Here is a 144,179-nt window from a genome sequence, read left to right as displayed (position 1 = left end):
GAAGATCTTCCTAAATGATAGATTACCATTACTATTAGCACTTGGCATCCAGAATGTTCTTTGCATTATTTTGCTAAATCTTGGACTTTTTCAAACACTGCTGTGTGATATTGAGAGCTGCATGTGTTACCTCCCGTTCTGTCCATGATTCAGCCTAGCTTACATTCAGTACCATTGCACAGGAGGGCATTTTTCCCCTTTATAAATCTTCTGCTGAACTTCATCAAAGCAGGTGGCAGAGCCTGGTTCCTCATTCTGTTCTGTGAGCTGCTTGCTCATATTCTCTCTAACTCTTTTGTTTCCACAATAATATTTTTCCCGTAACTTTTGAGTTGTGTTTTGTGGCCATTTGTTCTCCGAGTTTGCTTTTGAGCTTGCTTGGCTTTCTCCTTCAGGGTAGCAGAGCACAGATAGTCAGTGCTGTTACGGTTTCCGCATTTGGGTGTGAGGCTCCTTTTTGCATTGCTTCCCATAATGACCGTGTGTTCATTTGTAATGGGGACTTGACATGTGTACCTGTCACTGCTATCCCCTCCTCCTTTCTTATGTGGTCCACTGAGGGAGATCCCTCTCTGAGTGTAATCAAGCTGAATCTTGAAAGGAAGAGTTGTCTAATAGCCAACACCATCAGTCACAAGATCTCAGTTCCTTTCCTAACTACTACCTTATAATCTTAGTCAGACTAATTGTCCTTTAGCTTTTCAGTTCTTCAAATCTAAAATTAGGTCAAAATGTCTTACTGAATAAGTGAGCTCTGAAGGCTTACCAAGGGCAGCAAGGAGGAGGAGCGGAATCGCCCTGAACCACTTAGTAGTCTAAGCAAGGTCGGGGGAAGGAGATTGCACTGAGGTCCTGTTTGAGAGCTGTTGTTTGGGGTAGTAAGAGCAGTCTATATGGCACCCTCCATGCAAAATCAAAGAGCATTTAGGTGAGATCTGTCTATTAGGAGGTCCATAGGCTATGCTTTGCATAAGGAGAGATGACTAGACAGGACATGGAAGTAGTATATGATGGAAGGGGAGAGGAAGAGTACTTTAGCAAAGTGGAAAAAGTAACATGCTGAAGCTTGATGTCAAGTAAGCAGCAAACAGGCTGAGATTCAACTGAGAGGGCATATGTTTTGTTTGCCTCATTGAACTGATGGCATTAGATCCATAGTCTTTCTTTATGCTTTCCTGTTAGTATTTAGAGCTCGTATGCTTGATGGAAGAATATCATTCTGGTACCTTTCTTAGGAAGGCATCTGTACGATTGTATTTGATGCTGTTGACAGCCTGCTCGGCTGCCAGTCAACTTTATCTTCAGTGTCTGATTTCAGTTATAAGTATTTCTGTTGCAGATCAATCTTGTGCACCTAGATGCTTCAGATCTTCATAAAAATTTTCAGGGTAGGATATATCACATATAATTTTACCTTGGTCTAGAAATCAACTTCTCTGATTTTAGACTTGTAACTTTTGTCAAGTCAAAGTGAACTGTCTGTATTTCCAATAGTGAAGAAAAATAGGCTGTTCTTCAGGGAGTATTCATCCCATCTTGAAAGGTAAGATGCATGATCGAAATCAAGGAGTAGCCCTTTGGAAGCACCTGTTTTGCCTTTTGCAGATAAAGAGAATCTAGGTGACTAGTTTAGAACTGGAAAGCTATTAGTCATGGGAAATTAATCCAAACTTTTGGGAGGAAGTCTGTGCTAGAAATTGAAGACTGAGTACCTCTGGGAACAATGTAAGGTCTCCAGGTGCCTTCAATACCATTGCCAATAAAGTTCTGCTAAATCTACTACATGCCATAGCAGGAATGGCTAGTGCTGTTTGAAATGACTGTTCTTCACATGTGTTCTGGGATTTTGGACAGTGGCTTATTATTGGGGAAGGCAGTGTTTCATCTTGTCCCCTTTCCTGTTCCTGGCTATTGGGATGGCCAGTGCTCTATTACTTCTGTACTGACAAGATGTATTTATCTATTTAATTTCCAGCAGGGCTATCCAGTACCATAAGAGATTTGACTTTCTGAACACAGTTACTGAGAGAAGAGCACTGGGCATGGCTGCACATTAATGACGCTCATGCATTTGTGAGGCCCGATCTTTTTTTTTTTTTTTTTCCCATAATTTATTTACATTTTGGCTTTGGAGTATTTTTTTTAAGATATATATATCCATATCTGATTTGGGGAATACTTTAGTGTTTTGTTTAGCTTTAGTAACTGGAGGAATTAATGAGTCTCTTTACCTTATAGACACGTGTGAGTGGGATAGGTTTCTGTAAAGGATGAGTCTCTCTTGCTAAGGTAGGCTTGCCTTCATTCTTAGAGTGGTGGTGGACCTGCAGGAGGAAGAAGGGGTGGGCAAGAAATTGTAGTTGTAGACACATTGTGGTTAATTTGCAGTGTTGCCTTTGAAATCAATAAATGTGCTTCTAATTTATACACAGGTGTAAGAGTACTACAAAATACAACCATTAAAGGTAATTTTGAGTTTGCATTCAAGTGTGTGCTTATGTCTTCGGTTACGTGTACTGGGATTGTATGTCCTCAGTTTGCTTATTATGTGTGTATGGAAATATAGGAATGTGTGCAGTCATAGGACCTATGTTCCCCATCAAATTTAAAATGCTAACAATCCAAGTAAAAACAAGGGAGAGAAACAAAAAAAAACATTTTTTTTTGCCCTGAGATATGAGGAGATCTGTTTGCTGCTTTTGATTTCTTCAGAAATGAAGAGAAAAATGAGGGTGAGGAGGCAAAGGGGGGTGAATTTGTGTGTAAGGAGGCTGGAGTTGGGCAAGACAGAGACTGTATTGCTGTATAGCTCACGAAAGTCTCATCAACCTCTGTCTCGGATGCTGAAAGCTGTTCCTTGGTTATGCGTGCAAAGGCTATGAGATGGGGGCAGAGTAGGACCTGGGGGAAGGAAGAGAAGAGAGCGAAGATGTTGAAGGGGGTGGGGAAGATGTGGAAAAACCAAAACAGTTACAGGGCAGAGGAAGGGAGGATGGGTTTAGTTTAATTAGGAGGGAACATGAGAGAAAGCTCAAACAGCACACACACAAACACACACACACATGCACACACCCTCTGCTCCACACCCTCACCCCCCCAGAAAAAAAAAAAAATTCATCACACCGATTTTTTCATGGTCTGGCAGTCAAGTGATAAAATTATCAGATGAGGATCCCATTCTCCTTTCCTGCAGTCACTTTCGCCAAGTGCACCACGTCTGAAATAATGAAGCAGATTTGATTAAATTTTCGCTGGCTGAAGCAGCCACGCTAATTTGGAGATGGGCTTATTAGTTTAATGACCGATCCGAATAATCAGAATTCATTAGCATTAGTGCCACTATTGTCAGCTCAACATTAGCCCTGGGCTGCAGTACACAAAGATGCATAGTTATATATTTATATAGAGAGAGGCTGTATTTATACACAGTGAAAGAGAGAGGGAGAAAGCAATAGAAGAACTATACATGTGCATTTGCATTTTATACTCTTATTTTTATCCCTTACTGCATATCCTTGTCCATTAGCAATCTACTAAAAGAAGAATCAAATTATAATGAGGCTTTGTGAGAGAGTGTCGGTCTTGGTCAGCCATGGGTAATCCAGCCTGACACTCTGGGTAGGTAAACTTTGGGACCCAGTTTGTAGATAAAGGCAGTCAGGGTTTTCTTCCTTAAGATGCTCTTGACTTTGAATAGCCATTACTTGGATCCAGAGGTGCTAGGAAAGTACTTAGGGTTTGGAGCTGGGAGAAGCTCCAAGAGATGCCCAGAGATTCAAGGTATTTAATCTGCTTCTCTCAAAGCACATTTGAAATGACTTATCTGTCAATTGGTGAAAGTCTCTCAGAAAGACTTTGGGCCTCATTTTCTGTCATCATGAAGGTATGATCTGGTAGTTCTTCTATCAAAATCAGTGAAGCTTGTAGAAGGTTGGCTTAAATGAATAGAAAAGAAATTCAGTTCCCAAAGCTCTGATGGTGGTAGCAACTTAGCTGTCAGCTCCAACTACTGCTCAGTTAAATGCAATAAAACAAGATTAATTTAACATTAAGGCTGCACAAAATGTCAAAAAATACAAATTATGAACCATGATGTTTACTCAGGCTGGCTGCATGTCATGTCTGTCGTCTGATAAACATCTTTTCATGTAGAGAATACTATATTAAGTCCCGCACTTAGTAGAAAATGCAGGAACGTGTAAGACTACTTACACTGTAGTAGAGAATGAATGTTATAGTTAATAGTAGTATTTGCATTTCCTTACATTGTGATCTTTTAAAATGGTAAAATCGTACCACTATTTCTGTTTCTTTTTTGTTTTGTTGGGGTTTTTTACCTAATATTCTTGTTTAGACAATATATTTTATAACAACCAGGTTAACACATATCACCTTTGAGCTAAAGCGTACAGGAAGCTTTCACTTCCTGTAGGATTTTTCCAGGTAACTATTGCTCTAAAATTTGTGACACAAGTAGTTTTATTAGTCTAGATTTTATTTCACACAAAAGCATACCCCACTCTCTATTACTTTGCATGACTTGCCATGCCTGTGTATTGTGTTAGAGATGTGTGGTGGGAGAGCTGTATAAGATCTAAACCGGACCTGATAGATGTTGTGTCTACATCCATTTAACTGCTGTTGAAACACAGGTGTTTCTAAGAGAGTATCTAACACATCTTGCTTGTTTGCTTTTCCTCATTTCTTTGCTGCTTTGAACAGAGGTGCTTTTCTTTTTGCCTTTACAACTCACCTGAAGGGGCATTCCATCACAATTATATTGACAAAGTAAGATATATTAAAATAATATCTCAGAGACTGGGTATAAATCACTAATATTTGGGGAAGCATTATAACGCCCATCTGTCCATGACCTGGGTTTATATATTGATGTATTGAGGAAAGCACAAAGCACTGGAGTCAGGTGAGTAATAGCAAAGTCAAAAGCATTTACAAACGTAAGCATGATTGACTACAGAGAGTTTCTCCACCTGGTTCATTTAAACATTTCTGAAAGTTCTGCGCTGCGGGAAGATATATTCATTTTAACTTTGGAGCTTCAACTTAGATGCCCAAAATGGGTGTTTGGCCCTTTGACCTTCTCTGCAGTTGGTGGAATCTGGAGAGAACAGCAGAAAGGTTCATACCTGAATCACAGACTTCCTGATTATTAAATAGGTGTTTAAGGATTGACAAGGAGGCTCTTCCCTTGCAAGTCTAGTGTCTCAGAGAAGCACATCTTTTGGAGAAAGGACATCTGCTATAAGTGGATGGTTCAGTTGCTTGCATATAACCATTGGCATCACTTGCATTACTCAAGTGTGGAGAACTGAAAAAATTCATGTTTGCCTTTACTAACTTCAGCTCCCCAATAATTACATCTCTTGGGATGCTTCCTTTCACCTTGCTCAGTATCATTGGATTGTCTCACAGTGTTATTTATCAGGGTCTTTACAGCTCCGTTGGTCTGGTCTGGCAAACAAATACCTGGAATAAGCATTCCTCCGAGAATTAGCTGGGGTATTATAAAACCCTTTTGGCTTTCTACTTTTAGTAACTGCCGAAATTTTCCCTTCTACGTGGCCTTACGCTTTGCTTTGGTAATTTAGTGTTACTTAAAATTTTTCTTTCTCCTCTCTCACAGAGATTTTCAGTAACAGGAAGCTGATACTACTTTAAATATTACTTGTTCATATAAAAGCTTTTTAAAACTCTGTAAACTGTTGAAAATCTTTTTTTTTTTTTTTTTTTAATACAGGTTCTTTGACTCTTAAAGTATAACTGAAGTTCTCTGGCCTTGACTAGGTGTTTCAGGCATATTATGACCTTAATAGTTAAAAAACAAAAGCTGGAAAAAGGCAACAGGTGAAGTTTTCTTCATCTTGTAACTTTTGGGTTGTCTGCTCTGCTGAACAGCTTACTTCGCAGTTCAACCGAGTTAGTAGGAAATAGATATAGTTGGGGGGAAAGTGGTGCAGCCTTCCAGACATGAATCTAAACTAGAAGTGGCCAAAATATTTTGATTTTCATGCAGAGTAAAAGGGGCTGTTGTACCCAACCAGGCTGGGATGTCTCCTGGACATCTCCTTGGTGGAACAAATGAACCCAGGTATTTGCTTCTCATTTGGAGAAAGAGATCTAAGTCTCTCCAAAGGAGAAATAGTTTCAAAGGAAGAAATGGATCTTCAGGAGAAAGATCTGGAAACCTTGAAGGCAAAACATAATTTTGAAAACTGTGTATTTCAAAAGTAATAAATAGAGGCAGAACTTGGTGGGATAGCCTGGTCTCACAAACTGAGAATAGAAGAACTTCTAAGTGTAATGAGGAAGAGAGAACTTTGAACCCAGCAGGTTGGGGAGAGTGAATAGGCAGTGTTTGTGCTCTCATCATTTGTTGTTACCTGATCAACTTTCTTCAACTGTTAGTCAGATGATCTTTTTTTTTTTTTTTTTTTTTTTAATCTTTGAATTCTTCTGTCTCTTGTATGTGAGCAAACTGGAATTAACACCACTAGAATCAGCAAAAAGGATTAGGAGATGAAGTGAGGTAAGTGAAGTTAGGACTGGGCTTAAAATGCCAGCAACATGTTATTGGCAAGCATCTAGAACTGAGGCCATAAACTGTTTCCCTGTGTTTTCAGGAGTATCGAATAAAGAAGAATTCAGTACTGGGATTGCTTTTTTACTTTTTTCATTGGGTGTAATTTACTGAGTCGTCTTTATTGGATTCCTTTGATTAATCTGATCACTGCATCGCTGCGATTCTTGTCACTGATTAGGTTATTTCTTTGGTGGTGACTGCTGGGCATGGGAGTGGGATCTTTTTAGAAGTCCTTATTCCTGTTTAGTCATCTGAATAAGTGAAGGGACTCTTAAGATTGCTTAGTTTGCCAGCATCTGACCTCCTTTGGAAATCTGCCCTTCTTTAAGGGACTTGATAGGTGTTAAGTTCTTTGAAATCTGGTGCTGATTTGATGGTTTTGAGTGCTTTAAGAATCTATGACTCTCAGCTCATTCAGTAGTCCGACTCCATGTTTCAGTTTTCGATATAGTTCAGAGTGATAGCTGTTAACCTTGAATTTCTTTTTGGTGTCTCAGTTCATGCAGTATTGGGCATTGGAGGTATCGGTCCTTTTTTTTGCTGTGTTATTAACTGGCTGTGCAGATAAGTCACTTATTTTTCACTGTGATCCATTGTCCTGTGAGCTGGGGATTCTGACTATGTCCAGCTTTTACATTGGGTTTGGTAATATGTTGTATCCAGAACCAAGCAACTGAAATTGGAAGCGGCCTGTGATCATTTTGCTCTTCCTGTCTGTTCTTCCTTTTTCTTCCCACCTAACAATGACAATGTCAGAAGATGATTGCTATTTACATGGGAATCACCGTACTGGATTCAATTAATGGCCTCTGCAAATGAAATCAATACCAGATGCTGTAGATGAAAGTGCATGAGTTCCGCTGAATGAAGAATTTTGCAATTATGTGCCCATAGATAAATTCATTTCTTAGCTCAAGTTCTAGCCCCAGATGTACAGAATAGGGGAGTAACTGTCTGGGGACTCCTGTTTTCAAATTCCTTCCAGGGAAGCGGATGCAGTAAATGTTAGAGGTACCTTTTCTTCTTTGCACTTTGCATACTCTTTCCCTTGTGGCAGGAAATTCTGGCCGCATAATAATGCATCGTATTGTACGTTTAACTTTAATTCTGCCTTTATTGCACCCATTTGCTGTATAAAAGACAGATCTTAGCAAAATGTCAGGCACTTAACAGCTACAGAATTGTAAAGGTATGTCTTAACCCTCACCACAAAGAGTGGTACCAAAGAACATGCCACTTAGAAACTCTTGGTCTTCCTCTATGTCCTCAGCTTTGTTTTCTGTCTCAAATGTTGCCCATGCAAAAGAATGCCTGAAGCACAGCTGGCATGCAGGCAACTTCAAGACACTGGGAAGCATGTATGTGTAGTAAATCCTGTGGCCTAATACTTTTATAGGGTAGGATTATACTTGCTTTGCTAGTCTTAATTTATTTTGAAGGGAGACTGTTACAAACTAGGTGCGCAAAGGCATGTTTGTACTGGGAGATTTTATATCAATTTAAAAAAAAGTTTAATTGGAGATATGGATCATACTGAAACTCTCTCATAGTCCTGAGCTGTGAGATTTTGAAGCCTCAGTTAACATTGGTTAAGCGCTTTCAAATTTGACCCACTGCTGAGCCATTTGCTTTCACTTACTGGATGCTTCATTATAACAGGACTTACAGCATGCACTCTCACACTCTAGGAGACAGTAAATGACGTTCATTTCACTTTACGTAGATGCGTATTGCATATAAATTCGCCATCATGAAGTCTTGCAAGCCATACTCAATAAGCCTTTCTTTCTTCCATTAGTTTTAGTTGGTGTTCCCAAGCACTAATACTTAAACTAGGATTTGATATTACAGATATTTAATTGATCTTGCTGGATCAGCATTGGCTCCAGCTTCTCTTTGTCACCACTGGGGTTTTTCTGCTGTCTCAGTTGGCAGGGGGGGTTTATGCATGAGGACGGTTTGGGCACTTGCTTCCACTTTGGGCATGATGAGGGGAGATACCTTGTTCACTAATTGGTTGTTAAGAATCAGACACAGAAAAATTGGCACTGAGGGTGTTCCCTGCATAGTTAAAATAACTGCTGGCATCTGGTCCACCTTTCTGTGAGATCAGGTTCTCTGTCTTTTTCTAGTACTGTATTGAAAGCACAGCTAGCATGAGATTGGCATTGCCAAAAGGCAGCCAGAAGGTCCAAATGACCTTCAAGTGTCCATTGAAGTTTGGATAGCTAATGGGAATGTCCTTGGCTAAGGTACCCATGGGGATTTTAAAGGGGCATAAACACTTCTGTGATGAACAAAATGGAGGAGGATGCTTGAGAGACCTGTACTTGAGAATGGGGAGAGTCTAGAGATAATAGAGAGTGGTGTCAGCAAATATTACATATGTAGGCACTTGTTAAGGGGCCAGGACATTGAAGGAAAATGAGAATCTCCCACAACAGGATAGCTGCTAAAATATGTGACATAAGAAGCCAGGTCTTCCAGAAATATGAAAGAACCACTGTGTGGTGTACATAATTACAGGGATGAGAGACCACTTTTGTTCCAATAGAGGTAAAGCAAAGTTTGAGCTCTGTGTAGGATGTCTGTGTGTCAATTCTGTTGACTGCATAACCACTGGGAATGAGTCAACTGGAGCTGACCAGTAATGTCTTTCCCCAAGCCATGCCAGCTCTAGTCTGGGCAAATCAAGAACGTGTCAGCTTGATGGTATGAGGATGAGTAAGTCTGCAACACCTAAAAGCTGGCATGAGAGAAGTATACTGCAATTTCCTACACAGCTGGCATATATCTGCAGCCAGCAGGCTTGACGTGAGCCAAGTGCATAACAGAATGACAGTATGAGTTAGAGCCTGGTTGTTTAAGTGCAAGGTTTTCACACAGGATCCTGTCAGAGGTGAATGTCCTCTGTGCCACTGTAGGAAGAACTTGGAAACCATGAGACACCTGCAAATAACCACCTTATTTATTGTCTTACACACCAGAGACAACTTGTCTGCATATGGACTTGGAAGGTTTTCTGGAGAAATTTAAAAGCTATTCTTGGTGAGACCACGAGACCAATGAGGAAGTAGCAGCAGAAGAAGCAGGTGTGGATGGTACCCTGTAATCACTGCTTACAACAGCCTGTTTTGGTGGCCAAAATGGTACCCAGGCATGGTATCAACCCAGCATTTTCTTGGCTGAGCAGTTTCTTGAACAGCATTTTCTTGTGACGTCTCTTGGAGAGCTGGCCTGGGAGGAGCAGCTGGGGACAGTGGATTTGGGAGGAACATTTATAACAACAGAATATTGCTTCATAGAACAAAGTGTGAGAGTTACCATCTGAACAAATTGATCAGCTTTCATTAGAATTAACACGCACGTTCAGATGGAACATTATTTACACTATAGACAGCTGAATTTAAAATACACCAGCGAAGGTCCTGCATGTTACACTGCATCATTCCCTGCGAGTATGAGGCAGTCTTTCAGGTTGGAAACGACTTGAATTCTGCCCTGCATGTCTGCCCTGTGATGTGCAATTCCTGCCTGTTGGTTTGTAGTGCAGTGCATAGAAGGCAGAACAGATACTCCTCGGGGTGCGGCTCTGCCCTGATTTTACTTGCAGCCCCTCAGCTACAGAGCACAACTGTTAATCTTCCAGTGGCCCACACAACACCTCACGCAGCCATCCACACCTGAAGGCGCTAAGAGAGTCATAAAACAAGCTGCTTTCTTGGGTTGCTAGGGAGTGGCAGCACGAAAGCTCTCTTTGGAGTGGGATTATGGGATATAAGCCATGCACCTACGCAATCCTCTGCATTTAATTTCCCTGATTTATTAGTGTGAGCTTCTTGCACCTTCAGGGATGGTGTATTATCTTCCGTTTTTGTAAAAGGGGAATACCGGTCTTTCTGTCCTGTGTTTGCTGACAGGCAGCCAGAGCAAAACCGATGGCTACGGAAGGTTAAGCGGTGGGTTGGTTGCAGAGCAGCTCTTTGGAAATGGATTGAACTGCAGTGGTATTGCTGCTCCTTTCAGACTTTCTAACTAAAAGATGCTGTTGGGTACAGTGGGGATTTAGAGCCCTTAAAGTCCCTGGTTGCTCCACAACAGAGAGAAATTTCCAAGAGGAGCTTTAATCCAATGGCTGGGACTTCCAGGCTCCCAGTTCTGCAGGGATGCTCAGAGGGAGAATCGTTCTGACTGCGGCTTCCTGGGGTTTGAGGCTCTCTACCCTATTGCAGAGGATTTGCCCTGCCTCTGGGGGTGCTCTCCAGGATGAGTGCCAGCAGGAGGAGTCTCCAGCAGCTGAGACAGCTTCTGCTTCTCTTTCAGTTGGGCAAAAAGGGAGAAGAGAAATTTGCTGGAAATACTTTGAACACAATTCTGCTGTCTCATGGCAAATTCTGACTTCTGGTCATCTGAAGTGGGTCAGTACAGATCATTCTCTGTGGGCAACCACTGACAGCCGCAATGTGTTTCTGAGAGGCTGTTTAAGAAAATGGTAAACTGAGAGGCAATTAGCTGTTGCCTGTTTTCAGTGGTGCAAAATGCAGCTTTGATATTTCTCCATGGCTGCCCCAATTTCCACTTAAAAGAAAAAACATTCTTTTCAATAAAGAGGCTCCTGGCAGGCAATTATTGTAACGCTGGCACAGTTTTTCCTTTCTTAAAATTGGTTCACTTTAAGTGAGCCAAGATTACAACACTTTTTGGAATCTATTGGTCAGAGGTATGGAGCTGGCTTTCTTGTAAGTTTTCTAGTTCTTCTTGGCTTGGGACAGAGTAGGGATGCCAAAAGGTAGAGGCGTAAAAATCTTTCCTTTTGAAGTTAATCAAATAATTTGAACATTTCTCACCTCTACCTTAAGACTGTTGGGATTAATCCAGTGGCATATGGTAACCTTGAAAGACCTCCAGCACACATATCAGAGTTGTCTCTCTGTTTTTAATATGTATGAATTCTCCCCTGCAATCTTTCCTCATTCTTGATGACGTTAACAAATCACTGTACAGCTCTGTAGTATTTCTCTAGAGATTCCCCAAAGCAACAACAGCCATGGCCATCTGAAGAGTGCTGAAAGATTGTGGCACTGTGTGTGCACTCTCAAATCTGTGTGTTTGCAGGGTGATGGGAAGGCATGAGCAGGGAGCCTGCGATGAAATAATTCGGCTCCCACATGAACTGTCAAGTTGCTTGCTTTATTTACAGCCATTCTTACTTTTCAGACTTGCTGTTAACATACAAGGTAACAGGAAGAAAACCTTACAGTGACTCTGAGAGCACCTTAGGGAAAAAACCAAGGAAGGGTTTTGGAACTCTTGAGCTACAAGACATGTGTCTGTCCTGCTGAGGAGGCCCTGTTGGGAAGTAGTTCAAAAGCAAGGGACATGATAGAGCTGGATCATGGAGTGTTGGAGTGCAAACCTAGGAATTGGTGGATTTGTCACCAGGTTGTTGTCACTGCTTTGCCTTTGCAGTCTGTGACTGCCTCGGACTTTCTGTGTAATCCCAGGCAAATTGCTGAAAGTTTCTGTGACTAGGGTTGTGAGTTTTGAAATACATACTTTAAAAAGACCATTTGGGGGGGGGGGGGGGGGTGTCACTATGTCGGAGCAGGCCAACCTGTTTATACTTGCACAGTAACTTGAGCAGCAACTGGTTTGTCCATAGTTAAACTTGCCAGACTTTTAGTTCCTAACCTTAGGAACAGGACTAATTGTTTTTCGTCACCTGACAAAAAGTATTGAGAGGATGAAAGGTTGTGAAGTTGCCTTTAAGTTCAAGTGTGGGGAGAGTGAAATTATAGAGAAGACGAATATATCACACTGAATTAGGGAGGTGAAGACAATTCCTTTATCTGTGAAGATATTCTCCCACCTTGGTGCAAGACAATGAAGGTAAGACAAAGGAGGGGGGGAATAGGCCATAAGCAGCATCCGAATTACTGCTTTTTATCCAAAAGAACTGTTAAGTCTGTAAGATTTTAATGGAAAAGACCTTTGAGGTCATATTGTTCCAACACTGGATTACGGGGATCAGAAGGCACAGAGATCTCAGCAGCTTGGCTTTGCTTTGCACCCAAATAAGGAGTTTTTTCAGCTCCTGAGGTAGGAGGATTTACCCACGGAGCTCTTGGAGCAGTAAGATGAGAAAATCAAAACAGCAGTGATGAATAAAGAAGTTAATGTAAAAGAAAAACAGATGCAAGCCTTCGTCTAAGAACTAAACTGATACAGAACTAATTTTTTTCTTCCCCTGAACTTGAAAAACAATTCTAATCATTGTGATTATTCCTTATGGGTTTTTTGTGGCTGGATGGATCCAGAATAAGAAAGTTTTGAAGCTCTTCAAGAAAGTTCATTGTGGTACCAGCCAGCCAGTAGTCCAGATTACGGCTGCAGTTAAATTCAGATAAAAATCTGTACTTGCTTTGATTCAGCAAAGCAATTAAGCATGTGCTTTAGATCCACTTGGGATTTGAGTGTAACCTTAAAGTTAAGCATGTACTTAACATTTTGCTGAGCTGGGGCCTGAGTCTTTAACCCTTGCTGGAATATAAACTCCTTTCTAATGAGTGTTGGCATGTAACAGGCCTGTTTCTCAATAATGTTTGATTTTTTGCAACCTAGAAGTCTTTCTCTCAGCTTCAGTGGGCCTTGGATCAGGGCCCAAGAATGCAATCCAGAAATAATAATTTACCGTATTTACATTGCATGTAAATTATATATGAAGAAATGAAACGGCATAATGAATCAACCACAGGGGCTTTTCTTCCACTCTGATACCAGAAGAGAAAAAGCCTGTAGGCAGCTCACAACTTTTCTTACTAATACTCTTGAGCCCTTCTCTTATTAAGTCTTCTGTTTTCTCTGGCAAAGCCTCCCCTAATGTTACCCTCAGTACAACCTTCTTAGTCCATAAATGCAATTTTGATTCTGCTCTTATTAAAGTGTACCACTGAGCACAGGGTTTACTGGTGGGAAAATCCCATTAAGTATTTCTGAAATACACTTTAACTGCTTGATTTTTAAGATGATAGGCAAAACTTCACACTCCTCACAATTATATGTACAATAGCTGATAGTGACATTCACCAGTCTGGCAATATGAAGGGAAGAGAGTAGATATCAAGTCTTGTGTTTTAATACCTTTGCTGTCTGAAGGGTGTGGAGGGCCCTAATGTTAATATAAATTGGTGCTTACTGAGGTTTTGAACCTGTTCTGTTCTGTCCATGAGAATATATTACTGGGATGAAGCAGTCCAGGATCTAGTCCTTATACCTTGCAATTGTAAGAGTGAATCAACAGGTACAAGCTGGAGCTTATAAAATATATTTTATATGCAAAAGGCTTCATATTTAAGAAGTGCAGTCTAGGGGACTGTTTGTTTCTCTACACTGCCACAGGTGCATTACATGCATCGTATGTGCTGCATGGCTCCTCACTTCAAGTGGATGCATATATGCAACGAAGGGTTGTCCAGGCAGAGCTTCTAGTCCAAAGAAATTAAACAGGGATTTTGCAATAGTTTCTACTACTTTCATCACTGGAGTCTGTGGCTCTGTTTATTTCTTTGTGGTCTATGTTTTTTTCCCCAGAAACCCTTTGTTGTCATCCTCTGAGATGGCTGATCTATGTTCCTTCTAACTAAATTTGGGCAGCCTGAATACTTTTAGCCTGAACTAATGCTTCGGATCTAATCTCCAGGACTGGGTTTGAACTGAACCTTTGATTCAAAATCTGTTCCTTGCGCTAGGTAAAACATGGCTGGAAAATGCATAGCTCTTCTTCTTTTGCCAGTTATTATTACTCCATTTGGTGAAACATTAGAGTAAGAGTATATTCATAAATAAATTTAAAAGGATTAATGCATGATGAATAGACTGTGTAAGCATATTACAGGCATGGTTATTATGTGATATAGGTGATCATAAGTCATGGTTAAATGCAACCTATTGACCAACTGGACTCTATAAAAGTCTGTAACAAGACATTAGCCACTTGTTAACAGAGCTAGTAATCATTTATTGATCTTACATGCAGTATTTATACATCCGCCACCCTAGAAAGTGTGGAATTCAATTCCAGGATCTACTTTCAAGTCCCACTTACTATAATGGGTGACACAAATCTCTCACTTACATATGTTTAACTGTCAGATATTGTCAGAACCGGTAATAGATGAATGCTGTCTTCAGGTGCATGATGGTCTTGGGCCGTAATACCATAAGCATTATTAATACTGGGTTGCCTGTGTCGGAGCTATGCAGAAAGAAGTAGCTCAGTTTTTGTGAAGCATGTTGATATTTTTACATTCGGTTTTGTTCAGATTAGAAATTAAATACCAGGATTTTGAAAATCTTCACTAACAGGTGAAGATCATCAGGGGCAGTCCAAGTGGTGGGCTTGCTGTGAGACCAGGACTAGAAGTCTTCAGGTCCTCATTTCTGCAGAAGTCCAAGCAGGCTGGTCTGCCAAGGCTTAAACAGATCTCAAAGCTTATGTGAGAAATGAGGTGGACTAACCCATCTCTGCTGAATCTTTCTGTTTGAAAGAACTAGTAAATTCCAAAAGAAGTGTTTAGCTTGATATTTTCTACCAATCTTTCTTAGTCCTGTCTAAACACAAGTGAGAAAGGAGAGTGAGCTAACCATCCCAACAGAGTGAGATAAAAGGCAAATAAGGTCCCCAAAAGTTAGAGTAAAAATGTTATAAATACTCCAGTGGCCAGAGATTTGGTAATCATCTCCCTTTAGGAGATGGGTAACTGATGTTAAGAGAGGGTCAAATGGTCAGAGTGGGTTAGGCAGGGAGAATGAATAAGAAGGTGAAAAGTGCTGGGAAACGAAAGACGAAGGAAGAGAGAAATGGGGAGTGGGACAGAAGCTGAAGGAATCACCTTTGTTAAAGTAAGGCAGTGCAATAATAAATATCTTGGAAAAGCCATAATGCGGTCCTGCAGTGTAGAATGACATTATGAAGAGGCCTGTATTTCTCTCCTTCTTTTAGTAGGAAGTAGTAGTGATTTTATCATGAGAGTGAGAAAAAAATGATGGAGTGACACATCCATGAAGCAATATAGTGAGGAAATAGAAGACGCACAAGCCCTGGAGGCTCAGAAGGATCACCCTTATTTCTCTGTCTCTCTGTGTTCCTCTGGCCCTGGGACTCAGAGCACACACAGCCCATCTGATTTAATAAAGGCAGGAAGCAAACAGTGATGGAGCCATGAGAGACTGCAGATAGGGGTTGAAGAAGGGTCAAACTCATTAGTCATATGATGTGATGTAGTGTGTGGGGAGGGGGAGAAGCTTTGAGAGTTAAGAGGAGTGGAAATAGTTACAGCACTCAAAAAATTGATGTTAACTTAGCTGACCTGAATGCTGTGCTGCAGTGTGACTTTTAGGGGGTAAGGACAACATCCTGGCCTTTCATCCTTTCCATTTTCTCACTTTGGGTCATGATTTTTATAGTTTCATTTTTTACAGCCTTTATCAATATTACTAAGAGATGGCTATATTTAGTGTTTGTAGCACACAGGGACTCAAATCAGGGGTCCCGGCAGGGTTATTGCTGCTTCAGGGTCAAAACCTCTGTCTTCAAAAACTGATGCTTCCTCCTAGCTGTAGCAGGGGCTAAGCGCAAGCTTCTCAAACTGTGTATTCCTGATCCAGAAAGACTTGAAATGAAGCTTTCACTCATGTGCAGAGGTCCTTCAGGGGTTATTTGTTGACCATGGCAAGTGATGAAGCATAAACTAGAGAGATAACAAGGGAGAGTAAGCACAACCACAGCGCACACATTCATTCCTCTTGCTCTGTGAGGAACCTAATGAAAGATGGCGAGGCGGCCACTCTGTACAGTGGAGTTTTCCGAGTGTCTTTGGGGCAAGAGCAGCACGGGCAGCCACCCTGGTGCTGAGTCTGGGGTCAGCTAATACCCAGTAAGAGGGTACCTTGCTTAATGCCTCTGCTTCAGCATGCAGCAAAGAGCTGAAGAATGATCACAAATACACGTCACTGCTGTTATTAATGAACTTTCCTGAATATATATTCATTAAATGCACATTAATATTTTAAAAAGTGGTTTCTGTTGTTCATTCCAGGAGGAAGTTCAAGAGTTCTAGGTACTGTGTTGCATTGCAGGGTACACTTCGCTCATGGCAACAAATCTGTTTATTTCTAATGTTGCCTTTTTTTGATTGAAAACAAGGATTTTTTTTGATTTATTTTTTTTTAATATGAAACTAAAACCAGTCATCTAGGCATCAGGTCAGAAAACAATGAGAACAGATCTGAACTTTCCCTCAGAGATGTTTTTATCACCCCCTCTTTCTTGCTGTGGAAGGAAATCCTAAAATAGCACAGTCAAAACTTTTTTCTCAACGTGTTTCTGGTTCAGCAAGGAGTAACAATTATTGACTCATAAAGGATGGAAAAATGCAATTTTTAAGTGAAAATACTTTTCTCCTTCCTAATTTCTCTGAAGTTTTAAAGATATCTGCAGAATTCAAAATCTTACATACAACTTCTGCAGCTGGCTAGAGCAAGTCACGTTCCCTGAAGTCTCCATTTCTCTCCTCAGTTAAATAAGTAAGTTTAATTTGGCAAAAACTCAGTCTGTACTGAACATTATAAACTCACCAGTCCTAAAGCTAATTTTTCATTCTTCAGTGCCTCCTGCATCAGTATAGTCTCAAATAAATGGGCTGATGAATGAGAAGGATCAGGCTGTTAGCTGGTGTAGGATTAGTAAAACTATGCAGACTGACACCCTCTGAATATCTTGTTCTGAGTTATAACAGCATCTATAGTTTAATGCGATATCTTTCACAGAGTCTTCTCTCTCTCAGGGCTACCTCATCAGAGCTCTGGAGAAAATGGCAAAATGCGTTCTGTGGACCTTTCAGGAACCGGAAAACTCGCATCAGGCTTGAAGCACTGGCTCTACCTAGAGTAGGATAGAGATGGGACTGACAGAATATATATTAGACCGATTAATGGAGGAAGGCTGTATTTTTCATACTTAGGCAATGGTTACAAGTGCTAGTGATAAATGGTGAATTAATGCTTATTAGATATGCTGAACGGTTTAGAGCTGCAGCTGAAATCCTGGGAATGTAGATATTATCAACTGATGGATTAGTTATAATCTCATAACAAGCGCTGTATGACTAGACTATTTGAAATGCAACATTTGGAATAGATTTCGTTGCTTGTTTGGCCTGCTGTGCACTTAAGTACACCAAAGGTATCAAAACAATGGACCAAGCCTGCAATTACAGCAGAAATGTTATAGCTATGGATATAGGTTCTGGTTTTCTCCATGCACCAAAGTCTGGTGCCTACCTCAGGTAGGACTCTATATGTAGCTATAGAGGTAGGATTATGACAGTGTAGAGTGAACACTAAGCCTTGTATGCTTTGAGTACCGTGATGTTTTGTCATCCTGATGCTTGTGATGCTTAGGCCAAACACTTAGCCATAAAAAATCATACTGTTTAGCATTTTTTTTTCCTTATCATCCTGTGATCTATGACATTTACCTCAATTTTCCTCTGCTGACAGTGGCAAGACCATATTAGTCTCTTTATATTGTTTTAATAAATTGTTATTTTACTTACACTTTGGTAAGGCACCTGCAGCGTTCTAGGAACAGATGCAGATCCACTGAACAGTAATGATTTGTGCTGTACACTATCTCCTCTGTTATAATTAGGGTTTTCTCTCTTCCTCCTTCAACCCCCTGGACTAACGTGTCCTCTTTGCTGCCTTCACTAAGTCAGACAAACATGTTTCTTGGAAGGTCAGTGTAACCTGTAGGAAATTCCTTCTGTCTCTGAGCTGGCTCATTCATCACTAGTCATAACCATTCTGGAATGTGAACTCGTAGTCTGTTATCTGGCTACTGCTAGTGATGATGCCTGGAGACGACAGCTTGGTTTTCAAAAGCTAGGTTGACCCTGAGGGGTGAGGAAAACTTGTTTTGACAGAGCAAACATGACACGGAAGCAGTGCAAGTGCCAATATGTGCAGGAACAAGGTGTTATTTTCTCAAGGTGGATCTTTTTTTTTTCCCCCAACTGGGGAAAACACAGCAATGTATGGGAAACAAAATATTCTGTGTGGTTTTTTCTTCCCCAAAGATACAACTAAAGCAGAAAGTCTATCTGTATGTATTTTGACTCAGAGAAAAAAAGAATGAAACAGGTTCATCTGGGAAGAGAACCAGATGTGTCTTTCTCTCCTTCCTCTGGCCTGGGACAGCAGTGGAGCAGGTGAACAGTGCAATGGTTAATGAGTTATTGGTCCCAAGACCTATCTGATGTTCTGCCCTTTTACTCTATTCCCCTTCCCCACTTGTCCATTTGGAGTATGATCTCTCTGTATGGTGTCTTACACAGGGAGGCTTCTGTCCTGGTTGCCACTTCTTACGCTACAGTACTATAAAGAATGACAACAATCTCAACTCTTGACCCTGGTGCGATTATTGTTCCTACATGTTCTGCTTCCCTCAAAGACATAACAAAACAGATGACTGTGTATATTTTAAAATGTCAGACTGACATTGTGGCATTAATATAATTTAAGCCAAACATTGCCAGTTAATTCACTTCGCTTTCTACTGTCTTAATGTCTTGCATTCCTTGTTTGTGGTGCTCAAAGTCATGTGGTTTCATGACACCCTTGATCCTGCCTAAGCCAGGGTTTCCAAATGTTCCAAATTGGAACAGCCAGATGCTTCTTCCTTCACTTGTGCATGGGAGCTGTGACTGTCACTGGGTGTGTCAGAAAGAAGAAAATGTCTCTCCTGCTAGAGCCACGGTATGATACGGTTCTTTTCTGAGAAGAGTGCTTCTCTGTTGGAACCAGGATTGTCACTGAACTGTGAAGGAAGAAGCTAAATGCTGAGGCAAAGCACCCCACAGGTAAGAATAATGTTTGTGAAAACCAAGAGTGGAATTTGCTTCTGGGGAGTAGCCTCGCTGGTTTTTGTTGGGTTTTTTTTAATGACGTCTGCTGTAGACTGTTATTAAAGTATCTGGTTCTGTGTGCTGCTAACACACTCGATGGACCTACATGGTATTTTAAAATATAAGTCATAAAGAAGATCTTGAGCTGTTTTAGCAGCAGCTTAGGTCTTACAGAAATCTGTGTTTAAAGGCAGAACCTGAAAATATTTAGATAAACAGGCAAGTTACACATAGATACAGTAGTCCCTTTCATAGTCCCTCTAAAGTACTAGAGAAGTCTGGAGACATCTTTCACAACTTCAGTGTGAAGTTGAAAAACACTTGCTGAAGACTTAACAACATGCTGTGATTGTGATAAGTTAAGATGGTTTATGTTTTAATACTGACAACTCGCTTCCTTTTCATGCTGGAACCAATAATGACCTCGAAGTGGTGTCAAAGGGAGAACAGCATCTTTGCGTGATGGGTGGGAGAGTAGCAGTGGGAAAGTACAGTCATGGGCAGTCCCATGCAGGATGCTCCTCTGTGTAACTCGGCAGTGTCCTCCAAGGTTAATTCCACTGTACAGCTGCACTGCTTGGGGCGATAAGGATGCATTAAATGAAAAGGGATTTCCCTCTTTGGGAATCAAATTAGAGCAGTCCAGATCAGGCCAGTTCTTTTATCTCTTTCTCACCCCAACAGGAAGTTTAGACGCAAGTCCCCAGAGGTCCTTTTCTGGTCAGAAACATCTGCAAGGCACTGAACTGAAAAGGAGTGTGGGGATAGTGCTAATAGCCTTACTGTTAACAGTTGAGAAGATAGAAACTAAGTAGCAGTGTCTTTTGAGAAAAATGAGGAGGCTAAATATACAGACACTAGAGATTGTTCGGAGTCACAGATTAATCCCAGGCATGAATGGCAGAATCATTCCTAGGGAGAACTGCAAACAGTAGCACTGTCATTGCAGTAGTACATTCTCTAGCACATGGGAGGCCCTGAAGCTTTGACCTCTATGCAAAGACCTCAAAATAAGAAAGGGAAAGAAAGAGTACAGCTGAAACAAAACATATTTCTCTCATAAAGCTTACTGTCTGTGCATGGGTCAGACACGATGTCTTCAAGAGAGTTCGTTGATTCAGTGTTATTCTATAGGGAAAGAACAAAAGTAACTCCCTTGGAAGCTGAAAAGGCAATGGCTGGCTTGTTACTGGGTTACTGTGTTTTCAGCACAGACCTAATTCCTGATAAAAATGAACGAATGTTGATCTGTAACTTGAGCGAGAGGAGTTGGTGGTCTTAGTCCAATCCTAATTAGATCAGAATTCACAGCATTAGAAAAACAGCAGTGAGCTTGCTACTGTTGTCAGTGGAGTTGTAACAGCTGATGGGGAATGAACTCCCCTGACGCAAAACTGAACTGCTTCTCTGTAAGTTAGGCCGTGAGGCTCAGCTTCCAGGAGAAGTCTGTTTCCATGACACAAACAGAGCAGCTGCACAGCATTCCTTGTACTGGCACATCAGTTCTTTATGTATTTTTGCTGACATCAAGACTTGTAAGACTTTGTTCTGTTCCCTGTATCAGACCTATTAAACCCTCCAGGGACTAGCTATAGCTGAATATATTCACCACTAAATCCTATAGAACTGTCTGGTAGCTGATGTAGCAGAACCTCACTCCAGTAAGTGGCATAAAAAGTAGCAGTGACGAGGTGCCTCTCTCTTGTTTTTTTTCTGCGCACGCTAAAACCACCTTTAAAAATTGGTTCTGCTGAAGGTCACTTGAATATGGCCAGTGCTGTAGAAACCTCTAATGCTTTTTGCAACAATAATGCCTTCATTGTCTATGCAGCTAAATTGCAATCAGTAGAAATCCAGATGTTTGTCTGAAAGGGAGACCATGTCGGAGCATTATTTACCTTACAACTCACACCAGAGACACTAGCAACAGCAGAACATTTATCGCAGTTTTGGCATTTATCCCATGAAAACAAGGGACCAAATTCATCACTGATAAAACTCCATTGTTGTAATGGAGTTACACAAGAAGAGACGTTGCCCGGTAGAAAGATGGTGTTGCCCCTCTTATTGGAAAGGGTGGAAAAAGATTTTGTCTCCTTTGATACTGACACAAACGATCTTCTAATCTCAACTAGCACACGTGAACAATTACCAGCTTTTTCAAAACCAATACATACAAAACGACAATAATCGTAAGGCTGCCAAGTGACATCCTTAGATCATTTCCACAGTCTTTTGTTGTCTTCTTTTTTTGGCCAGAATTCCTTTGGTCTCATTGATGTTGCTCTCTGGGCATCCCGTCATTTATTCTGTTCAACAGCCAGCATCATATACTGAGAAATCCAGCAAAGAAAGGCAGAGGTCAGACTTGTGACATCCTTTGAGCTATGTATGTTTATGTAACCCAGCAGGGTTCATTTCCATCAAAGATGGAAATAGCATGTATTGCGGCTGCTGTGAGTTACGATGGGAGCATGGTTGAAAGGGTTGGAAAGAACTGTTAAGGAGGCAGCTCTCTGTTGTGTCTGCAGGTCTCGTATCGTACTTGTCTCACTGGTTTCTTAAGAGGGCCCATTCTATTTATGTATTGCTTATTAGAAGCGGATCTGCTAAATAAATCATGATGGAAAGGAAGAGTGAAAACCTGTAGCAACCCAGTGTGAAGACACTAATACTTAGCAGTGAGTGAATCTTTATGGTAGCTCTTCAGTGGTTGCAGCAGCAGAGGGAAAGGAGGAGAAGCAATGAGAGCATGTTGGACGCATGCTGGAAAACTTATGGAACTGCTCGGCCTTGTATACGTGTGGAAGAATTTTAGAAGCCTGTTCCTGCTTTTCTTCCCAGATTTGGCAACAGTTTGATGCATAGCCATGGCAGAGGGACCTCAGTCTTTGCTTCCAATTGAGAGCAAATTGTCGTTTTCTTCTCCTAGCTCCCTGGTTAGTTTTTCTGAGCAAAGCATAGCCTCAGTTCTGCCCACAGGAGCTTGCACTTGTCCCTTGAGAAAGTGTGGCTAAGGTGGACTTGTTGCTAGGGGCAGCAGAGTGACAGTTCTCTTTTTCTTGACATGTCATTGTTGGAACTTTCTGGCCTTTTCTGTGCCTCTCTGGAGGAGACACTCTAAAAGAGTTACTCATGAAGATTTTCTGGACTGTGATATGCAGGAGGTCAGATTAACTGAGCTAATTGTTCCCCCGATTTCCTACGTTAAGGAAGTTTGCTTCTGATTTGACTAAGACCAGTGAGGTGACTCCCTATCTTAATCCTGACTTCCATGCACATGCTATGACACTTTCAATTGAATACCTGTGCTGGAAACAAAAATGAAACTTTCATTTATGAAAGTGTTAGGAACGTGTTTTGTGAATGCTTGAAATGTGCTTTGAGACCCATGCGTAAAAGCTGCCAGATTTATTCAACATATCAAAAACCCCACAGTGAATAACTCTAAAACATAGATACTTTTAGTATTAATCTAGTACTCCTTATGTTCTTATCAACAGTAACAGAGGTCTATGTATGCTACCATCGTGGAACACCAACAACACCAGCAAAACTAGAAGACTCGATACAGACTCATAGTTCATTCCCTGGACTTTGCTATTCCTTCTCATGACCACAAACAGGAGAGGACACTGGAGATTTTCTTTAAAGACCAATATACACAGGTCACTGAAATATTGCTCCTTTATTTAGTTAGTTAGCTACTTAAGGTTTGCTGTCTGCACTCCTGATCTAGTCAGACTCCAGCAAATGAGGTAATGGTCTCTGTGTGAAGTCAGTTCAGAATATGTTCACTCAACCAGAACCTCCCTTGCAGATAGTAAATCACTATCCCAAACAGGTTGAAGACAGCTTGGTTAGATAACAGTTCTTTGCGTTAGATGGTAGCTATCAGTCCCTACCACAATGAAGTCTGGCTGCTGAGTAAATATTCAGGGAAACATTATTCTTGTCCTACAGAGCTTGCAGTCCCAAGAGTCAAGAGGCAAAGGGGGAGACTGAAGAAAAACAGAAGCTAAGTTTCTCAGCCAACTGTGCTCATCAAGTCTGTGGTAGAGCTTGGACCTGAATGCAGGTTACCTGACTTCCAGTAAAGTGTCTTAATGTAGAAGTACAGTATTGCTCTTACAGAGCATTTCTTCAGTGTAGCAGACCTAGGGAGACCTGAGTGCAGCTCTGGTTTAAGGTCACCCAGGTAAATAGATGTGATGGCCTTGCATGAGTATAAGAGGTGGATCTGTCAGGAGAAAGGCTTGAAATGAAACAGCTTTGACATGACCAGGAGATGACCAGGAAAGCAGGAAGTAGCCATTTCGCATACAGAACAACTGTGGACTGCTCACTGGCATTAGCTGGGCTGTTTTCACAGCATGTCACCTGGTCTGAGAGCCCCGTTGCTCTTTTGTAAGCATTCTCGTTTGTTCCAAAGTGATTCTGAAAACTATAAAAACATTTTTTGGTGTAGAACTATTTCTCTAAGCACACACAGTGGTCAGAAAGCTGATTAAGACAGTGTGAGCATCTTAGCCAGTTACACAGCCATAGCTGCTTTCCTGCAACTGGAATTAAGAATCCAGACCATGTGTTCAAGATTTATGGTTTCCATCGGGGTTTATGCTGCTGATGTTTGTTGTGCTTCACACAACTTATTACATCCCGTTATGAACTCTGTCAGGAGAAGAGAAAATAAAGCCGTTGTCTCCTGGAAAACCCTGCCTATGCAGTCACCCTTCAGTGGAAGATGTGAATGTGTAAATATTCCAGAATGTGATGTGTAGCTGGAGGCTATTGAGGTTGTTTTGGAGGAAAGGAGAAGAGGCTTTTAGGGTGTTGCTAGTAAGGGAAGGAGAAGATGTAATAAAGAAGCTGGAGGTTACTCACAAAAACAGGCTTTGGCCTGTAACTGAAGAAAGATTGTGAACAGACATAGGATGGTTTTTTTCCAGAAATCTTGACCCCTGGAGTCTCTTCTGCAGCACAGTTATTCAGAGGGTGATTTTGTGAGGTCAGAGATTGATTCCAGGTTTTTGTCTTTCTTTGAATACTTAAATGGGCAACAAAATGTACAGAGGGCTGCATTCACCCCCATAATTACAATGCATGGGTCTGTGCATCAAGGTTGATTTTGGTCTTGCTGTGCTGCTCCTCATGGTATGATATGCAGAATGTCATTCCTGCGATAGGACACCAGGAAATGGAATGAAGGCACTTCAGGGGAAGTTCAGCTTGGACATTAGGTAAGGATTCTTCACTGAGAGGGTGCTCGGTCACTGAACAGGCTCCCCAGGGAAGTAGTCACGGCACCAAGCCTGTCAAGGGTCCAAGGAGCATATGGACAATGCTCTTAGTCGTATGATTTAGTTTTAGGTGGTCCTGCGAGGAGCAGGGAGTTGGACTCAATGATCCTTATGGGTCCCTTCCAACTTGAGATATTCTATGATTCTCTGATTCTATGCTAAGAATGACACCTTCAGTTAAAATCCACACTTTGAATGCCCTTTGTAGGTGTAGATGTGCCCTCAGAAGATAAATCCAGAATAAATTCAGAGCAGGTTTATTATAGGTGAGCTTCATGTAATAACGGGTTTGTTGAAGTAAATATTTTTTGTCTTGGTGTTACGCAGTTTGTTTACATGAAGGGAACACTGGATGGGAAGTAGAACAAAAGCTTTCTTCTTGGTTTTACCACTGACTCGCTGTGTGCGACAACAGGCAAGTCACTTCCATTTTCTCTAGGTAATGACTGTTGAAGTCATAAATCTCATAGGGACGCCTCTACCACTGAGGACTCCTCCCCTGAGTTAGTGTCCCAAGCACTACTGAAATATAAAGCTGAACTAATGAGGTAAATCTGTTCTTCTTTCTCTGTGCTAAACCGTAAACAAAACTATGTCATTTTTAATGGCAATTTGATCATGATTTGGGATTTTGGAATTTATTCTTTTCTTTTGGTTAAGAATGCAAAATCCCAGTGTTTTGCAACATCTGCTGCTGTCAACCCTACCATTGTCTCACTGATCACCAGTATATTTGCAAGACTGTTTGGTACAGTTTCTCAAAGTCCCAGTGGCCCACTTTGCATGGCCTCACTCCCACTGGTGTTCTAGAAAGCACAGTTGAGGGAGCTTTGGGCTTAGAAGCTCCACATCGCTGGATATATGTGTGTAGGTAAGCAGCAATTCATTCCCTTTCTTGCAAGGATGGAGGAGAAAAACTGGGCAAATCCTGTTTGTCTGGCTCTTTGTTGTCCAGGCAAAGAAGATGAAGCTGAAATGCCCATCCCTTGCTACCATGGAGTTTTTTCTATATATCTCAGGCTTTGTTCCTGCTGTACAGTGCCCTCCAACAAAGGCACAGAATTTTACCTGAAGAGTGTATGCACTTAGAAACGCATTGCTCTAAGTAGAGCTGAGGGAAGTTGGAGATTGGAAACATTAAAATACCACAGCGAAGGCTGCTCTTGCAGTATTTATGATCAGAGTGAAAGCAGAATGTACCAGAAAGCTTCTGCTGGTGTCTCTTAAGTCTTCTCACGAGGTTTCCCATCCTTCATCCTCGAGAGCCTGGGATAATTTGGACAGACTTCAACTACACACCCAAACTTTGTGTGATTATCTGTACTGAACATCTGACCCCTTTTGAGGTTTGGATATCTTTGGGCAAATGGAATCTAACGGAGATAAAATCAGACTTTATTTTTCATGCCTGGACTTCAAAAGTCCCTATTTTGGTTAATGAAGCTGTGGCATGCTCGTGGGTTTTTGTGTGCCTCTGTATCTCTTAGCATGGCCAAATCTCTTGCTAAGAATAGTGCTCGTTGCCCATTATTTGTTCACAGATCCGTCACTGAACGGCCCTGTTTTCTATTCAGATAGAAGTGTTCTCCTTGCTTGGCTCCCTTATGGGACTGAATTTTAGCCCATGGTGGTGTTTGCAAACTAGTGATTCAGACCTTCTTTTCAGTTGCTTGTCCATTTGTATTTGTGCTGTGGAATTTATTATCTCTCACAAGAAAAGCAGTTCCTCAGTTGCTGTAAAAGATTATAATTCCAAAGGCCTCAATTAAGCTATGAGAAATTATACTAGCTGAGGATTTAGATACTCAATGGGGTTTTTTTATTCCCCAATTTAAGTTGAATAAGTGAAACAGTTAAAGTAGAGTGATAAATGACCATTAGTGAGTAGTGAGAAATTGCTGTTATGATTCTTTTGCATCCTTTGTTTGTCATGCCAAAGGTCCTAAAACTTTTCTGGATATTCTTATAAATCATCTCAATATTTGCAAAATGGAACTGTGTCTTGAATTCCACCAAGTCAAACTCATTGGGATTGATGGGCCTTTGACCTACAAATTGCGTAGCTACTTATACCAGGGTGAAGTGGAGATGAAATCAGACCTTCTTGATCTGGCAAAATTTTTGCCTCCACTTTGAACCGATTTTATTGGAGGGAAATGACCAGACAAGATACTGTACGTTATACGTGATTCAGTGAACCCTCGCCTCTGCCTGTGTCTGTCTGCTTCTGTAATGATGCAAACAGTTCAAAAGCCTCTGTACTTTGAGAGGAGCTAAGCAGATGTAGGGAGAAAAGAAACCACGATGTCTGGGGCATGGTTTTCTACTTGCTTACACCACTGTAACTCCACTGAACCCCATAGAGCTACACTGGAGTTAAAGGGGTGTGAGATCAGCATCCTTTCTGCGGGTTCAAATGCTTACAGATTCCCTCACTACTGAAAGTGCATTGTATAAACAAATCACAGACAGGACACGTGGCAGAGAGGAGGCGGAGGGAGAAAACAGGCTAGACTGACAGACAGACAGGGTTCCACAGACAGCCAGACAACAATTATAAATAGCACCCTTTTGAGGTCTGTTTGATGTGTTGCCCAAGGCCAGGTGGAAAATCTTTCCGTTGCTGCCTCTTCAACTAATCGTTTTCCCCTCATTTTTCAATAAAGATTCCAAGTTTGGTCACTTCTTTGGCACATTTGTTTCCCATTAGAATACTTTGTGCTATTTCACTGTGTTATGCTAGATAATTGCTCTAATAACAAACCAAGGAAAAGCTTTTGAACATTTTAGGAAGTAATTTTTTCCCTTATGAAAATTCAGCGAACACTGACAGAGATCTGGGGAATAGCTAAGGAAAGTCAAAGAAAGAGAGTGAGAGAAAAGGAAAAAGGAACGTATTGACTTTTATTGATGGTATTTCTGCATTTACATGTAAACCACATGCCAAAAATTTATACTTATATAGCACTTTATCATTTTCAAAGCTTTTTAATGAGCATTGTTTAAGTGAACCTCACAGTATCCTGTGATTAGGGACACAAGGTTATTGTCTTCTACTGCTGCTGGAGAAGTTGAGACGAAGTCTTGTTTGAATGGCAAGAAGGTTGCAAAGCAAAGATATGAATTCAAGAGGTCCTTGTATTGCTAAACTTCACCGCTTTCCATATATTAAGGGCAAGATTGTTTGAAGTGCCTCAGTAATTGTCTAACTCTGCTTCCGCTCACGGCAGAGTGAGTTTTAGCAGAGTAGTGCAGGAGAAAACAATTAGAACGTGTTTAGTACTTTCAATAAACTCCCCCTCTGTGTTTGCATACTGCCAAGATGCCTTTAAGAATTTAGTGTGGTCAAGGGGATAGGGAGATAAATAATATAAACCGAGGAAAGGAGGCTTCGGGCTGATTTACTGAAGCCTCTTAGCTAAATTCTTTCCACTCATAATCTGGAAGAGGTGGAGCTTTTTGTCTGCAATGTCTGTACATTTCCCATCTTACCGAAAAAACATCCAAGTGCACTCTGTGCTCGAAATTAATTCTGGGTGTCTGAGGTGTCTGAGGTAAGAGACAAATGTTGACAAGGGTGCAGGACACATGATGTCTGTGCCTGGCCTGCCATTAGGCATTGGGTGTGTTTGTGTGGGCCTTCTCCCATCACTTGGAGCCTCAGTTCCCCTGTTTCACAAAGGAGGAATGATGGCACTTATGTCCTTTGCAGAGTTCTTTTAAATCTAGTCTTGAAAAACACTACGTAAGAGCTGGGTTCAGAGCTCTTGGCTCCTCCCAGAACTAGCCTCTGCTCTTGACTTAAAGCAGGTTTTTCACTTATTTGTTGCCTTCCATTTTTCAAACCATCTTGGTATTTGTGGTGGGATGGGAAAGGAAATAAGAAAATCATCTTCTGCCAGGTTTTACTTAACTTGACCTCTGTATTTGCTGCAGATGGCCCTGCTCAGATACCTCCTCTGTTGTGGTCCATACTGATTGCATAGCCTTAAGTGTGGCCTGTCCAGATTCTGGATTTCCCTGTGAGCCGTGGTGGAGTCATCTTTCCACTGAGCCAATACTGCTGAATCCCAAACACCAGCACAGCTCTTGCTTCGGCTGGTCACATCCCCACTGCTTTCCCCAGGAGTTTGTTGATGTCTTGTTTTGCTTTGCCTCTCTGTGTTGGCATTGAGTTTTCCTTAGTACAGCAGCTGCTAGATATGCAGACTTGATCCTGGTCTGGTAGAAGAAAGAGAGGTAGTAAAAGTCACGTGTGTCTCCCCCTGTTTTTTGCTGCCTTTCTGGGAAGCTGTTTGGATATTGCAGAATACGTGGTAGGAGATGCTCATGCTGAATCCGTGGGTAAAAGGGACACTGCAGGGTTTCAGCCACTTTTCTTTTCTGCAAATTCCTCACTGTGCAACCTCTGCCTGAGCAGCTGACAATCCTTTGATGACAGCCCCAGAGAGTTAATGAACTAAAAGGGCTATGGGTTATCTATTGCCAGAGATTGGGGAGCGTGAATTAAATGGTCTTTTGGAAGATGGGAGATAATTATTCTTCTGCTTCAAAGCCATGTCCAATTGAATGATGTCGCCAGCACGAATCAGCAATCACAATCACTGATGAAGACCCATTAAACAGATTGGGCTGAGTAATGCACAGGAAAAAATGTCAGGAGCATCTTTAATGCTGAGTCTCTCAACCCTACAATGGTCTTTTTTTCTTTTTTTCTTTTCTTTTTTAAAGAAACTGTTTTAAGTGCCTACAGCTTTTCTATCTCAGCACTTTAAAGCTGGAAATAGCTAGGAATGCATTTCTGCACCATCCCTGATGGAAGGGCAAGGACTTGAGTAGCTAAGTTTCCTGGGTATTGTCTGGGATATCTGAAGGGTATTGTTTAGGATATGTGAAGTAAAGAAACCTCTTGGGAAAAGGCTTGGGCAAGACCAGTTGGGAGTTCCTTCACTCCCGGCTCTGCTATATTGTTCTGTACAGCACTTCCTTCTGGCAGAGGCTGGGGAAGGAGCAAGCTTCCCTAGGGCCAACACTTTTGTACACTTCAAGAGAAGGGCGAGTGTTGAGTGATCCTTACTGAAAGAAAGACACATTCTTCTGTAGTTTAACTATTGCAAAAGTGACATAATGAAGTCAAACATTAGGGCATGATCATTAGGGGAATTCATTAGAAACGCTTGGCTGTACAATGAATTCAGTTGGAAGTTATGAACTATAACTCTTTAGTGTTATTGGAGGGAGGCAAATCTTATTACAGTGTTTTGCTTTTTCACCATATGAGCTGTAACTTCAGGGAAGTTGTACCAAAGGTAAACTTTGCCATTTTGCACACTTGCCAGAGAAGCAGGTCAATAGGTTGGGCAACAGATTAATTGACTAGGTAAAGTCCAGCATCTCCTCCAGAGGACACTAAGTTACACAAACCGTGTAAGGAGACTGAGAAAGCCCATATTTAGGAATAAAGGAGTTGTCAGTTGTGATCAGACCCAGGGTCTACCTAGTCCACTAGTGTGGCTCTTACTAGTTAGTTGCTGTATAATCTACCTCCCTGCTACACCTCATGTTAATCCCTGCTAAGTCAAACGTGTTGCATCGCAACACTCACAAAACAGATATGGGAAGAGGCAGTTGCACAGGTGTTTTGCAGAGATGTAGTAAAAGATAAATGTTGTTTGGGGGCTGTACTAAATAACAGCCCTGGACTGTTTTTGAGAATGATGCTCTGGGGTTATGTGAAGATGCTGAGAAGAAGTGTTAGCAGCCCAGTCTGGAGCATCATCAGACTCTGAGACCCCCAGCACCTAGCTGGGTTTCAGCTGTCCACATCTGGACAGCAACAGTGTAGGTGTCTTCATCGGGGCTGACTTCACTGGCAATGGTGAAAAAGACATTTCTGAGGCAATTTATCTTAAAGGAGCCATCCAAAACAGGTCAGATGAAGTATGGTCTGGAAATGCCAGTTTCTTTCCATTTATGATAAAACGGAGTGGAGTTTACTGGCTCAGTTGTAGCAATCCAACAGTAGATGGAAGACATCTGACCTCTAATCTCAGAACAGTGTTTCAATTTTCATTTTCGTTCCCTGCCGGCAGATACCTGCAGATTTCTAGCTGTCACAGATCTGAAGAAAAGTTTGAAAATATGGCCTGAGTGGCATTTGCCTGGTTCTGCAGCCTATCTGAAACAAAAGGTTCAACATATGCAAACTGTTCCCCTCCTATTAAAGATAAGGTAACAGAGATGTGTACATGGGAGGACCATGTAGATTCTCCCTGGATCTTGGTTTTGCTTTACATCAGCCTAGGAAGCAGGAGCAGTGAGGGGGATCTCCACACAGACTGATCAAATAGCATGTCCTTAATACCAATAGCATATTGTCTGCCTACAGCATGTATAGTCATGTCATTTGTGTAAAAGCTAGTAAGTAGTTCACTCAGCTGAAAGCTAGGGAGGGTTTACACGAGTCTGGTACTGCAACCGTTACTTTTCTGTTTATGGACAGATTGCATGTGTTACTCTATATCCTCAAACTTCGATTTGAAGCCTATTAGCCAAAATTTATTTAATCAAGAAACAAAATCCACTGATGACCCTCTTATCTGTGGATCAGCCTCTCAGATGTCCTACTCAGTGTTGTTTCTAAAGCGCTGCAGGGTGGGCTTAGCAGCAGATGCAATAGAGCATGTTGCAATATAGCAAGAAAGGGCTTCACAACAGAAATGTTTACAACCTCAGAACAAAAAGTATCAGGGGAGCAAAGAAATCATTTGGGGACTTTTAGTCTGCGTTGGCATACTCTGGTGCTGTTGATTGAAATACCTGTTGGATCAAAGCTCCATTCTCTATTGGATTTGATATACATTGGTAGTCCTGGTGTCCTCTACCAGGATGTGGGTATGTTCCAGCTCAATAGCAAGGGCGTTTGTACAAGCAGGATGGCAAACAATGCCTGGTTGTTTTGAGTGAGGTTGTTAAAAAGCTACTTTAGAGGTTGTGTCATGATGTTGGAATGTGATTCAGTATGAAAGATACAGAAGTGTTTTAAAGGGGTATCATGCAGGTCCCTGCTCAGCTGCATGAGGATATGAGTGAAAGGCTGCAGGGCATTGCGCTTGTATCCCATGTGCACGCTGCAGAAACACAGTTCTTCCAACCTCTCTTTGTAGGTTTTGTTTTCTAAAGTTCTTTAGCATTTCTTTTGCCCTCTTGTCAGGTTTATCCACTCTTCTCTACCTTTCCCTTGAAAAGCAGTATCTAAAAACTAGATGCTGCAGTTAGCTGAGAAGATGCTGCAGTTAGCTGAGAACTTACCTGTGCCAGAAAGAAATCAGTGTATGACCTCCATTGAGTCCAATGCTCCTGGTAATATTCTGTGAGATTGGTCTTACTGTAATAATCGGACAAAAGCCAGAGGGTTAAAATGGGGAAAAAATAAATTCCCTGCAAAAAGGTCTCCTGAGGGCAGTTAAATCCAAAGGAACCTCTTCTGCCTCTGAAAACTGAAATGACAGTTATTGGAGGTTGGAAGAGTATTCCACAGTAGAAACACTGCATGTTTGTCCTGTCCATTAAGTCTTTCCTACACATTGACTGTCACAGCTGGGTACAGGACACTGGACTGAACTGTGGCCTCACCAGAAATGACTACTCATATAACTTGAGAAATAAAGGAGATGGAGACACTAAGGAACAAGTACCTTGTTCTGCTGCTGGTATGTAGGGCAGCAACTTTGTCTTGTGCCCTTCCTGCAAAGAGGAACAATTAAGGTTTTGGTCAAATTTGTCCACCAGTTATACTCGGCAGCTGTGTGTAGCTGGGCTAACATTCAGTGGGGTTAATAGGATGCCTTCATGAGTATGGTTGGATAGGAAATTTGGAGATGCTGGAAAATTGTCTCGTGCCAGACTGGAGTGAAAATCCTGAAAAATGTCATGTGCTGACAGACTAAACGAAGAAAATATTAAGTTTTGCCTGGTTTAAATGTTTTGTTTTGTCATCTCTATGAAAAGCTGAGGAAAAGGAAAAATCAAAATTAAACATTTCAAAATTTAATTAAACTGCACAGAATGCTCTTTTGAACAAAAAGCAAATGTCTTCAGTGCTGTTCAAGCAGCATGTTTTGATTATTTCAGATTCCACCCCCCCCCCCCCAATCTTTTTTTTTTTCCTTTTCGCTTGGGTCTGGAAATTCAGTGACACCAAACCATTCCTAGAAAAAAGGTTTTGGTTTGGATGAATTCAAGTTTTTCAACAACAACATATTTTGTGAGAAAATTCCCTGCTGCTTCTGCTCATCAATAAAGTTGAGTTTAACCAGTCTCATGGCTGGCTAGGGAAAAAAAGATCCCCCAGTTAGAGAAGTGGATAAATAACTTGGCACAAAGTCCTCCTCTGTTGACTCAGTTTACTTTGTGGACCCGGGCACGATTGTCATAATAAATTAAAGCATGAACATTCCCATTTGTCACTTCACCACTTCCTTTTGCTGCCTTCCAACATGTGGTAAAACCATTAGTTTTAATGCAGAGAGAAAAGACCAGATGAGGGGAGGAGAATAATGCTAGAATTAAGGGGAGAGAGGAGGAAAGGGAAGACTTGTAGGGTGGAGTGAAGGTATCACTGAAGCAAACACAGCACCAGTTGCATATTTACGGGGGCATAGTCATGTTAAAGTCATTGGGGTTTATCATCTCTCTCTGGAGGAAAAAAGGAGACAATGGTTCTTCTGGGAGTCACTAGTAACCATCCTCCAAATTCTTAGAGTGGCCCAAAATCTGAGGCCACCTCTCAGTCACGTCCTGTCCCAGTATTTTAATTAGTTATGTACTGAACGGTTCACATGTAAGATGTTCCTTGCTGTCTCTTTAGTTCTGCACAGCTTCTCTTCATTGCTCCTTGCCATCATTTGTGGTAATTTCCTAAAGCTAAAGGAGGATGTGTTCAGATCAGGCCCCTTGTTGACAATGTGTGAACAGATTAATGGCCATCCCATCCCACCTGGCTTCACAGGAATAGACTCGGCCCAAGCAGGCTTTCTGGGAATCCCCCACCAAACTTGAGCCCCTGCAGAAACAGAGGTTTTCAGCTTTGAATAAGAGCAGAGGTCAAATTCAGAAATAGGGGGGGGGGGGGGTGTGTGTGTGTATGTATGTGTGGTGGGAAGCTCAGAAGAATGTAAGTTTGAGATTTGAAAGCATCATACTCCTGTATTATGATTATTTATTGTCATGATAGTGCCTAGAGGCCCCAGCCTCATTGTGCTAAGGACTCCACAGGCATATAATGAAGTGACAGTCCCTGCCTTGAAGATGAATGAGGAAAACCTCCCTAAAGGGGGCTGGGAACAGGTGTGGCATATATCCATCAAGCTGATGGAGCGTGTTTACGAGGTGCGTATGTCAGTGTACACAAGTGTAAGAGAGACAGCAAGAGAAGGAGAAAGTTGGATGTCAATTTTCGTCTCCCTGGCTCTAAAGAAGGGGTTTTACCTTTTTGTTTGTTTGGTTTTAATTATTTTTATTCTCACCTTTCTTCTCCGATAATGATTATCTACAGGTAAGATAAGAACTAACAAAAAAAGTTTTAGTGATTTTGCTAAATGATTCAATAATTCACTCTCTATCTTTAAGCAAGTCACTTCTGCTTTTTTTAAAGGTAATTTGGTACCTAGCCCCCATAATGTGTGTTTAAAAATCTAGCTTTTTTAATCTTTTAGTGCTTCAGTTTTACTAAGTTTAAGGAAATAAGAAAGCAAATTAGTAAAGGTATGAGTTTTTGCATGAGCAGGAGATTTAATGAAGCCTGGTTTCCCCATGGACTTGTATCTTGTGTCTTACAACTCAAATGACTGGTGACATCTCTGTCCTTGCTGTGTCCCCTATCACGCTGGGGCTGGCAAGGCATAAAATGTATTGTTTGGAGCTTTTGGGTAGGGACCCACTGCTGCTGCTCATGACAGGGAAGCTGCTGGGTTTTTACTGCCTTTCCTTCATTTGGCAAACTCGTTTGAAACCTCTGCCCCTCTGACAGATTTCTCGAAGTTTGGATCACAGGCCCAGAAGTTACATGATCAGGAGGGAAATGAGCAAATATACTGGCAACACTATCACACAAGGTGTGATTTTGGGGGGAATCAGGCTAGCATTGGTGATCACTTACTTCTAGCAACCTCCTGGAAACCTAGGGGTAAAAATTGCTAAATATTGAGGAATGCTGTGCTTGTTAAGGGTTAATGAAATAACTGCTCTGAAGCTCATAAAAGAGAGGGGAACAGAGCATTCTGCACATCAGTGGGACATGGTGGTTCTTGAGTACTTTAGGAAGAAAAAGGAGCAGGAGAGAGATGTATAAATTTTTTTTCTTTTAGTTCTTAGAACAATCACCAACAAGAACAAACTTGGCTATTCTTAGTTGCATCTAGGGGCTATGCATAATCTTTCCTGCTGAATTATGGAATATGATAGCTTTTATTAAATCCATTACAATTACAGCCTCTCTGCTGCACAGGTTTAGAATATGGAATAAGTAGGGTGCATAATTTCAAATAAATATTTAAGATTTTGATGCGTGATACAGTTTTAGACTCTTAGGAGATAGAATTATATTTAGTTAGGGTTGTTTTCTTATAATTCACACAAACTTTCCTATCCAGCTACTTTGTAGTACTGGATACTTCTTTAAAAATATCTTCATACTGGGGAAAAGATGTGGCCACTGCAGTTTTGCCCAAGATTTTGTCTGTATTGGTGACTTGGGTCTTCTCTAAAGTAGCTAGGTATATAAAGTCAGAAGGAGAATTTTTTGGAATGTTGGAACTAGTCTCAGGGTGCATGCAACTGGAAAAAATATTAATAAAAATTTTGAAAAAAAAATCAGGAAATACAAAATTTGGACAAATTCTGTTGAACGGAGATGTAGCAAGTGTATAGTATTCCAGAACTTGGATTGTGTCTCTTTGCAGGGGACAGAGGAGCAAGAGGAGAATGGGAGATTTGAGCATGGCTGTTGCCCTGGATCTCCAGCTAGCAGCTGCTGTTGGGTTCTCCTGTGCTCGTGGGCTTCCTCCTCTGTGGTGCTGCCAGCAGCAGAGTCATCTAGATGAGGGTACAAGGGGTACCTGAACACAGGCAAGTGGAAGCTCCCTCCCTTGGCCTTGCTGCATCCCTGCCTGGGCAGATTATGTCTACAGGCATGTAAGAGAGATGATGCCCCCTGATCAGCACTGGTCTGAGCCTGTCCATGTGTCACTAAGAATTTTTTGCTGGTAGCCTTGGCTGTTCAAGTTGACAGCTCTTTGCTGGCTACTCAGCAGCTCCTGAGTAATCTAGTTTCAGTCTCTCACTGAAACTTACTCACTAAAGAAATAATGTGGGAGTGCCACTGGCATGGGAGGTTACAAGCATGCTGCTCCTAGCCTTATGGTAGTTGCTTCACAAAACCCACTAGTAATAGGAATACCTGATCCCCAAAGTAGCAAGGACAACAAGGACAGTGTCAGAAACTCCCAGAGGAAACAGGCAGGGCTCGCTCACTGTTTCCCTTGCAGGCTGCTCACACAATTGACACTGGAGTTCTTGAAGAGCAGTTAACCCCGTTGCTTCTTTGTGAAGCGAGGATGGAAGCTTCTGAGCATGAGAGCAAGAGGGAAAAACCCCTGTGTATGATTCTGTATTCTTACTTTGTCTTCCCCACACCTGCTCCCTTTCCTCTTCCGCTCTCCCCACCCACCCTTCAAGAAGATGCTCTAGGTGTTGGCTTTGACTTGGCTGCCAATACTCTGCGGAGATGTGTTAATGATGACTGGCAGGTTTTAAAAGCACTGTTTCAACACCTTGCTGTCACCACACCTCATACTTCAGCAGCTTAGCACATGTTCCAAGGTGTTTAAAGAGCTTCCCGTGCAGCCCTTTTCCAGGCACTAACCTCTTGCCAGGAGCGGTAGCAGCTTCTGACCGCACTTTTCTGGCTGCGACCTTGTTAGTATTTGCCTACGACATGTAAATGAGCAGCACGGTCGTTAGCTAGCAAAATGTGTAATGTTTTCCATTGTGTGGAAGGCTCAGAGCTGACAAGACCGGAGCCTGTGTTCCAAAGTCTAAAGCAGTTGGCAGGTTTCTCAGTACCAGTTTTTTATGCCCCCAAGTGGGTTATGGAGCGGAAAAGGGGGTGGAGAGGAAAGGAGAGGGAGGAATATGTGTGGACGTATGGTGGGGGGAGAGTTAGCAGGAGAGAAGGGCCATTTGCAAGCCACCAGCTTTGAATGTAACTCGCATGGGCCTTGTGGTGGTGCTGAAGGGCCTGTTGTACTCATTTGATTGACTCTAGGCTTAATGCTGCTTGCCACTTACCAGCACTTGTCTTTGCTCATTAGCAGGGGGATTGTGGGCAAATATTTAGATATTCAAGAGAGGAAATGTTAATCTTTGCAGTATTCACTGAATATTTAAATGAGGCAGCAGGCACTTCTGCTCTGTGTTTGACCTAGACTTACAGTGCCGAGGAAACGCTTGAGTCTTGGGATGGATTTATAGTATAGCACCTCCCTACTATTGGGGTTCCAGTCACGTGGTGAAGTTCAGACCTTTTCAGAAAAGGCAGTGCAATCAGTCTGTGCAAGCCCTATTAAATATAAATGGGATAGAAGCTTTGATCTGGCCAGTTTTAGGCACAGAGAAGTGCAACCCACATGAAGTTAGAATGATACTGGCTGTGTTGTAGACCCTCTGCTCCGTAGGCGGGAGATGGCCTCACAGTGAAGCTTGAAGATAGTGATGACTAATGATTGCTGGTAGACTGGTCACTCGGGATGCTCCTTTCAATAGAAGATGAGAAAAACACAGATACTCTCTTGAGGTTTGGACAGGCAGATCTCCTAAATAAAAGTATGAATTGTGCTGGTGTCCTGATGTCTCTCATATTGACCTGGTGGATGGATAAACTACCTATCTCCTTGGAGTATGAAATGGACTCAGGTGGGGTTAGTCTGCACGGACAAATCTGAAGCAGGTAATGAGAAGTGTCTTGCATCACATGTTATCACCCAGAACTTTTCTCTAAATTTACTTAATTTGGGTTTATGTCCTTTTTCATTGCTACCTTCTGGAATTATTCTGGATGACAAACGTGGAAGTAGCAAAATCTAATTTGAGAATATTACAACTTTGTAGGACATTAATATTGACTTAGCAGTTCCTGATATATGCACTTGAATCTTGATTATTTTGTATAAGAATAAGATCAGGAATGTTTTGTGTAGGATGTATATCCTGTTCGTATTTTGGATATTTAATATCTACAGTAGTTCCTTAGAGAAAAGCTCTAGACTAGGAATTATGGGAATAATTTCAATGGATAACATTAAAAGACAAACATATCTGTGTACATCACAACAGATGAATGGCCAAGAGGAGTAAATCTGGTGGCTGCTTATTTAATCCATGTTTTAAGGGAGCATAACCTAAAATGAGCATGATACTAGCTTTACAAGGTAAAGAAGTAGGTAAACTCAAGCCAGATTCTGCCAGGTGCTGAACACCTCCCCTGATCCAAGAGCATTTCTCTGGACCAGAACCTCTATGTTTAAGGCAATTCAATTAACCTGAAATTATTCTTGTTTAATTTGATTAATTTACATCAAAATCACCTGAGAAATTATTACTTATTCCTAAATACAGTCACTGGCTACATCCTGACAGGGTGAAGTGAAAAACATTTGCACGGATTTTATTATTGACAGAGTTCCTAAGCACAGTTTCTTTGTTTTCTGTCTCTCATATTCCAGTAGCTGCTGGTCAGTTACATATTTCTTCAGTAAATTTGAGGCTTAGAGAACCACTTAGGAGTTGTAGAACTCTTTTAGTGGAAATTAAAAGCCAGTTAACTGTAGGTTTAGGCACATCTGACAGTTCCACCCTGTGTGCTGTTCCTCCGTTCATGGCTGTGACCTCTTACCTGGGATTTCTTCCTGATTTTCCTTTGGCATTTTTCCTTTTGTCTTTATTAGTCCTTTTCTTTATGTCACTGTTGCTTTGGGAAGTTTTGGGGAGGACAGCTAGCTCTTGTTCCACTCTCCATTTGGCCTTCACTCAAGTCAGGGGGTCAATAATGCAAACCACGCTTTCGTACCGCATGGGCCAGCTATCCATTGGAAACAGAAAGCAGCAAATACATTTCACTGAAGCCAACTTGCGAGCCAACAGATAGCAGTGACTTTAGTCACAGCCACAGCAACAGCTTTTAATCAATGCCACTGTATTCAAACTGGCAAGCTGGTGGTGGTAGGCACAAGTTCCCATGTTTATACCATATGGTTTCACTAGTCTTGGCTTTTTTAGGTTGTTGGTGCCAGATTGGCAGAGCTTTTCCATGCATACACTAAATGGCTGGATGTGTTTAATTTTTGAAATGCCTTCTCTGCGTCTGCTCTCATTGTCAGACTTTTTTGTTGTTCTTCTTCCTGACTAACCCTGGCATTGTGTTCAGAAAATCCTGGCTCTAGCTCTCTGCAGATATAGGGCACTTGCTGCTCTAGGGAGTAACGTGGTAATGGGAGAGAGCATCAGAGAGTCTCCTGCAGTTAGATTTGTCAGCTGCACTCGAGTGCATCACACCCAGCAGAGTAAAATTCCTGGTACCGCTTCTTCCACTGATACTCCCTTGTCAGAGCTTTTCCTCCTCCGCCATTACCTCTGCCTGGAGCCCAGCATGAGTGGAATGGTGGGAGTGGGGGGCAACATTAAAATAAATCTAGAAGAGCCTAACACCAAACAAATTCCCACCTGTAGAGTGCTGATCCTTTGCAGGGAGCATCCACATCTTTGAACTATATGAGGGTTGTTCTCCAGTTGCTGTTTCAAGCCATCTGATTTTGAAATGATGTTAGGTGTAAGAAAACAAAAGGATGTTTAACTGGGGCTTGTGCCAAAGGCACAGTATAATGTATCTCTAGGTGGAAACAAGCTCCTTATCTCCATCTATCGCCTCTTCCTCTGGAGCTTCTGACTTGGCAGGTGTCTGTAGGATAGATGGCAAACTGTAGTGGCTTGTGCTCAAAAAAGTTCAAAGCAGCAGCAATAATCCTGGTAACAGGGCAAGTCAGAGAGCTGTAAGATTTCATAAAGAAAGGCTAATGGGAATTTGAATTTAAACATTTCCCCCTCTTTTCTACATTTTTCCCTACGGCTTAAGGTGTGTGTTCCAGTTGCTGGTGCCAGACTGAAAAGCTTAGTTCAGAAAGCAGATGGGCTTCCCGTCCCTTCATGGGACAGACTGCAGAAATGTTAGTCTCTGTCACTTGTTCGATTCTACCTGTGATGATTAAAAGGTAAAAGTCATTCTCTAATAGTTTTTAGAAGCTGGTATGAAGCAGATCCACAGATTTTATTGCTGATACCTAAAGAAGCTTGTCTGATGAAAAATTATCACCATTATTGATTCAGATGGGCAGTAACATGCACTAGGACAGATTTAACAGAAGGGCCAGTGCCACTTTGGCTTGAAGACCTAATTGCAGAGGCAGGGATGTATTCTGTACTGGTGCAGCTATTCTTCGTAAATGAATTTACACTATGTAGAAGAGAAGCAATTCCCTATGCTCTCTTTAGCCCTCACTGCTGCCCTCCCAACAGGAATTATTATGTTGACTTTTACATAGCAGTGGATTTTAGTCTACGTGGATGGGGTGTCCTGTCCCCAAGATTGTTCCTTTCCTGTTCTTTCACTATATTACGCTGTTGTTGGTTCATTGATTTTGGGGGTTGTTTTGTTGCTGTTGTTGTTTTGGTTTTTCTTTTTTTAACAAAAAAAGAAAAAAGTAATAATTAAAAAACAAATCTTCCCCTCATCCCTGACCCAAACCAGAAACCAGAAAGAAAACAGGCACTTTGTGATTCTTGATTGCGTGTGGCAGGAAGAAAATATTTAATTCATTTTAGAGAGTGAGCCGTTGTGAACTTGAAAGGTACATCGTCAAGTAATTTGATTTTCCCACAAAGTGTTGCAACCTATGGAGGAGTGTCTTTTTGGTGTGGTATATGCCGAGCTCCAGAAAGGAGAATGCTACTGAAGCAGCGCCAGCTGGCTGTGATCCCAAACTCCATTTCCAAAGCCAAGGTAATGGCATCAGCAAGGCTGGCATGAAAGTGGAAACAAAACAATCTCAGTGTCTTGACTGCAGGCTCCCTTTGGAACAGTTTCTGCAAGAGGCAGGGGAGGGAAGAGGAGGAGGTGGGAGGAAAAAAAATGTTTGCCCAAGTAAAAAGTGTTGAAAAAAATGTCCACTGAAGCAAGCTGTTGATGAAATGTGCAGTTCTGTGGAAATCAAAAGACTCTGGGGAGCAGTCAGTCTCAGTGAGATATTTCAGCAGGAAAAATCTAAATCCTTAATTTTTACAAGTAGCAAAATGGTAAATGTTGACAGTGTTGAAACATGGTATTTTGATAATAATTTAATTTCTTTTTTTTATGACAGTAAAGTTCTAATTATGAGGGGTACATATTTCATTCATATATACTACACTTATTACTAAATCAATATTAAATCCAATAAAAATAAAACTGTGGATATCAAAACAAAACCTTTAAACTCTACCAAACAAGCTGTCATTCCCCCAGAATTGTTGGGTTTGGGTAATTCTGAATTTTCAGTTTCATGTTCTGATTCAGTGCAGTTAGGGAGTTTATTTCTTTGATTATGAAAATTCCTACAGAAACAGCTTCTAAACCTGTTTTAATCAAGGTGTGCTTTGAAAGCATTTTAACTGTGGAGACACAGTTTTATCTTTCAGTGCATTTTAGAATGATAAGAGGACCTATGTAGTATTACATATAAAACACTTAGGTTCTAGCATGGGCCTGTACCTGAATTGGTGTTCCCTGCTGAGCAATGGGACACATTAGCTGGGCTACAGTCTTGTTCCGGTGTGTCTAAAGGACTTTCTAGTAATGGGAAAGGTTTTCATCCTGCTAGTGAGGAGTGCAAGTGAAATTAGCTCACAACTATCTGCATCCATCTGTTTGGATTTGTGTAATAGCAGAATTGGCTCAAGAGATTTTCAGGTCATTCGAGAAGTCGGAGGGACGCATGGGTGCTGCTTTGGTACTGTGGCTTACTGTTCTTAAAGTGTTTCTGATAAATTGTAACAGAACAATCATAATGGATTTTCACAGGCTGTTATAAAAGCCCAAAGACTGCACAACCGTCCTAGCTGTGGCTGGTTAAACCTTCCCTTGTGTATCTGCCTCCTGCACTGTTGGGGACTGTTTTGCTGTTATTTATCTGTATTCTTTTCATGTCAAAGAAACACCATATAGGTAGAACCAGAGCTGTCTATACATTGCCATCTCTTTGAGCAGTGAAAGATCAGTATGGAATGCAAAAAGGGGCTTGTTTAGATCCACCACTCTCTTCAGCCACTCTGTTTTCAGTCAGTCCCAGCAATAACAGATGAATTTTATCCTTTGTTATGTATGTATTACGAGTTATTATGTTACGTATTGTGAGTTTTATCTTTTGTTATGTGGTGTTGGGCAGAAGCCAGGGGATTAATGCATGCTGGAACGTCATCCGTAGCATGACACTGCATAGGAGATGTTGGAACTGGACACAGGTAGATACTGGTTTTATTTCTGGCCCACCCATGCACTCATTTTCGTAACTGTCTTTTTCTTCTATATATTATGCCATTTCCCTCCTCCCTGAGAACATTGGGTAGTGGTGCTTTCTTACTTTATAGGGGTATTATTTGATGTGTCTTTGTGAAGTGTTCCTCAGATGTCAGACTTCTGCAGAAGTTCAAAGTGGTGTGTTTTGTGATGACTCTGTCCTCTTTAATTTGCCCTGGTGAACATTAATTGGATATAGAAAAGTTGGTATTTTTCTTCAGCTGGAGACTGTTGAGTCAGTGCAATGGCTCACAGCTGGTCTTTACAAGACAAAGAAGTTGTGAAACGTTTTCCCTTCAAAAAGTCTTGTCTCACAGCCCAGGCAGTGCTAATACAAGGCTTTGGAATGTTAAAGGGTTTAATTCTGAGCGTTTCTTTTTTAATTTTTTTAATATTTTTTTTTTTAGTGATTGAATTTTAAAAATAATACAGAACTCGTGCTTGCTGCCAGATGGCATTTGAGGGAAGATTCTTTTGTTGGGAGGGTTAGGGAAAGAACAGGATTACCTCCTGAGATGGCCCCAGAGACCACTCATGTTTAGTTTTGTTTCTGAGTGGCCAGTAACAAACACTTCAGAAACTGATGTCAGAGTGATTTCTGTAGCAATGAGCATCCCAGTTTAATCAAGTCTTGTGTGGGAGAGCTTTTGTGTTAATATGGTTTGAATTTCCTAATGAATCCAGTGGTGCTGGCCTGGTTGTGGTTAGATGTATTTCTAATACATAGGTGAGATTACAGCGTTGAATACTGAAGGCATCAACACTTAGCTGCAAAAGAAAAAGAAAAAAGAAAAAAAGTTACTCAGTAGGGCTTATGTAAATAGAGACCTAGTAATACAAATACAGAAGGAATCAATGTTTCTCAAGGAAGAATTGGCAAAATGACTGAAACATCTCTTTCTATTAGTGTTAGCATTATTAATATGGCTCAATATTAAATAAACTTCTTCTTCTGTGTATGGAAACTTAACTTTGTGAGTGTAGAAATGCTTATTAGCCATAGGAGTACATTTGAAGGATGAAACATGTCCCAAAACTCCTTAAGCTTCTCAGAAGCAGGAGGTACATCGGGGGTTAAAAGGCATCTTTTAAATTACTAGAGGAGGAAGGGAAACATTCAAAGAGAAAAGGAAAACTTCAGCTAAATATTCTTCTGCTCCATCTTTCTTCTTTTGCAGTAAATGCTGGCAATGGTTACTGCTGCAACTTAACTCTTTTCAGGTAATAAAGGTGATACAGTTGGGTGTCAGGAAGTGGTAGTATGGATGGATTAAATGGATCACATCCAAGAGCTCTGGAGGAATAAAAGGTCCAAGGTGTGACTTAAACAAGCATCCTCCATGGGGTTTACTTTTTTTCTAGCTCTTCAACTAGTATTCCAAATTGTAATTTCTAAAAGTTTGGTTTGGGGTTGTTTGGGTTTTTTTCATTTTTGGCAAACTTTTTGCAGACAAAAGAAGGCAGGATTGGGACGACAACCCCACTGAGCTGTACAATTAAGTGCTGCATGTGGTCTCAGAAATTACGGATTCCTGGGCCATATTTCAGTACCTGGTAACTAAAAATGGCTTTGTGGTCAGAAAGCCATTGATGTTTGCTTCAGAGGTAGCAATATAAAAGGTAGAACAATTTTATCATCTGTCAAGGAGACAGGATGGTGGGTTTCAGGACTGCTGCCTTGGTTTATGACATAAATGCCCATGTCTGTTAATGCTATTCTTAATTAGCTGTATCAGTCTAGGTTTGTTGCTTTGTTTGATGCGATGTTTTATCTGCAATTGACTATTTACTTTTATTTTTTGGAAAGCAACAGATGTAAGAGCAGCTCTTGGAGTCAGTCTTTATTGACTACCTGCGCAGTGCCTGGTCACCCTGACCCATGTCAAGAGATTGTGCCCAGGCAATAATTAGTCTGTCACAAGAACTCCTGTCTGAATCTGCTGATCGCACAGATATCCCACAGCAGCTTCCTTTGCTCTCAAGGGAGCTGAGCAGAGAGGACAAATGAACAGGCCTTTTCTACTCCCTTTTTTCTCTGCTCTTTTCTCAGGCCACCCAGATCTGTTCTCACCGTTTGTAAAATAGAGCCTGCATTTTATTTCTGCTGAGATTTTGTTCAGGATCAGATGTGCACTGAGACCCCTGCTCAAGAAAGAGCATGTGCAGAAGGACTGAATCATCTGCTTTCTCCTCTGACGTTACTGATTTCAGCATGGTTGGTCCTGATCTACATGAGGTTTAGGGTAAGGAGGCTCCAGCCCTTTTACCTTGGCAGCTAAAGGGGAATGCCTCTTAGTGTGAATGACTCCTTGCCCCAGTTCATACTGAGTGCTGAGATTGAGGTGTGGTGTGGTGTTTCTCACCCGGTGTGTCACTAGTATTTAAAACCATGGAGTGATGCAACCTCTTGCAATGTTCAGGTCTTAGAAGATATTATCAGGACAAACTGAGATCTCAGAACTCAGGCCCCAACAGGCAACTAGCAATCCTGATCATCTTCTGAAATGCAGTTAATTGTGTGCCTGCTTACACACCCTGTTAATGAGTATGTAGTCTCTAAAATTTCAACTTTTACAAATACTTGCAAATTGACCCTGAAATGTCTCTGAACCCAGTTATAAATGACCTTGGGTCTCTGATTCATGAACTGTTCATAGCTGGGAGTGGATCCACCTACAGATTTAGGTGTAAAAATGTCAGGTCTCCGAGAACTAACCCAGAAATACTTAAACTGTCACAAGAAATGTTATTGGCTCTTTGTTTCTTTCCCTTGCTTTTTAACTCTACTTTTATGAATCTCACTGCATCTGTTACGAGGATCCTAATCCCAAGTAAGTCCCAGAAAGAGAGCAGCAACTGTGCTGGAGTGCAGTTGGCAGCCAATGGAGTGAGCTCTCGCATTGCCTGAGAACCGATGGACTAGCCTTGCTTGTCACGTCATGGCATCTGGCACAGCTGTCTCTCTCACATATTGAACTGAACTGCTGTATAGGCCAGGACATGTTTGGCCAGGCCTGTGACTGTCTTCCGGACATTCACCAGCCCTGTCTCCATCTATCCCTGCATTACCACATTCCTTTCTCTTTTTATGCTAACATCTTCCTGTGTGTGTCTGTCTCTCCCTCTCTCCCTAGGCTGAAACCTCTGTATCTGTCTGTCTGTTCCAGACATCACTGTAGTGTGTGCAGTATTCCCAAATAGGAATGATTTTATTCTGATAATTCTCTGTCAGAGAGAGAAACTTCTTTTTTTATGTTTTTTCCTCTCCCTCTCCGCTTTTCATCATGCTTCCTACCCTGCTTTCCTTTATCAATCCAGTTCTCCTTTTCCCTGTCTCTGTCATGATCTGAGCACTTTACTCCCGTTAAAGCTAATGGCTTTTACCTGCTAATGGGAGAACTGTTCTCTTCTATCCTTTGCTCTTTGGCAGCCCCTGAACTTTGCTATTTCCTGTGATGTTTGATAAGCCTGGAAACTCCTTTGGCAAGCACCCGAGCAGCTCAGGACTCTAGCCTGCATTGTGCGTTTCAGTGAATAGACATAGGTCCTCTTCTGATCATAACACCCACACACTTTCACAGTTAAGTCCTGTAAGCCTTGCAGAATTTTTACTAAACATCTAGCTACAAAGCTAATTTTATGAGCCATATTATGGGTATGAAGCAGCTTTTATTAGGGAGGAATGTGTCAGGGGAAACTCTGCAGTTAAGGTTTCCCAGCTGTCTGATGTCACTGCAGGAATGCACACTGCATCCTATTTTCAATGGACGCAAGATATAGCTCTCACCACCCAGGCTAACTTTAGTCCCTTGCTTATTGGGGAAGGCTGTGTAAACCACAGTCAACCTATACTCAGCATCACAAGTTCTTGATTTTGTGACTGCACCCTCTGCAGAAGGGCACTAACTTACTTTTTTTTCATCAGAGCTTTCCAGCATTTTGTAAGTGGTACATCAGGCTGGCAGACGCATAATAAAACTCACTGTAAGCAGTCCTGGCGATGTGGCATCTTTGGCGTGGATTTTCAAATGGCTTCTTCTTGTGCCAAAGAGTCAGAAAGCCTGGGGGAGACATCTGAAGCCTGGGCTGTGGGGCAAAGAGGCACTGTGATCGCCACTCTGTGAGGACAAGACGTTCCAGGGTCTGCGTGACAAACAGGTTTAGGATGCAGACAAGTTTTAACATGCCATTTTACAGCAAGGCCAGTGAAGAGAGTAAAGTCCAATGGATAAGAACTAGCCTGGCATTTGGAAGATGCAGGCTCTGTCTCCAAGTCTGCCAATAAACTGCTGCATGATGTTGGCTTTATCTTCCATGCTGTGTTTTGGCTTGTTCAATAACATCTTCAAGACATTTGTGATTTCCTAGTATGTACGTCTCTCTGCTGTGCTCAGCATGCTCTTGTCTGAGAAGTTTCAGACCGTAGTTGTGTATCGACCAGACTTCTACAGTAAGATGACCATGTAATTCTAAGAAACCAAGTGAGGGCTAAAGCTAGGAAGCTGGATGCTCAGCCTGTCTTTTAGTACTTCTTTCTCCTCTGCAACTTTCAGTCTCTGAATAATTTTGACAGCAAATTGGTAGCCAGTATATTTGTTTGAAGGAGGAAGAACCTGCCTGATCCTCCTACTTCCCTTATTCCTGCACCTTATGAAAGCTGGAAAGTTTTGTGTGTTTTTAAATACCTTCTCAAAGTAGAAGTCTGGTGAGGCAGTGTGCACTGGTACCAGGTGATTGACAGTAGGTAGTGTTTACTCCAGAAACGTCAAATCAGGCAGGTGCTAGATGATCACTATGCACTGTGTGTGTTTTGTGGTGATAAAGTCTCCAAAGAAAGGAAAAGAGAGAAGGAAAAAAGCAGCTCCGTTTCTTAACTGCCTTTAAATTCAGAAGACAGCAAAAGGGGTTGGTTTGTTCGAGAAAAGAGAGGGGCCAGCTTTAACAATGTCTCTGAACATGAAAATATGTTTCTGTATTGATTTTTTTTATCTTTTATGTGATATATTTTAATGGAATTTTGGCTTACTTTATTTACATATTTTATAACCTCCCTACTGAGTAAACAAGAGATGCCCAGCTAAGCAAACAAGCCCGAGGGTGATGGGAGAGGGAGAGAGAAAGGAGAAGAATAGCGAGAGGGAGAGGAAAAGAGAGGTGGCAATAGGAAAAGGGTAAACAGACAAGCACTAATTAAGGCCTTCATCACAAGCAGGGAGATGTGCTAGGCTGACAGTCAGTCAAGCAGATAAGGGGAGATGAGTTAAAATCTAGCCCCAGGTTTTGAAGGCCCGGGGGCCCTGGCAGACAAGAGCACAGTGAACGAACAGGAAGCCACTGAAAGGTCATTTGCATGAAATGATGTTCAGGATCTTTGTTTTTGTTGTTGCCCTGATGGCTTTAACCCGTTCCTGGCCCAGGAAACACACAGAGATAAGACACTTGCAGCCAGTCTCTGTTCATGGCTTGAAGGCTTCTTTTCTCGGCCTTTAAGGGAGCAGTTCTCCAGGGAGCGTATGCTTCATGGAGGGAGAGAGGGCTTGCGTTCCCCACTGGAAGTAAGGGAACTGAAATAACTTAGCAAGTGATGTGATCACTCTCTAGCAGAGCATAAAATCGAGAAATCATCAGAACGGGAGACTCTAGGCATGAAATGAGCCACAAGCTTGCCAGGTTGAAGGAAGTTGCAGTGACCTGCCTTGGTCAAAGACATTCAGGTATTCTAGACTTTGAGTTTTGTTCGTCTTTCCAAGAGCTCTGGACACAAATCTTAGGAGTTTCCGTTATGGAGCGATGTCAGAATCTGTCATCACTTGCCCTTGCTGTAGTGGCACAAACATGTCATGACTATCAGGAGCATTGTGCAGGTGGCTCCTGTCTGCCCCTTCAGCTGGAATTGAAAATGCATCCCAATTTTTAGTGCTTACAAAAGAATGGGCAAATTGTAGTTGCAATCTCTTCTCCCCGAGCTACTTTAGGAAACAAGATCTTGCTCAGATCTCCAAGGGAATTCTGACACTATAATTATTATTATATGTTCTCAATGTGCTTAGGCATTTAGGCAGATTGTAATTCTTAGTGACATGGCAAGAGAAATGAATGCAGAAGTGCTCACCATTTTGTAATAGTCAGACAACCTAGCATACTTTTTTCCCCCCACTTCTGTTTAGACATTTGGTAAGTCACAGTCGTTACTCTTCTGCTTTTCCTTCTGAAACACAAAAACTGGTTATAGTGAAGTCTAGTAGATTAAATGAGGGTCTGGGCTATTGGACTTCCGGGTTCTACTCCAAACCACTTCCACTTCATCACTGTTTGACCTTCTCCATCTCATGTAAACTCATTGTGAGTAATGTATCTGTCTGCCACAGAAGGGCAATAAGCTTTACTTGCCTCCAAGAAAGGGGATGTTTGGAACTATTATCTCTGAGATTGCTAAAGTGCTCTCAGATCCTTGGGTGAAAGTGCTGTTGAAGGTAAAGCAGTGGTTAACAGTAGAGTAGTGCTCTGGAGTGGATGGTAAGGCTAGATATTTAAACTTCAGGTTTAAGCCCAAACATGATGGGTATCCAGTAAGGTCTTGAGAGATGTCAGCCTGTTACAGTGTTGAATCTCATAAGGAAAATCTCACTGAAGATTTCCAGTAGGGTGAGCTTCATTCAGATCATTTCCAGGTACAAACCCCTTCCAGTTCCATATCGGAGCTGAAAACTTTGAATCTGAAGTCCATCTTAGACTGAGACTGAACAGATCTGGGCTGTTATGGTTGGTGAGCTCTTGGCTTTTCCCACTAGAATCAGTGCTGTGCAAAGCAATGCGTTCCCAATTCAGGTATGAAGACTCTGGCTCAAGCCCAGCTGTAGCAGATATTTTGCTTAGTACTGTGGCTAGCAACAGCTTTCCTAGGGGTGATGGTGCTCACTGGCATTTGGTATAACTAATCCATTTCTCTGCTTCTGAGACACAAATCATCTTGATAATAGAGATATTTTTTCTTTAAAAGAAAAGGCATTGAAAAAAGTTCCCAAACTTTTCTTCTGTTTCACTTTGCTTATAGTTTGCACTGCATTCCAGTGCCGGCTAGTATTACGGCATGCTCGAATCCCATTTAGATAAATATTTTTAAAAGCTACTGTATGGAATCAGTGGAGATGATGGCGTGTAGGATTACAGGTAATTGTTCTGTGTTATGAATACAGTGTCATGATTGTGAATGGACTTTTCTAAAGCAGGAGCTACGAGCACACGTAAGAGTAGCAGAATACAGATAGCCTTTGGCTAACTGCTTATTGCTCCTGCTCTCTGTAGAATTTTAAAAGGCTACTGTCATCAAGTAATTTTTCTTCTACTTCAGTATATGTAATAGCTTCTTTAAGAGCCTGGAAATTATTTTATTTGCCCTTTTACTCTGGACAAATAGCAGTTTCTTTTTCTTGGCCTAACATTCCATTGGGAAGACAAACCCAAGCCCTGATCAGTGTGTTTTTGCTTTAAATTCCACATAATATCAGTGCTAGCGTCAGTCTTAAGAGGAAGAGATTTCTAAAAGTGTGATTAATCTGTTCAACATATGACCTTGAAAGCTGAGCAAGTGGAAGGGAAATATTGATTATTAAAGGTGAGGTCTATGGTTCAGAGAGAAACTTTATGTTGGTGTAGTAAGAGAGATCAGTGAATTCATATGTTTAGAGAAATCATTTGTATGAAAGAAGAGCCCTTGTGCTCATTTGATGCGGAAGTATGTGTCGTTCCATTCTGTGTTTTATGAGAACATGCTGCTGTTGAAAGACAACCCTGTAAAAGTCCTACAGTGTAATATCCTAAACTTACCCTGTACCTTGGGGCAAAATGCAACCTGGAATTGCAGATGCCAATAGTATAGATGGCTAGGACTGAGGGTGTTGCATAGACTCTATAAAGCGAGTGGAAGAAGCATTGTCCTGCTTCTTTGCAGCCACTGAATTTGGTTGTCTGGTGGAAGAGTGAGTCTCCGAGAAGAATGCAGCCCTTAGCCCTGCGTGCCAGCCTTCACCTTCCCATGCAGTGGTGATCTCATTCTCCAGAGACCGTGTTGTTCTTACCGTAAAGAACAGCCTAGGCATTCGGCGCAGCTAGCTGAGTAAACAGTAGGGTAACTCCTGGTTCCAGCAGGGTTTTAAGTAACCTGGTGAGTGGAACTGAGCAAAACATCTGCCAATGGTGGCAATAGAAGCTGCAAAGATACTGGGGTATTTTTCTGTCCTCTCCTTGCAGTTCAGCTTTAGTACTAAATGTGCCTAAAAACCTGTCTAGGTCAGGGAGAAGAGGCAGCCAGATGTTTGTTCACTCCAGAGGGCAAACTGGACCATGACTGTGTTAAAAAATACCGAGAGATTTCAGACTCTCTACATTTTTAAATTCTCATTTTAAGACAAGGCCAGCCTCTGCTATGCCAGTGTGGTGTGATACGTGCCCAACAATGTGGCACAGGGTCACGGAGGTTTACTCACTGCAGGGAGTAGCTTGTGATTTCCCAAAGCCCAAGCAGGCGATTTTTCTCTCTTTCTCTCTCTCTTTTTTTTTCCCCTTTCCGCCTGGGAAGGATGCAGCATCACAGACCTTGTCACCCAGAGCTTAGAGGACAGCAACCATATGCCTTCCGACCTCCCCTTGCTTTTCTAGGAAAGATTCAGCCTGCTGGGCATTTTCTATCAGAATCGCTAAGAGACAACGGCTGGGATGTGGCCCAGGCTGGCGTTCCTCTGGTGCTGTGCATGGATGGAGGGAAGGGGGGAGGGCGAGAAGGGGAGCGTGGCAGGAGGAGGAGGGTGAGGAGACTGGGCTGCCAAAGAGGAGGAGGAGGGATGGAAGAGAGGCGAGACTGGCATCTTCATGTGCACGAGGCTGGCCAGCGTCAGGACAGCTTGATGAGCCTGCAGGCTACTATCTCTCACAGTTGTTCTGATTGCAGTGATGGGCTTGTCTGGTGGCTTGGACACCAGCTTTCATTATTATGCTTTGCAACATTTGCAGTGGTGGGGAAGGAAGGGAGTGGAGGAGGTAAAGAAGCCCTGGAGTTACACACACACACATGCACGCACGCACACAAATCGGAGACAGGAAAGGGGGAGAAACAGCTTTGGCTCCAGGCTATTGATTTTGTTTCGTGACACTTGCTCATTTCCCACTTAGTGTGCTTCTCTGCTGTTGTACCTTCCCGGTACGGCTACAGCAGCACTCCATAAAGGAATAGTGAACCCAAAGCGGTAGGGGCTTAGCAACTGATGGGTTGACCCATTGATTTGAAGCCATTTTGGAAACAATCTCATATGCTTGCAACAGCACACAAACACTCCGACATGTCTCCGCACACACCAAGGAGACACACTTCCACAGGCTTTTCTCACAGGTATGCACACGCCTCCTCTTCATGTGTCTGTACTTAGGCTCCTTACATGCTCTTCCAAATACTCACTCGCCTTTACTCCCCCAGCCTCTCCAACAGTCTTGTCTTACTATCAAGGTAGAGGAATCTGGAGGCAGAGCTGTCAGAAATGTCTTCATAGAAAAGTGATGCTTTTTTGGAGGCATGGCCCCAATGTCGCACTATTACTACTAAGGCAACGGCTTTAACCTCAGTTGCACTATAGGCAAGAATACTGGGACGATAATATTATACAAGCAGCATCAGACTCTTCTTGTTTCTTTTTACCTCAGTTGTATCTTTATTCCCTGTGAACTGGGAATTGCTGCCTGAGTCACATGTGGCGGTTGTGGCAACAGCAGTTTTGATCTTTGCCACCTTTTTTTTTTTTTTTCTTTTCTTTTTTACGTAACAACTGCCTGACCCCAGGGGAAGGGAAGGAAACTGCTGGCAGGCAGGGGAGTTAAGTGAACAAGGACTGTCACTGAATATTGTGAGACTTTGTGGTAAAATTGTGTGACGCTCTGCTGTGGCTGCCCGTATTTTACATCTTCTGAGGATCATGGGGATTATCTCAGACAATTGCCTTCACACCAGCGCCAGAAAGTTTGGGGGCATGGAGGACATCTCCTGAGTTGATGCTACTTTGCTGTTAGCATCATTTTCCTTTATTTAGCTGCTCCTGCTAGAGCTTCTGCACTCCTCAGCTTGGAAGTTTAGTTCAGCTGTGAGAGTAGAAAGGGACTTTTGAGTTAATGTAATTTCTTGGTTACTGTCTCCCTTTCAGGCCTGAACACACACGTATGCACACACATGCACAAACATACATGTACTTTCTGTCATACACACATGTACACAGTCAATTTTCCCCAGCTTTGTATAAGGGGATGTTGGAATGCCATGGCTGGCAGGAGCTACAAACTGGATTAGCTGGTAAATCCATCTGGAGCTCCCAGTGGGAGGGATGGACAGGTTCAAGATGAATAGCAGCTTATCTGAAGCAGCAAAATGGATTATTTTATGAAAAAGAAGGGGGGGAAATACCCTTTTTCTCCTTGCAGACTTTTGCCTGAGTCAGGGGGAGGTGTGGTTTCAAGAAGGTAGGGAAAGAGGAGATGGTTTTTGAAGAAGGAATGATTCATACTGTGTTGCTAAATACAGTTGTCCATCATTTTTCAGTGTATTTAACTGCATCATGTCTTCCTATTAAACTGTTCCTTTATTTCCTGAATCTTCATTATGAATTTGAGACTGTAAGGGGCGAGGCAGCTCCCCATCAGGTTTCTTAGTGACACGATGAGGAGAGTATTTTTTTGTTCCTCCTTGTCCTTCTTTTGTTGTGCAAGATGTAAACCACTTCCAGAAACATGCCTTGGTACTGACCCTCAGGACTTGGCCAGTGCATTGGGGCCAAAGCCATGGGGTTTCGCAGTGTACTTTCCTGTCCAGCTCTCAGGCTGAGATTTGACATTGACTGATGGAGTGAAAACAGTCGCTTGTTTAATAAGAGCTATGCTGAGATCAGACAGCTTCATCTGGGATTCAGCAACTGTACTTCAGATTTACCTGTGCAAAGTAAGCAAACCAGCAGAAACTGAAATGCTGGCGAGAGGGAGGAGCCTCTTTATGACTACTGATAGACTTGAACAAAGTTGCATTTGCTGATGTATTGCTTAGATAAGTGCCTGAGGAAATAAAAATAGCTTTTCTTCCCCCTGCCCCTGTTGCATAATGTTTCCTACACAAAGCCAAATACACTGGAATGAGAAGGGAAGAGCCTTTCCTTTTTCGTTCTGGTTGTCTTATCCATCTACAGTGTTGCCAATTGTATTGCAGGCTTGCAAAATACGTGGTGCGCAAGTGTGTGCTCTGTGGTGAAGTGCCAGCTTCTGGGAGCACTTCATTATGAGAGAGGCTCAGAGTCTCAGTTTCTCTTTTGGGGTCTTTAGTTGGGGGTTTTTTATGTTTGCTTGTTTGGGTTTTTTTTTTGATTAAACTTCTTAAAAGGAAGGTCATGTTTACACGGAAAATGCTTTTGAAACAATGACCATCCTCAGGCCAAAATGTCATAGTATATTTCAGATATAATGATTTTGAAGGTACGTTAATGACTTCCAAGGGTCTGCTTTGGGATTAGTGCTGTTAGGATAAATACATAGAGCATCAGGGTTTGAGTGCTTGTTCTGCCTCAGATTTCTGTAGCCTTGGATAAAGCACTTAGTTGGCCTTGTACCTCAATTCTGCCATCTCTAAAATGCAGAAAGTAATATCTAGTTTATGTAACATGCTTAAAAATAACACAAGACTAGTGTCATCTTATTAAGTTCATCTCAATCTTCAGTGAAGTAACATGAGCTGCTGTAACTTCAGTTTATCGTTCTTTACTGTGAGCTTTCTGTTTGGTTCTTCTATTACCTCTTCAGAGGATTCCCTCCTGCAACCTGTGCTTCTCCAAGGCCTGTGTAAGCTGCTAACTAAATACCAATACCTAGGGAGAGAAAATAAAAAGCCTAATGTCTTTGGAAAATATTGAGGCATGGTTTCAGTAACCAGAATTACCTAGCTAAGGATCCCAACTGATAGTGCTAGGCTGGGATGGAAACAAAGAATCTGCCTCCGAGATAGGAGCGGACACAAAGATAAAGGTTCACAAAGGTTCTTTGCTGAGTGTGTTTGTTATCCCTTCGGTGCAAGTGCTAATAGCTTTTGACTGTTAAAATGTGAGACTGTTCCTAGTACTGAGTGATCCCATTGGCGCCCTTGCTACCTACAGCCTCCTCCAGCCACTGCTGCTGGACCCCGAGCAATAGCGAAACCCTTTCTTTCTTCCAACTTCACTGTTCTTCATACCTGATCCTTGCAACTGTAGTGGATTGGGGCAACGGTGGGATTTCCCACTTCAGCCGGTGTCCTAAAAGCATACAAGTAGCGTAGGAAGAGACAAACGCGTACATACGTTGTATGTAGGCTGTGAGGTTTGAGGCTGCAATAAGAGAAATCCTGTGTGATAAGGGGTTGCTAGCCAGTCTGGAAAACATGACCGAGTTATCAGGGGCTGACTGGGGGAGTCTTCAGCATCATCTGAAAAACACTGTACTTAAGATTCTTCCCCTGTCTCATTTTATGACTGTATCCTGCCTTGACATCCAATCTCAGACATAGCCTCCCATCCCGTCGCACACAACACTGTCACCCCCGGACCTTAAGGTAGGAGCTTGTTTTTCGTCTCGCTGCGTTAATGACCCAGTATTGTATCCAGAAAGAAACTGTCTTTAAAAGAAAGTAGTGCAACATCCAGCAGTTCAGGGCCAAGATTCCTCCAGTGGCCGTGGTGTTGTAAGAGGGTTGAGGAGTGCAGGGGTGAGGTCCTGAGGGACCCCTTCCTTTGATGCTGGGCTGGGAGCATGTTGTGCTCTGCACAAAGCACAGCTTGCAGAGCCCAGAGGGAGCTGCAGAGGAGACCTCTGGCCAAAAGTGTACATGCTCATGTGCAGTATCTAGCATAAAAGGGCCTGTATGGATTCTTAGGACCAAGGATAAGAGCTACAATTAATAATAATAATAAGAGCAACAATAATAAAAAAATTCTGGTACCATTAAGCTGTGACCTGAAAAACAGAATAGCTGATGAGAAGTCGTGGGTCTGATCTCTCCCCTCCTCCTCCTTCTCCTCCACCCACGTCTCTGTGCTTATTTCTTTCTTATTTTTCTTTTCTTTCTAATATTTTTTTTTCTACTCTGGACATATCCTTGAATCCTGGCCATTCCCCCAGCTTATGGGATTCCCATTATACACGCTTGATATTTAACAGCTTTGGCGTCTTCCATAGCTGGGAGTGAAAAGAGAAAAAACAGCTCAAAAATGTAATGGAGCAAAATCTGCATACCGAGCCCTGGTTCCATGTCCCTTTACACTATTTACTTAGATCTTAAAAGCTACGAGCTGTGGCATCTACTCAGACTTCATCAGCCCATCCTGCCCTGATGCTGGCCTTGGAGACACTGCCAGCTCCAAGTTCCCTTCTGCAGCCACCTCGTCAGACCAGGAGGATTTTGTGGTTCCTGTGGCCGCCCCATCCCTTTTCAAGTCTCTTCTCGTACCCATTCCTTTTCCTCTCGTACAGCTTTCTTTCCTGCAGACCGCTCCCTGCTGCCGCACAGGAGCGGGAGGGGGCCAGGGGGACTGCTTGTGCATTTGCAGGGGCAGAATATAGTGTCTTTTCTTTAATCAGAAATCCTGATTAGGCCCAAAAGCGAAATTTAGCCCTCTATGAAGATCTACTTGATTTGCTCACAAAGCTGTCGTGCATCTTTATCACGTGGCAAGATGTTGGTGTGCTGCATGCTGTGCAAATGGGATGAGAAGGTGATCCTTCTCCCAGGAGATCCTAACTGCTCTGTTTATAACTGTACGTACATAGACGTTTTAAAATTATTGTCATCATGTTCATATAAAAGATAATATTATGCCACAAATGAGTGGACTAGTTCAGCGTGAACTAAGCGCTTTAGAAGAATAGGTAAAATACCTTCTCTGAAATCCTGCCTCCTTACGTGCCAGCCTAGTTCTGCTGCCTAAAGGAATCCCTAGAAATCCCCACATGTCTGAGCTTTTCTTGCTGAAAAAGGGTTGAGGTCAGGTGGACCTGAGTGTCATGAGTAAAGCAGTAGCTATCCCCAGCCTTCTCTCCCACTAGCTTTCTGGTTTCCTTTTTTTTTTTCTGGTTTTTTTTTTCTCTTTTTCCTTCTTTCTTTATTTCTGTTTTTCTTCTTTTTCCCAGTGGGTGTGAGTTTTATGGACCTCAAAGGAGCAGCACAGCATTCACAGTGACCTGTCTGTTATGATAGAACTGGAAAAGTGTCTTAAGAGTATTTAGACAGTCCATTTAATCTCCTTCCTTTACCTGTCTAAAATTTGGAAGTCAAAGTCTGAGCGTTGTCATGCACTTCCTGTGAGTCAGTGGGGACAATCAGACATTTCCAGACGGCACTTCATGTGCCTGGTCTTAGATGTTCATTTTACAGTAAGGTAAATTGCCTGTTTGCCAAGGCTATAAGGAAAATACAAGGGAATTAGCTCTGAATTAGACACCTCTGTTTTAGACATCTAAGTTAGATCTCACTCATCCCATACTTCAATTTCCAGTTTCCTTAGCAGCTTTGAAAGTCTGACCAGAAACTTCTCCTGATGAAGCACCTTCTTTTCTGTCTTCCAACGTCTGTCTTCCCTGTTCCCATCTTTTGCGCCTGAGATAACTCAGGCATTTCTTTTTCAGTGCAAGAGCCAACAGATTTTCACTAAATTTAACGGTGACACGTTTAAAGCTCATAAGAGCAAATATGATTATGACCCAATGGCTTGCCACTGAATGGGAACCATTGCTACAAGTTATCAGTGAGACTTTAATTTTTGTAGTATGAAAGATTTTATATGGTTTGTGACAGCATCCACAGTTTTATTAAACAGATTAAAAGTACATAAGCATCAAGATGTGAGACATCTGCTAGCTGATGGGTATTAACAAGAAAATTCCCTTAGAATCACACATGGTTGAGCATGGGGAGGTGTTCTTGATTCTTTATGAGTATCCTTTGTGGTCGTTGCTGTTCATCCACTTAGCTTTTTTCCATTATCTCTGACCCAGCTGCACAGAAGGAAATTATCCTCTCTGATATAATTTTCTCATCTGACAGACTCCATAGAAATGCCTCAAAGGTGAAAATTCTGGTCTATTTTCCCAAGGGATTTTTTCCCTTTGCATTAAGGGAGAAGCTCTGGCTGAAGCCCTGTTCACCTGGCAAGAAACTTCTCTGCAGTGCTGTTGTCTTTGGGTCCTGCTGAGCTGCAGACTCAGCTTTCTGCATTTGTTACATGCCCTAACCAAGAGCTGTGACCCCAGGAAAGGCTTCGTTCCCTCATTTTAGGACTCACCTATTTGAAAAGCTATTGCACACCGTAGCTATCAAGGCTGGAAGATCAGGATCTCTGAAGTTAACTCTCTCCTCTTACAGGATGGCTCTGAGCATCAGCCCATTAAATGACTGAGGACAGCTTCCTGCACTGCACTGATCAAATCTCCTGTTTAATGATACCATGAAAAAGCAGCAGCAAATACGTACTTAAGTTCTTTCACACAAGCAGCTGCCAGACCCTGTTGTCCACTGGGACTGGAGAACCCCTGTGTACTCAGGTAAGATTACTGATTTCCATACTGGAAGTAGGGTGAAAATTGGGCTCGCTGGGTTAACCCCCTTTCCTTAGTTGCACCTTTCAGTTTGGTAGATGTTCATATATTTATAACTCTCTGTACAAGCAGGTCAGCATATTCTTCAAGGGCCATTATCCTGCTGCTCCCTACAGCGTTAGGTACACAGCAGGGAGTTGCATCAAGGAAATGCATTAAGACGAATCAGCAAGAGAGAAGGGTACCTCTGGGCCAACTCCCTGCTTCTCAATTATTTATACTTCATAATTTCCAGCAAATCACTGGCTGTTTATTGGTGCTCATCTATAATTGAAGAGTTTCCTAGATCACTGGCCAGCTTTGCTTAAGATGTAGCTGGCCGTGCTTTTGAAAGCTGTTACGAAAACCCCACAGGGAAAGGCAGGGTCTCAGGAGTGGCTGGTCATCCATTGAGGATACACCCTTTTAATTTTTGGCTTTTGTGGGCACCTGGGACTGGTAGGTTTCCAGCATGTGGTTTACCATCTCCATTTGACCGCACCACATCATGTAGGAACTGCATGCTACAGTACCAAGATGACCCTGACCAGGAAGTATTTCAAGGACTCTGCCTTTCCAACCCCCAGCTCATATAGTGTGCTGCTTGTTCTGCCAAAAAAAAAAAAAAGTGGAAAGTTTTGATGTTCCTGAAACTCTTGAAGAGGCCGTGAAAAAGGGAGCTACTGTTCTGAATTGAGATGAAAAGCCAAAGCCTTGAAAACTTTTAAGAGCTTAAAATCTGAAGGGAAAAAAATATCAGGTGCATACTTATGCAGGGGACAGAGTTGGCTTTGCATACTTTGGATGGCTCCTTCGTCAGGCCTGGCTGGTCTCTCTCCAATAACATTTTGACTTCGTTTTCTAATTTCAAAATAAAATTATTTTGGCTGAAGCAGTTGAACTTTCTGATTAGAAACACTAGAACGGGCTATTTTGAATTTTTTTTTCTGGCGTTGTTTTCAAATAAAAAAATTATCTGGAACCAGCCATTTCAGTGTGAACAACTTCACGTTTGAGCAACTAGGAAATTCTAATGAAAAAATGTTTTGTTGAAACGTTCCCAACCACCTCTATCCATCACTTCCTTTCACTACTGCCCAATAAAAATAGCTCCCACATACCACTGCAGTCAGGAGTGCCATGTTACAGAAGAAGAAATAACTAAGCCAACAAAATGACTCACATTCCAAAGATAATATATAAGGTAGGGCCTGGCCAACTGGTTAGATTCAAATTAGAACCAGCCTCAGCCTTCCTGCCTGAAACAAAATGATCACAAAATATGATCTGTTGTTGTTTTTTGATGTTTGCTCATTTTATTTTTGCACACTTCTATTCATGATCCCGATTCTGACTTAGTGGAAGTGGATGTGCTTTTAATGTTACAGAGACTGCTATTTCTCCTCATTTTTAGCCTAACTAAAAGCAGGAAGCACTAGACTGTGGCAAGGGGGTTTGTTCTTGTAAAGAGATTTTCTTAGCTCTGTTTCGCCAGCTTGGAGTTTGGATACTCTGGTTAAAGTATGCATGAAGATCTAGACCCCTGCACAGTTGAAGTTCTACACTACTGGATTTCTCTTTTCGAAGTGATGTATTTTGAAGTAGCCAGAATTGTGGACCTCACAGAAACCAACTAATGTAATTCTGTGAGATGTGTTATGTGTGAGCATGAAGGAGTGGACCACTATGGTCCCGTATGTCCTTAGAGCCTATCCCCTTCTTAGTTTTAAACATATAAATCTAAGACATAAAACTTTTAATTTTATTGTTGTTGTGAGGTACTGAACTAATACCCTGAAGTTTTTAGCTCGTTAATTCTGTTGATCTTCACTAAAGCACTCGTTCCAGCAAAATGAGTCGTTCGTGTACATACGACTTTTCAGCTGGGTTGGTAGTGCTTTTAGGAGCAGCTCATGGTTTAGGGTGAATGCATTTTAAAGCAATCTATAAATCTGTATGATCTTTGTTTTTCTTTCTCTTGCATGCATACTTGGCAAGGATTTTCAGTCTGCATCACTGAAAATTTGATTCACCTATGTACAATGGGTGAGATTTGTCCACATCTGAAAAACCAACATCAAGCCCTTTGCACCTTTTAAATCTTCAAAACAGGATTCAAGCAGGACATTATGGTTTGCCAAACTGTTGCACTGCCTTCCCCTGAAGCTGAACTGAGTTTCAGCCAGGCGGAATGAAGGGGGTGATGGTGGAGAATGAATTACTGTGACCTTGCAATGTGCTATGGAAGAAAAAGGTAATTTGGGTGCTGCAGTACTGATTTTTGCTTTCTTTTCTCTGTGGCTTTGGTGCTTTAGATGGCTGCTTGGACTACTGCATCCCGTTTTGGGCAGCCTCTTCTCAAAATTTGGAAGCATAGAAGAAAGTAAATTAACATTAAAGGTCCACAGAGACCAACTTATGGGGAAAGGTTTTGAGTTCAGTAGTTTTAGTTTAGATGAGCAATATGCAGCACGGATGGGGTAAGAGGCCAGCACTTGATCGGCATACGCGCAAAATAGGCAAAAGAGTAGTGAAGTGTGGGCTGCAAGAGTAGCTGGGAACAGTGAGTGGGTGTGAAAAGGGGAGATTTTTCTGGGCATGGATTTGTCTGCCGGAGGAGTCAGTGTGCTAGTTGGGAATTTTCAAAGGGAGACTGAACAAAATCCTGGATGATGTGGTGGGCATGGCCACAGGGTCACGCTATTTGGGAGAAACACATATTTTTTTGTTTCTGGCTTAGTTTTGTGAAATCTCATAAGAGTATAAAGAATCGGGATGACTGAAGCTTTGGGTCTCAGCTGCACTTCAATGACAGTCAGTGTGTGTGTGAGGGCAGTGCCACCCTACAGAAGGGTCCCTGCTGCAGGCACTGCCGTGGCAGGGTGGCGGAGTGCCTGCCCCGACAAGCGTACAGACCGGGCCAGCGTGATCCAGCTGGAACTCTCCATCCGAGTTCCCCCTTGATGTCTATCCATCTGGCCTCTCCCTTTTCTCTCAGAAAAGAAAGGAAACCGCTGTTTTACACAGACAAGTGATTGAGCAAATGCCTTCCTGTGAGCACAGCCGGCTCCCAGCCTGGAGCCACTGCCGTGACTGCACCCCTGTCACGCAGGGCAGGCACGTGTGTGTGGACCTGAAGAGCCCCAGGCTGCTGCCACCACCTTTCTGAAGGAAGGAACGGGAAGAGAAAACAGCCCTGTAAACGCTTGAGGGTTATCGTGTTCGAGAGAGCGTTCAAAGTGGCCGGCGTCCTGAGGTGCTGCCACGTATGTGTGAGGGACGAAAGGCACGGAGGAGTGGTGCAGATAAGGAAGGGACGGACAGCCTGAAACTGAGACTGGACCCTTTGCCTTGGATCTGAATAAATAAATCCAGACGGGGTGAGGGCGTGGGGCATTTCACAGGAGAGTCGTCAAAAAGGCTTTTGTGCCATATGCCTTTGACTCCTGCTGGCTTTGAATCGAGCCTGGAATCGCCAGTGTTTACAACTGAGCACGAGGGGTACTTGGTGGTGTTTAATGCTTGGCTGTTATTAAACATCTTTGCTGCATGTTAACTTAGTGGTTCCTGGGGACACTCAGGAAAGTTAAGGTAAGCAAGCTGGAAGTTGGACGTTAAAGCGGATGCTGGGAATACTGCAAAGTGGTCCCTCTTCCAAGCTCTGTAGTTACACCAGTGAGTATCCAAGGCCTGTGACAGTACCGCAAGGAGCGGGATGCTTTGGAGATGCACTAAGTATCCCTGAAGTGTCTGGTAGTGTTTGCCTTTGCCCAGGTACAGGGGGGCTTTTTAACACTGTTGTCAAATGTCCCTGGTAAATGTACTGATTATTGAAATGATCTGCACTAGGAAATAAATAAATAAATAAAAGACATAAGAACAGAAAATGCACCCTCCCAAGATAGCTTTTATGTAGCTAGAAAAGTGAGGTGGTTTCCTGTTCTAAATATTTAACATGATGTTTATGATATGTCCTCTGGGGGAAGAGATGCTTGAAAGCTAATGTTTATGAAGTAAGTCTGGAGGGATGGAAAGGGGAGGGAGGGCACACTAACTAGGAAAAAAAAGGGAGGGAAAAAAAAAAAAGAACCTCAGGAGATGTCCTGATTTATGGCTTTACTTGCTGGAAAAAAATCTCTGTTTTGTTAAAAAGGTTGCAACTAAAGGAAAGCAACTTCAACTCAGCTCCTTTTGAAATCAGAAACCTGTTCCCTCAGTCCAGACAGGATCTGAGTCTGGGCCAGCAGGAATCTTTTACTAGCTGCTGCCTTTGTGCTTTCGAGCCCTGCAGAAGGCGTATGTGTCTACGCATCACGTGAGGGTTGGAATGATGGTCTGATGTTTAAGAAGATGAGCTACGTTGCAGAAAGGAGGGGTGAGTTCAGTTCCTACTCTGCCAAAGGCTTCTAGTGTGATATTTGGGTGTTTAATCTTCCTTTGTCTCTGTTCCCTGACTGGGAATAGCAACAATTTCCTGATTCACTGGGAGATTGAAAATAAATCACTTTATTGTTATAGACTTAAAAAATAAAGGCCTGGATTGCCATTATTTCAGGAGGGATGACTGAACGCCTTATGAAGCACACTTTGAATGGATGGTATTTTTCAATCCAGTTTATTAAAAGCAAACCCACGCTTGGTTTGGTTTACCTTACTAATTCTGTATGTAAACAGCAATTCAGGACCAGCCTCATGTATGGCTTTGCCATTCCCACCCCAAGGTGTAAATCTTTTGGGGGAAAGCTGTAGGTCAGAGGGTCGGAAACACCAAGTGTTTCCGCTCCTCTGATTTTCAATAGTGCAAGTTACTGCAATTTTATATACCGACTATGTCTGATATAGGGTATGTAATGAAAGAGGCAGCATTTGAAGAAGGTCGGTGCAACTTCTGCGTATTTTACTGTAATGTCTTCTGGGTCCTCGGCAGAGCCCTTGGCGGTTCTTTTGGCATGTGCTGCAGAGCGCAGCAGGCCTTAGATCTTGGGACTGAGGAGACTGGAAGGTAAACGTAAGAAACTTCGAACATAATCTTGTCTAAGATGAAACTCCCTGTGGCTTTAGCACTGGACTTTGAAGGTTTCAAAGAAGTCAGAGTCCAGGTAGAAAAATCCCATGTCTTAATCAATACTTTAGGTTTCTTCAATGGGTTGTGCTCAGCCTGGCTGAAAGTCAGGCCATTTGTTTCAATTATTAAATACAGATTTATGACCTGTTGTTTTTCTTGGAAATAGAGCCAGGCTTGGGACCAGTTTTCTCCTTGCAAATAACTGTGTGTGGCTGTAGTCAGTCCGTGCAGGTAGAAATGTGTCTGTCGCAGTTATAAACATCTAGTTTCCTACTCCGTTTTCTCGCTATCCTCATGACTCTGACCTTTCTCATCAAAGTCTAACAGTTACACATCCCTTTTTCTGGGGTTACTGTGTTTTGCACAGGACTAATCTGCATTTGATGGCTTGCTTTGGCACACTATCAGTAAGCTCTTAAATAATTTTCTAGCAGAGAGATTCACTGCACTGTGACAGTGCACCGCTGGGCAATCATGTTTTGATGACAGGCAGGTCTGATTGGTCCAGCATGGGAAGATTTCAACTAGTGTTGATAATATTAGTGTACTTTCTCACTCGATTAGCTGGTCTGCTGTAACAACTGTATTCTTCTAGTAACAAGCATGGATATTTTCCTTTTATATGGATATTTATTCGTATATGACTGTTACTGAATAAAGTAATTTTGGTAATAGTTGAAACAGTGATGGTTGAAAAGGCATTTGAACTTGGGCAGACTTCAGATGTTTTGGATAAAATTTATCTAACAGTGAAAGTAAGTTGGTAACGTGTGCTCCATATTGAAAAAGCAGGGCAGGGAGGCAGTAGTCTGCTACTTCTTCCAACTAATCAGTGGAGCTACAGGAGGCGATGTGAAGAAGGTCCCTTCTTTAAACCTTGTTGAAAATACACAGAAAAGGCTGTTGTATATACGTGGCATTTAATTTTTTTTAATACTCCCTTTTGCCCTAAAGTTGTCAATCTCTTAAATTCCAGCAAGAGAAATTACTAAACATAAGAAAACCAGCAAACCTTTCCCCTCCTCACAACCCTATCATATGCACACCTCCAAAACTTCACATGTTACCTGAGCATCTGGAACACTGAGCTGAGGGGAACATGGTTTTTAAAGTTTGGGTTTTTAAAAACAAAAAATCCCTAACTCTAATCTACAACCCCCTTCAGACCTGCCTCTAGGGAGAAACCCACCAATTACTATTTACTTTACCAACCTAGAGTGATTTGTGGACGTATGTAAGAATTATTTACGGTTTCATGCAGGAAAAACTTTCAGCTCCCTATTTGCCCTTGTAAGTAATGAGTTGCCTCAGGGGATCAAAGGTCAGATTTTGGTTTTAATGCCCACCTCCTTTTAAAAAATAAATAAAGCAATCTATGTGAAAAGAAGAAGAAAAAAACTAACAGTCTGAAAAGGCTCTGACTCCTGCTCTGCTTTGATGTTTTAGGTCTGGAAGGGATCATAAATTTGGTGGTGTGAGATAGAGTGATAATAAATGTAGCTTTTAACTGCTGGGTTTTTAGCTCACACAGCATCCATTATCACTGGCAACTGCAATGGGAATGTACTTTTTTTTTTTTTCCTTACTGCTTTTTAGAAAGATAAATATTCACCCCACTATCCACTGATGTCCCAAAAGCTCAAATGAAGCCTGTCCTTGTGATCATTCCCCAACAACTTCCATTCTTGGTCAAAGTGATTCAGTGGTGTTGATAAGAGTCTGGACGGGTTAGCTTGCCACTTAGTTCAGCGTTCACCATTTCAGCTCATTATTGAGTGGATATTTTTCCAGTAGCTTGAGGTGTGGTGAGCAGGGAGTAACCAAGGAACAATTTGAAACAGAAAACACGTTTGGGGTTCAAAGTTTGAGAACCCTTGAGTTCCCAAAAGAGCTAGAAGCAGAACTACCGTTTGGTTTTAGAAGGACTTTTGCATCTCTGTTGTCCAGCTTCCCATGAAACTCATATCCTGGAGCACTTCCTTCTTATTTCTTACTGACAGATATGCCAAAGACAGTGCCCAGGCACAGTGATGTCTGCGCGCTGTGTCAGCACACTTTCATGCCATCCCTAGGACTGTATTAAACTCAGACAAGATGCACTATTGGAAATTACTTTAAAAGTCTGACCGATACTTTGTGTCAGTATGGAGCAGTGCTTCCAATGCAACTGGCTTAGTCATGTCATAAGATTTTAAAACTATGTTGTTAATAAATGATTTTACCCACTTAGATGTCTATTAATGTCTTTTTACTGAATGCCAGCAACCTCATATTCCAACAATTTCTACAGGGACTTATTGATCATGTATAGATTTGGAATGAATTTTGTCAAATCAGTTTATCATCCCTATATATCTCTCTTTATCTGCTTTGCTGTGTGGAGTGAACACTTCAGCTATTGTTTTTATTTTCCCTAGATCAGCAATTAAGTAATTTTTACTCAACTTGCATCCATTATGGATCACTTCTGTTAGTAGTATCATTTTTATTTTTTTTTTTAAGTTCAACCATAGATTTGTTTCTTTGGTCTGCTAAAAAACTTAATGATTTTCCATATATTCTTTCAGGCCTCCAATCTAAATGAGAATGTCATCTACTCTAAATTCATCGCTTTGAGAGCTTTTAGAAACTGTTAGAAAACTTTGGGAGTAGAACAAATACTGGACAGCACTTATTTAAATAAATAACATTCAAAGGGTCTATTAAAAGACACTGACTTGATCTTTACTTGCAATTTGCATGCACTTAATACTATGCGTATTTTTATTTATGGTAGGTCTTGTTCTTATTTGTTGCAAGTGTTGTATGAAGTTTTTTATGTATTTATTTAAATTGCATATGTCAGAAGATACCTTTTCTTACCTGGCTTTTCTATTCCAATCATGGACATAAGCCTCTTCTCATAGATTCAAAAAAATGTAAGGTCAAAGGGATGTATCACGTAATCTTGAATTCTTCTGCAAAGGAGGCCAGTCCGTTTGAATCCATTTAGTTATAAGTGGCTGACACATCTTCCAGAAAAGTGTCCAAACTTTCAAAAATAGACAATGCATAACATTTCCTAGCAGTTTGTTGTAACAGTTAATTACTATGACTTTTGAGTATTTAACTGCTAGTTTGAGTATGTCTGGCTGTAGCTTCTGATCAATCTAATCCACCCGTGGTTTTACTTGAAGCTACAGTAGTCCACCTTTTCATGTTATCCGCTTTACTTCCAACTTTATCTTTGGGTCGGACCAAATTTTTACTGAGTACATCAGCTTGGTTTTTTGTTGAGCCTGTGTCTTTGAACACATCCAAGAATTATTTCTGAAGGTTGTCTGTGTTCATCACATGGACTTTAGCTGCCTGTTTTGTCCATACTTTTTGCTTCTTTCTGGGTCCATGCAGATGACCATACCTGTTACCCTGAGGTGGTGTCTAGCATATGCTAGTTAGAAGGTGAGCCATTTCATTCCCCAAAAGGTATCTAGAACAGATGGGTTTTATTACCTCAGAGAGATGCCTGTGCCATTGGCTCAGCAAAGAGCCTGGAGGATTATCTAGGCTAGACCTCATTTTCTGACTACTAAAATTAACTGAGATTAATCCTGCTCAGTTGCACAGTTACCTAATTTCTATAGCTCTAGAAATGTTTTTTATGGAAAACTCTATCTTAGCCATCTGACTTTATTGAAAGACTCTTACTTCTTCAAATTGGCCACTTTTATCAGTTCATTCTCAGTTCTCTTTTTTGATGACCTGCCTGCTCAGACTAGCCCAACTGCCTGGGATACTGTATAAGAAAGTTTGTGTGATTGTCAAACAAGAGAAAACGGATTGCTCATTCTGTGAGTAATCTCTTAGTAAAAAGGAGACCTAGATTTCAGTGACCACCTGGAACTGAGTCTGGGAAAATATCTTAGCATAATGTAAACTTGAGCTGGACTCCAATGGCCATGAAGGCTGGGCTCTAGATAAGGTCCGTTCTGTGATTAAAAACATCTGCTTCCCTGGACTGGATCTTATCCATACTCCTTGGAATACGACAGCTACTCATGGGGAGATGTTAGCCAAGTTCTGGATGCAGCTCTTGTTGTAAAATCTCTCAGGAAACTCCTGCTGTGCTTCCTCCACATGCACTGGAACTGAAATACATTGGGAAGATATATATACTAATCTTTACAGCTGCTATTTCAACTTCAGTACTATGAACTGGCAATGCTGAATGTTCAGGTGGGATGAACTGATGATGACTATGTTGAAATGACATTTCAATGATTGTGATTAGGCAGTAAAATACAAAGAATATGAGGAAGTGGAAATGCGTATCCTCAGCTAACCTGCAATTGCCTTTTGAAAGGCAGTTGTATATGCATTTGTACGTTCCGGCTGGAAGATGGAAAACACTCTGCTCAATAGAATACTGCACATCTCAATGTAATGAAGTCATTATTACTGTTGTAGCCATGATGGTCTAAGGATTTGAGAGCTCCAGATTTTCTGGGCAGAAGATAATTTTTTTCTTTTATTAAACCAAGTGAAATATTTAGAAAAGCAGTCAAGAGTTTGGGGCACATCTCTCTTAAGTCATTTCCTATTTCAGGCAGGCTAGCCAAAGCTGGATACATTAAGGTATACATATGCTGTCCCCAAAACGTTTGGAGGAGAATTTCAAGGGTAAAACCCAAAGAATTCTTGGTTGGCCTTAGGAATGAATGTCACATTAACATGCTGTTTCCTTTTTGTTATCAGTGACTAATACCTATTCTCTCCATGAGCAAAATAATCACTGTGGTGTGTTGGATTGTTTTAAACTGGGGAACAGGGAGAAGAAAATCTGAACATCAAAGCAGTCATGAATTAGGGCTTATCTGTGGAGCAAAGGTGGAATGAACATACACCAATGCATTTTAGAGAGTTAACCTCAGGGTCTCATAATCTGCATCACACTAAGATGCTGTTGGATTTCAGCAGTCAAATAGAGACAGAGAGAAAAAAACCTAAACATTTAGCTAATCAGGATTACACCCAGCTAATGGAGAGAGGTTGTTTTTCCCCCCTTCCCTATCATTCTGGTCGATTCAAATTGATCCTAGTTCTGCTGAGCGAGAGCAGTCCTTCAAAGTTTATTCTGGTGTCAATTTTTATCGTTTCCCCCGCTGATCAATAGAATGCATAATCATTAAGGCAAAGTTTGTGAAAGCTAATCCTTCAATATGAGTTTTATGAATGGCTCAGAGTCATGGCTCTAACCATTTGGATGTAAGTGGAACCTTTAATCAGGTGAGTGACAGGAGACAGTCAATAGGATTTGCTGAGATTGGATTCTGATTTTCTATACAGCTATGCAGAGTGAGCAGGAGAAAGGGGAATGGGGATGGCCAGAGGAACAGACATAGGCTAAAATGGAAGTTTCTCCTCTTTTATTATTTATAAAATGTATTTCCAGTATTTTTAAAAAACACTTTGCACTTGCATATCATTTTTCACCTAGAGAGCTCAAGTGGGGACATTTGCTGATTAAACACTACGTCATCTTTTTGTGAAGGTGAATAACAATTAGTGCTACTTTACACTGGTGAGAGCTTACCGTACCAAGTTTTCCAAGAGCAACACATTTGTAGCTTCTCAGAAAAGTGAGAAAAAGCAGGGACAGGTGAAGTGACTTCCATTAGATGTCATGGAGTAGGTCAGTGGCAGAGGAAGAAGGAACCTTGAAAACTGAATTGTTTTGGTTTTGCCCACTAGACGTGTGGATGTTATTGTGGATTGATTTTTTTCTTTTTTGACACATCTCCTGAATTTGCATGGGAGGGATGATTTGAATTGTATATACTAAGAAGAGTAAGGAATCATCTAAAACAGGGAACTGGAAAATCAGAGGATGAGTGAGAAGATTAGCTGTTTTACTGAACTCATCATTGCTGTAACTGACCAAAAAACACTTGGTGACAGCATTAATATCTCTTCTTCTCTCCTTTTCTGCCATTTAAAATGCAGTGAAATGAGAAGAACAAACATGCTGGCAAGACGCTTTTTCTAGCAGCAAGAAGTATTTTTACTTGGGCAAATAACTTCTTTCTGCTGAAGGATCTGCCAAAGAGCGCCAGGATGAGAAGAGAACAGCCAAGGGAGAATTTGTTTCCATTTGGTATGTTGAAAAGCAAAGGGCTAGGTTTTAATATTAGTACAAAGACCTGTACGGCAATGAGATGCTTTGAGTGTTCAGCCCCAACACAGTACCTTGAGGCAGGAAAATGAAACTGCTGAAAAGCAAAGCTGGTGTTTTCATTTGCATTTTCCAAGAAGAACAGAATAACAAATGTGAATAATGTAAATAGTGGCCAGTAAATTCCTTTGCAGCTGGCAGATTGAGAGTTTGCTAAGAATTTTTGAAAGTAAGTTTAAAGTTTCAGTGAGTCACCTGCTCTAAACTGATAACAGCGCCACTCTCTTGCTTAGCATTAGCTGAGGAGTGGTTCTAGGGCTCAGAATGTGGCTATTCCCTTTAATGATTAAAAAATGTTTATAAAACAGATTCTCATTTGGGTGATGGAGCAAAGTAATCTTGAGCTTCATCAGCTGAGGACCTGGCACTACATCTACAAGTGGCCTAATGTGGTAGATCTGGGAGGGGGCTATGTCATGGTACTCTGTGCATTAAGCTTGGTGCATGTCATGCTCCTCATCTTCTGACATTGCTGTATTGGGAGGTTCGTAGGAATAGGATTTTATTTTTTTTTAGCTGAATGTGTTTTTTTTATTTATTGCTGTTTCATAGTCCCCAGAGCATTTTGTCATTATGAGTAAATAGCAGTATGAGTAGATGGATGACAAGAAATAGAGAAACTCTGCTTATGCCAGCATCTTCAAAAATTCAGAAAAGACAGACCTATGGGGAAAATATACCACCACTTGCTAAGAGATGATCTCGGAATAGATCATGCCATGATAAACTCGAGGACTATGGGGATATTGGCTCCACATGCTGGCACTGACCTGGAGATATGGACTCAAATGCTGTCAAGATTTACGGGTGCAGATGCAGTCCCAGTGCAGGCAGGGTTATAAAGGCTGTGATGGGGCAGCACCTCCACTTCCCCATGATAAGGTCTCGAGGGGAAGTGTATGATAGGTGAAAGCCCCCTTGCACAGCTGTCCCTTGCCTCATAGAAAAGTTACTACCTGGTGACTATTGGTAGTTTCACACTTAGATCTAGATCTGAACTTTGTTTCTTGACCCCATTGCTAAAAGATTGGGGTTTGGTATTTTCTGTTAAATGCTTGCAAGCCTCTACCCTGAATTTCTTTTGAGTGACAAAGAAAGATATGGGGGCAGGTCCGAATTTGGAAATTATTAGTTGCTGACATGTATTTCAGAGATTTTGGTCTGACAAGAGCTAACCTTTGATCTGGTAAATGAGAACTTTCACCCTGTAGAGGCAAGGGAGGGAGAGGGGAGGGGTGGATTTATAAATAGGAGAAGGGTAGGATGACATGGGAAAGATCAGTGGGAGCTGAGAGCTGGGTTTGTTGGTTCAAGCTCAGGTGGAAGAAGAGGCTGGGCAAAAGGGTAATACATTCTCTGCGGGACTCAGGAAAATAGAAGCAAGTGAGCTTGTAGACTGTGAGAGTACTTCAACTTTCATTCCTCTCTCATTCCCTTCTCCACCTTCTCCTGAATGGACTGCCCTGCTCTGCTAAGGCAGATTGGGAAATGGACACCGACACTCGAGGATTAGGTAGTGGGAAGTGTTGTCCCGCTCAGTGGCTACCCTTGGGGTGTCCTGACCATCAGACTGTGGAGCACAAACATGTATCTTAAGGGAAACTGTCTGGAGAGGTTTCACTTTCAGAGCAGATAGTGGTTGTGGTTAGGCATTTGGGAAGCTCACTGGACCTTGTTTTCACATTAACCTCAAGCATAGCCTTGCTGTCATGGAGCTCACGGAGCCTGTGAGAATCAGAGGGCAGAGGCAGCTGGAGTTCAAACTGGCCTTGGCAGGACACAGCATCGAAGGTGCTTTCCTAGGGTTATTTCTCCAAGAAGTCAGGGGAATTATAAGAATCTTAGCTCACCCCAAAGCTAGAAGGCTGTGTTTATGACACATCAGTTTTTCCTTCCTTTTTGTCACTGCTTACCTTCTTCTCGCAACTAAACGCTGACCAAGTAGTTTTCCTGTTAAACCGAATGCTTCATTTCCTGATGGGCCCTTCCACAGGCTGACGGTGCTGTTTATAAGCACTGCTGAGATGTCTCTCTGTGAATGATGACCCTGTTCCCAGTCCTTCACCACACACCCTCCCCCTGCCTTTCACTATGGTAAATATTTTAGTACTCGTTGAAATCAATTGAGCCTCATCAATTGGAAATAGAGTGTAAATCACTGGGACTTTTGCATTCACCCCAGAAATCAATTTTCACACATTAGGGCTATTAGCTTATTGAGAACTGTGTGATAAATGGCTGCGGGCCATCATGGAGCCACACCTGCCAGCTCTACATTTTGCATTTCAAATAGGCTTAAAAGTAGAGGGACAGCCAAGGGAAGGAAGATCTCAGGTGGGTGGAGCAGTGCGGGGTAGGAGACACAAGGACCGTGCAGCCAGACAATCTGTGCCTGGAGATCAATAACATCTACAAAGCACTAACTCATCCTCGCAGGGGCTGGAGACAGAAGGCGGCTGTGAGCCAAAGTTGTGGTTAGGCATCTAGTTTTTTTTCTCTTGCAAAGATGAACGTAATTTGGGGAGGAAAGGTGAAATGTAGATTACGAACATTTAATAAAACTAATGCAGTAGTTTAAAAAAGAAGCTTTTCCATGAGTAAATATCTTTCTTTCACACAGCAACTGCAGATAGGGTGTAGAAATGCTGCCTCCTTCTGCCATCCCAGTGCTCTGGGTAAAGAGGATGTACAGCTTATCACCAGCTGTGATATGGAGATAGCTGGGGTTTCTACTCTCACTCTGTAGTTCTTTCCTATCCCCTTGAATTCTGATAGTGGCAGCTAATTAGCTTTTTGCTGAACGAGTCTTGGGGAGGTGAGGGATCTGGTGACCTAGCCAGATGAAGTGTACAACGCCCAGCAAGTTCTTCTGTGGCCATCTGGAAGACCTTGGTCTTTATTTCCAAGACAGGACATAATTCATTCTTCTCAGTTACTACTGCCAATCAAAAATGTGGGTGACTCCAGGGGTTTGCAGGCTCTCCAGTGGTGTAGTCTCTGTTTATGTGCTTTGAGGTTTGGCATTTTACACGTATGAGCCACCCCTGGAGCTGAGGCAGTCATGCATAGGTAGGGCAGTCTCTTTGGCGAGAGATCTTATCTCATCCCTGTACTTCTCCTAAAAACTTGTGTAAAGCGTATGTTTCCCAATATTGGATATTTGTCTGTACAAGAGGAGAAAAAGGGGAACCTGCAACAGTAGATCACCAGATAGATTGTGCAATGTAAATAGCAATTTATTTTCTTCCTGTGAAGTGAATACTATCCGTGTATATCCCTGTGGTTGTAGGAATAAAAACCAGAGCTACTTTAATAAACATAGAAGATCTGTGTCACCAACGGTTCTTTCTCAAGGTGAGAAATGTGGGCTTAGAGGCCAAGTTCCTTCCTGTGAGGATCTGGAAGAGAGTGACTCATGCTTCTTGGTCTGTCCATTTTGACGAGGAAGCCCAGGATAGTGGTGTAATAGGAGATGTTTCCTTGCTCAGAGACTTGCCATACCTTGGTCATTTTTAGCGGCATTGAATGGACTTGAATTGCATCAGGAGAGCATCCCAAGAGCACCAGGCAGCCAGGAGAGCCAGCACAGAAAACAAAGATGTCCAGTAGTAAGGGGCTTGGCTAACCCTTCCAGGTAGCTTTGACCTGCCCCCTGGGATCCGCTATTTTGATGTTGATGCTTCATCACCCCATGTGCCTGTTTCCTTCTCACTTGGTTCCTTTGAAAGACCGAACTGAGGGACCGAGAGTCCTGACTCACTTTCGGATAATCTTTCCAGGCCAGCTGAAAGCAGGAAGCACTGACCTGCTCCCCAAAGAGTGCCAGCGTGGTTTGGCAGCTTTCACAGCAGCAGACAGCTGGCTTTAAAATGTTCGCACCTAAAAGCTCCTGTGCTTCATTCGACCATGTTTCTGGAACATTTTCCAGTCGCTCCATCCAAAATTTTGTCTTGCCTTCTTCCTTACAAGTTTCATATCTAGCAGCGCACCCCATGCTGTGCAGACCTGTTGGTTAACTTATTCCCAGTATCTGGAGTTTCAGTCCGGACGGCTGTGATCAAGACTCCTGGGCAGGGGCTGCATTACTTCTCTGACAGTCTTGGGCTCTCACCCTCAGCTAATTACTTTGATCCTTTACACTTTGTAAAAATTCTTACAACACAAAATAAGTCCCCCCTGGCTTTAACCTTGTGACCTAACTGGCCCTTGTAAAAGGGAGGGAGAAAACACAGTCATGCACGCCCAAACACACGCACACGCACTCACGTATATGCCTATATACACATCCCCACAAACTGCCTAAAGCCTGTTCCTTTAATAGTTTCCTCCCAGGACTCCCACAAAAAGGCAAATAAAACTCCTTTTACAAGATAGCAGGGCAGCATGAAGGATCAGCTTCACCAACAACAAGTTCTTTCTTCAGTTCATTTGTTTTAAACATACTTTTCCTCCAGATTTTGATCCTCTTAAGTGCCTCTCCCTCCTCTTCTTTTCCCTTTTGAGGCTTCCATCGTGGTTCCTCTTGCCTGCCCTGCTGCCAACAGCTTAATGGCTAAAACAAGCAATGTATTTTTTCAGGATCTGCTTGTTCACAGGGAATAGCGTGTGTGTGAACACATACTTTTAAATTCCCTTTCCATGAATAGGGAATGTTTCTTCTTTCTTCTTCACAGGACCCAGCTAAGGAAAGAAATCCATAGGAGAGGGAAAACCATCATATTTATGAAGAGCAATTAAATAGACCAGGGATCTTCAGTCTGCGAGGTAGCTCAGGAGAGATACAACAGAGGTCTATAAAATCCTAAGTGGCCTGGAAAAATGAATAGGTTGTTACTCTTTTACCTCAGTTACTACAGAAAGCAGATTCAGTTCTTCACACAGTGTGTACGTCCCTTCCCCTGGTAACCAGAGCTGGGGGAAGCATTTTAGAGAATGGTAACTTGGTGAACAGCATAAAGAAATTTAAGTTTCTGTATGGTTTAGATTAAGCATGGGGAAACAAATTTGTATCTTGCTCCTTTACTGGCTGACCTGTATTTATGAAACTTACAGACACTTAATAATCTTGAGACTTATTTCTCTCTGGCATATTTAGTTAAGAATGCTCAATATTTTCTGAAGTTACCATAAACCAAAAAGGAGTGCAAGATGCATACACATCATGATTCACAAGCCTTGCCTTCTTAGGAAAATCAGAGGAAAAAAATAAAAACCTTAATTTGCCAATAAAACCCACATTTGGATGCCTCTACCATTTCCTCAGTTAAGCCAAAACAAAACTGTTTGAAAACTTTTAGGCTTTCATGTATTTCTCCCTTCTTTCTAGTATTTTCTGTTTCTCATGCTTGCATTAGAACTGGTAAAGGAAGGAGTTCGGGAATAAAATCCTGTGTAGTCTGTCCTCCTTAATAGATCACCTGGATATGATAGTCAAAGAAATATCTAGACTCAGATGAAACCAAGGGTGTCATCTCATGTTTTCTGGAAACATTGTTTGAGGGGAAAAGTGCCCTACCCTTTTGTTGAAAGTCTGCAGTAGACTGTGCTGTTCGATTTTGCTAAACATCAAGGTCTTGGATCCAAGGCTTAAGGCAGGGAAAGAAGCTTCCGTAGCATTGCTGCAGGATGACTGTGTCTAGGCAATACCTGCACAGAAACGTGCTGTATATGTTCTTTAATGAGAAAAAAACATGCATTGTGAATGTGGCCAGTTTCTGCAAGTCCATTTGACAATTCTAATCCTGAGAAAAAACCAGAGGTTCCTTTTAGCTCCCCACGTGAAGTCCCCATGCATCTGTTCTCTCTTTGCACCACTCAGGGTGAGGCATAGGACAGTCACAGTGTCTAGTTAAGACCTGTGGAAGTCAGTTCAACCGACAGTGACATAATTAGGAAATGTGTATGTTCAAAGCAAAAGTGGATTTTGCTGATTGCTTGGGCGTTAAGGCTTTGGGATCAAAATTGTGACCAAGAGACTATGAAGGACCAAGGGGGAATCTTGGCAGGATTTTCATACTCGCCTCTCCTGCCCTTTGAAGAGGATAGTTGTTCAGGCAGGGAGCTCCCTGGGCTGGGATCTCACTTTTTTGTCCTTGTTTTTACAGCACCTAGCACAAGAGTGCCCTTGCTTCTTGCTTAGGAATCTTAGGGATTCTTGTACTATGCTTTGGCAATGCTTGGGGAAGAAACTAGTCATGTAACAAAAAATAACAAGAAGAATCTTCCCCAGTGCCCCTTCCCCTATGAGAGATTCTTTGTGGGTTTTCTCATACATTCAAGGCTTGTGACCATGATTTTATCCTATGTCAAGGGAGACTTGAACTTCCCAGCACTGAGGTTTTTCTCCATTTTTGTCTAGGTCAACTTCCCACATACATGAGTCTGAGTGGAGCCATTTCAAGGCTCAGTCTCCATAGGGTGCTAACCATGCCAAAGCTCTGACCACATCCAAATTCTAGTAGAGGGATCTGAGATGGCTTCTCTTTCCCCAAGTTGCCTGCTTGTACTAAATACTGGGGCAGCTCTCTAAAATACTGAAGGAACAAAGCATGCAAGGCAGTAAAATGAGGCAATTAAACCTATAAAACCAGGGTTTACAAGGGAATTTATAGTGTCAGAGGCTTTTTATAGCTTTTTTAGATTAGTTTAAATAAAAAAGGGGGAGAGAGAAAGAGAGAAAGAGAGAGGGAGAAAAAGAGGACCTGAAACTTGAGGAGACTTAAAAGTTCAGAGAGAGGCTTTTAGGAAGCACAGAGGGGTAATAATTAGAGGCACATTTTCCATTTCACTGTCTTTGCAAATTGAAATTAAAGAAGGAGGAAAAAAAAGCATGCACAGAACAACAGGCAGTTTACATTGCTTCCCCTTCCTGCTAGTAGCGTTTGATTTTTCTATTGCTATTCTTTTGTTTTCTGGCCAGGTGAAAGCGTCTTGTCACCTGGGCAAAGGGACTAAAGTGAAAGAGCGATCTCAGGTAAGGTGAAATTTAGGTTTGGTTTTTTTCCCCTTCTGTTGTGCTTGCTTGCTGGTAAAGTTCACTGTGTGCCTTGCAAATCTAGGAGCTTGTATTCAAGACGTGAAATGGAGCCAGCACCTGATTAAGGCAAATTTGGTCAGGTCAGACAATAGACCCTGTGTTTTAAAGAGTATGTCATATTTCACTAGTTCCTCCAGCTTTCTTTTGCATTGCACATACACAACGTACACACACTAGGCAAGTCAGCTTGAGATTGCTTTTGGTGTGCCTAATTAGACCCATTCTTAGCTTTTGTCTGCCTTTGTGTGGAACTAAGGAAAAGGTGATTCACATCTCTCAAATCCTGCTTCCTTCTCTGTGGAAGCATCTCCTTTATTCAGACCTGATTTCCTCACCATCAGTAGAACAGTGCTTTTCAAGTGGTGTTTTTCCTTTGCTCCATTCATACAATCACAGAATAGTTGAGGTTGGAAGGGACTGCTGGCAATTTCTAGTCCAACGTGCTGCTGTCAGCTAGATTGGGTTGCTCAGGATTTAACAGTAGAGATTGAGGTGAAGAAGACATGGAGTAAATTAGCCTTTTCTGTGCCCTTTTTCACCACATTCCTTGCCCCATTTATCAGTGGGCCCACATTTTCCTGGATCTTCCTCTTGCTGCTGATGTACCTGTAGAAGCCCTTCTTGATGCCCTTCACTTCCCTCGCCGTATTAAGCTCTAAATAGGCTTTGACTTTACTAACTCAATTCCAGCATGTTCCGATAGTGTCTCTACATCCCTTCTGGGTCACCTGACCCTGCTTCTAGCTCTTATATTCTTCCTTTGTATCTTTGAGTTTTGTCAAGAGCTCCATGTTCATCCATGCAAGGCTTTCCTGCTTGTGAGGATGAACCGTTCTTGAGCTTGGAGGAGGTGATCCTTGCAAATCAACCAGCTCTTCTAGACCCCTCTTTTCTCCAGGACTGTACCCCATGCAATTCTTCCAAGTAGATCTTTGAAAAGGCCAAAGTCTGCTGTCTGGAACTCCAAGGTTGTGATTCTGCTTTTTGCCCTGTTGTCTTACAACAATTTCGGTCCCTTTAGCAATGGCCCCAAAGTCTGTGCTCTGTGATGGCATGGACAATAGTCTCACCTTATACACGTGGCCACTTCTTCCTTACATGAAGTGGGAATGTCTGCTGGCAATCTCGTCATCATCGCTATCTTATCTGCATTTATGCCATTAGTAAAATTACCCTTTCCATGGTGTTTCTAAGATCTTGCCCACTGCAGTGCTGCTGGGGAGCTTTGCGTGCTACCTTTGTGACATACTTTGCTTCTTTCCTTCTCCTTACACTATTCTATTTTCCAGATGGTGTATGCCGTGTTCAGTATGGTAGAGTATAGATCCTGGCTGGTTGCTAGAATATGCAATTAGTAAATTACTAATTAACTGTAGCAATTCATCATCCTCCTGCTGTGTAGCTTTTTACATAAGCGTACCTGTTCTCTAAGGCAATATAAATAAAGGGCCCATCCTTTGAAAAATAAACTTACAGCAAAATAGAAGACAGCAGTCTGCCCTTTAGGTCAACTTAAACAGCTTATGTGGGGACATTTTTGCTAATGGAGCGGGTGCCATAAGAGAAGTGTTGACCAACCCTGGGTTCTTCAGCGGAAGGGAAGATTTCTTATGATAATCTTTGGCTCATCTGAGTTGATGCATTCCTTTTGTAACAAATACAAAATACAGGGTGAAGGGCAAGCAGGAGAGACAAAACCTAAAATGAGTGTGTATTTGTGACAGAGAGAGATACGGTGAAGGTGGATAAAGAGGAGTAAATTCAGATCTGATAAGGGCACATGCAGGTCCAAAAAGTTACTCTGGCCAACTTTCAAAAGGTATGACCATTTCTGAATTGTATCTCCGCACAACTGAAAGAAGGTGAAAAGAGGAGCGCAATGGGACAGAATTACCTGTTTCTGATCACGTTTACATTGGGGTAATTATCTTCATTGGAGACGTTACCATTTCACAATGAGGTTAGAATCAAGCCCGGCATTTTTGAAGCTGAACTTTAGTTTTTAAAGTCTGCAAATGTGTGCTATTGCAGTCACATGATAAATAGTTCTGAAATCAATATAGAAAGCTATTAAAAATGTGGTTTTGTCTCTGTCTAGTATGGTACATTAAGATACACGTATCGTTGTACACTCTCTTTCCCTCTCTCTCTGTATACATATGTATGGGCGGAAATTTTAAAAGTACTCAACATTGGTCAAACTGTCCCCAATGGAAAATATAACATTGACCTCAAATAGCATCACATTTTAGGTCAATGATGAGTGATTTTTAAAATGCTACCCTTAAGTATGTATTTAAAGAGGAATCACTAGAGCAAGGGTGAGTCTTAACTTCCCTGATCCTAAAGTTCTGTTTGAGAAATGGCAGTGAGAGGGAGAAGATGGCTAGGCAGAGCTCACCATTTCATTTGTCCCAGTCCAGTACTGCTTTGGCATTTCTATTGTGATTTCCCACCAGGGTTTGGGGTTTTTTTGCAACCGGAATTGCTGTTCAATAAAAAAAGTGAGCCCGCAATGACTGGTTTACATCTTCTGTGTTATCGAATGCACCAAGAAACAAAAAGCTGGCCGCATGAAGCTTTCAAAAGAATAGGAAAAAAAAGCTTCACATTTGCTAGTTGCTAAATACAACTTTTGGTAAGCACTGAAGTCAAACAAACAACTTCTACGAGTGAGAAGATCCATCTGCTATCACTAATCTTATAGATCGTTCTGTTCTCTGATACTTCAGTATTTTAAATAACATCTAATGGACCAGAACGTACAAAGCAATCAATGTTATTCAAACTCCACAGTCATCAGCTGCAGGTATATGCTATCCCAGCACAGTAGGCTTGGAGCCAGAGCCTCGGCTCATTTAAATCAATGTCAGCAGTTTACAACTTGCTCAGAACCTGGCTCCATATCCTTCTAAGAGAAAAGAAAATTCTTGGCCAGCAAATAGTCTTGATCTGTTCTAAAAAAAGACCCTTCATTGATACCAACGGGATGCAGAGCCATGAGGCATACATCGTTATGCTACTTCAATGCTTAGATGCGAGATTGTTCTAATTCTTTAAAAGCAGAGTCCACTACTTCCCTGGGGTTCATCAGATGTTAGGAGGGAGGTGACCCCACTCTGTCGAATAGAACAAAAATGAACTGGCAAAGAAAACAAAGCCCATACTTCATGTGTGTTTATTCTTCTCTTTATAGTTTGCGACACCAGTGCTCCCAGAGACCTTTGTTGGGAATCCAGATTCTCCTGGCAGGCTGCAAGGTTCAGAACCCTGCTTGCGTGCTGAGCCATGCAGTCCCACAGGCAGCATTGATCTCGAGTAGCACTCCCAAAAAAAGACATATACCTGGCTGTGCTGAATGCCTGGCAGTCTGTCTCTCCCATGCACTGTGGCAGCTGTTACCAATCTTGGCTGCAGACTCGTGGTGGCCAGGAGAGTACGTGGTTGGCCCGAGAGCCTGACGGTCTGTCTCTGCGTCTCTCTCTTTCATTTTGCTGGCTCCATATATTATATCAAATATCTTTAAAGAGCACAGTTTGAATGATGGAGCTTATAATTCCATCTCGGGAGTTCTGATGACTTGAGCTTGGTTCTTGTGGTTTATGATGTCACCGGGACCCATCGATGGAGTCGTAGCCCCATAATTCACCATTGCCCTGTTATTTATTCTGTGCAATAAATGGCTGCAGTTTAATCACCAGAGTAAATTGCTGAAGCATCTTTGTGGAAACTCTAATGTTACTGTAGCAGTATCTATGGCAACAATGATTCAGTAGTGGTAGCTAATGCAGAGGGAACCAGTAACACTTAGCCTTGTGCACCCAGTGAGAAAGCAGTATGTACCAACCTCAGAAAGATGAGAGCCTGCGGGCCAAATCCAGACACGCTGTAAGTGGAGAAAAATCCATTAATTGCTGTACAGGTACATGCACTGGGTATCATATGTAGTCTCTGAAACTAGGATGTGGATCCAGACTTCACCAACCTTTACAGACTTGTGGCATTGATTTTATGCAAAAAGATTTTTACGAAAAACTTGTGACTCTTCTGTAGAGGTGTAAAGCAAAGATATCTTTTCTGCATAGTTGTTTTGTTTGGGGTTTTTTTTTTCCTTTTCCAGTTCAGGTAGAAAAAAGAACTGAGGATACTTGAAACAAATTATTCTGAACTTCATACAATTCAAGTTTGTGTTTGGTTTTAGTATGGGCGAGAGAAACAGGATATTTCCTATTTTTTTCTGAGCTATCTCAATTCTTCTTGCCTGTTGTGTCCTTGTATCTCTCTGCTTAGGAGGCCTTGTAGGATCTTGCATTTTAGTGTTTGTGGGGCATAATGTTCCTGAAACTAAAAATGAAACACTTACTTCTTTTTGGCAAAATACATTTGGCAACCTATTTAATGTAATCTGAAGATACCTAGTGGTTGTGGATATGCAGTTGGCATTTGAATAAGCATAGGGCTGTGATGTAGTTATCATAATAGAACATTATTATTATTATTTATTGTTTCTTACTAAAGTGATATTTATGAGAAGGTTTTGCTTTCCAAATCCAAAGTTTCCATTCAAGCCCCAGATTTTCTGGGTTCTCTTCTTTTTTTTTTTTAATAAAATCTTCTAAGCTATAACTAAAACCTCTGTGTTTCCTACTTTTTAAGAAAAAAGTAAGACACTTTTCAAATCTCTCTCTTTCCCCCTTCCTTTCTCCTTTATTCATCCCCACTTTCTATATTCATTAATTTTCTTTTAGGAAAGAAATCAGGAGAAAAAGCATTCTCTGTTCATCCTCTTTCAATACCCTGTGAATGTTTGAAATGCTCAGCTCTTTTTTTTTTTATTTCCTCTGCTGAGCAGCCCTAGAGAAGTATTGCGGCGCATGGTATCAGTGACCTGACAGTCTGCTGCTTATGGTAAATGTCATTTTACAATGTAACTTTTTTTTTTTTAACTAGAGGTTTATGATTTTCTACAAGGATCCATTGTTTTAAGCCACGCAACCAACATGTGTTTCTTGAGATATCACTTACCTTTTAAGCAAGTAGCAGTTGAATTTTGGTCATCAGACTTGGCTGTCTCTGGATTCATATGGTTATTCTGTTCTGGTAACCTGATACAGCACAATGAGGTAAGAACAGAAAGAAAAGCCTTTTAATTTACGGTGGGTCTCAGTTCTAATCATGTAGTTGCTTAGACTTTGGCTTTATCATGAATCATTTTTAATGGCAGTTGAAGAGAAAAGAGTTGAAAAGCAAATCTTACCTTTCTCATCACTGACAGCTTTTCATAACTTAAATCAGACTTTTTTACAGCATAGCCTTACAGTATGGGTGTTATGCAAATGAAGGCCTAAACTGAAGGGCTGTCCAGCAGGAGACCAGAGAGCTTTTTCCTTCCTAGCACAAGATATATCTTTACAAGAGCAATTTCAGAGTTGTCTTTAAACAGAGAGCAGTTCTTCAGTTTGTGGATTCCTAGACATTGTCCATGGAGTCTCTCATAGGAAGCTCGGTTTTCTTGGTCACCTTTCAGAAGGCCCTTAGAAGTTCTCCAGGAATGTCCCTTCTCTGTGTGGGCCAAAGGGTGGAAAAGCTTAAAAGTTGATGGCAAAAGCCCTCATGGACTTTAATGTAGTCAGAATGTCACTCCTTCCCTCCCTTGTGCTTGGTGACATCTGCATGTAAAGAGAGCTCAGTCAGTGGGTTTGTGGGTCTCCAGTTAGTCATTTTCTTTGGGATAAATGCTGTTGGTGGCAGTCAGCAAAGAAAATTATCTGAGAAGATTGTTGGTTTAGCATCAGTTGCCAAGAGACCTGGTTTAAGTGGTGATCCTTCTTCAGCAGAGCCCGCGGCTGTGCATTCAGTAATCAAAAAGTAGAAGTTTAATGCTGATCCACTGAGCGCGGGCAGGAGAAGACACTGTCAGGGACGCTGATGTGGTGCCCAGTGGAGTTAATAGAAAAGATGTTCTCATTGCAATCAGAACGTAATTGAATACTGGCAGTATCCTGCAATGCCTCTACACGGCAAGTTCCCATCAGCACTAATGTGGCTTTCAAAAAGCTAATCTCTTTTCCTGGCATGGCCACTCTTCCCCTTGGTGCTGTTGTTAACTCCGCCATCTATTGTGTGCTTGGCCTATCAAGTCTTCGAGTTGCCATATTCTTAGTGTGTTTGTACTGGCTGTGGCAGGACGCTATGCTAGGTTGAAGCTTTTCAGGGCTACTGTGAAACAAAACCAATACATTTCTTGGACCCTAAGGGAGCAATGAGATGTCCTGCTTAGTATGCTTCCCACATCACCACAGACTTCACTTGGCTTCTGTCGTTCTTGCGTTTCCTCCATGACCTCCAACTTTTTCCTGTTTGGAGACATGTTTCCAACTTAGGTTGGCTACATACTATGTTCTTTCTGACACATTTTGACAAATTCAGTTTGATTTTACCCTGGAGGTCTTTCTAGACTTAATTTTATTGTTGTGGAAGGTCATCAAAAGGGTAGTGCTATTTAAAGACCAAATTCTGTCACATTTACTCATGGGGCTAGTACTCTTCTTGAAGATGTCCATTTATTTAAATGGAACTATACATGGGTTAAATGGCATCCGTTGTAAGCAAAGGCACTGGAGACTGCCTTACTCATCTCAGTGGACTACTCAGAGAGTAAAGTCAAGTACTTGTCCTTAACATTGATTTTCCAGCCCCTGTTGTTACAAGGTGGCTTTCTGGCCCCCTCTAGTGACTGGCCACATAGAGTTTTATGAGTAAGATACAACCTTTTTGCAATCAGAAACAACCATTTTCACTCCAACAGTAAATGGCTTAAATTTAGAAGTGGCTTTTAAAATCCTGTCGTACTGAATTTGTTTCCCTTTGCTCACAACCCTCTCAGAAGCATCATGTTTCCGACTTGGTGGGACTTCTTACAGAGTTGGATGCTGTTCACAGTGCTTAGGGGTGAAACAATCCACACTGGTATTAATATGGTGGCATGACCCCAGTTACGCCCCCATTAGCCCAAAGGTTCGTGTTCATTAAGGGAAGCCGGATGGTTTTGGTATTACGGCTACATTACCAAAGAAACAGCCATGAGTTGAAGGCGGTATCAAAAAGGACTGAAGCACAACTCAGGATGTATAACCTTCTATTGAATCACAGTGAAACCTGGAGTGAGAATTTGGGTTGATACTGAAAAGGCATTTTCAAAAGCCTTTCTTTTCCCTATTCTTTTCATACTACTGGAACTGCGGAAGGGAATCTCATTTAAAATATGAATTAGAAATTTTATGCTTCTTATGGCTCTGTATTCTTGAGAAGCAGATACTTATCACATACCTGTTTCCTTGGGGAAGTGCGCAAGGAACTTTGGCAACAGGTTTTCTACTTTTTGGCTAATGAGGAGCAGGGCGAGTATTTATTCGAGAAGCTGGAGCAACGGTGACAGCTGGGGGATAGACCTAAAAGCACCATAATACTTAGGCTTTAGATGCTCTGATATCCTTTAGAAACAACTGCCTTGATCTTTTAGTGCCCTGGTAAATCATTTATTCTGATCACCTACTTACAAATTCCCCGTCACCCGTCCTATCAGATGAAATGAGCTCAGGACACAGCTCCCTGGCTTGTATACATAGCTCGCTGATCATAACCCAGCAGATGAACTGCAACAACCCAGAACTTCAGCAGGGCTCCAAGAGTAGCCTGGTAAACCTCCTCGGTCAGGAGCAGCCTCAGTCAAATCAGAGCTGAAATTCAAATTCGTCTGACAAACAGGGCGTTTGGAGCTGGAAGGTTGGGATAGGATTTTTCCCCTCTCATGTTACTGTGCATTGCAGGCTGCAGTCGGGAAGCGTGCTGTTGAACACACTGCAATCCCCTCGGCTTCTCCGTCCTCCCACAGTGCGTCTTTCTGCTCTTTGGCAATCTGTTTCAATTCTCCTTCACTTCAGCATGACCAGGGTCCCCCAGGTTACCCAGTGACTCATCTCTGTGGAATTTGGGAGTGCTGCTTCTCTGCTCCTACCCAGGTTGGCAAGAGGGTTATTAAAGCATCGGAGATTAACCAGAACCTCCTTTGGTGAACATTTAGGCTAAGAGCACTTGAGGCCAAACATGTTATTTTACATGTGTATGCTGACACCACACTTTAATACTGCACCTCACATTTCTCTGTATGCATGGTTTTGAACACCTTTTCCAACTATGATCATATTAGAGGATCCCTGATGCTTTGGGAATGTACGTGGGGAATGACTTCAAGTGGAAGCGTGTTTGGATTGTCCTATTTCTATTTCTGAAGCCTTCTCAAGGAAGCTCGCTCGCTCGCTCTTCTCACCCCATCGCTTCCAATGGGACCAAGTCATTGCATTGAGTGTGCGCACAATGACACCTCAGAGAGACTTGGACTGTTCTCTTGTCTCACTTCCACTCTCTTCCAGGCTGGATGCACACCCTGGAGGTATGTGGTTTGTCTCAAGATATAAGACTTCCCCCCTCAAAAACTACATTACTTCAACAAGCCACAAAAGGCTGGCAAGAGGGAGAAGGATGCTCCATTAGTGCAGCTTTCCTCAGAGATCTTTTCTGTGAACTCCATGCAGCTGGAAACATACTCCCTCTCCTGAGCTCACATGTGTGCACATACACACGTTCCCTCATGCAGCAATTTCACCGATGTATAAGTACACAGACACATACGCTTGCTTACCTAGGCACAACTTTTCCTTTGTTGTACTTATGCACATGTGTAGAGGCAGAAATTCTCTTATTTGACTGCATGCAATTGCACCCGTGCAAACTCCAGCCTGCTCTTTTTTATATGCACATTAGTGCCCCAGTACACGTGTCCTCTCTCTTACAAACATGCATGCGTGAATACAGGCACGTTTACGCACCCTGCAAAGATGTTGCAGAATTTGGAGGCAGAGTTGAGTAAACTGGGCCTGAAGGGACCTCTTGAGGTTTAGTCCAACCACCTGATCCAAGCAGGCTCAACACTGAATTCAGAAGAGGTTACTCAGGACTTTGTCCAGTCAGATGTTTAAAACCTTCTGTGTCAGAGATGCAATAGCCCAATTTTTTTTCCTTATATCTAGGCAGAAGCTTCACTCCTTCAACTTTTGACCTCTCTTTTGGCCCTTAATTTATGTCTTTTGCTCCTCTGCCACACACCTGAGCAAAGAGCCCGAGTCTGTCATCCTATACCTACAGTGTTACCAAGAAGGCTGCTCTTAGGTGCCCCCTAAAACTTGTACAGGGTGGACAAACTCACTTCCCTCAGCTTATCTTCATAGATCCTGTGCTTCAGGCCCCTGACCATCTTGGCGGCTCTCTGTTGGATTTGTTCAAGTTTATCAGCATCTTCCTTGTACTTGTGGGCTCACAACTGGGTATAGACCAGATGGGGTCTAACAACTCAGAGAGAAATAATCATTTCCCTTGATCTGCTGGCTATGCTCCTGATGGTACAGCAGAGTAGGCTGTTAGCTTTCATTGCTGCCAGGTACCTGTCAGCTGGGTGTCCGTATGCTCTTGCTGGAATTGGACTGACAGCAAAACAGTTAATAAGAAAACCAAACACCAAGCTTTGCTTCTTACCAGTCTGGGCTAAAATTTAGTGGATCTGAGATCTCAAGCAGTATGGGAGAACAGGGTGAATAAGATGACTTACTAGATTTCTTGCATGTCTTTTATAATTCTGTGGTCGTGACCATCTTTGCTCTTCTTTTTGGCCTTGAAGATCCACTGAACATTTTACCTTCCCCATGTTTGGAGAAATCCAGCCATTTGAAATTTCCTCCTTTTCCAGTGGCCAGTATCCATACTGGTCACAACCATAACTGCCTTGTCCAAGTCCCATCTTTCAGAAGGAACATGAGAGACATCCACAGTCGCTGACTCTGGTGATCTGCCCAAGGACAAATGATGCTCTCAGTGCTTTTATTAGTGCCAAAGCTCCTGCAGTAACATGGTCCCCAGTGGAGGTATTAGCTGTGCACTTAGAGGTTGTTCTGTGTGATTCATCCACATCATCTACAAATCACAGGTTTAAAACCTTGCAGTACTTAATGTGTGGAAGAACTTAAGACTCTGTAGAGATTCATACCTACCTACTATCTTGTGAGGCATGCACTGAAGGGAAAGGTGGGGGTTTTTTCAGCTTATTTTCAGACCCCAGTTGGGAGAATCCTTGTTTATACACTTTCCAACTTCAGGCAGAGAGGAATTGTGAGCAGAGCCCCTCAGGTGAATGGGAAAATGGAAGAAACAACTGTAAGATTTCATTTTAAGAAAAAATATAAGGGAAACTTGACTTTTTCCAGCCTTTTCCCATTTTCTTTTTGCAGTCAAAAGCATTTGCCGAATTCTGCAAATGCTGTGGGATAACCCAAATCTGGATAATACAATATTCTGGTGACTAAAATACTAGGCTAAAAAATTCACCAAGCATCAGATTCTGTTCTGTTTCTGATAATGATTTCAGATAACACTAACGGTGGTAAAATCGGAACACCTGTAAGGTGGGCATTAAGTGATGTGACTTTGTGGCTGTCACAGTCGGTTCAGATTCAAACCAGGAGAAAATCCGGAGCAGAGTGTAGTTTCTGGCATAGTGTTTCTTAGAGGGATTCTTTCACATTTAGTTCTTACTTTTTAGATGGGGATCATAATAGAGGCTGAAGACCTGGCTACTCCTCTTAGCCAACTATTTGTGATTTATGTTTTTTTCCTTTGCCCGTAAGTCAACCTGCTTGGGAGATAATTTCTCCAGGAATTCTCCACTGCTGCTGAAGGAGCTAAAGGTTTAAGACTCTTGTCTGTCCCAAAAAAGCATGAAGCGCAAGAAGGCAATTGCCATGTATGAGGTAAGCACAGCAGCTTGAAATGGCTTTGATTTTTTTACTCAGCACAGTGCAAGAGCCATCAGTGTGTAGGAGTACATGTGATACTGGTGGTTAACCAGAGGTTCATGGAACAATGACCTGTGAAAGCTTTCAGAAATGAATGTGTGTGCCTATATATTTATATACATCTTTTTTTTTAGATACCTGTGGCTCAGTGTAAGGGAAGCTGGGCTTTGGTACTAATAATAGATTTGCTCAAGAGCAGAATTTGATGGAATGGCTTAAGATTGATAATATCTTAACTAAAAATAGTAGTTGACCTCTATTACATGCTTCCACATATGTTTACTTGTAAGACTTTAGTAACAATTATTTGTGAGCTGTCTTCAAATATACACAAATGCGAACATCCATCTCTGTATATGTTTATATGTGCACCGTCAGTGGGCATGTGTATGAGGACATCATGTACATTTGAAGAGGGATTTCTTATTTGGTGTGTACATCCTTCCACTCAGCCAGTCCTGTGGAGATGTTCGCGGATAGGGTTGCAGACTGTGTTCATGTATGTCAGGATATGCCTCTATCATTGCACAGTTTGTCCAAACTTTCACATATGTGCATTTTAGGACAGAATGAGCACTGGCTAATTTGGGAAGTGACACATGCTTTACATTCAGGGGCCAAATCCTGGTTTTCCTGGTGAAGCCAAAAGTATAAGCAACACAATTCCTACAGAGCATATTGCCTCTGACTGACAGCTTGGGTGCAGGGGAGATGACTTATGTTTGGCCTTGCTCTGTATTGCTCTGAAAAGCGCAGTTGATGCCTTTGACGAGCAAGTGATGCCAAGTGCAGCATGCGTGATAGTGGCCAGGGGCCTGGTCATTCGTCTCAGCCAACCCTCCATGATTTTGTTTCTGGCCATTATCAATCAGACTGCTTTAGAGACAAGCTTCTTTATGAAATTTGTATTGCTGCTCTTTAGGGACTTAAGGTTTAAGTCTCTCATCTGTCTCAGAACACAGAGTAAACTGTAATCTTGGGGATGTCTGCAGGTTCACATGTTGCTATGTTTGTGCATGTGGATCTCGGTGAACAGTGAGGGTGGTTTTATGCTTATCCTGCCTGTTGGCATGGGTGTGTAGCTGGGAGGGCTGAGTCTGAGTGCGTGTTTGTGTCGGTGCATCTGTTTGTGAATGCGCCTGTGTGTTTCTGAGCTGTCTGGGGAGGAGGGAACGTGCATGCGGCACTATAGAGGTGTGTGTTATTCTCACATCCTTGCTAGCAGCAAACAATGTCATGTCCCTACCTGGACTGCAGCATGACATACATCTTAAAAACAACAGCAACAACAAGCTGCAGAGCCACAGGAGAAGGCAGAGCTGCTCTTTTCGATCATCACTTAGGAAATCCTGCCAGCCCCAGCAAAGCATGCCGGGATCCAAACTGGCTTTTGGACTGGGACTCGGAGAGTGAAAGAGAAGCAGTAATTTGTTTGCCATTGCCCTCAAGCCAGGAAATCCAAACCCCAAGCATTTCCCAAGCCACAGCACATTCGAGTCGAAAGAGAGTGTCAGCGAATTGCTCACACGTACAGACAGAAATACACACCCGCACACACACATGCACGCGTGCACACACACGGGGAGAACGCTGGGAAGGGAGAATTGTTCCAGCACCACTGCGGTTAAGATGCTGAGACAGTCTCGAGTTTTCAGGCCATAGCTGTCAGGATGCTTTGGTATATTCATCACCCCCCACTCCGTGGTGATAAAAATTTACACAGCCAACGAAACGAAGATTAATTTCATGTGAAAAGCTGACAGAATGGCCCATGTCATTGCTTTATTTGTGCCAGCACTCAGTAACTCGGTGCAAGTTCCATTGAGGTGGCAGACACCCCGTCCCCTTGAGCCATCTCTTCTCCTCTCTAATGATGCCACCATTTTGACAAAACCAAGCAACACAGCCGGTATGTGCGAATTTGGAATTAATTTTCTTCAGAAAGGTCAAGTATGTTAATGAGCTTTTGGCTGCTTGTGTTTTCTTTCTTGTGTTTTTCCCCTATTAATGGGGGAAGAGGGAGAAAAAAGAAGGGGGAGAAATAATTACAGAAATAAAAATGAAGGAAGGAGGAAAAGAAAGAAACCGTGAGCATTTGGAAGAGGCAGAATTCAGTGTAGTTTTTCATGGGTTCTCCTTTTCCAGGACTGAGGCAGACTAATTGTATCAGTGCAAGTCTGTGCAGTTTGCTTGAAGCTGTTGAGCGAGGCCAGGGATGTCATGGATAGCAGAGTTGGTGTAACCTGGCACGGAGGAGGTGAATTGCACCTCCTTTGCACTCAGGAATTGACGGCAGCCCTGCGTGTTGGCAGCTGCCTTCGTTTTCCATCGCAGAATGGCTGAGCTCTGCTCAACACGGGTCTGTGTGTGCTGGGGGAACAGAGAGCAAATGAAGGTGAAGGAGAGAAAGGGTTCATGGGCTCAAGCTCTTGTGGTCATTAGCGAGAGGAAGCTGGGAAGAAAGCTCAGCTGCCCTGGGACCTGCCAGGGTCCGCTAGTTCATCCAGCTTAGATATATGACAAATAGGCAGTTTAAAGAGAAATTGTCCTCACCTCATGCGACTGGCATGAGATGTTTGAAGTAACTGTGATGCCAACCACCTCTCATCTCCGTGTCCCCCAAATTCCTGCCTTTATTCCTGCCGGTTAGGATTTGCCACTTTCTGGCATCCTCATGTCAGGAGTTGCCTTGATTTCTCAAGGGGTTGGGTGATGATCAACGCGACTAAAGGTGGCAGAAACAGAAGACGGTATGTCAGGACACGAGGGAGTGAAGCTGCACTCCTGGCTCTGTCGCTCACAAGTCACACTCGCCTGGATAGGACGTTTAGGGTAGGACTCATCTCACCTAATTTTAGTCTCCTTAAGCAAAGTATCCAGACTAAACTAATTGTCTAGGTTTCCGTTCTTGTTAACAGAGAACGGTAAGGAGGAACACGTATCCCACCTAATTTGAGAGAAATTCCATTCTGGCAAGGAGTTTCTTTCTCCATTGAATATAAAGTGAACTTAAACAATTAGCTTGGACTGAATCCCTACCTTTTAGAGGCTTAAAATTATGGGGCGTGATTTCCCTCCTCATTCTCTTCTCCTTGCTCCCATTCTGGCTCCATAATTTCCTTTCTAATCCAACAGGCAGAGGAAATTCAGCAGGCCTCACAGAAGCTACATTGGCAGCATAAAGTCTATGTCTTTCGCTCTAGCTTGCCCAGGCTGGCTCCATGCTTATCCACAGTTGTGACAATACAATCTTTGGCTGTGATCTGGTCATTTGTCCCTAGCTTTGCTGGAGTAAGCCCGACATATGGATTCTTGGGCATTGTCCAAAAAGCCTTTGTTGACTTTGGAGGGTACATGTTTTGCCATCCTGGCTACAGCGCAAGGAGAAATGATGTGGAATGTAACAGTGCCAGTGTCACACGTGACGTACTTAAGGGTGTCCTTAATTAGAAATTTTGTTGTTGTTGTTTTACACCTTACACAGCTGGTTCTGTTGTATGGGTCCTTCTGCATGTATGATCCTTGCATGCTTGCCACATGAGTCATTCTGTAGCAGGGCTGCCTCAGACTCATGTCTGGGGCATGATTTCAAAAGCACTCAAGTGACCAAACTTAATGATTTTCAGCTGACTCCTAGTGTTGTCCTAAACATGGAATTCCTACCCGTAAACCACTGTGCTGCCCACGCTCTGTCCTCTCTTTCCCAGGCTCTGTAGTGTGCATGGAGGCACGTTCTTCTCTGCTGACCCTGCTACAAGGTAGAGTGCTCTGGCACACAGGTGGGGTGGGTAGTTGGGGGCAGTAAGATTCACCAGAGGAGCTTGTGGGCTGTCTCTGTCACATGTGCTTGCACACATTGTCTCAGAACATTCATGGGCATCATCAGCGCTTGTATGTATTTTTCCACTGTAGTAGTTGTTGCATTGTTAAGCGGTTACTTTATTCCTCCTTAGAGCTGGCTGCATTTCTGTGATGGAAGGAAGTGATTTGCTAAACGCTGTTAAACTCTTTGTATAATTGCACAGAACAAAGGGGGTACAACAGATATTTCAAATATTTCAGTGACAAATTACATTTTGAGTGCTCAGTTCTAGCAACAAAAAGAATATGCGAAATGAATGCAAAGAGATTGCCTCATTCATGGACGTGAAGTAGGGCATCCCTGTTCTCTGTGTCCTGTTGTTGCCTGGGATGTCAGAAGAGGACAAGATGTGTAAGAGCTTGAGTTCTTAGAGGAACTTCTCACCCAGTAGCTCCCTGGGGCTTTAGCTAAACTGTGGGATATTCACTGTTTCCCAACTCTTGTGTCAAGGACCGTCTCCTCTTTCCCAGATGTCACATGTGGCTGTGCACCATTTCTGTTTTCTCCCCTCCCACGCTCTGGTTTCCGTAGGAAGGAATCCTGGGCATGTGAGTCAGGGAGCTGTAGTGCGCTCTGGTCTTGTCACCAGTCTGAATGATTCAGGACTGAGCCTGCACAACACACCTACCCCATGATTTACATACAGCCCTTGGGACACTCAAAGCCACATTTTTCAACATCCCAAGTTCTTGAGAAAGTCCAACCACTTGTTTTGGTGCATAAATAGAAACTTAACCCTCAAGAACAGAAATCAAATCTATGCACTGCTTCAGGGAAGTGAGTCTGCTGTCCCCCTCCTAGTGATCCCCCCATGTTTATAGATATCATTATCAAATGACTGAAGCATGGCGTCCCTTTCATCCCTATGTTGCAGTGATTGTTTGCGCCATTTTTTCTCAGCTTCTGTTTTTTTCCTCTGCGTGAGAGCACTGACGCCTACGATGGAAGGTCACCAGTGAGGTTAGTCAACTGGTTCCAAGTATCAAGACTTCCTGCTCTGCTACGAAGAGCTGCCAAGTCCCCCCTCCCTGCTGCTTACCACAAAACCCAGTGTCTGTTTGTCTCCCTCTCTCCCCTTCTCATCCCTCCTCCTTACCAAGAAATTCAGATGCCTACCCAGCAGACAGAGTGGGAGGGCAAGGCACTCGAGCTTCCTTCAGATACATTTACTTGAGTACCACAAGCAGTATGGCCACAGGGTGATGTTGTCAATGCCACTTGTCGATATGCTTATCAGTGTTGCCAGAAGGTGAGCTGTCGCCATCTGCAGTGGAGATGTCCCTCCAGAGTCTGTGGCAGGTTCCTGTGGGGATCTGACCCAGTAGCTGGGCTGACGAAAGGTTTTTATTTGCACTGGAAAATGTCATCACATTTTTCTACCAGCAGGCTGAGGGCATCCGTCCATAACTGGGAAGGAGTTCCTGAAAAGTAACTAAGGAGAACATGATTTTTGTCAGCAGAGGTGAACTGACTGCACAAGGACCCGTAGCTTTCTTAGAAAAGTGATAGGGGCTTACAAATTGATGAGTTAAAAATCTCTGCCCTAGGCATCAACCTGGGGAAAGACAAGAAATCTTCTGTCCCAGATGAAGTGAAATGGCAGCCCCGAGGCTGCCATTGTCCCCAAGGGCAATGTGGTGGTGGGTGAGCAGCTATAGAGCAAGAAGAGAGAACTGCCTTTGACGGGTCTGCACCTGAGGGTGTGGGGAGGGAGCAGAATACAAGGAGACCTTACTTACAGGAACGGAGCATGAACCAGAAAAGAGAAAGAGATTAGAACAGGATCCTTTGAGGAGGAGAAGAGATAAATATGGTGAGAATGGGGGAAAGATGGGACGGCTGGTAGCTATTTTTGTAAAAACCAAGGTGTGTGGGGGGTATACTGCTCCAAAAAAGCACCACAGAGATCAACCACATTCAAGTGAAAACAGAATTTTCTTTAAGAATAATATAAAAGCCCTACATACTAATCGTTCAACAGGATGAGGAAAAACTGCTTGCTCCACCCTAATATGTGCTGAGGTAAGGTTAAAACCACAACTCCTCGGGCAGGAGGCTGCCAGCATTGCACACACGGCTTTGGACTCCCTTAACATGATGAGCACTTGTGGGGTACTCGTGTTTGCAAGGATCCTGCTCTCAAACTAGAACAGAAGCACTGCTTTGGAAGAACTGATTTTCGTCTCTCCAGCCACGGCTGAGTCCCTTTAGCTCCTTCTCTTTGCTCATGACTACGTTTCTTAGAGATCACGTAGGAGACTTCCTACTGTTGTGCAAGGCTGCCAGGGACACCGGCCACAAGCTAGTTTTCTTCTTCCTAGGAACTTTGAGACTGCAGTAAACATACCTTGAGGAGTTCTTTGTGAGCATCGCATCTGAATTTGTCCCACTCTCTGCCAGTTTATGCTAGATTGAGACCACAGAGACCTCATTTAATTACTCCATTTGTGTGGGTGTAAAGCTGTTTGAATCCTCCATAAACATGGGTATTTATTCATTTAGATTTCGTTTTAATTTTAAGGTGAATTCATTACCAGTGAGAAAGCCAAAGCCTCACTATTAAAAATTCAAGTCTGGTTTTTGCTTTGGTTTTCTTACAAAATTAAACAAGTTTTAATTAAACTAATTTCTAATTATGGTCTTGGTGTTGGTCCTTCAGGGTGCCACCATCAGCACGTTAGCAGATCTGTGTTCTGGGGACTCATAGCCAGACATCGATAAGGAAAAGACGAGAAAAGCATTGAAACAGGAGGACTGGGGGGCAGCTGTTGCCTTATTTGATGGCACCCTTTGTTAGCTGCTCCTCTGGCTGTTAGAGCTATCACTTTCCAGGGACACATTGCTGTGGTTAAGGGGTAAAGTGAGACGAATGACGGGGACAGAGGTTACATATGTGAACTACAAGGATGTCCCCATTTTTATGCTGGGTAGATCAGATGGAGTGTGTATTTGCTCCTGCCCTGAGGCTAAGACCAACAAAGGAAAAGAGCAGGGGATTTATCTAGCTACAGTCTAATATTCCTTTGGCTGCAGCAAAGGCTGCAGCACTTCCCGACTATCGGCTGGCGCTTTCACTCACACACATCTGTGATTGATGGGCAGAGAGTATAAACACCTCATTAGTGCTATAATTCACTGGTTAGGGCTCAGACTGTGCTGTGGGAGGGAGGGAAAAAAAGAGTTGAGAAAGTTTAATAAAGAAAAAAAAATGGAAGAAGGAGAAGAACGGATGTAAAGGCCACACAAATCATTCCAGGGAGTTATCTGACCTGCTTTGAAAACTTTAATTGCTGATAATGGACAACCTGTTGGGTGGTATTTTATTAACACTAATAGATTTTTACGGGATATTTCTCACATTGCTCTCCCAGAGCCTGAAGAATACATTAAATATTAAAAGTTAATGCTCTTGGTTGCTGTTTCAAGGATGCCCCGCTGATAACGAGCTTTCCCGCAAGTTAGAAACCGGGAGAAAACATGAGCTGCTTTTGCCACTTATGGCCTCTGCAATAATAATGAGGAAAATACTTGAATCTTGTGTGCACCTTACAGCTGAGGTTCTTGAAGTCTGGCCTAAATGCTATGTAATGGTAGTGTCCAGACCAGAGATGGTAGGTATATCTGATCTTCAATCACAGACGTGGAAGAGCTGGGTTCCCGAGTCCCACGCTGAAAGCAAATGCTTCTAACCCCTGTATGCTACTTTACATTTCAGTTATTCAAAGCAGAGGCCTGAACCAACAACCCATACCTGTTTCTCAAGAGAGCTTACGTCTGAAATGGATGTGCTATGATATTTTTCTTTAAAATGCCTAATGGTTTTATAAAAGTGTTGCTTCCACACTAATTTGTTACAGAAATGACCCGGCTACCTGGAACAGCAACAGAAGCACCCCAAGAAACAGCTGCAGAAGCCTCCGAGAATGTGAGCAGCAGGGAGGTTTCTGGAGGAGGCTTTTGGCATCCCGGAGTCCTACACACAGCAGAGAACCCTCAAAGTATGGAAAAAAAGGTCAGTTCTGTACTGTGAAGAGATGGATTCAAGCAGCCAAAGAAGGAAAAGAAAATAATGCCAACATAGGGAAGTTTGCTGGAGGGAAAGTAAATTTGAAACAGTATAAGCAGTAACCAGCTTATGTGGTGAGTCAGAGTGAGGTCTTGCATTAGAATTGAAAAGTCATGATACACGTTTCTGCTCATGGGTGAAACCTGGACTTCCTCTTTAATGCCTTCTTAGGATGCACCAGCCCCGTCAGCAGTCATGGCCTGCACCTAGAAAGCAAACTTGCGTTTGTTTTGCCCTGCCTCAGTTAGTTGCCCATGGCAGCCTGTCTCTTTTGTGTCATGCCATCCTCACTTGCGGCAGCAATGGTCTTGTTTTTGGATCTCATTCTGACCACTGTTTATGCAGCCACCTTCTTTTGCCAAACCAAGCTGGACTGGGTGGCCACATCCATGCTCTCTGGAACAGCCCTGGTAACAATCTCGGTGAGTGACACTGCTTTCCAAGCCTGCTTGGCTGGAGGGCAGCTTCCCAGGCTTTTTTGTGCAGGCAGCCAGCTACATCTTACCAAGAGTCTATATTCCAGCTACCAGGTCTTTCTGTAGGCAGTCTACAAGGAGACAGATTTCTGTACTTAACTTTCTCTGTTTGTATTCATGCCATGAACACGTTGAGGTGGATTATCTTTGTTTCTCAACTCTTCTCACCGTTTTGTATTTCTGTACAAGTAGTAAAAGCTATTGAAACTACCTACTCAACCTTGGATGCCTTTCTCACCCTCCTTGCTAAAACAGGACACTGTATTCCATGCCCTATTTCTGTTGAAGTTTTTCAGGTTAAGCAAAGGGTTGAGCTGCTTTGGGGTGGTGCAGGCAGAAGAGGAGAGACTCCAGTCTCCTAAGTCTGGCTTTAATGACTGAGATCCCATCTTGGCATCTTGAACATGAGCTGCTAGAGCCAGTTTTCTGACGAAGCAGGGACTGATCACAAAGACCAGTTGCCTTCTCTCATATATAGGGCCTGGTTTGGGTCAGAAACACACATTGCAGGTTTCAAACTTGGCTAGGGAACATTTCATTAACCCTGTCTACACCAGAGGGTGTTATCCTTTAAGGAGTGGACACAAGCTAGTCTATGTCAGTTGGTTTAGATGCCGTGATTTTTTTCCCTAGAACAGTCCACAAGGAATCTTACAGCTTAAACATGAATATATAAATGGTTACTAAGTCCAAGTTTTTTGTCTTACAGTAAATAACATCATAGCAGCCACAAGGTAGGTGTAAAGAAAACTGGAAACTTCAGTTTCTGGAAGGCCTTACCTTTCAAGTTGGACAGGGTGCTGAAGCCGTGATGCAGGGCATGGGCACGGCCTGTATCATGCTTTCCTTGTGCACAGGACCCTTAGATTGCTTGAACTGAGCTCTGTTCAGGTGGTTTAATAGTCCTTTCAATTGTGTATCTTCCGTCTCTGAAAGAAGGATTTGAATCTGGGTCCTAGGTGAATTTGGGAGGAGGTTGCTTAGAGGAGGATAATGAGGAAGAAGGGACAGGAGACTTGGTACAATATTTCTTTCCGAAGGGGTAGATCCTTGGCTCACATGCTTCAGGATGTGCTTTGTTGCTAGACTGCTGTTTAGCAATAAAATGGTCTTAGTTACTTAACGGGAATTGACTGCTTGGTCACTTCTCCCCCTGCCAGCCCATCCGTTCTCCCCATCTTCCCTCCCATCCAATAATGGCAGCTTTTCCTGATTGACCCCACAGGCTTACGAAAAACCTTTTTACTTAAACGTATATTGACCTCAGTCTTGCTGCCCAGTGAATTATGTCACAGCTGGCAATCTGAAAATCATAAATTAAGCCTCAAACCTGGGGAGCTGTCTCCTAATGATACGGATCTGAGCCTTTATCGATGAAGGTTGGACCAGGTGCCTTCATGTCTCTGACAAGTAGGGGGGAATACCCTTTTTATGTTTTTTCTGTCATCATCCCATAGGCCCTGTGGTTTTTTTCTTTTCTTTGATTTTTTTTTCCCCTTCCCTGTCTGTCTTTGCACTGTGTATAAAATCTTATTGCTTGCCTTAACCTACACTTCAAAGAGAAAGAAAAGGAAGCTGTCAAACTTGACATCTTGGGTAGTCTTAATTCTTAGGTAGTGTTAATTTTGCCAGTCTTTCCTTCCTCCTTTCTTATTTGATTTTGTGTTGATTTTTGTTGTTGTTGTTTTCTGTGATGTGATTCTCATGATCTGGACAAATGCACTGGACAAATGAGAAATTTAATGATACTGGAAACATTTCTCCTTTACTTTGTAATGCAAAATAATTCCAATAGAATCCCTTTACATTCATCATCTTTTCTCCCATGACTTGGGATGTACTTGCTTGTTGTCACTTTTGTGGCTGAGGGATGGGGAATACTCCATGAAATGTGAAGCATCACCATAAACTAAATCAACCCTTCTGTCTCTGTACAAGTATTGATCGAATGGGAAGGAGGGAACTCGCTCCATGACATAGTTTGTAAAAGGAAGATCTGTGTTGTGCTTGACTTAAATAGTAAAAATGCCACGAGTTTTCACGATTCACTGTTCTTTTGTGGGGGGAAGGGAGGCATAGCTCGATCTTCCTCTTCTAACAGACAAGAGCAAGGCCCGAGTATCTGCGCATCTTGGATGCATGGCAGGTCCAGAAAAGGAGGGATACTTGTTTGCTTTCCCACATCTCAAAACAGGGCTACATAAACAGGTTTTTTTCTTTATTCGGTCTGTGCTGGCATACACTGATAACAAAGCTGGGAAAGAAGAAGAGCTTATTCTTTAGTTCTGCTAGAGTTAGTGGAAATATTACCTTGGTGACAGACCCATTTCTTGTTTGAGATCTTGTAAGCCTGATTTTATACCTGTGGCACATTCCTTCAGTGTGCCATGCGAATTCTTCAACTCAGGAATGTCTTGAGTTCAGGATATGTTACCTCTTTCTCTGTGTCTTGACTTACTTTAGAAAATGCAGAAAGATATGTTTGTTGATAGCTACTGACAGTATGCATGATGCTGTGGCCAGAGCTGGCAAGGATGAAATCAGTTCAGGGCTGATGAGCTCTGTTGGCTCAAAATGTCACCAGTGAAGTTGTGAGGGCCCTCAGCACCTCAGTGGTGTTCAGTGCTATGGATGGAGATCTGTCCCTAAGATAACAAGGTGATGAAAAGCACTTTCAGAAATACTGACACATAGACAGATAAAAGAAGATGCAGTAATAGTGTGTAGAAATAAATCCTGCTTGTTCTGCTTTTGATCTTCTGAGTTTCTTAAATATAAGAATTTTCTTAATATAAGTTTCTTAAGTCATCAGTGAGCTTATGTCCTGCATTTTAACAGCCTTACAAAATGTTACTAAAAGAAATGGATTCATGCATTTATTTAAAGACGCCAGATTAGGCACTATCTTTATTTTGATTAAAATACTCCCCCGCAATGTTTGTGGTATAACATTTGTGGTACTGGCATGTGCAGCACTGCCCAGAGAATGAAACCGGCTGGAAATTCCCTCATCTGCTTTTGTTACTGGAGAGAACGTAAATGCAAATCACTTAAAAGTTGGCCTGGTGGGAGAAAAATTAGTAGATTATGGATTTTATTCCACTTTTACTAATATAAATTGCAGGCACAGGTAAATGACATTTGTGATTTTAATACAAGATTTTAAAGTAGATTGTGTCCCTTCAAAGAAAATATGAGCTCATAAATACTGCAAGATCAGAGGTACTGGGGCCCGATGTGGCAATGGCTCAGCGTTTATGGCATTCTTCAAGACATACAGTATAAGATGTTCTGTGACCTGGCTTTTATGAAGATCAAAAGGCTTAAAACTGTTGAGAATAAGATTTTCACATCATGCAAGGGGAGACACCAAGTTGTCGACTGGGAGGAGGCCCTTTGAAGTGTGGAGATAAGGACCTTTCTAACCTTCAGTCATGTAGGATAGCTGTTTCCAGCCGGCAGAGGAACATGTCATTCAGTTGGACTCGCTGTGCCAAGGTAATTCGTAGGAACGGACCAGCTGAGTTGATTTTGGGTAAACAGCTGACAGTACCTCAGCCAAATTATAAATGGGACCAAAACTGCATGTTTGAAGAGGATTGAAAGGACTTGGAAAATATAAAAATTAATCTATTGGGGGAGGTGGGAATTATATGCATTAATATCTCCCTGTACTCCGGGACCAGCCAGCCTGAGTCATGCAAAGCACCTATTCTGGGGAGTTGGAATAACAAGTATACTCCTACACAAATTATCTCAACCTTGTATCTGAGTGTGGAGGAGCAGGTGGGAATGCTCATAGAGAGCTTCTGGGTGAGAAAAGAGTGAAGAGAGACAGAAGATAGCCCCACACCTCTGCTTTCTGGCCAAGAAGCTGAGCCAGTGCAGGGACAGGAGGGAAGAAGCAGTTCACTGGTGCTGTAGGCTGGGAATAGCTTGCCACTGGTAGGAAGTAGCTGTGGAAGAAGCACTTTGTGGACATGCTCCTGCTAAAGGCAGGGCAGTTGCACAGCACCGCTTTTCAGACTGTCCCAGAGCTCACCGTCTAGCATGAGCACTTACACGTTTGTTCATTCCCTTCTCAGATTCCTCAGGCTGGTTGGCATTGGCAGCTGGGTTATCATGATGCCTTGAGAAAGGACTTCTGCACAGTATTTTTCATGTAAGCGAAAGCTGTTAGCACTGAAAAATCTTCCCAAAAGAGGATTCTCCTGAGCTGGTAAGAATAATTTCTGGTCACATTTATAGAAGTTTAAATGGCATCTAGACAAGATAAATATCCATTATGTTTTGTCATCTTTGTGCTGATGAACTAAGGATTCATTTACTTTCAGTCTGGTGACTTTTTAAGAGAAAACAGCTAAACAAGACAGAATAAAGTTTCATGGCAGATGCCGTGTGATACATATGTTTCCTCTGTAATAAGCTCAGTCTCTTGGCTGACAAAATAGTAGATGTCCTTAGCCAACATCATGAAAGCTGAAGGTGAAAACAGAGTGGTAGGAATCACATGGCCTTATACTCCATGTCCAAGCACTGAATTCCCTCACAGCAACATAATTTTTTCAAAATCTTGTCCTAATTAACACAGCTTACATAGATACTGTCTAGGAACTATTGTACATGGAATTGGTCAGAACTGCTTTGATAGTCTGGTTCCCATTGGAAAATGTCATTTTGGCAAAACTGAAACGGTTGAGGAAATCACAATGATTTGGCTCTTTTTTTGTCTTCAGAGGAATAATAGAGAGAAGAGCCTGACTGAGTTAAGCCATAGGTTTTATTTAAGTGTTCTTTTACTTTCCAAATGACTTTTTGCTTTTTTTTCTAGCAGTGTTTAGTTGTGTATGAGACGTTTCCAACATATTTCAGTGTGTCCAAAATGAATCTGTGGAGGGAATATTGAGATTTTGGGGGTTCTTTTCCAAAGCAAAACATAAGTAATTAATGAAAATACGAAATTATATACCAAATGGAACTTCCATTCTTTTCCTCATCCCAATGGTGCTGTTACACACACAGACTGAGCCATGCACGGTTTACAAATATTCTAGAAGTAGTATTGCAGAAGGAGCAATCTGTTTCTCTCAGAAAGGTTTTCTTTTTCTTTACTCCTGACTATTCAGGTTTCCTTTGTCATCCTTCTTAAAGCAACAATTTCCCAAATACCAGAGCTGAGAGAACTATGTTGTCAACTTTCCACTCACCAGCATAATGAACAGGATCCTGCGTTAACGGGCCCACAGGTCTGATTCAGCAAGGAAATTACTGTGTCCCTGTATCCTTTTAATTGTAGGTTTTAAAACCAAAGCATGGAGACACACATAAATTATTACATTGTCATTTAATCTGGAGTCAGTCCAGTGTGAACCCTGAACGCCTGGAGCTGGTCCAGCTGAGTGGCAGGAACAAGGCTGAGAGTCCTAGTAAACACCACATGATTTCTGGTATTTGCAGGGCATCTGTTTTGCCTGCCCTTGCAGTACCTTTGTCTGGTCTGGAGAAGATCCTGGGTGACTGGTGATTTTATTACAGCCTGGCACATTTGAGGGTAAGCCATTCGGCTTGTCAGCCTCCTCCCAGAAGAAAAGCTTCAGTGAAAAAACCTTGCTCTGGGCTTTGAAATCTGAACTGCAGCCAATTCCAGCTGAGGGATGTGACAATCGCCTTTTGCTGTGAAGTTGCCATCTGAACAATGACACTGTTGTGTGGTTTGAAAAGACAACAAGCAATGAAAAGGATAAGTGTCTGTCATGTATGTGACTGGGTAGATATCAGTTAGAAAGCAGTCCAGGCCCTCAGCCTTTCCTTAAATGGTGCACCTCAAAATCCACATTTAGAGTCATTTTGAGGGGACACATATGCATCCCAAGTTTTGGTTTTTTTTCAAGCTCTGTTTTGCTAGACCATCTGGTCATGCTTCTGCTCCTTTGAAAGCTACGCCTTATTAAATAGTCCTGGAAACTCAAGAAGAAAAGTCACAGGAGGGGAACTGGGAGGGACATTTCTGAGAGATGTGCTTTCCTTAATGAAATAATAGTCTAAGAGGAGATCACGGCTTGTAACAACCAGTGAGATTCTGCTGCTAATACTCACTGCAAAACTCTTCTTCTCAGGGCTACGCTTCACAACCCAGAATCCAGCTGCATCATGCATATGCTGCACCGGCACAGGGGTGAGCATTATTCTATATTCATCCAAATTACAACACCTCATCTTTCGTTCTCAATTTGTGGGGACAAACAGCTTTCCTCTTATTATTTGCCATTCCTGTAAGACCCCAGATGAAGTCAGTGCTAGTTTGTTCTGTGAAATGCTTGAATTTCACAAGACAGTGACTGGTGAGAGGAGGAGAGGGGGAGAGAGAGACTTGTAGCTGCTGTGTCCCTTTTGCAGATGGGGAGCTGAGGCCTGGAGATTGAACACGTTGCCCTGAGTCTGAAAAAGAGGTGGTGGCAGAATCAAGATAGCAACTCAGCTCTTCTCTGTTCAAGACAGAAACACCTTTTTTGGCCATTATTAAATACCTAGCCTGAAGTTTGGCTGAGAAATGGTTGTTTTAAAGATCAATAGTATTAATGAAAGAAGTCCTGCTGTCCTTGGTTTTGCTCCTGCGTAGTCATATTGCAGGGTGAGGACTTCTGTTTTCCCACCCAGGAACTTCAGTGCACCTCAGACATCTCAGATTTACTATTTATGAGTTTTTTGCTTGGACTCTTCATGCAGGTCCAACCAAAGATACTGCTCCAACAAGCTGAAGTCCTGGGAGAGTGTCTGAAGCATTGAAATCCCATGAGGACAAAACTATGTGCTGGACAAAGAGGGCATATCCAGGGATGCCAAAGACAGATAAAGCTCCAACAAAATTAGATAATTATCCAAACTTTCAGTTACAGATTTAGAGTAACCCTGGCTTTTGGGTACCGCACCTGCGAGGCATTAGGGCTGATATTCAAGATTCCCATGGGAGCTGGGCATCTAAGTCTTTTTTGGGGGGTCTGGATATTGTGAAACTTGTGGCCTTATAGCGGACCTTGTATTTTCATCTTTATCCTGTGAAAAGCAAGTTGACTAACAAACTTCAGGAATTTACCATGTGCTTTGTTCTAGAGTAAAATATGATCATGCCCAAGCCAGGGATATAAAGCCCAACAGTCCTTTGAATTTATCTAAGTAATGGGCCTTACATGGAGAGTGAGAAAATCCAGTTACTTTTGCGTTCTCATAAGGAATAGAAATCCTTTATATCTGGGGCAAGGGAAGTATAATTAGTGAAAAGGGCTGGGTTACTTTAGAGCCAGGTTAAACCAAAACTACCAGCAAGGAGTTGCTTACGTTTCCCTATGGACACAGATTTTGGATGAAGTGAAACAGCACCCTGCTTGGGGTGACAGCTTGGTGTAACCCATTGGTGACCAGAAGGTAGAAATAGAGTAAAAGTAGTAGTTCACATTTTCCCAAAAGAGTAAGAAAACATTCAGATAAACAAATGTGTAACCCCAGACACGAAGACACCAGCTTCTCTTTTTCACTCTGCTGACCATTTATTGTATGGTTGTGGCAAGCCTCTTTACTAATCCTATCTGTTACGGGCTACAGATATTTTCATCTGTCCAACACTGCAGTGTTGTAAGAAGCAATACAAATGCTATTTGCTATTTACTAGTAAAGAGTGCAGTGAAAAAGCTAGTGTTGCAAGATGAAGCATCCCTGTTAAGGCTACACCTCGTTCCAAGAGGCTGTCTATACCCATTTCCCATGGGTGAGGACTATGCTATCGCAATTCTTCATGAGAACTTTCTTACACAAGCTACAAACCTTGTAACATCTTTCATTCCCTTTGTCCAGACTAAGAGCAGATGTTGGGAGAGGATCCAGGCCTGTGTATTACACTTAGAAGAGGCCATATGTATAAATCCCCCTTCTTTCTACAGCTGTAATATACAGTGTATGCACCTTATTATCAGAGAGAGAGATCCAGAGTACAGGGCAAGGTACAGGGTAACCAGAATAATGCAGGGTCTTGGGAGATTTCTCGCTGTTCAGAAAAGCTGAAAGAATTTTATGTGGATAGCCAAACTTGGGAGGAAAAGGATAGGGGTGAGGAAGGAGGAACCACTTTAAGTATAAAAATATCTGAAGGGAATAGGGAAGTGAGAGGTTTCAAGGCTATATGAGCTAGTGTCATATGCAAGGATAAGAGAGGCTTGATTTAGGCTAGAGACGAGCCAGCAGGCAAGGAATTTGCTCCAGACAGAGTCCTTAGTAGCATGCAGGATCTACGATAGCTAACAGTCATGTCAATAGGGTTTAAAAGGTGCTTCAGAGGAATTGGGAAGCAAAGACAAATAAGGTGGGTGGCTGAGGGAGGAATGGAAAGTCCAGTGGTTACTGAGTGAGGCTTGAGTGTGATGAAAATCCTGGCTGTGCTCCAGTACAAGATTTCCTATCACATTAATTATATTGCAACAGGCTCCAGGGCTTTCTGTGATACAGACTTTGTATATCAAAAATGCTACACAGACATCAGTGGTGGGGGTAATAAGATAAGCTTGCTGTGTTGTCTCCAAGCCTTCCACTAGGATGCCTTCAAAGATGAAGCCTGAGACTCCTTGGTGCTGTTCCCTTTGTGCACGTGGGCAGAAAGTGAATGATTTATGGGGAATGAGGAATAATCAGCTCTTGGAAATGTCATGTTTCTCTCAAAAACTAACTCCATCTCCTTTCCTTTTGTTAAAATACATACGCTCTTGGATGGCATTTTTGTGACACTAAAAGGTGTTATTCGAAAAGCGTTTCTTGCTTCAAAAATATGGTTACCTAAACCTAGATGAAGACACTGGGAATATTGTGATACTGTCAGTGTTTGTTGTGGGCAGAACTCTTGGCAGGTATCTCATGAAATTTTATCTGTTCAAACCAGTAGGAACAGCAGCTGCCACTAGTGATCAGGGTTTAATACTACCTGGAACCCAAAAACCTAAAGAGAATAGATGGCAGCATCCATCAGATTTAGTCCTTAGCCCTGATTTGCATTAAACCCCAAGTACCTCCTGTGTTCATTTCTTCTTCTGTCCTAGCCAAAAGGATTGGCCTGAAATTCCTTCCAGGGACTGTCACCAGCTGTCTCCTATATTCTTGTGGACCTTGTTTTCCTTGTTGGGTAGTGATACCAGCTGGTCTGAGGGATGCTGATGTAAATGGGAATAGTAGCCTTCACTCCTTGCTTTTACAATGGATAGCTTGCTCTTTTCAGTTCTCCTCCTAGCCATGGGAAAGGGACAGAGGTGACGACTCTCTCTTTTTCCCCTCCAACAAGGAAGTTTTTCCCCTCCAGCTGGGTGCACTGGATGGCAAATGCCCTTGCAAACGTGGAAGGATAGAAAATCAGCATGAAAGAAGTGTGGAAAGAGAAGTAGCAGCAGATCTAAATACCATCTTGAACTGCAGTGAAACAAAAGCAAAAGCCACAGTATTGACAAAAATGAAAGGAAAGAGAGAGGAGCTGCCCCAGCATGGTCTTGTAGTGGAGAAGAAGGGTCTGATGCTGTGTTTTCCAGTACTGACCATGCCTCAGTTGCTTTCTGTCACCTGGATGTGAGGTAGATGATGTAGAGTGTCTCCAAATAATGCCTAAGTAACTTGGCTGGTTTTCCGTAATGGGGGAAGATGTGAGCGTAAAAGCCGCCTTTCTCTGGAAAAGGGTGTCGTGCACGTAAGCCAGGGTTGCCTTATACCTAGGATGTGAAGACTGTAAGGCCCGGGTTTTCCTGAGACAATTGGTGTAGGAATGAGGTTGGGTTTTAAGCCTCCATTATCACTAAAGTGTGAGGGTGTATGCTGAGGGCAGAAAACCACTGGAGCTCTGTTTGTTGTGACCGCACCACTACCATTCTCCTTTGTGCTAGAGGCGAAGACTAAAGCTTTGTGCTGGCCAAGGAACTCCTTAAATCAGGAAATAGCCTTAGGAGGCTGATTCCAGATACTTTTTTTTCTAACCAAAAGCGTATAAAAGAGATGAGAATTGGGTCCATTCTGGAGTACCCACCTGCCCCTCCCAGCCTTGTGACATATTGGCTGTAAAGATATGGAGCATCCTCTACTTCTGCCTCTTCTAGTATGGCCAAAGCAGAGTTAAGCTTCCTTGTCCCTCTCCCCCCCCCCCCCCCAAAAGTGCATTATGGGATTCTCTTTTCTGCCTCTCCCTCCTCTCTCCAGAGCTGTGTGTTTGAAATGATATCTATTTCTCTTTGTGACAGCACACCGTGACTGCTGCCTTGACATTCTCCCAAGCTGACATCCCGACCGGTATGACACTGATGCCTTTGGGCAGAAATCAGAGCCGGTTTGCTACATGCCTCTGTGTAGCCACGATGCCTGTAGCGCCTCTGAGAGCCCCCAGTGCCCTGTTGGGGAAATGGAGCGAGCACGTGGGCCCCAAATGAACTCCAAGAAGAGAGCAGGCATTATCCGCAGTGATCCTGCTACCCATTTTCAGTTTTAAGTGTTCACATCGACATGGTTTTTTCCTTCTTTTTTTTTCTTTTCTCTTGCTTCTTTCCTTGTCTGTGAGAGGGTTGGTTTCCTGTTTCTCCACCAGTTGCAGCATCCTTGGGGAGCTGGGCTATCGTGAGCTGGAAAAGGAGTGTACAAGCGTCTGATCAACCCTTATTAGTGTTGAGAAAGATCTAATAGTTCCTGGCTTCTGGGACCATTACCTGTCATTTAGTTTTATTAAGTCAGTGATGAGAAAGTTTAAAATTAAAGGCTTTGTAAATTGGATTCCAGTTTGAAAGGGAGGCACCTACCAGGAAGTTAGTGCCGAAGCTTGCAGATGGGCCACTGGGAACAATACCAGACTTGAGCATTTACCTTCAGCTGCTTTGACAAAGATCCTGTGCCAAGGTGTGGAGGGGAGGTACTTTGTGGCAGAGCCTCAAGGTATCCAGAAATCTTCAGCTATGTGAACCATATAATCCTTCCTTTGCCAGACTACTCATGTTCAGACCTCCAGCTACTGTTCAAGAGGAAGGGTGGTCTTCTGGTTGAGTCACTAGCCAGTGCTGTGAGTTCTGATTCAGCTGAAATGATACCGGGCAAGTCATTTCATCTCCTCATGGTTCAATTCCTTATTTATAAGGAGGAGGAGCTAGTGTTAGTATTGATTTTCTTCTTACCTGTTGCTTGTTTTAGGTAGTCAGCTCTTTGGGACAGGTCTTGTGCTTACAACAAAAGCTCCAACTCCTTGAGTCTTGAAGGCAAAAATAAAGACTTTTGTTAAGTCTGTAATGGAAAACAAGCAAAATGGATGAGCCACCTAGTTAAGAGAAACATCTCATTCTTAGGGGTTGTAACATGGTAGTATTCTCTGCTTTTGAGACTTATCTTTGAATTAGCTGTCCAAACGCACTTGCAAATGAAATACCCCAATTGCAATAAAGCAATCCAGCTAACTAATTATGGTGTGACAAGGGAAGCTTAGGGGCCAATCACAGCAAAGAGCTGCTGTCACTTCTGTTTCCTCAGTTGAGTAAAAGTCTCATGGTGACATTGCTCTGATGAGAAGCAGCATGAACTAGTGGTTATAAGTACAGTCTGGGAATCAGAATTCTTGGTTATTGTGTCTCAGTGTGTCCTTGACTTGAGTGACATGGGAGAAGTCACCTGAGGTCAGAATTTTAAGGTTGACTCCTGCCCATCCTTGCATTGTTGAATACACAAATCGTGCTTACACAACTTTACATGAAGATTTAAGGTTCACACTTTGTCTCTGAAAGGCAGAGTACAGTACTCCACCAAAGCACAGGGCTTATCCAGTTAAGAATAGATTGTGAAATTGTTTATCTCTTGAAGGCATAATGTACAAGAATTAAATAGAGATTCCCTTTAAAGTAATGGTTTCTTGGAAAAGTTTACCTCAGGTTCTCCCCGAGTAGCTTGGCATTTTTCATCTCCCTGTGCTTTGCCATTTTTATCTGGGTTTAACAGGTAAGATTTGTAAACCCTTCAGGCTGGAAGGGATGCCCTCTGACCATCCCCTCTAACACTCACATTAGCCAAGCTTCAGATGTGAATCCTCACTTTAAGGAAGGTTCACCTCTAAAGAACCAGCACCAAAGTCTCACACCAGACAAACAGTGAAAGATGGGTCTTTCACCTTCTTGCCCCGGAGAGCTTCCAAACCACGCAGGCAGGAGGTGGGATAATATACCCAGAGGAAACTGAGACATGGAGGGATAGATAAGGAGGGGCAATACTTGTGCAGAGAGTAGGCACTGTGGGCAACCTTGGACCCAGAATTCCTGCAAAGACTAAGCATGTGTTAACTCCAGGCCTGTCTGTTCTGCCTGTCTCTCCATAGGCGTAGCAGTTCCTTGACTTCAGCTAATTACCACGTTCCCTTGAAGGAGGAGTGATGCCTCTCCCAAGTTTCTCTGCTAGCATCGTGAGAGAACTGATCTATGAGCTATTCAGTGGTTACTTACATCATTCTTGTGTTTCCAGCCATGTGACTTGACCGCAAGGCTTTCAGAAGGTAATCTGGGGAGATTTTATCAAATGTAAAATGTTCCTAGACATTACTGGAGCCATGATGTAATGAACCAAGGTTTTGTTCTTTAAATTCCACTTTGCTGAAAAACCACAGGCCCCAAAAAATTGTTCCAGAGAAGCTGAGGAGTTTTAAGAAGGAGGCTGAGATCTTGTGCTGGGCTGAGCCATTCTCTGCTGCAGTGCTAGGAGAAAGGGTTTCCAACTAAGTCCTGTGTTGCTGGCTTGGTAAGTTCTGGACTGTAACTCTGATACGGACTATAGCCTCTTCACAACAACCACTCCCTTGTTTCTGCTGCTGTCATGGGAGATGTTGCCAAAGGAGAAGGCAGCACGACCAGGCCTGCATTGTACCTCGCTACTCACGAGTTTGTTGCATGTTTGGAGCTTTGGTATTTGTTGTAATTGTGGCTGTTCCCATTTTTGTGAAGACAATTCCAGCTCAAAATCTTGCCTCAACAAAACCTACAAACATGGTCCCCTCATGTAACGCTGCTTTCTTAGTATCGTCTGTGCTGGAGCTGAGAACCTAGTTTGCAGTATCTCTGTGCTTTGAAAGACCTTTAAAACCCTTTTTAGAAGGACAATGATTCCCTAGTCATGTGTCTGTGAAAGTCTTCCTGGCATATTTATATCTGCCAGACGAGGATGAGACTGTCCATGCTTTGATGCTTTGGATTTCAGTACCTGTTGAAATCCCCTGAACAAATGGTGCTATTAATTATGGGGCCTGGCTTTGATGAATGATGCATAGGGGACAACATTTCATTTTGTCTAGGGGGAGGTAAGTGGGATGGGGCGTTTCTGAGTGTTCGGTGATGCAGGAGAGGTCCTGGGTGTTGCCTGATCAAGGGGAAGTTGCTTCCTCTCTCTAGAGTGCTGTAAAGTCAGTGTCAAGTCACTGTGGCATCTGGGTTATGTCACCTTCTGATGGGGCTACCTCTTTATACATCAGATTTGCTCAGACAGAAACCAATTCAGCCCTTTACCTAAAAAGCTTTTAGAATTACTCTGAGGGTTACAGATAACTTTGTCCTAAATGGCTTCTGCCTGACTGAGGGCCTGCCTTGTCCCCAGACCATTTTAACACTAGAGCAATGGGTTTGGGGTTCAGATTCTTATTCAGATACGTGAGATGGAGGAAGGCCATGGGGTGTTCTCAGGGAGGGCCCCAGGATCTTACCACTGTTTCTTTCCCCACATCCTTTTGAAACTTCCAGATCAGTGAACAGGAGTCTTACAAAAGCTGTTTATATGACAAGGTTGTAAGAAAGGCTTGTTCCTGAAGTGGTGAAAAAAAACTTTTTCTACAGCTGTGATTTAGTAGTTAGCCAAGTTAATTTCTTATTTACGTGTATCATTATGTTTTGGTGCTGGGAGGTCATGTTTATTCTAAGAAGTTGAATTGGGTTTTGGCACACCTGAAACTTCTGTTCTCTACAGACAACGCTACTTGTCATTTCAGTCTAATTAATTACAGCCATCTGAGAACATCTCTACCTGGTTTTCACAAAGGGGCTTCTGGACAGGGTAATGCAGTGTTAGGAAACATTTCTTCTGAGACAAGCAGACTGCTCTCAGTAGCAGGACTACTAGGTAGTAGGTTTGTGAGATGCCGGCTGATGTGACTGGTGGAAAACAAGACCATTCAAAAGGGAGAGGAAAAGAAGGAAAGTCAGAAGACAGTGCCATTGAAACTAAGGATAATGGCAGGAGAATATTCACTCCTTTTAAAGCACCCAAAATGACAAGGAATAAACTGGAGTGTGTGATGTTCTCTTGTGGCCAAAAGGAGTCCTAGCAAAGATAGAAGGCTTGATTTCTTTTGACTGATTTTAGGTGTTTACACCTAAAAAAAAGGTGTTTAGATGTTTATGTGATTTAGTCATCCATATTCCAGTTTCCACTTCAGGATAATCTGAATCATGCCTTGGAAATTTATATTTCTTATTATTGACTATAGAAGTTTCCTAATGATACAGGCTCAGGTGAAGAAATCTATACTGCATCCATCTACCTTTGTCAGAATTAGACCAAAGGTGTCAGGGAAAGAGAGTAAGTGTCAGGATCCGAGTGAGGGAGACCTCACTGCAGTAACAGGGCAAAAGCTTGTTCAACAGATATGGAGGTATGGGGTAGAAGCAAGTCTTGGGAAGGCAGGTAGATCTCAGCTGGAGCAGCAAAGGCACATTTGGGGAAGTAGAAGTTTGAGAGTGAATGTCAAGTGAACAGGAAATGCACAGAGGAGAACAGAACTGGGAAAGAGAAAGGGGTTTCATATTTATTCCAGTTTAGAACAAGCACATGGTTATTCAAAACTAGAAAAAGAAGGTCAATAAACCAGTGCTGATGGCATGTGGCTGTGAGATGGGAAACCAAAGCTCAGGTCTCTACCTTATTCATATCACGGACTAGAACCAGAGTCTTCCACACTGGGTCTGAGTGAACTAGTTCAGATACAGTGGATGGCTGGGAGGGGCTTTTGTAGCTTGTCTTCCTGGAACCATTCAGTTTTCTATACATAATTAAATACTTGCAAGTAGTATGAAACTCTGGGTACCCCACATTACACATGGTAACCCTAAAAACGAGACACGGATTGGAGTGGCGGAAGAAATTCCATGCAGGTCCTGAGAACATACTCTTTTCGAAACTCTTACATTCTTTTTGCGAGAAATTTCAGTTTAACTTAATACCTTTCCCAATGAAATTGCACTGAAAAATTTCCTGAACAGCTCTCATAAGGAGGCTTTGGAGTCAGGAGGGCCAGAAGAACCCTTCAGGTAATAAGTTTAAAACAAATAAAAGGAAATATGTTGTGACATGAGTGGCTAAATAGATTGCAGAAGTCAGTGCCAAGGAATACGATGGCCGAAGGCACAAATGTGTTCAAAGAACATTTAGATATGTAAATGGAGGGTGGCTCCATTGATGGCTATGCTAGCCACCTGATGTAGGAAGTCTTTAAGCAGATTACTAAAATGATAGCCAGGTATAACAGGGAAAGATCAGTCATAGGAGGACCTGGTTTTTGCATTCTCCCTTAAGCAGTTGGCCCATACCTTCTGGGAGAGATCAGGTACTGAGCTAGATTGATTTTTGGTCTGACCCAGTATGGCATTTCTTATTCTTGTTCTAAGTACTTCTGCATCTTCTTGCCCTTGTGACAGTACTGGGAGATTACACTGGTCTTTGGTCAGTCAAGTGTGTATGCCTGCTTTTGTGTCCTGTCTGCATACATTGACATGTAGGATATGTCTGTGATGCCACTACGTGTTAGTGGTCAGACACCATTTCTACATACACGTAAGATTAAGAGGATATTACCTTTGTGCCTTGTTTTTCACAGGGCTTACGATGGCCCAAACCAGGCACTCTTGCTTTTGTTAGTGCTTCCCAGCTTCCAAAAATACAGAGCAGGGCATAAATTCCAGAAATGTGTTTTCTCAATAGACTAAGAAGCTGAGAATTAAAGACAAGTGTGAACTCTCTTCCAGCTCCTTCTGCCATTTGGGCATGCTCGTACCACGTGTCAGTACAAACTGTTGAGACATCTGGAATGGGTTCATGTGAGTCCGTGGGTTTTGAATCATTTTGCGTGGGAAATCCCTCAGTACTCTGCTCATTCCACTGACAGGCAGCTCATGCCTCTGCATGACAAAATAGAGACAGAGTCTTTGCAAAGCATAATGAAGGAGGATGTTCTGATTGTGATCCAAAAGTATTCTCACAATAACATCATCTGACTAGTTTAGCCCTTCAGATGGGGCAGGCTCTCACATCTAGAACAGAGATATGATGTACAAACATCCAGAAACCATTTCTTTGTTAGTTCAAGGCAAAACCTGCTCCCATCCTGCTCAGTTTTACATGTGTTTAATTCCAGTGATCCAGTTTCTGTGTGGCGTTAACCATCACCACACTTGAGTCTTCCCAGCTGAGGATCTATTTCATACCCTTCAGCTGAAAGACACCTGACTTAGGTGAGTACACGCCTGCAGTCTCAGCCTGAGCAAGACATTTAAACATATTCTTGGCTGAAACTGGGCCTAAGAGTGGGTGAAACTTGGCACTAAGGGGGCACATGAAGTGAATGGCCTGTGAAAAACATTTTAAAAGTAGGTAGGGTATAAAATTGGAGCCAAAGTTTACTACATTTTTATGTGGTTATAGGGCAGTTGTCTGACCTCCTCACCTAATTTGCAAATAATCTTGTCAGGACAAATTAGTCCATGCTGAGCCTGTGCTGTTGAGACTAGATGGTTATCAGGACCTGCACTAGTGAATTTTAAGCTAGTTCTGGTATCTCTGCAGTGTAGTGGAGTCACAGTGGTGGTGACTGTAGTGCAGAGATATGCTTTTGTATTAAAGAAAATATACACAAAAAACCTCTTCTACAGAAACCTGGAATTAATGATCTTCCTATATGGTTTCTTTCAGGCCATTTTTGCTACAGGGGTGAGTGTTGAAAATAAAGACCTAAACTACATTTGAAACTGCAGCTCTGAACACTGTGAATTGCTTAATTCATCTTAATAGAATTGTTCACTCTGAACCCAAAAAGCTTTTAGTTGAGCTTTAGCCTGTGGTTTGATATTACAAATTGCTTGGTGGTAACATTGGTTTAAGACATTGTTGTCTCCTGGACTCTTGTTCTTGCTGCTCTGCTGGCACAACTATTCCTGTGGTTGGGAACCAGACGGGAGGAGCCATCCAACTTGGGGGGGGGGAGGATGTTTAGTGTGTGTGTGTGTGTGTTTGTTTGTTTGTTTGTTTGTTTGTTTAAAGCAGGAAAAGTTCCTCCCTCTGGTTCAGCGCCTGGTCACACAGTTTTCCTGGCACAAATGAGTGGAAAGAGCACTTTGGCATGGAGCGGAAACAAGCAACAGAGGGTGAAAGGTGAGCAGCAATTACTGATTGTGGTAATGCCACAGTGTACTTTTTAGTATCAGACCGTGATCTGGAACTGATCTCAACATGTGAAAAATGCTCAAATACCTTTAAAATTGTTGGTCTTAATCTTCGCTTTTGGGTGTCTTGGCAGACACTTCCAATTTGTGTCCTTATCTCACAGTCTCCAGCCGTCTTCAAAGGCTTTTCCAGCTTCTTGTGTTTTGCAAGTTCAAAACCCTGCAGCCCACTGGTATTGAAAATGTGTGAATGAACAAAATAATTGGAGTTGAATGACAGCATAAGTATCAGTTGTTACTGCAAGGAATGTTTCCTTCATTTCCATAATGAGTTCATTGAGAAAGAACCCATTTTAATATAAATGAAAGCAGGGTTTCCACGGTGACTTTCTCAAATTTAGAAGATCTTGTCATTTAAATCCAGTTTGCCATGGAACATAAAGGTCATTTGCTATATACCACATCAAACCATCTGAGTCCAGAGGTACCACAAAGAATATGGTGAGGTGCCTGGAAAACCAACAAAAATCTATAAAAAGAACAGACTTTCAAGGCATTAGAAAGTGAGAGATTCATCTCATTGAAAGTTTGTCACCCTGGTCCCAGAAATGCAGTTGTCTGATAAATAAATTCCCTGCAAACATTAAAAAAACAAGGAAACCCAAAACAGTGGAATACCCAAATGATTTGGTTAAAGAAATGTTTGTTTTGTTTAATGAATTATGATGGTTTTGATGAAATTTCCATTTGCAAATTTGAGTTGTACTTGACAGGAGAAAATTTGTATCTCCAAAGCCTGTGAAAAAATGTCTGTCTGCCTTTTGTCCATCTGTCTCTCCATCCACAGAACAAAATTCAAATAGTTTCCAAACAGCGTCTGGCATACATGCTGAAAGTGAAACTTAACAAAGTCTCTTTGGCTATAAATAGCCATATATCCAAATATTACAGCGCACTGACACAGCTTGAAATCTCAGATCTGTCCATTGATTAACATACCTCATTAACGGAACTGCTGGGCCCTGAAATGTGGAGTTTGCTACTGAGTTCACTGGGAAACTCGTGCTAGCAGCCCATGTCTGTGTGTGACGGGCTGGGAACCCCTTTTCCCTTTCCGTCCTTTTACTGCATTGCCCAATACTGTGAAAAAGAAAGAGAGGGCGAAAGGAATTTCTGCTTTGATTTCTTTGCAGCGACATTCAGACAGAAGCAGCTCAAGGGAATCCTGCACAGCAGAGGTTAATGTGACCCACATATAATTGTGTGAAAAGATGCCACTCTGCGCCTTTGTCAAAGAGGCTTCTTGTTACAACCCAAGCTATCTAGTCCCCAGCCCCTTCAGCAAAGCACAGTTTTCTTGCATTAAATCACCACTGCCCTCTTGCCAGCTGCTTAGAGTTTGCACATTATACGGAGGAGATATGTAATATATATTTATATATTTTTTAAATGTGACAGATTGTCTTGTAACATATGTAGTATTGCCTTGAAATGAACTACGTCCATGTGATGGCCGAGCCAGCAGACCGTGTGTGTGTGCATGTGCGCGCACGTGTGGTTTGTATTTTTTTCCTTCTGTTGGAAATCTGAGAGGCTGGGACACTTGAGCTTTTCATGTTGCTTCCCTCTGAAATATTCATGACGAGTTGACGACCTTGATTCTTTGATACCTGCCATTTATTTATGTGCCACTGACGATAACTGCTGCTAAGTACATATGTCAGTGACATGGTTGAGTGAGTTGGATGATAAGAAGAGGGAGGGCATCTGAGGGATGTGTGTGCTGGAATAAGATTACTTTATAAACTCTGAGGGCATTTTAGGAGACTGCCGTGCCATCTTATTCACCCCACTTTGTTGTTCTGACTGAAGCCTGTTTTCTTTGCTTCTTCTCCAGCTTTTTCTTCCGACTTGGAAATCTGCTAGTTCGCTGCTGCTTTTCTTAAAGATGATCATTGGCTCATTATCAAGTGAATTGCTAATGAATTAGTTGGTTAAGCTTACATTTAAAAAAAAGAGATGGGAGTCTGGGCGGACCCAAGGAATTCTTCTCAAGCGAGAAACAGATCCTTATTGAAATGGACTCCAGGGAGTTGGTTAGATGATCGGGGCATTTTGGTGCTCTGTAAAGGCAAGGAAAAATGAAGGTAGAGCATAGGAAGATAAAAAGAAGAGTAGGTAAGCAGGTAAGCGCCAGTATCACATACAACCATGTAAATGTGAAATTTAAGCCAGCAAATCTTATTGCTTTTGAGTGATCCCATTCTTTGGAAAGATTGTAAGCTGCAAGGCATCAGGCATAAGGTTTTGAGGGTGGGGGTAAATATGTTAACAGGAAGGGTTACAGAAGTGATGAAATAATGAAGTATACAGGGAAACAGTTCCTGAGTGAAAACTAAATGAAGTCCAACATAAGCCAGTCTTCACTGTGGTTGGCAAAGTGTAAAGACATAGAGAATTAAAGAGACATCGCTGGATCAAGGAGTAAATGTGGTTCCTTTTGGCTGCGAATTATTCCACGGGCTTTCAGAGACATAACTAGTGTCAGGACCTGGATGCATCCTACTTAGCTTAAGTTGTTTAGCTGAAGGATGTGATTAGGAGCCCCGCTGTCCTGGGCTGACTTACTTGCTCTAGGTATGCCCTATGCTTTCTGCAGTGATGATAAAGGGAGTGGAGGGTGGTGCTTTCCTGACTCAGATACCCTAGTTCAAGCTGGAATTTGGATGGGAATTAGAAAGGTCAAACGGAGGCAGTTGGTCCCCTACTGTTAGGTGCTAAAGAGGGGACTCTGATGGGTAGATGTATTGACAGAGCTTTCCTTCACCTAAACTGTGAAGTGAGGGAAGCCAGAGAAGGGAAGACAATGGAGCAGAACCTCTCCCACGGATGCAATTCTCACTGTATTTCTTATAGAAAATTGCAGCACTGTCTCTTTTTTAGGCTATCGTTTCTCCCTTTCAGAAGTCTCAGTAAGTACACATCTATATTGCAGTGTACATTCTCCTGAAGATAATTTTCCTTCTCTGTAAGAAAATATGGGAAAAAGAAAGAGGACACAAGGGTGGAATTAAAATTGAAAAGGCCTAAGAGGCTTCTGCATGTGCTTCTTGAACTGCAGACGTTCTAGAGAGACAGGAGATAAGGTGGCTTAGAGAATGCAGCTGAGTCCAGAGAGGCATTTATTTAAGATTGATATCGAACCTTGGAATTGCAAGTGGGAGGCTTTTCTGAGGAAGGAACAGGATGTTGCCAGGAGGGAGGGAGGCTGGCTAGGATGATTTATTGTAAGAGGTCAGTAGCAGGAAGTCACTGGAGATATGCGATGGTCTAAAACGCAGGCCAAGGAACCCGGGTGAGGACACTGTTTTATGCGCTGAGATTCTGGCTCCTCAAAATAGGGCCAACAAAATGACTGGGTGGTCTAATTTAGGGTCATCCTTGGTGGTCCTGCATACATGTGTTTTGGTCAGCTTTCTTGTCCACGCGTGTGTCTGTGCATGATGACCCGTCCTGCTCTGGGGTCTGTTACGCAGGCTTGTACCATTAAAAAGAAATTCACTGCACTTGGAAGAGAGATTTCAGGCCTTTCTTAGGGCAAGAAGTCATTTGGTGCTTACACAGATAATTGTGCACATGGGGGTATGAAGTAGCTGTATTTATCATTAGGCTCCCCTCCCTGCAATAGGAAAATTCCCTGTGACACAAGAAATTAAGACTGGCAAGAGAAGAGGAGTCACAGCCGGGAATGACCTTTCAGGCCATAGACAGAATTGGAAAGTTCAGCTGGATGTAAAGCTTTAACTAGCTGTCAATCTGAAATCTGCAGCTCCATGCCAATGTAATGGCCCATTGATCTTGAGCAGGACTACTGCAGGCATCAGTGCTTTTTGATACTGGTGACTATAAATAAATTATTGATTATTAGGCACAGCCACCTTCTGTCTAACCTACTTCTGAGTGTCATTTCTATGTATTTTGCTGTCCTGTCTTCTGACCCAGTCAAACCTGGAGTCCTCTTGTGTCAGGAACAGTTGTCCTTCCTGAGAAGACAGATGCTGTCACAGAGAACCCTCAAGTCAAACAGGCAGGAGCATGGAAGAGGGGATTTAGGCTCCCTGGGAAATGCAGCATGGTTGAGAGGGCAGCAGTGCTTTGGAGTGAATGGGAGGGTGCCCTTCGACTTCAGATGACCTTAAATGACTTGTCGAAGGTCACACAGAAAAGACAGTGCTTGGGTACAGGACTATGTTCATATCTTCTTCATAAGGGTGAATATCTAGACAATTCTCCAATATCCCTGTTCAGCTTCCCATTATTTCAGACTTGGCTGTGTTGTGGTTTTTTTCAGTGCATTCAAACCCTACTGCTGTGCTTTCATTTCTTTCTGCAGCTATTCTGGCTGTCCCTGCTGATAATAGTTCAGATTAGATCTACACAAGGGGGTAACATCTGAGCTTTTAATGCTGTCCTTTTATCTAATGTCCTCCAGCTCGTGGTCCTCCTGTTGTCCCTGCACAGCTTGGTATGCGGTGATGTTCACTCTCCTGCTTGCACTCAGTGAATGATTTATCATGTGTTATCAGTAGGACTCTGTACAGTGTCCAGGGACAATGTTTTCTTCCATCTGGTTCCAAGCTGGTGGAACACCCTTCCATATGGTTTTCACATGTGGTTCTCCTAGTACCTCCTTTCTATTTTTTCCCTCTGGATTCATCATTATGCAGTTTGTCTAACAAGTACACTTTGTTTCACTTTATAAATTAATCACATGCATGAATTAAAACTTCAGCAAATGTGGCTATTTCTTAAATGACAGAGGAAACCTTCACAGCTGGCTGAATCTATCTTCTGGAAGAAACATCCAGTCCCGTGACATACTGGAAATTAACTGCTGCAGTGTTTCACGCCACTCTTCAGTCAGATATGAGCCTGTGGCTTGTTCTGGAAGAACCTTACAATGCGTGGGAAAGTGTTTTAGTTCTGTTCTGTATTAATGAAGGTGCCGGTTGCAGTTATAGGTTCATGACGCAGGCAGGACAGAGACCACAGAAACATCTTTTCATGTAAATCATCTTGAGACACAGACAGTGATTCACAATGACTTGGTATCGGGCACTCCAAGAGAAACAGCTTCGTCTCACCAGTCTTCTGAGTGTTCCAACCTGCAAAAGGGCTCCTCTGTCAGAATCACTTGCTGCTGGATTTGCTGGTCTTTGCAGATAACTTTTCTCTGTAGTCTTTGTTGGTTTTATGTTGTTAGACCTGGTAACACACTTTTATCTTATCTGGCTTTTTCTCTTCTTTGCTCTCCGTGTTGTTTGCTATTCCAGAATAAATACGCACACCGCCTGCCCCTGGAGGCCGGTGCACTGTGTTCCTCCCCCGAGAGCGTGCAAATATTTGCACCACACCAGTCTGTGAGCCCCGAGACGTGAGCAGCGACACGAGGAGGTGCAGCAGAGGGCAGGGGTGGAAGGCCGGAGGGTGTGAAACTAGCACATGGCAGCCACTGCGGTTGGCTTGGAGCGTTGAGCAAGCGATTGCCTTGTCTTCAGAGCAACAGGAAAAAGGGGACTTTGGGGGTCTACATGTAAATGCGCACACCTGTGTGAGTTTGTGGCAAGGTTTGTATATGCGGTACTGATGGACTTCAGCTAGCGAATGTATGTGTGTAGCAGGTTCTTAGGAGCAGCAATGGGGATGGTCCTCCAAGCAAAGTGCCATTTTCTGGCTTTATCCATCTGACTTCCAGGCTCCTGCGTTTCAAAATAGCGCATATATAGCGTGTGTAGGCTTTTGTGTTTCTGTGTGTTTGTAATATGTGTGGGCATGTTGGTGTACAGGGGTGTATGTTCTATCTGTGTGAATTGGCGAGGTTAGACACTTTGTCTTGAGTTTTCTTACCTTGCAGGTGCACCTTCTATCTGTTGAGGATTCAGACCTTATCCTTTCACAGAAGGGATGGTAGAGCCAGAAAAATACTCAAGATGGGTAGTGTCTTTAGGCCTTTCTATCCCATTTAGTTTCTCATTGGGAACAAGCAGTCTTTCCTCAGTTTTGCAAGAGGACACTCTTCACTTGAATCCTTTTCCCCGCTGCCTGTGGCGTGCTCATGTGTTTCAGAAGCTGTTTCATCTTCAGAAAATCCTGCTTCTGAAGTGACTGGCATCTTAGAGCTGCTTCTTATTGCAGAGTTATGTGGAATATCAGCCGTACTTTATGCCCCATTCATAAGGAGAGGGTCTTAAGTAGCTCACAGTGATGGTGCCTGTCCAAAGAGAAATAAGCCATTACTAGAGCTAGTGCAGCCATCGCACCACAGAGCATGTTAAGCAGTAATTTTGTAAACTGTTGAGGCCAATGTAAGCCAGTATTTTCACCAGAAAAAGATATTTCCACTTTTCCTCCTTTCTTTAGCTGCTGCTTTTCCTTGCTTTCTCCTCCCTTGATAGCACAGACGTTCTTACAGCTCCGTGAAGTCCCCAAAAATCTCAGAATGGAATTATGGTTGGTTTTACCTTAGATCTATTCCCTAATTCACTTCATTGTGGAAAGCATGTTTGTGCAACAGCGGTGTTCATTCGTGGTGGTGTCACTCTTCATCTGTGGGGATACGCAGGAGGAGAAGCAGGAGGGTAGGTACTGCTAGTGTATTAGTGTACTAGACGTGTGCTATTTCGCCCTTTAAGGGCACCTCCCCACTGTCTCCCTTGTTGACTCCCCGCATGTCCTCCCATCTCTCTCACCTCACTTAGCCTCTTTGATTTGGAGCCGCCGCTGGGTTGGCCGAGAGGCTTTCTTTTTGTTGGTTTTGGGGGTTTTGTTGTTTGCTCACTGTTGCCTTTTTCCAGTTTGAAGTTTGCCGCCTCCTGGCCTCTGGGCCAGTGACCCTTCTGCGAGCTGTCGGGCCCTGCAGCGCACACTGCGTTATCATCAGGGAGGCTGTTTCGTTTCCATCTGGGCCTTTTGGTCTGGATTGGATCCATCGTGCCGGCAGGTCTGATTGATGGCCTTATTGACAATCAGGTTGACCCTTGTTCAGCAGGCTGACATGCTCCGTATTTCACAGGCTGGCATTTGATGCGTATCAAAGAGGTGGTCAGGTCATCAGAACAGCCAATTAAAACGATAAAGAGGGAGGAGTGGAAGATGAGGTTTTAACTCTTTCCAGTCTATCATAAACATCTTTATGAAGTGGAGGTATTTTTTTCTGCCAAAATGAGGGCTGGGAGGGGGGTGAAAACAAAGATCCATCTCTATAAAATTTATCTGTGGGAACTCTTTAAAAATTGAGTAAGCAGAGATCAGGAAAAAATTAACTGTCTATATAGTTGTCAGTTATTTAGAGTCTGGAATGAGACTGGATCAATTGCCTTCCATTTCAATTTTTTTTTTTCTTTTTTTTCTGAACAGCATGTTATAAAGGAGACTGTGAAATTCAGCATAGGTTAATGAATATATAATAATAATCTCAAACTAAAACACTGCTTGGAAGACAAGAATTTTGTATCCTCACTGTTATTACCTGAAGAGAAGAAAGGCACTCCCATTACAGTTGCTGATAGCTGACAGCTGGCAGAAGGTAATAAATTTAGGAGTTACTTAGCATCAGCTTCTGAATAATGGTATCAGAAGAACATGCTCTTCACGAGGAACCTAACGAGGGAGAAGTGCTAGAGCCAGGAATTAAGAGTACCACTGGGACCACGGGTAATAAAAGGTCTATCATCTGTCAATGGCTGATGTTCATACCAGTGCAGGGTCAGTCACAGTTGCTTCAGTGTTATTTTGAGGGCTGTGTTTTAAGATAATGCAGCCTTTCCTAAGATGCCGGCAAAATGTGCTAGATCCCAGACTTTTTTGACTGCTGAGCTTTAAACCACACTTGCACTGAAGTTTCCAGGTATCAGTTTTAATGGATATGCTAACAAAATAAAGCTTGGATCAGGGTTAAGTGTAGAAAGGTTACCTTTTGAACAGTTCACCACACCCAGACTCAACTCCTGGTTCAGACACAGAATTTCAGGGTGGCTTCATCTGTGCTGTACTTCAGTTTCCAGCCTATAAAAGGGGGAACAACTACCTTGTTTTCCCAAGAACATTAAAATCTGTGAAACACAATAAAGCTAAGAACTATCTTGGTGTCTGAATAAGGGAAGAAAAAAAAAAAAATCCCCCTACCCCCTGCAAAAGATATCACGCTATTCTTGCAGTGCAGCATACACTCCTCAAAGATCTTCCTTCACCTGCTTGTACTTGTTCAGTTTTTGCTTTAATATTGTAATCTAACTAATGCAAAGACATTGAATCCATTTTCTGACTGTTGGGTAAATGATGGTTAAGTGTCAGGAGATTTATTTAATTGTCTAGCTATTAAAAAAAAGGTAGGTCTGCTGAGTGAAAGCTTTTATGCTTTTAAATGAGGTATTGTTGTGATTAGAGTTTAAACAGCAATGATTTCCTAAAAAATGCATTCGCAATAATCACTGGCTTGTTTGATTGTCCACATAACTGTACCACCCTCACTGCCAAGAAACTCATCTGAACCACCAATGATAATAATAGCTATTTTTTTCCATTAAGTGTGCAGCAGATATAATATTCAGGGACAGGAACATCTTCATTAGGCAGTACGGAAAGTGAACACATTGTCCACTAATCAGCCTCAAGAATAATGGACTAGAGAGACTTCAGAGGTGAGGGATGGAGGTTGTGGGGGTGGGAAAGGGGCTTAAAGCTTCATGAACCACATACAGAGAGGATTTTAGTGGGATACGGGCAATTGATTCCCTTAAGTGTCTTTGAAGAGGCTGGTCTAGAGGTGGAGAAACTCCAGATGACTCATTATAATACTGCTTAGTCTCGTCACGATGTCTCAATGATCATTTTACCCTTTTCTATTTCTTTAATTAAAAAAGCCAAGAATACAAGGCTAATTCATCTGGCATAATCAAAAACAACAGCACAGTGATGACAGGTTTCTGAGGTGAGTTGATGACCTGCAGGTGAGAATACGGCTGCCCTTCAGTTTGCCTGGATGTCTCAGAGACTGCTGAAAATCCTAGACATCTGCAAAATGCAAACCAGCCAAACTCTTTCTTTGTTAATTTTTCCATGGGAAATCCATTTCCCAAGTGAATGCCAGTTCCCAGCTAGCTCTTGTCCCAGAAATCCATTCTGTGCTGGGAGTGCAGCTCAGGGCGAGTCTTTGCCAGAGCATTTGCTGCTTGGGGGGTGTAAAGGGCCTGGCCTCTAGAAAACCACCTGTACCCAAGGGCAAAGACAGAGATTCTTCTCTGGCCTTCGTGTCTTTCCTTTCTTAATTTCACATTCACTAATACATTTAGGCACCAAGAGCTACTGGTTCCAGGTGTCACGCCTGTGTAGGATTAAGGCTGACATTTGCCCTGAGACTCAAGCAGGAATACTAGTTTCCCATTTCTCATTGCCACCCCCCACTTCGGAAGTCACAGGCAGGGCCAGCAAGGAGATCCAGTTTGTCTCTCTGTCAACACACTACGCCAGCAAGGGAAGGGCTATGTGTGAGCAGGGCTAAGCTCCTTTTTCCTCCTCCTCCTTGCCCTCGTCAGTCCTAAGTGCCATTTAGCAACGTTAGCTGCCTGCTCCTCTCGGTTGGACACCGATTACTCCCTGTTGGAGAGCTGTCAGTAAGGGGAAAGCCATACATCGCGGTGGGAAGTAATCTCACTCGGCAGGGGGGCACCTCTTCCCAGCCAAAACAATGCGACTTTGACAGGCATGATGTATTTATTATCTTCTAGGTGCAGAAATGCTGCCACAGCAGGCAGCAGGGTTGTGGGGGAGGATGCTACTGATGACTTGGAAGAGAAAGCGAGGAGAAGTATGAAGTGCCAAGGAGTTGTCTGCAGACAGCTGATGGCAGGGTGCAGGAGTGGATAAGGGGAAAGCAGGGTACAAAGGAAAAGACTATTGTGAAAAGGCAATTCCTTTTACTTGTGCTTAACTCATCTCCTGAACTCAAGGGACTCAAGAGGGCTGAGGAAAAAAGCAAACAGCGAGTGAGAAAACAGAGGTTACAGCCCAGATAGGGCACGGTATCCCAGCCAGGCTGAGCCATCTGGGGGTTGTTTTAGAGAGTTGTCACCTTAGTGAGAAACATGAATCACTGCCTCTTGTACTCCTTGTGCTTCTGGGCTTGGCTTCCCTTTGGTTTTATACTGTGATCTGGGAGGGTTTCGCACAAGTGCCGTCTGTCAGGTGGTTTTGCCAGCCCCAGCTTGGGTCCATTTTGCCTCTGCAAAGCATCAAAGGACATTTTGACTATAAGGAAAAGCAGTCGGGATCTTTCAGGGGCAGAATTACGTTACGTCCTCAGCAGCTCTGCCAGTTCATAGGCTTCATGAAATTTAAACTCAGCATGGTTACCTGGTTTGAACTGGTGGGTAACAACGAGGGTTGATCAGGAACCTGTGCTTTTGAAAGACAGCTGGCTAATCTGGCTTTTCAGTGACAGGCAATCCATTTCTTTTACTCTGGTGTTACCAAGAGTGAAATCCCCTTACAGAAATCTAGACATTTCTGTAGGTAAAAGTTCCCTGGACATGCCCAGGTGTCTTCCCTTGGCAGCAATTAAGTAAAAATTGCCAGAGCCTGAGTGCACCAATAGGGCCTTGCTGCCCTGAACAGCTTCACCTGTGCCCCCCACCCCCAGCCTCTGCTCCTTGGTCCAGGAGCTGTATTTAAGCTCAGTCCCTCAGCCCTGCTCTTTTTTGTAAGCTTGGCTCCTTGTGGATTTTTGCTTTGTGGCTCCCGTGGAGGATTCAAGTTCAGTAGTTATATGCTGGGACTCAAATCCTATCTTTCTGCAACTAGGGTGTGTTATCTGGTGTCTATGCTGTTTTGAGAGGAAAAGAAGCCAACCTGTGCTGATAAGTGAAAAGTAACCTATTGTTCTCCCTCTGTTGCAAGTGGGAAGCATACAAGTGACTGCAGAATCTACTTAAAGGATGAGGAAAGTGTTTCCTGTGTCGTGGGGAAAACTCACTGTGGGGTGAGGTTGCTTTTACTGAAGTCTGCTCGTTGACTGGCTGAAATAAACTGCCTGCTTCAAAGCCACCTTTGCTGCAAAGGACCCTGGAGAAACAGGAGCGACCAGAAGGGATGGAAGAAAAGGCACTGTCTGCTCCTGACTGTGAGTAAGTGAACTTCATGTGCGGTTGGGAATATGGTGTGCAGAGACTGATATAAGAAATGTATGTTGTGGGTGGCAGGATTGCAGAATGGTACCTCATCAGAGAGGTGTTACAGTTTCCCAGGTGGATGGGGCAGTGGATGTGTTAAGAGCTAGCTGGCTCTTCTGAGAAACTTCCCTTCAGAAAAATGCTGAAGCTTGGTAGCTTGTAAGTATTGAAAGATGTGCACCTGATTCTGGTTGGACCATGGCTGAAGAGAAGGTGCATGAGGAGCTGTTTTGTTTGTGTTGAGCTTTTATTTTTGTTGTTTGACTGTTTGCTTGTTTTTTCTGGACAAATGTGGAGTGCGGAACAAGTCTTCTCTTGGCTGAAGAGAGGCCAGATGTGTTAATGCCTGTATGTTAGACTTAAATTCTCAAAAGTTACCTTAAAGTGATGAGATTCTTTTGGTAGTTCACCAAATCATGCTCAGGTGGAGAGCTGGTTATGATCTTGCTCAGACTGATGGAATAGCAATAATTGGACTAAAGGCTGTGGTACAGCGAACAACCAGTCTCTCTCTTTCTTTTTTTCTACTTCTTGCTCCTTAACTAAGCAAGCATGTAAGTTTTAGCATTAGGATCTTTATCACAATAAAAATATTACTGTTATTGTTGCAGCCAAAAGCTTTTGACATGGGTTGTTGAATGAATGTTATCATTCTGTGTTGTGTGGCGTGACCATGTAGATTGCTATAGTGCTACTGAGTGTCCTTCATGCAGCTGAACCTTGATTTGGAAGAGAAGGCTCTATCTGCGTTACTAAGGGCTTTCTAGACGTTTTGCAGCAGTTGATTTACAGTATATCATGAACGTTGTCCGTCTGCGTTGCGTAAGACCACACGTAGCTATTCCGTAACACCTTCTTCCCACATGCACTTTCATCTGTGCTTGCCTTCTTAGTAACGCAGTCTGTGTGGCAGAAGACCTTGTGCTGGTTTCTCTGTTCTGCATGACCCAGGTTTCTACACAAGCACTAAGGGGTTTCCCCAGTTATTGATTATTCCAGTTGTGGTAGCATGCCTTGGATAGCTAAAGTCTAGTAGGCCACAGCAGTCAGATGCATTTGCGGTATAAACTCTGCAACCCCCTACGAAGTATCTCCTCCGCTTCTCGGTTTCCAACTGTACAGGGGAAACACTATGCTATAGTGTCCGTCTTAGGGCTTTTTATCATCTGCAGAAGTGTACTGTCTGACAGCAGTATTGAGTTCCTTCTGGGATTTCTTTAACTATTCAACTCTTTATTTTGGGGGGTTAAAAACAGTGGTAAGGATAAAGTCTGATAGTGGTTTAGCTTATTCAAAATGCTGCTTTTTTTATTTTAATTGATGTTGAATATACTGAAAGGAGGGACTAAATGCAGTTCTTCGGGGTAGGAGAGGGTATCTGTATAAACTACTTGCTCATAATAAAGTAGTCTTGAGGAGGAGGAAAGCTTTGCAGTCTGCCCTCAGGGTGGTGAGGTGCTGGATTGCCATGCTAGTCTCCTCTGGAAGGCTGTTCCATAGCCAGAGTGTTTTCATGGAAAACACTTTGTCGCTGTTGTGATCCATGCTGGGCTTTGTGACCTGTGAGATTCCGGACAAACATCTGCATTGGCAGCGCTCCTGGTGAGGGAGGCAGGACTGCTTCAGCCTAACTCCTGTTCCTTCACCAGGTCACGTCACCTTGGTTACAGCAGAGAGGCACAAGCTCAAGTAGGAAATATGCAGCGGTTTACTCCTGTAGCTGTTACATGCATAAATTAAGGGTTTGTTTCCCTCCTCCAGCCCTTCTAAGCTGTCGGCCCAGTACCTTCATAACCCCTGAAGTCAGACAAGTATAAAGCGTAACTCCTTGCTAAGCACAGATTTTCTTGTGCATGTCCAACCTTGACCTGGGCATTGGCTCTGTCCTGCTCCAATTTGATCCTTCTCTGATTCAATCCTGTGTAATTATCCCCTTCCTTACACACCTCGCGGACCTCTGTGCTCCAGGCAGCTGTGCCATGTGCTGTTGTTTATAGCTGGTCCAGTCCTGCAGCTCGTGGGACTGTGCATGGAGTGCTCGCAAGTCCATGCTGTTGGTTTCCTGTCGTATTTCATGGCTCTTGATGGCAGCTCAGCTGAGGAGTTATGAAATTCATATCCTTTTTGCCTAGGAGAAAATGGCAAGTGGAAGATTTAATATCCCGGAGGGTTAGTGTAGGAAGTTGTACCAGAGGGGAGAAGGCAGGGGTTAAAGCTGCAGGCCCTTCACAAATCCATGCAAGTCAAGGTTTCTAAAGGTTGGAAAGCTGTGAATTAAACCAGCTGAATTACATGCACGGAACAGTCTTATAGCACTTTTACTGAATTCCCTTCCCCACCAGTAATTCTAGGATTTACGTTTGGAGGAAATGGCCTTGTTTCAGTTGGTGATGGATTTCACTTAACAACACAGAATGCTTGGTGATCAGGAAAGACAATCCCATGCTAAAATCTGTCATCTATTCCTTTGTGTTGCTTTGGGGTCACACATTAGGATCAGGTCTTGGTATCAACAGCAAACAGTGCATATTGGGATTTCCATGGGGAGCTGGATTTCACCCTTCTATACAATGTGTCAGACGAAAGCCTGTTCTGTGTGTTGGTCTGACAACATACGCAGACCTCCAGGTCCTTCAAAGATGAATGCTGTGCTCAAGCTACTCCTTGCAGTGGAAGGGGCCAAGGGCACAGATGAAGGCTCGATGTGATGTTCTAGCTAGCCCGTGCTCAAAAGGCAACAAATGCAGCAAGTCACACGTACGGTGTTTTATCAGTAGCATAGTACAGTTTCAGGGCTGCATAGGTACCCTAGCATGGCTTGCATCCCAATGCAAATCACTGTTCTGTGCTTAAGCAAGGCATGAGGTGGGAGTCGCACAGGGTGGAGGAAAATGAGAGCTTAAGGGTGCCTTAGAAAGTCTTAAATCTCTTGGAGTCTAGAGCAATGCAGTAGCTTTTGCAGCAAGTCATCTTGAGGCGTGCTGGCAAGAAGCTTCCTTCAGGTCAGGCAGGAGAGGCGATGACTTGGTACCGCTTGGTGAACATGCTGACTGGGTTCTGGGGGAAGGCAGGAGCTCTGGGCTAGAAAGCATCAGGGAACAAATGAACTCATAGCAGTGAGGCTCCCCAGCCCTGGTGGTTCACATACCATGCAGTAAGGAGGCAAGTGGTGTGTGTTAGTGGCATGCTATGGCTGGGCTCTGAACAATAAGTGTCACTGCTCTATTCCTTCTCTAGAGGCAGCCCTTTAAAGAGGAAAAAGGGTTTGGGTTTTTTTTTTTTCTTTCAATTGTACTGTCCCTCTAAAAATAAAACTTTACCGTTTATGTGGCCTAAATCCCAGAGCTGCAGCTTGGCTTTGTGTGGCAGCAGTTGCGGTGAAACCAAATGTTAAGGAACAGCAAAGAGGAGCTTTCGTTTAGTCGATGGTTTTCCTTTTTGAAAAAAAAAAGTAAAAAATTTGTTCATTTTTATAATAAGCAGTAATGAAACAGTAGCTTAAAAAAGATTTATTTTTTCCTTAAAAAATTAAAAGCTTCATCTCCATTCCAGACTCTCACAAAATATTTCAGCACCAGATTACTTCGAAATCCACAGAAAAATAATTTAGAAGAGGTGGAAAAAATAACTGAAACACTGCATAGATGGAAGATTTCATGCAATGAATGAAAGCAATTTAGGGAAAGTCAACAAAAACTCCCAAAACCAAAATAAAAAAAAGCAGATGTTCAGATGGCAAATATTTTTGGACAAACAAACAAATTTCAGTCCTAAAAGAATAACAATTGCTGTCTGGCTCTTGGGAACTTTTTTTCCTTGTAGATGTGTCTGGTTGCTAGTTACCAGACTCTTTTTAGTGAAGCTGTTTTTCTGCCACGTGGTCCTTTCTCATCTGCCCCTTCTGACATGAGACATCAGAAGCAGGAGCAGAAGCTATTCAATCATAGTGACAGAACCCCTTTTTTTGGATGGTAACATGTTCTGTTGGTTTTGTATATATAATCTCATGTTTGCCTCTATGCTTGCATCCAGTGACTTTGATGAAATAGAGCACGAAGGGTTGTTCTGTGAGATTCCTGCCCCATTCTGCAGGGCTTAAAGGAAAGGATCTAAAACCCTGAGTGCTTATTCTGGCTGGTGAGCAAACAAGGAATAGGTAACTTGTTGGGAGACTCTAGGGATTGTCCTAAATTTTCATCTGTCTGTCATTAGTGGGAATGCTGAACATGTCACCTGAAACTCTGTGGTGAACTCATTAGGTAGATGATTGAGAAAATATAATTGGTGGTCTCTACGAACAGTTTTGTTGACCCTCCACCAAGTGTATCTTCCCAAAAGCATTCCAAGTTAGTCTCACGAACGTGATGTCGCCCTGGTTGGTGGTGTGGAGGACCTGGAGGTTGTTTATGTGGGCTTGATTCTGGGATCAGGCACTGGCCTGCAAATTGGCCTCAGCCAAGTCACTTCACTGCTTTGTGCTTCGTTCCCCTGACCGCAAAATGGGGATGATAACCAGCTCAGCTGATGACAAGTGTGAAAGGAGAAATAAGCATTCTCATTTGATGTTTGTCAGGATGCTGACCTAGATCTGCACAATCAAACTACATATACGCTACTCAGTGTAGTTTCGTAGGACAGCATCTACGCAGATTTAGACTGGCTGGCAATTCACTGCCATCCATGAAGGTTACAAGCTTCAATATAAGGCAAACAGACTGTCTGATACTCCCTGTTTAAAAGGGAAGACACATGACTTTTCAGGCAGCAAATTCCCTGGAAGAATAAAAGGAAATGTGTACGGTCCAAATCTGTTGGTGGTGGTACATGGCTTCATTTATGTTCATCACAGGGTTGTAACTGATGGTTTTCTTCCTTTGGTACCATTTAAATGTCTTATGCTATGTTGACTAAGGGTCATGGCAGTAGAAACTTGAAGTACTGAGATACTTGTGAAGTCCAGCACACTTTTAAGTCTGGTGTCCTTTAAAATCCTGAAAGATCCTGTGTTCCTGTGGAAGAGATTGATTCCTGCCCTGGCTCAGCTCAGAACAAGTTGTTTGTGTCTAGTGTGGGGTGTTACAGACTTTTTACTCCTTTGATTTCATCTCTGAGCTTTTTCCCATTCTCCCTTCTCTGTCCCAGGTCAAAAGGACTCCTGCCAGTCCCCTGCACAGGGCCAAGTGATCTTATAAGGGTGTTTCATAAGGACCTTGTCACTCCGAGGGCACTGGCAGTAGCACTGCTGCTGCCGTGTCTGTGTTGTGCGGGCCAGTCCTCTGATTGCTGACAACTAACTTCTCCAGGAGGGGAATGAAATTCAAGTGGCAGGGCAGGCACCTCTGAGGAGATAGCTCCTAACTGTTCCCACAGAGCTTGAAGAAAAAGATTTGACGGATTTACAGAGGAAAATGGCTGAGAAGGGATTGATAAACATACAGAGAGATCTAACTAGTGTGTCCCATCACTCTGAATAGCTGATCATAGCGAAAGTGCTTCAGGGCAGTGTCGGGAAGAATTTGTTGATGTGAACTCGTGTCTCCCTGAGAGAATCATGCTGTTTCAGGGAAGGGACCATCCAGAGAAGGTTGTCGTGAAGAAGAATGCAACAACAGTGGGGTGGGCGTCTATGTCAGGAGGAGTTGGCGAGATGATCACCAGTGCTTTCTGAAGGCAGAGCTGTGAGGATGCCAGCTAGGACTTGATAGCTGAGCTCCCTCACAGCAACAACGTCAATGTGAGCTTCGTTCCCCTCGGTGCAAGCATTTGCAACAATAAGCTCTCGGTGCCAGCTGGGATCCCAGGCGTGAGAAATTCCATGCTGCAGTTGGGAATCTCCCATAGCTCCCCTGCTTAGGGCCACCCTAATGTGACCATCTACACAACAGTCAGTGGTGTGAGCGGGCTTAACTGATCATATCTGAACTGTTGTAAACTACTTCATATAGTCTCTTCAGTGCTGGTAATAGCTCAGGAAAGGAGAGCAAACATGCGTTCTTCAGTAACCTCTTCAAAGGTCCATCTGCTGTTGTCAGAAGTAGTCAAAAAGGCTTGGGTAACCCTTGCTTGAAGATCTCGGTGTATTAATAGTTTATATTAATAGCTATGTATTAATAGTTTAAGAAGGACCATGTATCACAAAGACCGGGTGTTTGAAAACTTGATGGGCTAAACTGGGGAGTCAGTTTGAAGTCAGAGTGTGAGCATTTGAATGGGAGGGGTATTGGGTGTAGCCTGCCTAAGTGCACAAATGCACAGAACTGCAGTAAATATATCCTAAAACACTGCTTTGGCTTGTTACAGTTCACATAAACCACTGGATGCCTCACTGGGGAAGCTTTTTGCTAGAATTGGTCCAGAAGGAGAAATTTGACCAAAATGACTGTGTGGATACTTGTGAAGTCTTCCCTGTGTGGAAAACACCACTGTCGAGGGAGTTGTATCATTTTTTAATGTTGAGTTCAGTTTCACCTTGATGGAGATGTTTGCTTGGGCACTTAATGGTTTGAAAATGTTTCTGTTCCCAGCAGGGCACAACGTTTAGAGGGATGTTTCAAGTATTTTCTTAGTAGATACACAAAAAAAATCAGTAAGCATACTATATTTTAGCTTTGCATTCAACTATTCTGCACGAGAGTAGTTATCAGAGTTAGTATTTTTTGGTTGTGAGTAAGGGAAAATATCCAAAGTTGCCATGCTAGTGGGAGCATCCAGAAAAATACTTGTACTGTACTTTGAAGCTCAAAACCAGAAAATTATATCTAAGTGCAAGAGAAAATAAGATGTAATAAGACTCTGAAACTTTCAGAAGTGTGATTATTTTACTTTTGCTGTAGTAGGAGAGAAGTATCTAGCTCTTTGGAAGCTTTCTGCTAAAACACAGCTAAATTGAGCTCAGCACAGAATGGCTGGTGGTATTTGTGTGCATCGAAGAAATGCTCTAATTGTCTAGCAATATCCACAAATAGGATGGCGGGTAGCATGGTCACTGCATCCGTTAGCTTTGGAAGGCTGAAGTGAGTCAGTCCTTTGTAATGATGTTTTCAAAAGCTTTTGTAAACAAGATATGTGTGTGTGTCTCTCTTACACTTTAAGTAAGGCTAACAAATTGAGATGAGCCGCAGCAGCTCTAGTGAAGGCTGGGTACACATACACAAGGGCCTGAGTTGATTTATCTTGATGTTTGGTTGAATTCTTTGCATTTTGGGTCCCTTCTGTAACCTTTTCACCTCGTTCTTTTTTAAGGTGGCTGCCTGGCTGTTACAATTTATCATGAATGCATCTCACTTCACTTTTGGCTCCTCTGACGGAAGGAACAGCCGGTCTCCGGGAGGTCAAAGACATTATTTTCCCCTCGTCTTTCTCAGTTTCCAGCACATATTTGTCACTTTGAAAAAGCATGAATTCTGGATTTGATGCACTTTAATTGATTTCACCCTCAACAAGTCCAACTGTCCATCAACCTTTCCTTTTTCTTTCCTCTCCCCCTTCCCCATCTTTCTTTCCTCTGTCCCTTTACTTTGAGAGTGATGTTTTCACCCGCCTGCATGTTGAAGCTGTTGCAAAGCTCATGACCCTATCAAGGCTTACTGTCACTAGCCATTTCTCTGGTTTTCCTTATCCTCCAAGCTGAACTTTGGATGCTGAGTGAGAATGAAGCTGCCTTATAGGAGTACTGGTCTTGCAGTATCTTAGTGATGTGCTCCTTGTCAAAGTAAAAGTGACTGCTTATAGCTAGCTAAACTTGGCTGATGGTCCCCTTATTTTGAGGCAACTATGTAGAATTGGAAATGTGAGGGAATTAATTAGTTCTTGAAATACTGGCATTGGTATTTAAAATCATTTGCAGCAGTACTATGGCAAAGATGAATGTACTGTCTCTCCTTTCCTCCTGGAAGGATGTACGTACCCAGTGATGTATATATCCAGTGTTGCGGGGTTGTAAATTCAGCTGTGTAAAATGACATGCCATCACACTCTCTCTTGCTTGTTTGGTGAATACATATAGTGTAAGTGGAGATATGGAGTAAATAGTGTGTGTGCGTGTGTAACAGCTTGGCCTTTGCACAGAAGTCCTTTAAGTGTGCCTTGGAAGCCAGGGGCCACTTAACAGTGGAAACTGAAAGGGCAGTTCGTAGGTGTTCTCTGAACGCTGTCATTACATCGTAGTTATTATCAGGACATGGGCTGGGGAATGGGTTTCTGTTTACAACAGAGGAGAGAGATTTGAAGTTCTCTGCACTGTTCTAAGGTGCTCACCAGAAAGCAGAGACAATGGCATTCCTTGGACTAATGTGCATTCACCGAAGAACTCCAGCACTCAGGTTGAGCAGAATTGGTTCCTGACACTTTATGCGAGTGTTTTCAACTTGTAGGCCAGGGTAACTAAGAAAATGAAGTCTCTTGCTGAAATCTGTTACATACTTTTTTTAATGAGTCCTATTAACGGAGAGAGCGGGAAGCCCGGTGTGTTAGAGGTCTCGCAGTGGGGAGTGCTGTCCATGGTCCTGGGTGGCTGTACGTGGAGGTCTGCGCTTTGCGATGGGGCTGGCTCACACTCGGGGGAAGGCGCGGCTTCCTCACCCTTGCTTGTGCAAAATCATCTCACTTAGTTCTGCAAATCAACTTCAGTATTTGCCTGCATGCATGGATAGGGAAGTGACTGTTCTTTACAGAGGTACAAAGAGCCTCCGCTACTACTTGCGGGCCTCATGCTAACCCTTCCCTTCCACGATTTGCTGCCGAGAGGGTTGTTGTAGCCTTGTGAAGACTCTCCTTGTCCAGTGAGACTGGACTGTCGTATATTGGATCATCTTCTGAATGCTATCTGAATCTTTGGAGGAGAAAATCCTGGACCATTGTTATCAGTGGCAAGTGGGATTCCTCGCTGGCAAACCTGCTGCAGCCTAGTGCTGAGTTTAGGTATTTCTAGCACAGGAAATCTTGCTCAAAATGTTAGTTTGAGGCAAAATTCACTCTTTTTCAGTCTATAGATTCACTTGATCCCCATATCAGCTGGAATTCTTTGTCATGTGGTGGTGATGATGTATTTTTTTCTCACTAGGCTTCTCAGAAAAACACAGCTTTCTAGTGGCCAGAGCTGTGATGTGAGAGGAGCTAAACAAAGTGTTCTGTGCTTCTGTGAATTGCTATTAATAGCTCCTTGCAATGTTGGGGAAGCCAGGGCTCAGAATAAAATATGTTATTAGCATGACATTAGAATGTTTCAAAGGACATAAAGAATTTCATTTCTTTTTGTGAGTGGGTACTGCCCATTCCCCTTTAATTCAGTGCTATGCCTGGGGGAAAAACCCTTGGAGAACTCTGAAAAGAGTCCATTAAACTACTATAGGCTCTATACTGAACAGGAAGAACAGGTTACCTAGTGAGATAAGGTGAACTGCTGGCTTACTGCATTCTGAAGAGTCTTATCTATGGCCTTTGATTCCAGCTTAGAGTTCCAAGAGATGCTGATATGACATGAGGTTTCACATGTGTGTTGGGAAACCAGAGAGTTTGAGGATTTGTCTGACAGTCTCTGTTTAAAAAAAAAAAAGACTTTACATCTCTGCAAGGCCTCCTCTAGAAGTGGCTCTACTAAAGAAGAAATTGGAGACCTTTTTCCTCACCTATAAAATAATCACTTTTACTATGATTAGAAAGGTTTGGGGAGGAAATTGAGATGTTTTCAGGTCATTGGACTACAGCATTCTCATCTCTCTTCTAGCAGAGGACCTGGGAAGGAGATTTTGTGATTCAGTTGTTCCATAGGATAGGGAAAACATACGAAGAGCGGTATATAGGACCAGTCAGAGTCCCCCTTTCTCTTTTGTGTAGCTATGGGCTAGCCAGACAGTGGTACATGGAGCTTATTAGATCAGTCAAACCCTGTGTGTGTGTGTGCACAGTGCAAGGACTAATGAAAATTTCACGCTGAAATCGGATCTATATTGCCATCACATGTAGGTGCACATGATATTGGCTGGCTGCAGAGCTGGGCTTGGAAGATGGGGAGAGCTGACCCCACAGCAGGTTTTTCACACTTCATTTGTGGCAACATCAAAAAGATTTTAATGGGATTTTTTTTGTGCTAGGTAGGTTCTCATGGAGGTGGGGGGTATGGAAAGGCTGTCATTTACTGGAAACAAGAATTTAGAATTTTGTAGAATCACAGTAGTGACCAAGATTTCTGCTTTGTTTTACCTGCAAATACTGGCATACAATTTAGCCGAATTATTCTGTATCTCACAGGCCTTCAGTTTCATTGGGCAACCCATGTATTGAGCCTTTCAGCATTCCGAGTAAAGCATGTTTTATTCACAAACACCTAGAACTAATTAGTATCTCACTTTGCAGTGTGCTTTGAATGTTATCGGTCTTACTGCCTTAGAGATAAGGAAACTGAGGCACTGAGAGGTGAAGCAGCTTGCTCAAATCCTCTAGCTGGACAGTAGCGGTTTCAGGATCAGCAATCCAGGCCCTTATACCATAATACCTACTTTGTATACCTGCTTTAGGCATTGCGATGCCTGAAGTAGACAATTGCTCCAAAGGAATGACATGGGGGTGCCCAGGCACTTTGTGCAGTTAACTGAGAGCTGGTGCCTCCAGGGGCATCATGGTGCCTTCTGTACTGAGCTGGGAACCTGGTAAGAGCATTTTAGGTGGTTTGGCCTCAGGAACTGTGGATGGCTCTCTGGATCCAGCCTGAGGTCAAATATGGCATGGTGCCTGTAGCTTAGCTATGCAGAGGAGCTTCTTTCTGCACAGGTGCAGGAGACAGTATTGCAGCCTGAAGTAGGCTATCAATGAGATTTGAACCCCTTCTGCTTTAGGCAAGATTTGAGAGTAAATGTTCTGGGTGCTTGAACAGTGTTGTAGTTGAGCTACCTGATGAGGTAATCTAAATCCTGCTAGAAGTTTCCCAGATCCCAGCCCAGTGCTTTCTCCAGTAGGCTAACCTGCCTAAGAATAAGTTTTATTTTACAGTCAGCAAGTTGGACAATAATCTGATGTGAAGCCCAAAATTGCACAGCCTACATATTTTCAGAGGATTAAATCACTTAACAGAGCCTTGCTAAACCAGCTGAGAACTTTCCAAACCATGCACAAAGCCACTTGCTTGTCTCCTAGCGATTGCCTCCCTGTACTCGGCACTGGTGAGGCTGCACCTTGAATACTGTGTTCAGTTTTGGGCCCCTCACTACAAGAAACACACTGAGGCGCTGGTGTGTGTCCAAAGAAGGGCAATGAATCTGGTGAAGGGTCTAGAGCACAAGTCTGATGAGGAGCGGCTGAGGGAACTGGGGCTGTTTAGCCTGGAGAACAAGAGGCTGAGGGGAGACCTTATCGCTCTGTACAACTACCTGAAAGGAGGTTACAGTGAGGTGGGGGTTGGTCTCTTCTTCCAGGTAACAAGCAATAGGACGAGAGGAAGTGTCCTGCAGTTGCACAAGAGGAGGTTTAGATTGGATATTAGTAAAAAATTTCTTCACCAAAAGGGTTATTGAGAATTGGAACAGGCTGCCCAGGGAAGTGGTTGAGTCACCATCCCTGGAGGTATTTAAAAGATGTGTAGATGTGGTGCTTAGGGACATGGTATAGTGACGGACCTGGCAGTGTTAGGTTTACGGTTGGACTCAATGACCTTAAAGGTCTTTTCCAACCTGAACGATTCTATGATTCTATCAGGAAGAGTACAAGCTGGGGAAACTACTGTGCTAAGGTTACTGAGCATGGCAGTACTGAAGTTGGGAATACCATAGACCCAAGTCTTCCGGTCCCTGGGATGTACATTAGAAAAGTAGCAAACACTAGCACTCCTTCATGGTTGCTTACAGAAATTTTCAAATAGTCTCAGGGTAGTGGGAATGTTCATCTAACACTATAATAATTTTAAGATGCAGGCTCAGGTTTGATGTTTGGATCAGGATCATCCTTAAAACTCAGTCCAGTTCAAGTCTAATGTTCAGAGCATCCTTCTCTAAGAATCCTTTTGCATGCTGAAGGCTTGGAGTTTTTAAGCAGCTCCTGTGTTCCTTCCATTGTATCAGATGGATATGTAGCAACACTTGTTACTGACCAGCTCCACGTTCTTGAAGAGACACCTTCCTTTCCCCAGCCCAAATCCAGAAGACAATGTGATGTGAATTTATCCGTGTGACTTCTGGGGAGGCTACCCAAGCCATGGTTTGGCAAATATGTGAAAGTATTCATGTGACCTATTTTTAATAGATAATCAAATGGAGAGAGGGAGACAGAGAGGTCGTGAAAAGGAGATGCAGAACAATTGCATTAGGCAGTTGATAATTTCAGTCTGAAGAGCCCTGAATTCCCCTCTGAAATCTTCTCTTGGGAGTCTTATTTCTTAAGTTAAATGACTAATTAGAGCACATTCACACCACAGATCAGCCCAGCAAGGCAAACTCATAAAAGCTAATGCTGCTTACTTGCTCCCAGTGGAAGCTGAAGATCTCAGGAGCCTGCAGAAGCATTTGCCCCCATGGAAATCTGTGCCTGTTACCAGGACACTGGAGAATTTAGAGGGCATGGGGGAAGCAAAGAAAAATCCTTCCCCATCAGACAGGGCCTGTATCAGCCCACCTCTCAAGCCAATTTCTTTGCCTTGTTCTTTCTCTGCTCCAACATCTTGTTTAGTGGGAGAAAAAATTTGAAACTAAGTACCCCAAGCTGAGAGATGTATGGCACCCAGCGGGACCCTGACCTTCCTTGTAGGGAACAAATTGGATGGCATGTAGGCTGAAGATGCCGGATGAGGAGGGAGGGAGAGAGGGGGATGGCTTGAAGCGGGGTTAAAATTACAAAGCCAGCATTTGTTACTGAGGGTACAGGCTGCAGTGCTCTGCCATTCCCCTCGGCAAACAGGGCTGGCTTCAGGAAAGCACAAGGGAATGGCCTTGGGTCACCAGAGGACAAAGGTAGGAATGGGCACAGTGGGCGTTTGAGGGGCTATAGGAATAGGTGTAAAAGTATAGAATGGATCCTGAGGTGGTGGTTGTGGAAGGGTACAAGGTGGAGAATGAGTCTTAAGAAGGAGGAATCATATGTTCATCTGTGAGGTTTTTGCCAATATACAAAATCTGGGTTTTGTTTTCTTATCTCAGGACCCCCACAGGAATTAGTCATCTCTGAATAATGGAGGGAAGCATAGCCATTATTCATCTCTCTCCCAGTTACTAAAAGTCCTGCCCCTGATAGTTTCCTATGTTCATATCCTCTTCAATCTGTCTCTAACTTGAGTCTTCCTTGCTATTTAAGACTATGAGCCACTGCAAAAAAAAAAAAATTAGGACTGACAGTCTAAAGTTGTCTGGAGAGATGTTGTTGGGCCTCAGCTTCCATGGAGGAACAAGAAAGCCTGGGCTGTGGCATCTCTTTTCTGCATTCAGCTGCGAGATTTTTGCCCCAAATGCCTTCTGTCATCTCAGCAGACCCCATCCTTTTTGCTTTAATTGATTCTGTCTGGCTTTAATTTGATGTGAGAATAGACCTCCCACTGTGAGCACTCAAGAGTCTGTTTTGTGCAAGGGGAGTTGGAGGCTGGGTGTAGCTGTGATCAGAGGCAGGGTTATTTTATTGTAATAGGGAGACAAGGATGTTTTTGGGAGGACCACTGAATTCTGTAAGCCCATTAACAATTTAAATGAGGCTTTTCACTTCCATACTGGGTTTGTGGGAAGTGCTTGTACAACAACTTGAAAGCAAAGAACTGTAAGAATAATTTTTCGTTATAGCCATGCATAGGGTTTCCTGAAGAAGTCTACAGTCTGGTTGTGTTGGCTCTGTGCAAGTGTGCAATGGGAGACAATCCAGGGGAACTGGCCATCTGAATGGGCAAGGAGGGAATTTGGGGGAAAGGAGAAGGGAATACATTTGGTTGTGGTCACCTAACTGCACGATGGCAGAGATGAGGATAAATAGGGAAGCTGAAAAGGAAACCTCCATTGTGAGTCTGGTTAGCCAGAGTCTAAACAGTTGAGTTTGTTTTATCAAATCAAAATATTTTGGTTCAGTGGTGTGTTGACTTGAGTCAGTGTTTGTCTAGGCTGACACAGTGTTGTAGAAATGTTCAGGTTTGAGGGTATGGTATCCCCTGCCCCTGGAGGGGTCAGGAGCTCTGCTGTCTCTCCTAAGACATAGGAGAAGGGTGCGTAGCTTATTGTGGCAAGGGGAGGCTGGATGAGAGCCATCCTATTTCCGATGGCTTGATTTCAGGATCTTCAGGTATTTTAAGGACTCTTCGAAGTTGCACTATGGCCCTGTTCAGTGTGATTAAGTGTGCTGCTGCTTGGACCACAAATAAGGGGTTTAAGTCAAATGGGAAGATTACTGAGGGGAAATAGATTAATAAGTATTCAGAGTTAATTATCTGCAAATTCCTGAAATGGCTTGAGTAATAAAATATAGATATGTACACACTTATTCATATCATGCCATTAGCAGTCTGTGCTTCTGTGTCAGGCCATAGTGTGCTGTGAAAGGTTGCAATGCATAGAAGTAAGAAAATACTCCAAAACACAAAATGATTGCCCGCCATCACTGAAGGCTCAGGTCTTTGAAGGTAAGATCTGGTTGAGGTGGTCTTCCAAAAGTATCTTGCCCCAAAACTCTGGAGGTGTGGTGAGATGCTAAGCACAAAACAAGAGAACACATTGAGGTTAGGCTAGAATAGACCCCATATAGCTCCCAGTCTCATCCACATCTCTTCCAGACACAATTCCTAGTGGTAGCGGAGACCTCATTATTCTTCTGCAAATGGATTTGTTCCTATCTGGTAGTTGTGTTTAGAATTTGATGGAGATAGCAGAAAAGAATACCATGTAGTTGCATTTGCTTGAAATATTTCCTCTTTTCCTTCCCTGTACCAGAGATCTTCCTTTTTTAAAAAAAAAAACTTATTTTTTAGCCATTCCACCTGATCCTTCAATATTTCCATATTTCAAGGAGATTTAGCCAAATGGCATGTTTCCATGGCTGATATGCAGCAATAATGCAGGGTTAATACCTAATTAGTTCCCAGGGACATTGAGCTTTTCATGGATATTCAGTAACAAAAGCAACAACAAACAAGCTGAATTCCTAGGTCTTAATTCATTGGGGAGGAGGAAATAGGAACCTAAAAATGCTGGAATTATTCAGTGCAGTACGAAAGCTTAGTTCTTTCTCTCATGAAGCTCAGAGGATGCTATAGCAGCTGACAGGGAAAATATAACCTCCTCCTCCCTCCCTTCAGGGGGACTGTATGTGTGTCTGTGTTTGCAGCCCTGACATCTCCAAACAGGAAAATTCCCAGTTCTGCAACACGCTTTAAATAGCTCCTTGCCGATTCCCTTCCCTGCCACAGCCCCCAGTCAACCTGACCCTGGTTTTTTTGACATTCAGCCATACCTGATCAGTTGTATCCTGAGCAGCTGGATGTGATCAGAGCTGGCCTTCCACCTCGCAGGATGGCGAGCATATGGGCCCGCGGGCTCCAGCCATTATGTTCCTGAGCACTGAGCTTGTCTGCCTGTGGCTACGGAGGGTTTTTTCCCCTCTCGAGCAATCGCAAATAAACCTTTCTGATAAGTAACAGGAAAACAAACAGGCCCTTTGGCTCTGTAGGCAGTGAGAAGGAGGGAGGAAAAAAAAACAAACCCAATAACAAAATCTTTGCTGTGTTTAGGCAGCACACAGAGCGCTTCAGAGTGCCTTCAGGAAGGAGGAACTGTCTCTGCCCTCAGCCAGAGACAGAGCTTTTCTTGGAGGAGAAATGGCTCGTTTCAGGATGATTAGCCCTCAGTGCTTTACAGCCAGGCCCTGGTGTGGGAGCTCCAAGGGATGGAGGAGGTTTGACTTGGAGGAGAACAGCCCTGGAGATCATCTAGACCAACAAAATGGAGGCTTTGAGCTGACCGATGCAGGCAGTCTGGTATTAGCCTTGAAGTCATAGGGGATTAAAGGCTGGAAATGGCTGTTGGTGAAGGTAATCAGCCCTCAGCCCCTGGCAGAAAGGGAAGAGCAGGGAGGACGATAACAGTGCAAGACTTCAGGGTAGTCATGGGAAGAGGCTGTGGACAAGCCCAAACATCCTCTTTGTGTCCTTTGCTGTTTCCAAAAAGGGTCTCAGCTTCTGGAAGGAGTCATAGGAGGCCGCTGGCACTTTGCGCTGTATGTGAAGGAAGCCAAGCAGAGTGTAACAGGCCAGAGCAAAACCCCATGTCTTGGGGGTTCACTGTAGCGCTTGGGGAGCTGAGGAGGGGTCCCTGACTGCCAGCACCTCCCTGCCTTAATGTGACCTGAGCCCTGATCACTGTGGCAAGCTCGGGGCAACCAAAGAGATTTTTGCAAAGAATGTGTTACAGAAATGGTAGGTCTTACCTTCCTCGTATTTTCCTTTCCTTTATGCCAAGCAAATAAGACTTCAGCCTTTCCAGACAAGCCTGGCTTCCCAAAACTATGCAGCTCAGCCAACAGCAGTTCAGGGTGCACACCAGGGCATCCAGATGAGACCTGGCACTTGGAATTATGGTCTAAACCTAAGGATGGACAAAACCCTTCATTATTGCCCTCTGAACCCTGTCAATACAACACACAGGCTATCGCTGTCCCATGTGCATGTGGCACTTGAATACTCTAGGGCCACAATAAACCCTTAGACATGCAAACTGGAGGGGTGGGAAATGGCTTGCTCTGAGTTGGTCAAGAAGCGTATGATGAAAGCTGCTGGGTTTTGTTGCCTCTGTAGGCTGGAAGATAGCTACCAACACCACAGAGGCATGCTGCTGTGCCAAGTGATGAACCAAAAAGCTGCCTGCTAACACAACAGCTTTTAGGACAGGAGTCTGCATTCTGGGTAGATGTACAGTTTCTCAGGGATCCTTGGAGGGTTTAGCCTCGCAAGTGCACTCCCAGCTGGTAACTACCTCTTTCCCAAAGTCAATAAATGATGGACTTTTTCACCTTGGAAGTCGGGCCCATGAGGAGCCTTTGAAACCTTTGCCTCAGCAGATACGGCCAAGGTTGTCATCCTGGCACGTCTACAGTGAACTCGGACGTGCTCTTGAAACGCTGCCAGTCTGCAACGTGCTCGTGCTGAAACCACATGAAGGGCCCTGTGGCCCTGTCACCTCAGCCTTCTCACGGCTGAAAGGAGCCAGAGCACTAACGTCACCACAAAGTTATGACAGATGGTACCAGGTACAAGTTGTATCGCTGCCAACACATCTTCTCTGAGGTCTTCAGTGGGAATCACTCTTACAGAGTGATGTAGTTCTGTGGCCCTAAATACTTGAACTGTGGAGAGGAGTAGGAAATCCATGTGGGAAATGCATTCAGAGAGGGGAAAATGAGAGCATAAGCCATGGGATCAGCACCAAGTGGGCCAAACATTGCTGTCAATTACTTCCCAAGCAACTTCATTGAAGCAAACAGCATTAATTGTAGATTTATGCCAGCATTTCTGAGAGTCACTCTTGGGACAGAGCCAGTTCTGGTAGAGGATTAATCTTGCTGGAAAACTCCCTCTTGTTCGTTGCTTGGTCTCTGACACTCGCACATGCACACAAACAAATCTCAGTGACCCTCCAACAACCCAGTTAGCTAGCAGGGAATTAAAGGATGTGAAACCCTAGCTTCCCCTTCAGCACAGCCCTGCATCTGCCACAACCCATTCGGAAGGCAAGACTAGCCACCTGCTAGTTGTTTTGCTCGAAGAGAAAATATCTATTAGACACATAGGAAATAACTAATCCAGTCCCCTGGGAGGGACTAGCCATTTGTCATTCCCACAGTCTCCAGCACAGGTACTCGGCACCTTCCAGGGCTGGGACACTGCGGCTTTTCTCTGGTTGCTTTTCCACCTGGCAGTAGTTCTGCATTTTGCTTTTATCTAATGGTAGTATTTCTCAGACATTGACATTTGGCCATCCACCTCAGGGCAGTGAAAAATAGTGTGCCCTCTTCCTATACATTCATCCCTTCTCAGCTTAAAAATTAATAGAGAAAGCCATGTATTGCATGTGCTGGATGCATGTCTCCTTTACATGTGCACGCATGCTTTCTGATGGTACATTTGTGCAGTTTATGACCTTTCAGAAACATGGATATTCTCTAGTTGGCGCTTCTGTATCTCTGTGTGTTAAGGACTGGTCAGTGGCATGCTCTCGCCACTTCTTCCACAGTGTCACTGCACACAGTATGCCACTGTAGTGTGATTTCTCCCTCCCCCCCAAAAAAATTTTGCCAGTGCACTGGAAGTGCAACAGATGCTTCCCTGAAGTCTGTCGCAACAGCAGAAGGGATAGTTAATGGTCTTGAGCAGCAGGCTAGGAATGCCTCCATTCCTCGGGAACAGCAGGCTCAGCTCCACAGCCTGCTCAGCCTTTCCCCCTTCTGCGGGCAATAAATTGAATAACATGCACTTTACTGCCTGCCCGCAAGTTTCAAGCGAAAGCAGGGGGGATGGGACCCTGAGGCCAACCACTCGGTGGGTGCAAATCAGTGTGCCTTTGCTAGCTTACACCAGCTGTAGAGCTGGCCCCAAGGTTTTGTGTTCACTTTATCCTGGGGCTCATATTGCAAGAATGCGGGGTTGGCCAGATGCGTAAGCTACAGTATCCCCTCCCCTCTTTAACTGACAGGGTACCAGCTGCCACTCCCTGCCCTCGGAGCAGCCAGGCTTCCCTGGTGCTGTCTGCATGCAGCTTGGAAGGTGCTTTGGGGTCCTTAGGAATGGCTCCCAGCACATAAATACTATCCCTGTTCTAGGACACAACAGTAAGAGAGTAAGAGCAGCCGAGGAAGTTTTCCCCCTTGGAAGTGATGTTCATCTCCTCCCCCCAACCCAGCATATGGAGTTGTGGATCACATTTCTCTCTCTTGCCAATAAATATTGCAGATTTATTGCTCTATACCTGGTGGGTAGTAAATTGCATTCCACCTCTGTTATAAGGCTCTTTGCTATGACACAGTCTTGCAGCTCCATTAAACCTTAATTACAGCAACACTTCATTGGGTTGCTGCGATGGTCTGAGTGCCATTGCAGTAGGGAGGATGTATGGCCAAAACAGGCTGATGCAGAGAAGCTTTGTTTTGTTTTGTTTCCTCCCTTTTTGAGGATTATGGAGAGTTGAGCCCAGCAAGGGGAATAGATGGAGACTCAGCCTCTTGCTCTCTGCTCATTTTCCACAACAGCTGGCTTCACCTGCCACAGCCCCGGCAGCTCTTCTGCTCCCTGATGAAGTGCTCAGCAAACAGTGTTCAGAGTTGCCTCTATTAAATGGCTTATTTGCATTTGTGCTTATGAGACGCATCCTAGATTCAGTGTTATCTCTGGGTTTCATAGCGTGAGGAGGGTGGGGTTTACTCAAATAGAATACTAGGAGCAAAGCAGGGCTTGGATTTCTATAGAGCGTAGCAAGACACATTTTTAAGAGCAATTTCACTGGTATGCGGTCAGTCCAAGCTCATCCTTCAGTAGGCAGATTGCTTCTGTGTCAGCTAAAGGCACTGTTTCTGGTGCCATCCCTGCCAGCTTGCCACTGTCCTTCCCTGCAGCCTGCGAGAAGGAATGAGGCTTCACTTCAGCGACTGCTGGCTGCTGGAGCAGCTCCTTGGAGGTCGCTGTCATCTGATGTTTTCACCATGCTTCTCGAGCCTCTGCTGCCTGAGGACTGACTGAGGCCACAGCGAAGGCTGGGAGGGGGTGGAGGTCTCAGTGCCTGTG

Source organism: Buteo buteo, chromosome 11 (genome assembly GCF_964188355.1).
Source record: "Buteo buteo chromosome 11, bButBut1.hap1.1, whole genome shotgun sequence".
Lineage (NCBI taxonomy): Eukaryota > Metazoa > Chordata > Aves > Accipitriformes > Accipitridae > Buteo > Buteo buteo.
The sequence above is the reverse complement of the archived record's forward strand: the minus strand, read 5'-3'. Positions refer to the sequence as shown.